At 32.8% G+C, this 114,063-nt stretch overlaps 13 protein-coding genes across 20 annotated transcripts in view; 7 read left to right on the top strand and 6 right to left on the bottom strand.

The window, feature by feature from the left end:
* The first annotated feature begins 7,079 nt into the window (after positions 1-7,079).
* LOC7454915 (uridine nucleosidase 1) lies at positions 7,080-10,017 on the top strand. The gene is made up of 9 exons (XM_002309011.4): positions 7,080-7,543; positions 7,669-7,784; positions 7,905-7,964; positions 8,291-8,473; positions 8,566-8,670; positions 9,026-9,122; positions 9,215-9,322; positions 9,448-9,583; positions 9,661-10,017. Exons 1-9 carry the CDS (start codon positions 7,399-7,401, stop codon positions 9,764-9,766), a joined length of 1,056 nt encoding a protein of 351 aa, XP_002309047.3. The 5' UTR covers positions 7,080-7,398; the 3' UTR covers positions 9,767-10,017.
* A 4,158-nt stretch (positions 10,018-14,175) lies between these two features.
* LOC7487248 (CAAX prenyl protease 2) lies at positions 14,176-21,766 on the top strand. 2 transcript variants are annotated; one of them, XM_002309010.4, is made up of 8 exons: positions 14,183-14,561; positions 14,685-14,744; positions 14,943-15,155; positions 15,859-15,970; positions 16,380-16,451; positions 16,659-16,721; positions 17,713-17,790; positions 21,216-21,766. In XM_002309010.4, the coding sequence occupies exons 1-8, from the start codon at positions 14,355-14,357 to the stop codon at positions 21,356-21,358; spliced, it is 948 nt and encodes a 315-aa protein (XP_002309046.2). In that variant the 5' UTR covers positions 14,183-14,354; the 3' UTR covers positions 21,359-21,766. The 2 variants fall into 2 exon arrangements, with proteins under 2 accessions (XP_052309432.1, XP_002309046.2); XM_052453472.1 differs by lacking the exon at positions 17,713-17,790 and having other exon boundaries at positions 14,176-14,561.
* A 2,792-nt stretch (positions 21,767-24,558) lies between these two features.
* Positions 24,559-26,434, bottom strand: LOC7487247 (uncharacterized). Its single transcript, XM_002308113.4, has 2 exons — positions 26,089-26,434; positions 24,559-25,059 (listed from the first exon to the last, which is right to left on the bottom strand). The coding sequence occupies exons 1-2, from the start codon at positions 26,373-26,375 to the stop codon at positions 24,801-24,803; spliced, it is 546 nt and encodes a 181-aa protein (XP_002308149.2). The 5' UTR covers positions 26,376-26,434; the 3' UTR covers positions 24,559-24,800.
* An 8,545-nt stretch (positions 26,435-34,979) lies between these two features.
* On the bottom strand, positions 34,980-42,741 carry LOC7487246 (cell division protein FtsZ homolog 2-2, chloroplastic). 2 transcript variants are annotated; one of them, XM_024604568.2, is made up of 8 exons: positions 42,578-42,741; positions 41,693-42,391; positions 40,569-40,868; positions 39,257-39,347; positions 37,238-37,362; positions 35,967-36,059; positions 35,446-35,511; positions 34,980-35,342 (listed from the first exon to the last, which is right to left on the bottom strand). In XM_024604568.2, exons 2-8 carry the CDS (start codon positions 42,323-42,325, stop codon positions 35,211-35,213), a joined length of 1,440 nt encoding a protein of 479 aa, XP_024460336.1. In that variant the 5' UTR covers positions 42,326-42,391; positions 42,578-42,741; the 3' UTR covers positions 34,980-35,210. The 2 variants fall into 2 exon arrangements, with proteins under 2 accessions (XP_024460336.1, XP_024460338.1); XM_024604570.2 differs by having other exon boundaries at positions 41,693-42,331; positions 42,578-42,721.
* Positions 42,742-48,882: 6,141 nt separating this feature from the next.
* On the bottom strand, positions 48,883-50,990 carry LOC7454914 (protein ABSCISIC ACID-INSENSITIVE 5). Its single transcript, XM_024602691.1, has 4 exons — positions 49,955-50,990; positions 49,349-49,420; positions 49,231-49,260; positions 48,883-49,076 (listed from the first exon to the last, which is right to left on the bottom strand). The coding sequence occupies exons 1-4, from the start codon at positions 50,939-50,941 to the stop codon at positions 48,981-48,983; spliced, it is 1,185 nt and encodes a 394-aa protein (XP_024458459.1). The 5' UTR covers positions 50,942-50,990; the 3' UTR covers positions 48,883-48,980.
* Positions 50,991-59,328: 8,338 nt separating this feature from the next.
* Positions 59,329-65,874, top strand: LOC7454913 (kinesin-like protein KIN-5B). Its single transcript, XM_002309009.4, has 23 exons — positions 59,329-59,697; positions 59,784-59,913; positions 60,016-60,171; positions 60,256-60,593; positions 60,695-60,833; positions 61,467-61,564; positions 61,645-61,801; positions 61,889-61,958; positions 62,050-62,126; positions 62,334-62,387; positions 62,477-62,557; positions 62,649-62,760; positions 62,837-62,923; positions 63,071-63,246; positions 63,338-63,499; positions 63,588-63,695; positions 63,804-63,962; positions 64,085-64,168; positions 64,241-64,446; positions 64,740-64,841; positions 64,929-65,038; positions 65,129-65,280; positions 65,506-65,874. Exons 1-23 carry the CDS (start codon positions 59,519-59,521, stop codon positions 65,719-65,721), a joined length of 3,153 nt encoding a protein of 1,050 aa, XP_002309045.2. The 5' UTR covers positions 59,329-59,518; the 3' UTR covers positions 65,722-65,874.
* Positions 65,875-67,649: 1,775 nt separating this feature from the next.
* LOC7487245 (uncharacterized) lies at positions 67,650-71,616 on the top strand. 4 transcript variants are annotated; one of them, XM_024604650.2, is made up of 6 exons: positions 67,650-67,834; positions 67,978-68,034; positions 68,495-69,778; positions 69,870-69,935; positions 70,596-70,794; positions 70,943-71,616. In XM_024604650.2, the coding sequence occupies exons 2-6, from the start codon at positions 68,026-68,028 to the stop codon at positions 71,008-71,010; spliced, it is 1,626 nt and encodes a 541-aa protein (XP_024460418.2). In that variant the 5' UTR covers positions 67,650-67,834; positions 67,978-68,025; the 3' UTR covers positions 71,011-71,616. The 4 variants fall into 4 exon arrangements, with proteins under 4 accessions (XP_024460418.2, XP_006381184.3, XP_024460417.2 ...); XM_006381122.3 differs by having other exon boundaries at positions 67,651-67,834; positions 68,581-69,778; positions 69,867-69,935; XM_024604649.2 differs by having other exon boundaries at positions 67,651-67,897; positions 69,867-69,935.
* Positions 71,617-75,470: 3,854 nt separating this feature from the next.
* LOC7454912 (WAT1-related protein At2g37460) lies at positions 75,471-77,919 on the bottom strand. The gene is made up of 7 exons (XM_024603473.2): positions 77,661-77,919; positions 77,511-77,573; positions 77,310-77,426; positions 76,933-77,173; positions 76,684-76,845; positions 76,195-76,346; positions 75,471-76,073 (listed from the first exon to the last, which is right to left on the bottom strand). The coding sequence occupies exons 1-7, from the start codon at positions 77,840-77,842 to the stop codon at positions 75,944-75,946; spliced, it is 1,047 nt and encodes a 348-aa protein (XP_024459241.2). The 5' UTR covers positions 77,843-77,919; the 3' UTR covers positions 75,471-75,943.
* A 12,491-nt stretch (positions 77,920-90,410) lies between these two features.
* LOC127905430 (uncharacterized) lies at positions 90,411-91,115 on the bottom strand. Its single transcript, XM_052453636.1, has 2 exons — positions 90,878-91,115; positions 90,411-90,802 (listed from the first exon to the last, which is right to left on the bottom strand). Exons 1-2 carry the CDS (start codon positions 91,113-91,115, stop codon positions 90,411-90,413), a joined length of 630 nt encoding a protein of 209 aa, XP_052309596.1.
* Positions 91,116-93,053: 1,938 nt separating this feature from the next.
* Positions 93,054-97,282, top strand: LOC7454911 (soluble inorganic pyrophosphatase 4). 2 transcript variants are annotated; one of them, XM_024602585.2, is made up of 9 exons: positions 93,054-93,284; positions 93,925-94,179; positions 94,304-94,332; positions 95,408-95,473; positions 95,550-95,657; positions 95,933-95,998; positions 96,096-96,216; positions 96,387-96,468; positions 96,909-97,282. In XM_024602585.2, exons 2-9 carry the CDS (start codon positions 94,044-94,046, stop codon positions 96,949-96,951), a joined length of 651 nt encoding a protein of 216 aa, XP_024458353.1. In that variant the 5' UTR covers positions 93,054-93,284; positions 93,925-94,043; the 3' UTR covers positions 96,952-97,282. The 2 variants fall into 2 exon arrangements, with proteins under 2 accessions (XP_024458353.1, XP_002309043.1); XM_002309007.4 differs by having other exon boundaries at positions 93,055-93,284; positions 94,035-94,179.
* A 4,187-nt stretch (positions 97,283-101,469) lies between these two features.
* Positions 101,470-104,084, top strand: LOC7487244 (uncharacterized). Its single transcript, XM_002309006.4, has 2 exons — positions 101,470-102,166; positions 103,813-104,084. Exons 1-2 carry the CDS (start codon positions 101,568-101,570, stop codon positions 103,820-103,822), a joined length of 609 nt encoding a protein of 202 aa, XP_002309042.2. The 5' UTR covers positions 101,470-101,567; the 3' UTR covers positions 103,823-104,084.
* Positions 104,085-105,467: 1,383 nt separating this feature from the next.
* LOC18099970 (histone H2A) lies at positions 105,468-106,622 on the bottom strand. Its single transcript, XM_006381120.3, has 2 exons — positions 106,218-106,622; positions 105,468-105,947 (listed from the first exon to the last, which is right to left on the bottom strand). Exons 1-2 carry the CDS (start codon positions 106,425-106,427, stop codon positions 105,708-105,710), a joined length of 450 nt encoding a protein of 149 aa, XP_006381182.1. The 5' UTR covers positions 106,428-106,622; the 3' UTR covers positions 105,468-105,707.
* Positions 106,623-112,960: 6,338 nt separating this feature from the next.
* LOC7487243 (uncharacterized) overlaps positions 112,961-114,063 on the top strand; it is a 2,640-nt gene continuing 1,537 nt past the window's right edge. The window contains exons 1-2 of one of the 2 annotated variants that reach the window (XM_002309005.4): positions 112,961-113,603; positions 113,931-114,063. The exon at positions 113,931-114,063 is cut by the window's right edge and continues 195 nt beyond it. In XM_002309005.4, the coding sequence (XP_002309041.4) occupies positions 113,968-114,063 (96 nt within the window). In that variant the 5' untranslated portion in view covers positions 112,961-113,603; positions 113,931-113,967. Of the gene's footprint in view, positions 113,604-113,908 lie in introns of both variants that reach the window. The other variant, XM_024604174.2, reaches the window with a different exon arrangement.

Below are 114,063 nucleotides of genomic sequence, written 5' to 3'. Positions count from 1 at the left end.
AAGGGTGAATGACACATCATTTATCTTTTCTCTATAAAAACAACATAGATAACATTGATGCTTGTTGTGCAGATTCTGACAATCAAAGAGGTCACTAGTAAATTAAAGTAAGAGTATTTTATTGTCTAATAACCCATTTCAACCTATTTTTACTTGAAAACACCTAAAAACAACTTTAGAACCCCAATAAACCAATCTCATAACCCAAAACACCCTTAAATCAGTCTAGGATTACAAAATAAAATAGATTTTTTTTTCTTTTTCAATCCTAATATGTTTTTTCCAGCAAAATAAAAGGTAAAAAAACTCTTCAATGGAACTCCCATTGTCAAATAGAACTTAGTGATACCAAAAACATGGTTTTCATGGTGTCGGAATTTGGAAAACCAATGACTTTCTCTCTCTTATCCAATTCTCGGCCTCCTCCCGCAAACTAAAGGACTAAAACATCAAAATATTAGTTTTGAACCAAATCGTACAATTATGAAACTAAAAGGGCCAAGTGTTGGGTTAAGAAGGCTTTGTTTTTCACCCACATTCAATTTTAGTCCCCTTGGTTTTGCAAATAATAAAATTGTTTTTTTCTACAAAACCAAGCATTAAACTAATGTTATGTTCTTTTAACACTTCAACAACCTATTAGAAAACAAATCAAAATAAACTATCAATCACAATCTCTAATTAAAGCAACATCGAATAATGGAATCAAAAGAAAAAAATTTAATAACCAAAAAAGATAATAATAATAAAAAAAAGAAACATTGCTGCAATCCATGATGATTAAAAACACAACACATTTCATAGTGTAGGAACAATAATTCCACAACACGCTTTGGTTTTTTGTTGTTGTTGATTTAGCATGGCTCCGCTTAGTTTATGTAAAAGCAACCATGATAGTTTAATTGTATGATGATATTAAAGGTTAAATTAAAGAGAAATTATATTCATTCTTTTCCAAATCCTTCACAAAAAAATCCAATTTTATGAGTGCAAATTAAGGTGCGAGATTACTCCATCCATACCTTTTTACTCTATCTTGGTAAGTTATTATTCTATTATTGTATTCCAAAATTGTTAGGATTGTTAGATCAAAAGTTAAATCTAAAGAGGGATGAACAAACCTTTATGGAACCAAAATAAAACCTTATGGAAAAATGTAAAACTTAAGATAACAAATAATATATAAGCAATATACAAAAATAATGAACTTGTGAGATATAAGTATAACACAATAAAGCAAAGAATGCAAAGATAGATACATCATGTACAATGATATATCCTGATTTGATCATGTCTACATCCAACCTCAAAATATAATTTTGGATTTCTCAATTTGATGCATGTTCATATTTGCACGAACAAAAAAAAACATTTCACAACTTTTTATCTATCTTTGATTCAAGTTTTGATCTGATGTCACTCTTACCTTAATAACATGTATTTTACTAAGAAACAATAAAACCCAAATGATCATTAACCAGAGAGCAAATCAACCAAAGTTAAGCATAATAACACAATATAAAAAATTTCAACTAATCAAGATCTTAAGAAAGATGTAATGTTTATACATGTGTTTCTCTTTTCTTTCTTATGTCTAAAAAGTATAGAAATAAATGGCATTTATAGAGAATTTAATAAACTAGTCATTACTCCATGTATGGAAAGTAATTATTGTATAAAATCTTTACAAAATAAATAAGATTGAGTTAAAACATAACTAGCCTGGATATGAATTCATAAAAAAAAATATGAAATTGATTTAGGCTTTTCGCAATTACATTTTGAGCTGAAGTGTCTAGCTTAAATGTAGACTTTTTATATGGGCTTAGTATTCCCTACAAAACAAGTCCTTTATCAAAATAAGATATCATCTAATGCTTAAGTTTGTAAATTATACAAGGGATATAATGTACAAAAAAGTAAAGAACATATGGTTATTATATGGAGTTATATATTTTATCTTGTGTGTTTACCTAATAAACTAAGGTATTTATACATCTCAGTTATATAAACTCATCTTGTGGAGGATGAAGTAATAATAAATAATAATTTATTTTCCCTTGCAAGTAACCTGAAAAGATGAGTTATTAGTTGTTGTGCTTTATTATATCATTGATGGGAAAAGTTGGTGCTTGAGGATGATTGGTCGAAAGGTTGGTGCCTTCTAAAAAGACAAGTTAATGGGAGATAGCCAGTGAAGAAGTAGGTGCTATTTGAGGAGACAAATTGAGAGAGATAACTATCGACAAGAAATATAGTGTTGTATTAACTATTCATGCATAAACATATGAAAATATAACATCATAATAACTTTGTTGAAGATAGCAGCTTTGTCTTATGATATGTGTCAATCGCTGAATTTCTTGAGAATTTGCATAGGAATATATGTGCTCTTATGGTGGTTAGGATGCGACCTATTATTAAGGGTTTAAAAAGATGGGGTTGAGCAGGCTATCATAAAATAACAACCATTTTGCCATTTAGGTTGTTCCAGATAACAAGAAATCTTGTCACTCTTAAGCTTTTTTATTATTTGGGATAACCTAAATGGTGGGAGAAGTTCTGCCCCAAATGATAGAAGAGCCTTATTGTTTAATTTAAACAACAGGGCTTTCACTTCTTTTTATACTATCATTTAACCTTTAGTCTTATAAACATTCATATTCAAAAGACTAATTAGTAGAAGTAGAAAAGAAAATAAAACATTTATTGTCTTATGTATGTCATATTTCTTGAAGGTTAGCCTATTTGTCTCGCTTATAGCAAAGAACATTTTAAGGTGAAGAATAGAAAATCATTATATGAGGACATGAAGATTTTTTTCAGACATTGAGATTTTATTTGAATATATTAAGATTTTGTTAGAGATATGGAGATTTTTGTAGGAGACATAGAGATTTCATTGGAAATATTATGATAAGAAACATTATGGAAAAAAATGTATGGGGATTACTTAGAGAGGCAATATTGATTTGTTTATGAAAAGTTTAAAAGATTTTATTATGCAAATGAAGATATAATTCCTAAAACCTATATGATCTTAGACAATGCATCATAAAACACGTCAATATATTTCCTTTTTTGTTCGAGTTGCATTTATATCTTTATAAATTGTTGGAGGTAACTCCAAGAAATTAATATTTATATATCTTTTTTTAGGGTATGACAATTCTTGGTACATGTTTGTTGTCATGGTGAAAGAAATAAAATTTATTGGGTTTTTTTTTTATTCACGCCACTCTTCATATGATATGGATATCGCATGAATTCTTTTTCTTGGATGACAACTAATACCTCAATATGTATAGTGGTCAAATGTGTTGTCATAAGCGTAAAAAATATTGGTCGATTATGAATCATCCCTCAGTATTCATTTTAGATGTCTTGGTGTTGTTAGGAGATTAATGACACATGAAAGATTATTGAAAAAAGGGTGTTTTTTTCTTGATTATGCTCATTTATTCTACTCAAATATGATTTTGCATTACCTATTTTTCTTTAATGATAGTTTGGTTAGGGAGAGTATATAATTGTTCCCGTAAATAATAGTTATAAACTCCACTAACTAAGGCTTCATTAATGATGAGTTCGAGTAGGCTTTTCACGTTGAACATTTCCTTGTTAAACCTTGTATGTTTTGGTACTTTTATCTTTTTGTTATGTGATGACAAAGAGATTGATTATACTTTTTTGGGTTAATAATCTTATAATGAAGCAAGAGATGAGTTGGGTATAGAGATCGAGAAAGCAAATGATAGAGTCATGTTTTAGGTTATGGTATCATACCAAAATAAATCCAAAATATTATTATTGAAAGAACTTTACACATAACATCATTGTTTGGGTTACAAGCTCTAGGATGCTTTATACATTTTTTATGTGTTATTTGGGGTTTAAAAGCTCATAATAGCTATTTAAGTCATCTTTAATGGATACATTGTAACACTCGATGACAAAGTGGATGATATCCTATTTTATTAGCGTGAAGTTCATTATTAAAAGCTTGTATAGTTATTGATCATGTCTCGTGTTAGGGTATTTTTATTGAGAAGTATGAGAGTGACATTAGAAGAGAGATCGATAACGATAGCCACTTTTATGGCTAGGACTTGTTGATGATCGATATTCATAATGAAACCATCTCATTTGGATGGTTGTAATATAAGTGCTTTTGTGCCTACTTGCTTACACGTTGTTTTGTCATGTTTTTTTCAAGAAACTTGAGTGGTTTTTATATATTTAGTGGTGCATGCAATAGAGTTAGGTCTCGTGTTTCTTATTGAGGGAATGGAAAAATGTAAAGTTGTTGTTGTATGCTAGAACAATGTTATTTAACACCTCTACTTGGTAGGTAATTTGTTGGTGATTTAGAGGAGCTAGAGTACCTACGATGGAAAGATTGGTTACTTTTATATGACCTAGCATTTCTAAGTCATCATCCTTGTTAAGGAGTGAAATGAGAATGAACTAGCTTTTATTAGTTTTTCATAAAAAGCATTGTTGCTGAAGTTGTAAAAACTTCTTATTGGATTTAGGCTTTCCACGATCATGTTTTGGGTTGAAGTGCATGTGTTTGAATATGGGTTTTATCTATGAGTTTGGTATTCCATGCAAAACAAGTCCTCTATCATAATAGGGGATTCTCTGTTAAGTCGGTAAACTGTGGGATAAAAATAATATGTAGGAAAGTAAAAAATGTATTGTTATTATATGGAGTTATGTTTTGTCTTATGTGTTTATTAGGGGGTCGAATATACTCTTAAGTCACATGAAATTACCTTATTTAAAATGAAGTAATAACATAGAATAATTGTTTTTTCCTTCCAGGCAACCTAAAAAAATAAGTTGGTGGTTGTTATAACTTATTATGCCATTGGTATGAAAGGTTTATGCTCGGGGTGATTGATGTGAAAGGCTGGTACCCTATAAGAAGACAAGTGAGTAGGAGATAACCATCGAAAAAGTAGGTGCCCTTTAAAGAGAAAGGTTAAGGGAGATAATCATTGGCGAGAAAGGTAGTATTACACTAATAATTCATAAGTAAGTATAGAAGAGTATGGGCATCACATTGATTTCTTGAGATAATAACTCTATCTTATGGTGTATACCAATCAATGTATTTTTTAAGAACTTGCATGGGATTAGATCTAATCATAGAGTGGTTGGGACGAGGCCCATTGTTGAAGGTCTAAAATGACAGGATTGGATATGTCGTCTTGAACGAACATCGACCCTATCATCTAGTGTATCCCAAATAGCAAGAAAGTCGTGCCATTTAGGCTGGCTTAAACGACAAGGCTATCACTTGGTTTTGCAATATTAATTGGAATTGGAGCTCAATGGTCGATTCTTTTATTATTCAATTTATTCTTGATTTTTTCTTTCAATCGAAACTTGATTTCTCTCAAAGTTTCCCTACCCAACTAGAGTCTTATAACTCTTATGAATGTGTCCAATATACATGATCCTTGTAATGTCTTTTTTTAATATGAGAATTGAGAGTATCATGATTGTCATTTAATATACCTAGACATTTTTACAGGGTAATGCAAAAATTAAAATAAGAAAGCTTATTGCAAAAATTAAAATAAGAAAGTTTGATCACTTGAAGCTTAAATCTTTGCACTTTAAAAAACATCCCTCCATTATAGTAACGTGTAATAACCATATAATCTCTTTCTATTCTTGTAAAATACTGTTCATTTATACATGAAATGTCCATGATAAGTAAGTATAGTTTAATATTGATTCCTCTTAGCTTAATCACATGTTAATTAGAACTTTAAATACTTTTAAGTATGATAGTTTTAATTAAAATTAGTTTGTTAGTTCACTAAAATTAGTTTTGACAATTCTTAGACCAATAATAATGGCATGTGTAGAAAAAACTTGTTGAAAACAAAAAAGTAAAAAGGAAAGAAAGAAAAAGGATTGTACTAAATTCATGTAATTTTCCTTTTTGATAATAATTAAAAAACAAATTTTCAATTAAAAATATATTTTTGTCAAAACAAAAGGAAAATACATGGACAATAAAAGGAGTTTTCATTAAAAACATGTTTTTCCTCTTTAATTCAAATTATTATAATTTCTACTCATATTTTTAAGTTACCATTGATTCTTATTTTTAAAAGACATGTTATTACCAAAAAATGCATAAATAAAAAAAGATAATTTTGACTTAAAAAATATATACATGTATTTTAAATCTTAATCATTGTTTTTTTATACATAATTATTTATGTTATAATATAATTAAATAAAAATAGCAACTATACAAAAACTCAGAAGCCATTCGTTTGGTATTCAAGAAAAAACTCATTTGTTTTTACATTTCAAAAATATTTTTGAAAAAAAATAAAAGTTAATATTTTTTTATTTCAAATTATTTTTTTTTGTTTTCAAATTGTTTTAATGTGTTAATATTAAAAATATTTTTTAAAAAATAAAAAATACTTTAAAAAATAATTATTATCTTATTCCCAAAACACCCCATGATTCAGTACAATGAAGCTACTAAACTATCATTAGTAGCTTTACGAGTATGTTTGTTTTTTATGTAGCTTTTGTGGTTATGATTTGAAAAAAGTAAGTTTAAAAAAAATGTGGTTGACTGTGGTTAGTTGAATTTAGATACGTGTTTGGTAAAAATTATGGTTGAAGTTTATGTGTAGCAAAAAACATGTATAAAATGTTTGGTAATTGTGTTTGAAAGTGTGGTTGCGGTTGCCTTTCAAATTGCTTTTTACTTGGAAATGCATCAAAATAATATTTTTTTTAAAAAAATTATTTTTGATATCAGCACATCAAAATGATCTAAAAACACCAAAAAATATTAATTTAAAGCAAAGAAAAAATAAAAAAAATTATATGTTTTCAAAAACGTTTTTGAAACACAAAAACAAATAAGTTTTAAATTTTTTTACAAAATTCAATTAAAAAATATATAAAAATTACTGTTCAAAAACTTCATTTCAAATTTAATTTTTTAATGCAATTTCTTTTATTACCAAACATGTTACTGTATTTATTTCATCACTAACTATAAAAACTAGCGGAAACAAACGCAGTCGTATCCAACTATCCAAAAACTTTTCCTTTTTTTCTCCCTGGATGAAGACTTCTCTTCCTTTGTTATATTTACGTTATAGGACGACGAATACCTCATCTGCCACCTACCAAACCCAAAAAGAAGAGTTTCAAATCAATCCAAAATAGCATCATCGACTTTATCATCTTCCGTTTCTTTTATTGCTTATTAAATAAGTACTCCTATTATTCCAGGATATACTCTCCCTCTCCCTCATAAAATAGTTGAGTTTCGGGGTCGGTGTTCTGGGTCTCATCCGGTTTTATTTCTTATTTCATTGCCTGTCTGAGATTCCCAGAGAGAGTGTGATGGACGGCGTTTTGGGTTCGGAGACGGAAAGCCACGTTATTATGGACGGGACGGTGAACATTTTTCACGGAGAAAGGGATGGCGTGTTGGCTGGCTCCACTGCTAAGCCTGAAAAACTAATTATCGATACTGATCCTGGGATCGGTGAGTTTTTTTCCTTTTTCCCCTTCCATTAAATAAATAAATAAAAAGAAGTTGAATCTTTTTTATTTTAAGCTCTCAAACAAAAATCTTTTTATATATATATATGTATATCCGTCAATTAATAGATGATACCATGGCGATCTTGATGGCTTTTCAATCTCCTGAGTTGGAGGTCTTAGGATTGACCACAATATTTGGTAATGTCTCCACAGAAGATGCCACTCGAAATGCTTTACTTTTGGTACGTTAACTAATCAATTAGCAGTTCCACCTTTCATTTTTCTTTCTGTGAATGTATTCATGATCGATTCTCCACCATGTTTTTCTTTTTCCTTTTCTTTTTTAATGTGTAAAAGGATAGTGTGAGATCGCAGGGCGTCCAGATGTTCCTGTCGCTGAGGGCAGTCCAGAGCCTCTCAAGGTGACTTTCTACCTCTCAAGGGCAATTCAATCCTTTCTTCTACTTTTTTTTCCCCTGAAAAACTGTCCTTTACTTGATACACGATCTATTTCCTAATGGATTTCTATTTTCTCTGTTCCCATGTCAAATTGAATTTTTGTTTTTCTTATGTGGGAATCTGAGTTCTTGTGCGAGTACATTTAGAATTATTGGATTATGATTCTTCACTTCTCTGTTTCATTGTTATCTTGCCCAAGGTATTCAGTTTTGAATCTTATAGTTTTGCTTACTCTTTTTTTTTAAAAAAAAACTTAAATTTGTTTTCATTTTTCCTAATGATTCATTAGGGTGGAATCCCAACTGTACCTGACTTTATTCATGGTTCTGATGGATTGGGGAACACATTTCTTTCTCCTCCAAAAGCAAAGAAAATTGGCAAGAGTGCTTCCGAATTTTTATTGGATAAAGTATCTGAGTATCCTGGTGAAGTATCTATACTAGCACTAGGACCACTAACTAACCTAGCTTTGGTGAGCATTCTTTCATCATCCTTTCCACCCCTTCCCTTGCAGATGGTAATTCCCTAGTTTGCAATTTCATAACTATCATATTATGATGTCAGGCGATCAAAAGGGACTCCTCCTTTGCTAGCAAGGTAAAAAGAATTGTTGTACTTGGAGGTGCATTCTTTGCACTGGGAAATGTAAACCCTGCTGCCGAGGCAAATGTAAGTTCTGGTGTTGGATTGTGATCTCTTTGATTTTTGCTTCTGTTTTTTTCCTACTCGTGCCATAATTAGAAACATATTTCCTTGTCTATCTGCCCCTTCAGGCATAATATAACAGTCCAACTTGTTTGCCAGTAAATAGCCTATATGGAATAGCTAGTGTTATTATGTTGATGGAATAGTATTCTCATTGCAGAAGAAAGGAGATTCGAAAGCATTTGAGGTCTTTATTTCACTAAAATATTTTTGCTTTAGCTGCAACTAGCGAGTTGCAGAGCAAGGAAACTAGTTTTCAATTAGTTGAAAAACCCTTTTACCTATTAAATGTCATCCAGGCAAATATTTTGATTTGCAGATCCATGGGGACCCAGAAGCAGCAGACTTGGTGTTTACCTCCGGGGCCAACATCGTTGTGGTTGGAATAAATATTACAACCCAAGTTAAATTCACAGGTGGAATGGACTTACTTCCTAGTCAATCTTTCCCTGTATTTTTCGCGTTGATATGGAACCCTTTTTTCTCTAACAATCGTTTTAAATTGCAGATGGGGACCTTCTTGAATTGAGGCAATCCAAAGGGAAGTATGCTAAAATACTAAGTGACATGTGCAAATTCTATAGAGATTGGCATGTGAAGTCCGATGGTGTCTATGGTGATTTTCCAGTCTATTTGTGATCCTTTTTCTTTTTTGCATCGGTTGTCCTCAGGTTTATTGTCGATTTGGTCGACTGTTGTGCGGTTTGATCAATGTCTTAACCTTGTGATGTCTGTTTCCAGGCATTTTTCTCCACGACCCTGTGAGTTTTGTAGCTCTAGTTCGGCCCGATCTCTTCACATACAAGAACGGTGTCGTGAGGGTTGAGACACAGGGCATCTGTGCTGGGCATACGCTGATGGACCAAGGACTCAAGAGGTATGCTCACACAAGTGTGCTATCATTTTCTTATTGTATTTTGATTCTTCTAATCATGATGGTAAAATTTGTTATAGATGGAACTCGAGCAACCCCTGGTCAGGGTTTTCTCCTGTTGCAGTTGCTTGGACTGTTACTGTGGATGAAGTACTCAATTACGTCAGACAATTGTTGATGAAATAATGATAGATACATGGGACTTGCTCTTTGAAAGATGCCTGAAACTGAAGATGGAGGTCAGATTCCCTTTGCTGACGGTCCCAGCGATCCCGTTCCTTGATCATGAAACTGACACCGCAAGTTTTCTTCGGTAGGGAAGGGTCGGGACGTTATTGTTTTCACATGTGTACTTGTCAAATTCTGTATGGACCGTCCGAAACGTTCTATGTCTCATTCAATGAAAATAATTTTGGGTTTTACCCGCAATTCATTCACGTGCTCTTTGAATTGTCTTGATCCTCTATTCTGTTTTAGTTTTGACTGGTCTCACGTTCTGGTCGTGAGTTGGAATAATATTTTAAAAATGTAAAAGAAATAATAAAATTGTAGATAATTTTTTAATAATATTATTAAACATGATCAGGAGTCGATTAGGATTAATGAATTTAATTCATAATAAAAAATAAATTATAGGATTTAATTTTATATTAATATAATGTTAAAAGATATTATTAGAAAAAACTATTAATTAAAAAAAATTGAATTAATCCAAGTTAACTTGTTAAGTTTATGATTTTGATTTTAAGTTTGGGATAACTTCATAAAAATAAATTAAAAAAAATACCTTGTTTATTTTTTAATAAATTTAATATTGAATAATAAAATTAAAATTAAAAAAAATTAAATGAATAGTGTTATATAAATAACAGGTACAGTAAAACCTCCTCATTCTTTATTTTTTGTTAATTAATAAAATAACTAATTAACTCCTTGTACATTATGCAATGTCTGCAGTGTGGTTCTCCAACCAAGTTGATCGTTGGTCAGTAAAATTAGTCAGATAAATGATTAACATGTGTCCATTTATGATAAAAAAATATATATTTAAAATTAAAGATGTAAAGAAAAAAAAACAAAGCTCCAGTTCTTGTTTTCAAAACAAATTAAATTAAAACAAAAGAAAAATTACGTAGGTCAACAACGGTCAAAAAACTACTTGATGATTTTCAATAGCACAGGGATTAGTTAACTTGTTACAATAAAATACAGGATGAAGGCGTGGAGGGGATGCCTATCACTTTCCAACGTTGCTCCAGAATCTGAATCTGAATCTGGTGGTTAGTCAATGGAGCCGTCCAAAACTTGTAAAGATACCTACCTATTGATATTTGTATTGCTGACATTTCAGTTATTTTTTTAATAATATTTAAATGTATTAAATTATCCTTGGCCCACATGATAATAACAAAAAAAAATTATAATAAAAAAAATATATAGCACCAACAATAAATTTAGGATTTTTTTGCTATCACAAGCAATTTAGTTATTTTATTATTTAAAAAAAATCAAAAGACCAAGCAGCCTGCATGTAAAGCTTTTTTCTTTCTTTTTATTTTTTTAATAATAACTTAATATTTTTATTGTGTAAAAAATAATAATAGATTTAACCTCATCAATTTGATAATTCCAAATGAAATTTGTGAACTTCACTGGCTTGTATTGTAAACACTGTTATTAAATCCGATTTGACCCGACGGATCAATCTGAAACCCGATCAACCCGGTGACTGGGTTTAACTTGTAAATGGTGAAGATATCACTGTACTGCAGCAACACATGACGCAATGAATCTGACACCATACGGAATCTTGATGACTTTTTTTTAATAATAAATAGACAGCGCCGTGTTTTTGGTATAGCCTCGCAAGGGTGAATGTGACTAAAAATTGGAAGTATATGGTGTCCATTGATTTTCAGCCGTGTTTTTTTTCTTACACGGAAACTATAGATTTCTTTTTATTAAATATGAGCTGTAAACTCGTATTGTCCACTTCAAAAGTCACATGCGTGGGGGACAGAGGAAGTTTGCACTGTATCCAGCCCTCTTTGCCTTTCTATGCGGTGGCAGAAGTCAGCGTGTCAAATGTTTTTTTTTAGTAGTTGTTGCATAATGAGCTGTTACAGGCTTACGGCTCGCTCGTTTTATTTGAAGGTAACTGTACTGGCATTCTATTAATTAGTTTCTGTTCTGACTTTTAAAATTGAGACACATGTACAAAGAATAGAAAATAAAATTTATCATCCATGAAAAATAATAAAAATATTATCACTTGTAATTTTTCTTTTATACTTATAACTATTTTTTAAAAAAAAATAGATTTATAGAATAACTAATAAGATATCATAAATTTTTTCAATAAAAACCCTCTCCTTGAATATTTTTTTATTTGTCTGGATTTGTTTTAATTAGAAAGAGTTACTAGTTTCCTAGTATGTGTTATGTTATGGGTTAGATAAGAAAAGAATTGAATCTAAAAAAAAAAAATTAGCTTCCAGAAAATTTTTGACATTGTTATTAAATTTAATTCAACCGGTCAACTTTAAAAATTCTCGACTTGATTCCTTATCTAACCCGGATTTTAAATTAAATTGTGTGAGAGTTATCTCAGCGTGATTTAGTTGACTTGACAAGTTCAAAAATAACATGAACAACCTGTAACAAATGTAATTTGACTTTAAATAAAAATTTAAAATGATATTTATTTTTTTAATATTAAAAAGATAACATATTATATTAATCCAAACGTGATAACTTAACCTATCAACCCTACAATTCAGATCATGAATATCATTGAATTTAACAATTATATTTTTTAGAGATGCAAATTCGCCAAGATATAAAAGAAAGGAATATTTGGATTTCTCAAAAGAATTATCTTATGAGTATAAAATCACTTGTTATAGAAGTAGTGGAAGAAGTTGGTGTGGGCATGCAAAAGATTCACATGAATGACAATCTAGCAGATGTCATGGCAAAGTCGATCAATGTTGAAAAGTTTTATTTGGTATAGATCCTCCTATGGCGCAGCAGCACTATGAGCAACATGAAGTTGGAAGCTGTTTAAATGATAAAATAAAATAAAGAGTGAAAATTGAATTTAAGTGGGAGAAAGTGAGCTATAAATTTATATTTCACACTTGGAAAGTCAATTGCGTGATGAAAAGAAAGTTTGCAATAGCCACCCTTCGCTGCCTTTTTTTTTTCATGGTGGTAGAAGTCGATGTGTTAAAGTTTTTTTTTTTTTTTTTTATAGTCGTTGCATTATGAGATGTTACTGCTAGTTTTCGTTGAAAGATGATGAGCTCCAGTTTTATGGTGGTAGAAGTAGATGTGTTAAATTCTTTTTTCTCTCTTGAAAAATATAGAAAAATATTATTTTACATTAATAAAAAAAAACTAAAAAAGAAAGGGATTTTATTGTGCTTATTTTCATAAAATGCTACTCACTAGAATAATTTTTTTTTTCTTCATTTGATTTTTTTTAAAAAATTTCAATTACATTTTTCAATATTAGATTTATTGGGATTAAGTTTTATAATTTTTTCAATTTATTTTTTGTAAGGCCATCTTAATCTCATGACCTGACCCGAGGGTTTAACGAGTTGACCTAAGTTTTTTTTTATTAATTTTTTTTTCTCGAATTTATTATTCAACATGAAGTTAATTAGGAATTAGGTTTGTTGTTTGTTTCAGTTTGCTTTTTAAGAGGTTATCCTTGTCTCATGAATGAGTCACGAGTTTGATGAGTTAACTTGAGTTGACTCCAATTATTTTTTGTATCCTCTTTTAATCAACTTTCCAATTTTAGTTCTATCTTTTAACATTATATTTATTGGGGGCTGAGTTTCATATTTTTTTGTAACTTATTTTCTATGAAGTTATCTTAGTCTTATTATACAAATCGCGAGTTTAACGAGTTAATTCAGTTGACTCGAGTTTTTTTTACATTTTTTTCTAATTGACTTTGTTTTCCAATTTCATCTTTTAATATTGAGTTGATTGACAATTAAGTTTCGTTGTTTGTTTCGGTTTATTTTTTACGAGGTTATCTCTATTTCATAACTTGAGTCATGAGTTTGGTGAGTCAACCCAGGTTTACTTGAATTGTTTTTATATTATTCTTTCAATTTCATTCTTTGATACTTGGTTGATTAAGAATTGAGTTTCATAATTTATTTCAATTTATTTTTTATTAAGTTATCTTGATCTTATGATCCAAATCATGAATTTGACAAGTTAACTCAAGTAATTTTTTTGTTTTTTTTTAATTGATTTTTTTTCAATTTTATCCATAAACATTGAGTTTATTAAAAAATAAATTTTATAATTTATTTTGATTTATTTTCTATAGGGTTATTATGGTCTCATGACCTGACATGTAAATTGTCAAGTTAACTCGGGTTGATTCAAATTAATCTAATGTTTTTATAAAAAAAATTATTTTAAATTAAATTATATTTTTAACAATTATCAGATTGTTTTTTATCCACCAAATCAACTGTATCATATCAAAATAATCCCCATTTAGTTAGTTTTTGTTTTTTTTGCTTTGAATTTTTTTTCCTCAAAGCGTAGCGGGAACTAAATTTCTAGTTAGGGATTAAGATTTATGGATGGTTTCAACTTCAAGGATTGAAACAGAAAAAACGGCACCGCATTAACTGTTCTAACGAACCCACGTTTAGTAAGCTCAGTTCAATTCCCAATATCTCCCAATACGATCGTCTTCCTGAAGAGAATTTAGGGCACAAATCATCGACTCGATCTTAAAATGGAACAAGAAACGGGTTTGTCGAAACCAGTGGCGGTGATAGCCTGTGCAACCATGGCATTCCTTTATGTTGCCATTCTCTATGCTCCCACTTTGATTCTGCGCCTCCCGGCTCCTTCTTCTCTCAAGGAATTTATGATCCGACGGTTCATATGCGCCACCATTTCTTCATTCATGTCCCTTGTTTTCTGTGCTATCCTCCTCCCTGTAAGTTGTTTCGTTTCCTTGATCATCCACTGACTATGTGTTTCAAAATTCTCCCATACCCGTTATCACATCAATACTGTTACTTACTTATATTGTTGATTTGTTGCTTATAAATGATGCTAGTTGAGGAGAAGGGAGGCAACTTACTTGTTCCGCGTATATGGCATCAGACTGGACCATCTTGTGAGTATCTTGATTATGATATATATATATATTTTTTTTCATTGTCAATGTTGAATAAATGCGTACTGGGAAGGAGGAGCTATCCTTTTTGCACATAGTAATTATCGGGTTATATTCTTGTATGACCTGCAGATGGGAAAAAGGGCTGACTGATTGCTAAAACTTGCATTCTGAAACGCAATTTTATGTATGAAACAGTGGCAAGCTGTGGTCTTTCCTCTTTCGTTGACTTGTTTAATGTACGCTGGATCTTTGGTCTTTAAGTCATTATTGTTGGTGGATTCATGGAAGGAACACATGCATCAGGGTGAAGGAATTTCTTTAAACTGTATCAAAGATATCCTGCAGAACTTTCTTGCCGGGCTGTCTTCAACTGCCTCCAATGTCTTGGCTTGGCGTAATTATGTTGTGGTGAGTTTATTTATTAATCAAAATGAGATCACAAGTTTCAAAGATAATATAGGGCATGAATGTTTGCATACTTTAACTAAATGGCTTTCTATAGCAATTAAGGTTATGGATTTTAATTTTTTGTGGGGTAGTTTGGACCCATACTAGGTAAGAAATTTTGTTTTCCTTCCATATGCTACCTACCAACCATTTCCTTTTACCTCCTATTCTACTATGTGCTATGTGCATGAGTGGCGAGTAAAAAACATGTGCTTTCTTACTCAATTTTTATTTGTGTTCATAAGTAACGCTTTTACTTTCAATGGTTGACAAAGATTCCATGAGTACATTGATATGAGCTATCGTGCACTTAATAAGCATGAAGTTGTCTATGATAGCATGCCAAGCCAACATTCCAACATGCAGAATATGTATTTATTCCTAAAATTGATTTCACTTTATGGCTTGCAGGAAGACTCAACTCAGCGGCATAATTTGGTTTTATTCTTTAATGATGTTTAGTCTATCACATTATGGATACCTATGGGTCCTTTCTTCCCCTTAGTTGATCGTTTGAAAATCTTGAAGGATGAAGTGGATTAGTTATCTTTGCTTCTTTATTTCCTAAAATTAGCTAGCCATGCTCGCATCAGCATTGTAAGTTAGTTAAACGAAAAAATGTTAGCTTGATCATTGCACTGATCTTCAACTCTTTTATACGCAGGCTCCATTAACAGAGGAATTGGTGTTCAGAGCATGTATGATACCTTTACTTCTCTGTGGAGGGTTTGAGATCTATGTTGTCATTTTACTCTGCCCCATTCTCTTTAGCTTGGGTAAGTGAAAGCGCATCGTTGTAAAGATACTTGCTGTTAACTATTATTTAGAAGTCAATACAGCATGTCAACCACTTGTGAGGCAGTAATTGAAGATGATTAAGAATTGGGTAGCATTCAAGAATAAAGTGACCACACATCCGCTTGTTATCATATTATATTGGCTACTTGAATGTTTACTTTTTTCTCTGATACTTTTTGTTCATGTCATAACAGTGCAAAATAACTTGTGCTCATTTGATCAGAAATTATAGATCACTTCCTTAAATGCATTTGCTGTTTTTAGTATCTCTAGTTTAATCTTCTGACACCGGTGTAAAAAAACTGTACTGTTGTTTATATCTTATACCAGAAACTACAGTTACTTTTATGCAATGTGGTCTTACCAAGTGTGATTGTTATTGTTCAGCACATCTAAACCATTGGATGGAGATCTATGGCCGTCAAAACTATAGCTTGCTCAAGGCATTCATGGTTGTAGGTATCCTCTGCTTCTTATTGTTGCTTTTGATTGATGTCTTTTGTACCTTATAGCAATTTTTCTATGACAGAGATTTGTTTTGTTGCCTTAAGTATGATGCATTTGTTTTGAAATTTGTGATGGGTTTGTTTGGGGAACTTGATTAACCGAAGACTTCTTTTAGATCTCAATGTCTCATTGACAAATGGATTTGTATGTATTTCTCAGGTCTTCAGCTAGGTTACACTGTGATCTTCGGTTCATATGCATCTTTTCTTTTCATTCGAACAGGTAAGTCATGTGACTTGATAATTGTTAAGATATCGAAACTTATTTTTGCATTCTACATGATAGCTTAAACTTTTGAATTAAGTATTCTTTCCAAGAAATGTATGTGAGGGTTAGCAATTTAGACCCTTGTTATCCTCATTCATGATCAAATAAATTTTAACATAAGATAGTAGTGGGCTTATTATTGATCCATGCTTGAAGTCGAAGAAGCTTTCTCTCGAGGGAAGACGGAAAAGTCTACCTGTGGTTTTCATCTTATAGGCTAAACACTTCAATTAAAAGGTCATCATAGTAATGAACAATATATAAGTTTATTTCCTCCCATTTAAGTATAATTAAATTAATTTAACTATTCCAAATATGCCTTTCAAGTATAGTCCCCTTGCAAATGAAGTTACTAGCCAACCACAATCATATATATGAAAGTAATTTTTTTTCTTGGTTTACTGGTGTCTTTCTATTAATGTGTCTAGCCACAAAAAAAATAAATTCCGCTTGAATTTGATGATCTTTTTAAAACATTTTTGAAAATTCAGAATAATAGAATCATGAGCAAAAACATTATTTCAATTACTTTCTTTTTTGTATGTTAAAAAAAAATGAAAGAAAGGAGCTGTGAAAAGGAAAACATGTTAAAAAATTACGTCAAAGCAATTCAAGGCCAGGTCTCTAGTTAAATAATTGGAGTGTTAGACACAAACTTTACGAATTGTTTCCTTCTATGTGTGATTTCTGAAAATTAGCTGTGACATGGTCCTCACTCACCTTCAATGATCGTTGTAGAGCTCATTGTTGATTTAGACCAGATACTACTGAATGTTTTAATCTGAAATGATAGTGTAAGAACATATTTGGAGCGCTTATAGGACAACATGTATATGATCTTTTTATCTCTTGTTCATTAAATAGTTAAATTTAATTCTTTGTTGCAGGTTGCTTTTTTTCCGTATCTTGAATCATTTCTGACCATGGATCACATGCATCTTTGTAGGACATCTTGTTGCTCCATTAGTTGCTCATATATTTTGCAATTTTATGGGATTGCCTGTGCTGTTTGTGAGGAGGACAGGTATGTGAGTTGAATTGCAGGAATGCAACTGAAGCAATCAAATTTCATTGTATGACTATATATAGATTCGGTGAATCATTTTGCAGTAGCATATCACACAAGCATGTCCTTATCGCTTTGCAACCTCTTAGTCATTTCTAGTGATTCTAGGCTTCTTGGATGATGTAACCTTGTCTCTTTGCTATCTCTCAGTCATTACTAGTGATTCTAGGCTTCTTGGATGATGTAACCTTGTCTCTTTGCTATCTCTCAGTCATTACTAGTGATTCTAACTTTTCTAAGCTTCTTTTAGGGGCATAAAATCATTGATCACCCCTGTGCTTTTGTAATTTGGTCAAATTGACACCCCTCTACATGAGGGTGGCTCCAATTGATCCTTTTTCTACTAATTTGGGGATTTTTTAAACCCGTCCTCTGCATGTCTTCCATTAAGTTGACCGTGAAAGGTCCATATAGGCACCACTTGTACGGTTCATAATAAAAATGAAATAAAACAGAACTTTTCTGAAAAAAATCAAATTATCTAATAAAAAAGAATTTGAAATTTATAAAATATATTTAAAAGTTATGAAATAATTTTGAAAACCTATGTGAAAAACATATTATATTTAAAATTTATAAGAGAAAAGAAATGAGAGCTCGGAATTAAACAAGACTAAATCATGTGATATTCATTAAAACTACATTTGGGAAAATAAATAATCAAGAAACCACTTTTCCATTCCCAAATCATAACCTGCTTTGTTAATCTGTTTGGATTAACAAAACCATTTTGAAATAAAGATAAAAAACTTAGTTTGGTAATTGACCCAAAAACCGTTTAGTTTAATGATGGAAAACCTTGTGTTACATTCTAAACAAACTTAGAATCCTTAGGTTCTTCTTGGCCTGCTTCACCAAACTAGGAATTTCGAATTTTGCAGCTGATTGTGGGAGATGTTAAGGGCATGTTTTGTTGCAGAAAATAGTTTGTATGTTTCTTTTAAGTTTTGTGAGCTTAGACTTAGTTCAGTGAAAAAGGAAAATTGGTTTGGGCATGGATGACCTTTTTGAGAATTGAGCTGAAACAAATTGAAAAACTTTTTCCAAAGCGCTTCAGATCCTTCTGGATGTTCATTCTCATAAGTAGCATAGGGTAAGAGAAAGAAGTCAAAACTTACATCATTTTCACATGCATTTTCGTATTTTGAATTACCGGGGCATGGAAAAAACTATCAATGCTTTTCACATGCTTTTTTTTTCCCTTGAATTACCAAGGAATGAACAAAAAAAATTGGTACACAAATATGGTGGTCCAAAATCAATATATTGTTAATAACACATATTATTGACTTTCTTCGTGTATTTATTTACTATTAACGAAGTGTGTGTTTCGTAATGTGGTGCAAGGTGCTTTTCAAAAGTGTTTCAATTGAAAATGCATCAAAATGATGTTTTTTTTCAGATTTTTTATTTATTTTTGATATCTGCACATCAAAAGGCATATAAAAAATAGTTTGATGTTTGTAAGCTAAAAAACACTTTAAAAAGTACGTTGGACCACAAAAACAAACACTCTCGAAATCTAGTAGCTTGTATAGCAAAGCTAGAGTTTCAAGCATAGCAAAGCTAGATTATCAAGCGGAGAATATATTGGGATAAGCTAGCTATATATCTAATTAACAAGTTAGCATGTTCATCTCTTAAAAGTTAAAAAGATTGAAAGTGCATAAATTTTAAAGAAAAAAACATATGGGAGAATGTCTGAAACATTTTTCAAACCTAGGTTTAAGTTGGAGACTTGTCCAATTCTCCAAATGGAAAAGCCTTACTTGGACATGATATTCTATTTTCCATTCTCAATGGAGATAATTTTATATAAAAATTGAGAGATCTTCCGGATTTGATTATGTTGTTCAAGGATTAAGGTAACTTAACATCTAAAAGGGAAGTGAATTAGGTGTATCATTAAATTTTACAATTAATACAAATTACTTCAAGTAATTGTGCTAGAATATGAAGGTTTAATAGCACAAATAAGAGTGTGTTCAAGGATTGATGATTTTGTAGTAGTTTTACTTTACAATAGCTTGTATATCATATATGTTCGGATTCTCTTGCTAATTTTGCAATTAGACAATCTATATATATGTTTCTAAGAAAAAAACTAGCCGTTATTGTTTCTCTGACAGCTAAAACGGTTGACCGATTCATATTGGTCAAGTCAATTAGTCGGCTAGTTCTTATAGAATTCTCAGTGTTCATCACTGATGAATAAATGGTGGATCGATTCATTTGGTAACTCCAAACGGTTAATCGGTTTATGCAAATTTCTAGATTTAACAGTTTTACTTAGGTGAATTCTTAGAACTGTCTAACTTATATTTTATTTTATTATTATAAATTATTTAATGCATGCAAAGTGAAGTGTGCAAGCTCATTTTAATTTTGCTATCAAGTAAGATTTAAAGATTTGCATTGAAACACTAAAATGAATATTTATTCTAAGTCTTCGCTTTACTCCCTTCTTGGACTTCAGGATTGAGTTCTTCACGTAATCTGTTGTGCTTGTTGATATGTTCTTCGTATAAAATTGTTTAAAACTTATTCTTAACCAAGCATATTATATTTATTTTTCATTTTATTGTTATTATCAAAATATATAAAAACATGAATGAGTGAATATAAAGGTCAACAAAATATACCCTAGGCATCCAAGTTTCTAAAAGCTACACAATACATAAATTTCCAATCATGGCATTATCTTTTGTGAAAATACTCTTCATTCTTTTTTTGATTTTCTTGTCCAGTTAAAGTCCCATTCATGCAAAGCTCTCTCAGCATCATTGTTGCAACTGAATAAATTGCAAAACCTGTGCGCACCAAGATCAATACAAATCACTACTCCACTGATTCAAAATCTCTTAACCCTCCATTAGCACTATTATTATTTTTGGTTCAAATGCATATCCATACATCACCCACAAATTTGAGTGCACCGAGACCAATCAGCACTCCACCCATTGAAAATCGCAACCAACACCTTGTATATCAAACTCATGCTTCTTGGTCGATTTAACGAAAAAATAGATGGAGGTTTAAGAAAGTAGAAGGATGAACCATGATTTTAAGTGTTCTTAGATTCTACACATCCTTCATTTTTCGACTCCAAAGCATAGGATGATTGTTCCATATTGGACTTTTGAAGAGTTAGGGGAGTGGAATTTACATCCATGCAATACAAACAGTAAAAAAGAATACGAACTAACCTAGCAGTTGTTTTAGGTTTTCCAATCCTTTGTTCGTCAAAACTTTCCAATTTTATTTGGTCACTCTTCCATACTTTTTGGGCAAAATCAATCTCTATGTTGCTAGTTAAGATTTTGGACATTATTAATTATTATTGTTATTGTGACAGGTCTAATTGATCTTATAATTTGTTTCAGGGATGGTGAGCTTAGCATTCATTGCTGGAACTGTAGCCTTCATATGTCTTCTTTGTCCTGTAACACAGCCTCATTTGTACAATGATGGGACAAATGACTGTGAATGCTGGCAAGGATATTGTTCCTCGAACTTAAACTCCTAATGCTGAAAGAAGATGGGACTGACATTCTCTGCTTGTAGATGAGATTAAGTTGGAGGGAGAGTGGAATGCTTCAAAAGTTAGAAGGTGTAAAATCTCTCCTCGTCCCTTTCATGGCAACTCTTTTCATGGGCAGTCTAGATTTTTGCCCTTGATCTCCTGGACTTGTCTATATCTTTTATCCCCATCATTCCGTTTCTCTTATAAACTAAGCTGCTGCAAATTCTCAAAAAAGAGAGGAAAAATAGTTTAAATTCGTAGATATGAAAATCTCCGAATCAATCTGATGAACTCCAAAGATTTGCTTGTTTTATAAACTAGTCTTTGAAAAGTGTGTACCAACTGTGTTGAGAATGGAATTTGCACAAGTGTCCAGTTACATATTTATATATATCTCTGAATTCGTTCAAATCCCCCCCCCCCCCCCTTGAATTGCAGATTTCTTCCCCATTCATCACTCGCCTGCATGCCTGCCAGCAATGGTGAAGCTCCTCAAAATGGTACAGGCTATGCTATTTGTTACAAAAAGAAATGAAAGTTTTATATTTATTTTTAAACGTCAAGTACACTTGTCACCATGTGGTTCGCTAACAAAAGCAAAAACGTAGAATTAACCTTTCATAAACTTACATGGTTTGGTAAATATCTTAGGAAACCTTCCTCTAAATATTGCCTACACCAACACTAGGGACTTTCCAAATCTTTGCTCACGCAAGCAATAAAACTCGGTTGACTCACGCGTTGGTATTTTTTTTTTTTTTATCTTCTAAAACAAATCATAAACATTTGTAGTGTTGATTTTTATTTAGAAATATATTAAAATATTTTTTTATTTTTTAAAATTTATTTTTGATATTAACATATCAAAATTATAATAAAATAAAAAACATGACTGTTGTGCAAAAACTAACGGTGCTGAATCTGCACGAATCACACCACCAATTATCTGTTCTTCCACACAAAGGATCGTAAGAATGTATAGGAATTTTCAACATTGTTGGGGGGTCGAAGAAATTGTTCCAATTTTAGGAAGCCATTGTCTCCCAAACAGGCCCAATATTTCATTTTTAGGCCATAGCTGATGGGGAGAGAAACTCAAGCTTGCTTTGAAATTGAATTGATTTGGAATATTTTTTTAGTTTGGATCCAAGCTCGAAATTGATGATGGGCTTTTATTTTAGGAAGTGAGGTTTTTTTTTTCTTATTCTTTATTTATTGTTTTCTTAGCTTAGTTTTGAAAATCTTGCACATTTAAAATTATATTATTTTTTAACATTGAATATTAACATGATTAAAACAAATTGAGGATGAATGATAAATTGATCCCAAAAAACTAATGAATTATATGTTTTTATGAAACTTAAAACATTAAAAAAATACAAGATTATCTTGTAGTTTTATATAATGAAAAGTTAAAGAGTTATAATTAAATGTAAGCAAAGTAACTTGAGTTTAACTCACATGCACGTGCTTAACTTGGGCTCTAGGTCTTGAGAATTGGGATTGAGCTTTTTTTTTGCTGATCTATATTGGACTTGAATTTGAATTTATTATAAAATAATTTATTAATCCATAAAGAATTTTTTTTTTGGTCAATCCATTTATATATGTTCAGCTAATGAATACAGAGTCAAAACAATCTTTTTCTTCCTAAACACTTCTCCAAATGAAGAACTAATGTTTTTAAGGTAAAAAAACTATAAGGTTTTTATTTTTTTTATGGCATGTAGTTACTATAAAATGATGAGAATTAATTTTGATAAATATTAAAACTAATTTTGTATCAATTTTGGTGTAAAAAAATAATCATAAATAGATATTGAATGAGAAATATTTTGCACACCTAGCACGAGCCATCACATTTTCTATGTTGTTGTTTTTTACTAGTTTTTTGGCCTCTTTCCCCCTTTATTCTATAGCTTAAGATCCAGTCCATTATAGAGAGAGTTTTTGAGTTCGTTGTTCCTTTTTTTTTTTTTTAGACTTTTAAAGGAATTATATCTTTTGAAAGTGCAATTGTTTGAATCGTGAGAAGTTAATTACGTTTATTTTATTTGCTTTGAGAATTGAGAGATGAATAATAAAAAGGATATATAATTATTGTTAGTTTACTGTAACTATATAAGTTTTTACATTAAGTATTATAGTTATACTCTAGTTTTTTTTTTATTAATTATATGATAGCATGTATGATAAGGGTATGTTTGGGAATTGCACCGCGTTTTAAAAAATTTTGAACTTTTTTTAGTTTAAAATAAATTTTTTTATATTTTTAGATCGCTGATATTAAAAATAATTTTTAAAAAATAAAAAAGAAATTATTTTAATATATTTTTAAATAAAAAATATTTTAAACCATCATCATTATTATAATTTTAAAGAGACACAAAATCACTTTTTATTTGAGTAAAATTATAAATTTTGAATTATATTGGATGTTAAGTTTGTTGTTTATATATATATATATATATATATATATATAGATGCTTTGACTTTCGTCTCTGAATCGTTGATGACGTTACCTTTGATTAGATCCTCCACCATACAGAATCTACATGAAAAGCCCCCTCCTAATCTGGTTGCAGCTTCTTAAAAAAAAAAATGTTCTTTCTATTCGTTTCTCGAAGGGAAGAAACCCCACCTGCACTCTCTCATAGCTAATTAACGAAGCCCTCCATTATGTATATACCACAGGAAAAATGAATGTTCCATATAACAACACCATGCGAGCGTCCTCAACTCTTGTTTGGACAAAATGATTGAGTTAATTTCATCAAGAAGATGAAAGATGGAAGACACCGGCACACAAATCTTACACAAGTACCTGCGGTCAAATCATCATATCACAAGGAAAACGTTCCAAGTAATACATTTAGTGATAGTTTGAATTTATTTGGTGCCGCAGAGGAAGAAATATATTTTCCATACCACCAATAAATAATTTATTTGGTGTAGCTTTTTTAGCTGTTCTTATGTGTTGCTGGAGGCCTTGATAAATTCTTATTCATTTGAAGGCTTAATACAAGTGAAATCAGGGTCATAAACCACTAAGATTCCTGGGGCTCGAAACAACTTGGAGTGAAGTCTGGTGGTCCGTCTTCCGAGTCTTTCTGAATCCTGATTTGATGCAAGCAACACATTAATGGCTAATTACAAAATTTGATCATTCAATGTGCAGGGGAGAGGGAGTAACTAAGTTAATCTTAAGTGTAAAACTACAATTATATTATATTCCTTTCTAGCACACTGCATGATACATCCTTAATTCTAGATCAGAAACATATGATAGACAAGGAAGTAGAAATAAAAAAAGTATCCCTGCTATAGAGATATCACTACTGTCCTCTATAACTGAGACACAAACGACTAGTGAAGTTGGGACTACGGTTTTACACAAAAAAGGCAAGCAAGCCTTGGTGGGGTCATGATTATCTATTCTGCTGGATCAGTTAGAGCCGGAATTGGCAGGATCTGGGGCCGAACTGGAGCTAAGGTTGAGGTCAGGTATAGTATCATTGGGAGAATTGCCTTTTGAGTTGGGCTTGGAGAGTTTCTGCTTCAGCTCAGATAACAGTGCTTGGTTCTCCTGGTTGAGAAGCTGTGCTTTCTTCCTCAGCCTCTCATTTTCTTTCATTATGTAGCAGTTCTGCAGGTACAGCTTGGAGTTCAGTCTTTCCATGGTTGTCTTCGAAATATACTGTCCCCTGAAACAAAAACCATATTTTTATATATGTCAAAAAAGAAGATTGTGAGGTAGCGAGGATATTTTTGACTTCAAGTATGCAGAGCTTAAGCTTAGGTGAAGAGAATTAAATGGTAGCCCTACAAAAACAAAATAGACAAGAGGGGAAAGGTAGAAAGAAACATGTGATATTATGAAACACAAAATTGTCATCAATATACCCAAAACACAAACAAATAGAAAGAACAAGCATTAATTACCAAAATATAGATGTATACTAGTACAGGAAGGAAGAGTAGAAATAGCAGGATATCAAGCTTGTCTCGCCACTTCTGTACTATTTACGAGCTACGGTCATGACAAGGAATTAAAAATAAAATAAAAAAGAAGATAGCAGAGCAAACGAGGGACAATCAATTAAAAATGCATGGACCACCTTGAGAAATATGCAGAACAAGTGATGGAGTTGTCAAGAAAATTAATTATATGGCGGAGCTATGGAGATGGAATAAGAGTTGTCCGAAATTGCACTCATTAAACTTGTCTCTTTCGGTTACCCAAACATGAAAGAAAAGCATAAAGGTCTTAAGCAAGACTGCCAACATGAGTTTGAACGTGTTTGTGTCTACATTACAACACCAGCCTATCTTCCACATTTTGTAGCTCTCTATGTGCATGTTAATTAGTGGCATAAAGAATCGATGGAATGTACCGAAAGTTAGATAAAGTTAGCAAAGGTAAAGAAAACCCCAGGAGAATCCAAGGAGAGTATATTTACAAACGACTGGCCCTCCCTAGAGTGAGGTGAAGCAGAACAAAAAAGAGGGGGAGGAAAGATTAAAGAAATAAAGAGATCCCAACATGTTGTTGGTCCCTGTTGTTTGGCAGAGAAGGAAGCACAATCAACCAAAACTCACAAGCAAACTGGTAGTAGTACCCATGTACTTAGCAAGAGAAGGCAACAAGAAACTTAAAGGCGAGAGACAAATGGGAAGGGAGTGAGGGAGGTGGGGGCCTCTCTCCCACTCTTTATCTTATCAAAAAAGATCACCTTTTCAAAGGTTGTTGGTTCCAGAGCTTCGTGCGAGGAGGCAGGCAGCAGCTACTATATGGCTTGTAAGTGGTGGCAGTAGTAACGTAAAAGAAAACAGAAACTAATTGGGTGATGAGAAGGCGAGGGACAAAATGGACGAAGAGACTGTTAATATATAGAGCAAAAGGGTGGACTGGAAGATTTACAGGCGAGAGAGGGAGAGGGAGAGATTGGATATGGGCCGGTTGTTTCCTGTTAGAGGGAGGAGACATGCCTCTCTCTCCTCTGACACAGCAATCATGCATGTGTAAGCACGGAAGGCGGCCGGTTAAGAGCAAAGATTTTGAAAAAAAAAAAAGAGTGTTATGAGTAGGTGTTGAACTGATGATGGCGGAGGATATATGAGGTCATGTGAATGATGATGGTGCCGATTTCGTGACCAAAATCGGCATTATTGGCATGGAAGGGACAATAATGGGATTTCGGCCCTAGGCCTTGTAAAATGATGGAGGCCTGGTGGGCTAGGCCGTCCCGAGATTCGCAATGATGGTTTAGATTGGTTCGGACCATCATCACCTCACCCCCATCATCAATTCTCTTTTGTTTTACTTCTTCTTTTCTGCTCTCTATTTTTAGTCTTCGTTTTTTCCAATTTCTCCAAAAATTATTGCTTCCTTTGACGACTGTTCGTCATAATTGTTTCTTGCCGTAGTTTTGCTCCGCTTGAATGGCGCTATCGATATGGCGGTTTTGTGCATGTTTATATATATAAATATTGTTATTTGGATAAAAACAGTGGCTCTCCTTGATTGATTCTCACATCATTAATCTGCCATTGTTTTCATTATTTATTTTACACAGAAGAGCTTAAATTTGAGACCTTTTTAAAATATATATATATATTTAAATCATTCGAGGTCTAGTTCATGAGCAAACATCTATAGTATTTTTTTTTAAAAAAAAACAGTATCATCTGCCTACCTGTAAGACCAGATCGGAGAAATTAGAAGGGCATTTTAGGAGAATTTGTAGCTGGATGATGATGGGATCGCTGTAACATATCTTACATTGTAATATCAAAGACACTCATCTTATCTCATGCAAGACCCCTGTTTTTATCAAAAATAAAATAAAAAACAAGAATCAAGATTTTGTCGCATTTACCACCCCTAAAAAAAAAGGGTTTAATTATTGGACACCGAATGACTATTCTGCCCAGATAGCTATTGCATTGCCAGCACAGTGGGGGGGTGTTTTTCTTCACCTCCTTGCAGCTATAATAAAATAAGTTAAGCATTTGCGCAGCCATGGATGATGAGTGAGGTTCATATTTGAAATGATGAGAGGAGGGGTTGGTTCGATGATGGTGGTCTGGGCAGCCTCAGCCCTCATGGGTCATGAGTGCCTTGGCGGGAAACATCATGGCTCGCAGGATGGGGTTTCAGAGGGGTGAAATCGTCATCTGGTCTCGAATGATTCCCCTCCTGGAGCTCCTGGATAGGCATTAGGATCTGCTTACATCGATAAATCTCAATAATGGGTTCCTGTTCAAGGTGCTGTTTTTGTCCGAAATGACTGAACTACCCCTAAGTCCCACCTCCTCTTGATTTGCATGTAATTAACAAGTATAGCCGTGCATGGTTTGGTCGTTGAGGATTTTTTTTTTAATTGTTGTCAATTAACTGAATTATTCTCCTCAACTTAAGATAATCTTAACTTCCTTGTTTTAAACCACAAAGATTTCTACGCGTCCGTTTAAAATTAAGGATGAACCTGGTTTTTTTTTTGTCGGAATTTGATTTTTTTTTGTTTTAAACTATTTTATTATTATTATTATTTTGTAAATGAATTTTTTTAAAATAAAAAAAATATATTTTACTATATTTTTAAACACTATTAAAAATTATGTATGATAATTAATTGAGTAGCTTCCTGCTACTCTGTGTAATAAAGAGGATATTAACATGTCTGCAATGAGCGAGACAAGGGAGAGACATGGCTTCTTGGCTTGTCGACGCTGTTGCCTTTTTTGTTTCTTTTAAGCATATAATATAAAAAAACATTTAGAAGTACAGTTAATATTATATTTTTAAAAAATTTATTTATTTTATTTAAAATTTTATTTTTTATTTTTTTATTATTTTAATATGCTAATATTAAAAATAACTTTTTTTAAAAAAATATTATTTTGATGTATTTCGAGTAAAAAATATTTTGAAAAACAACCGTTATCATATTCATAAATACTCTCTCGTGTGTACGTGCTTTTCCATGAGTTTAACTAGCAAAAAAAAAATGTAGACCACTCAAACATTTTTTATAATATTAAAACAATAAATTGCCAATTAAAAATAATACTGCATATATTTAATTCATCTATTTTAATTTATTTTAAATAAAACTGAATACCCTTTAAGCCGGTCATTCCACATATAAATTTAATTAATCTCAAATAAAATTTTAATTTATCTATATTTAAAACAAATGAAAATTAAACAATATTTTTTAAAAAAATTTATATATATTTTTAGTTCATCTAGTTTAATTAATATAAAATAAAATTGAATATCCACAACGATGAGCATCCCACACGTATATCTAATTAATCTACTTTAATTAATTTAAATCAATAGAAAAATAAAAAAATCAGAGTAAAATAAGAATAAGTGTCCGGATCTAGTTGAGCCAGGGTGCCTGACCCATTAGAAACAACAGTCACACACACGTCTTTTCTTTTTATTTATCACTTAATAACACTTCTAAATTTGTCCAATAAAACAAAATCAAAACGAAAAAAACCTCTTTCCACCCGATCATGAGTCAAAACCATCATGTAGAGCCGCAAAAAAAAATGTCGGTTGATGTCATAAAAAATAATGTCATAAAGTTTTATGAAGAAAAAAGATTTGAAAATATTTAATTAAACAAAAAAAAAACAGTGATTGAATAAAAAAAATATGAATGCTAGAAAAAAAGCTCTCGCTAGTATAAAAAAATCTATGATTTCAATAAAATAAAATTGGAATCTCAATGGAATCCAATAAAGAAAAATTTGAAACTAGTTTTTAGTCAATCTACTTGAATAAAAATAAAATACAAGGAAAAAAAAAAGGTTAGGAGTGTGCAAAAGTTACCTAGCCCATGTGAGCCATACTTCTTTATATTTTATATTAAAGGGAGGATGATGCGTTATATGCCTTTTATTATTTAAAAAATTACATACAATACGTCATCTTAGCCTAGTTTTCATTGATTGGAGAGTTGTTGAAAAGTCGAGTCATGTGTTTTTTTTAAAAAATTTATTTTTAACCCAAAACACATAGAAAATACCCTAAAGACCTTGATAAACTTATTTATGCCCTCAAACGACTAAAAATGTATCCAAAAACCCCAAATCAACCTGAATTCAAAACAATTTCCAAGCTTAGATCTACCATTTCAAGAAATGATGAGGGAAAAGAATAGTGCAATGAAACTCCCTTCATTAAATAGAGTTCGTTGACACCATGAGACCGACTATTTCAAGATTAAAATTAGTGTCAATTGAGATCTTTTTCTCTCTATAACCTAATTTAGCAAGTTCTTTTCTCTCATCTCTCAAACCAGGAACTGAAAAAAATAAAATCTTGTACCAGAGTTTAATTTGTGAAAATTAAAGGGATTGAAAAATTATCAATATAAAAGTTTGAGGACCAAATTAGAATTTTTTCTAGAATTTTGAAACCTGCCACTTATTTTCCCAATTTGTTTCATTTTGGTCCTCATCTTTTCAATAGTATTCTTTCTTAACAAATAGGATGTAATTGGGTACCAATTTAGCCTCAAAAAAATCAAATTTAAAAAAAAAGTTTGAGTATTAAAATAAAAATAAAAGAAAAAAATACATCGATCTAGTTTATAGTATTTTGTGAGAGGCTGCATGCCATATTCATGCACAGTAAAAACACGACACCTCTTAATTTTGGTTTTTTTTAATGCATGTCCTAATTTATCAAGAAAAAGTAAAGTGGTTCCTTTTTTTTTTTGATTATCGTGAGGTGTCCGGGCCAGCTTGCGCGCACCATGACTATTCCCCACGGCCCACTGAACATCCCGCAAGCCCAGTGAGCAGGTAAGGCACCGCGGGGGTGACAGGCGTGCACATAGAGGATCGAACTCGGGACGGGGGTGGAACAAGTCACACGATTGACCACTGAGCTAGACCCTCAAGTGCAAAGTGGTTCCTTTCTAGTATACGTGGATGCTTGATATATAGCTCCACACACTCAATATAACTGAATAGTTATGTTTATTACAAAATTTTCTCCTAGACTTTCCTTGGAAAAGCCTCGTTATCCTTAGAAATTGTACCAACTAGGTCTTAAAGGGTGCTTAGAATATTGATAGTTGTAACTTTTTAAAATATTTTTTATTTTTAAATATATTAATTTTTTTTTTAAAAAAATTCATTTATAATATCAGCTCATCAAAATAATAATAAAAAACACACAAAAAAAATAATTTAAAAAATTCAAAATTTCATAATTTCACCGCTAACTCAAGCAAGTTCTTATTTAAAGAAGTTCTTCAAAGATGTGTCCCCTTTAGCCACTTGGTAGCCCACAAAGAAAAGAAGGGGCATCACAAATGATGCGCACAAGCACATATTTATTTATCATATTAGAATTATAAGCTCATTTTTATCCTTGGAGTTTTTATTTTTTAAAACTTTATTTCATTACGTTTTAATCCATGGGTTATTAGATATGTGAGAGAAAGTTGGTGAAAAATAAAAAAAGATATAGAAAGAATTTGTTCGGTCATAGCTCACTTGTAAAAAAAGACTAATTTTGATTTAAATGAATTTATCTTGAAGATGGAGTTGATGGCAGTGGTTTTACCCTTCAACCATATTAAGAAAAATAGAAACAGAATTATAATTTTTTTTTTTAGTTTTGATTTAGTTTTTTTTATGATGATTATAAGATATTTTTTGTGGTTAAAAATGGATAATTTAGGTTTCTATGATATATCGATATGGGATATTGGGGACCTCGATTTTAGAAATACATTTTCTTCTCTATAATTTAATTTAAGCAAATATGAATCCTTATTAACAAAGTCACACAAGCATGAAATCTAGTTTTATTATACAAAAGGACATTTGAAACAATGACTAGTTACATTTTTTAGTTTAGAATAACTTGTTAACGAAAACATTTTCCCCTTATACTATTAAAAAAAGAAGATATTTTTATTTGTCATGAACTTGTTATGATATAAATTATTATAAAGTAAAATTAATAATGATTAATTTTACTCAATTATAGTTTTTATTTTTTTTTAATTTTTGCCATAGCTAGATCATATTGACTATATATAATAATGTGACAAGTACATGTACAAAGAAGAAATTTAGACAAGTTTTGTAATAAAACGAGCATAATTTGTTAATTACTTTATAGGATCAAACTAAAAGTTTGTTAATTAGAGCATTTTACAGGCCATATTTCCTAGGAGAGTCAATCAACCTGCATTAGCCAACATAGGAAACAAGTCCAAAATTAGGCAATGATATTGTTTCAGAGTTTTTTTTTTTTTTTTCTAGTTATTTTTAGGCTCTTTTTTAGATTATATTTTTAAATTTTATTTGGCTTAGGTTTACTAACTAGCTAGGTATACTATTTAAACTGCTTGTATATTATTTTGCAAAAGAGACTATTATTATTATCATTTAAAATTTATTAAATTAGAGTCTTCTTGTTGTTTTACTGTACTAGCGTCAAAATGGCGTCTAAACCACTCTGAAGGCATAGGATCATTATGGCAAGAACGATAATCAACGAGGGCTTTGAGTGCTATATTATTAACAAAGCAATTGCATGCTCTTTTAGGAGAAGATATGTAAGAATCACCAAGTTTGAAAGGGCGTTAATTGCCTCGTTAGTTAATGAGAGCTTGAGCATCTCCTCCAATGAAAATCGACTGTGAACTGCAAAAGCTAGCCATGATAGCGGCTTCCCATAAAGCCAGAGCTTCCATTGTCGACGTAGGATGTGCAGCTTGCTTGAAGAACGAATATATTTCTCTTTTAAAACTGAACCTGATGTATTCCATTCTAGCACACCCATACTACCAATTTGATGGAATAACAGTAAAACAAAATTCATGGTGTATATTACATGGTGTAGAGGTTAGAACCAGCCCAGAGCTTAATTGTGCCCGAGCTTTGTTGCGGGCTGGTTCTAACTTAAACACTATTTGATTTAGATGATAGATCCAACTTTAAAAATTAAATGAAAAAATAAAAATAAATAAATTAAATTTAAAAAGAAAATTAATTAGGAAAACTAGAAGAATTTTTTTTTTAAAAAATAAATAAACAATGCATCTCAATTCATAATATGTTAAGTACAAAAGAATAAAACTTGATATAAAAAGAATATAGAAAGACCGGTTCTAGTAAGCCCAGGTTACTATAATAAACTTGTAATCTAGATAATTACCGTGAAACTAATTCTTGATATTCTACCAAACCAGCAACCCTGATTAAAAAACTAAGAGAATTATAAAGTTTTTGTTTTTTTTTTAAAAAAACCATGTTAACTTGAAAGGATTTTGAAAGATAACTACTAATTTTTTCTTAAGAATTTTTTACCACTAGCTGACTTAATGTAATGAAATATTTAGTATTAAAATCCAAACTAAATATTCGGATAAAAAGTCTGGATGATCTTGCCAAAATGGAAGATCTGAATGGTCTAATTAATTAACTTGAAAGGAGCCAAATCCCAAACCCTATATCATGGTCAAGTTACATATCAAGTCAACAGGGCCGTAGGGGGGCAAAAGCGAAGTGGCAGGGTGAATGGAGCTAGCTAGAGTTAGAACTCTGATCTGAAACAGCTAATGATGACAAACCAGAATAATAATGGTCTCTTCCCCTAGTAATCCTTCAACCACCATTAATGATTGTTGCTTTTTGCAGCAATCTTGAGCCTCCCTTGATGAAAGAAAATAATAGGCTCCACGATTTAAGAGAGGGCTGGGCCTTTTCCTTCTTCTTCGTCTTCTTTTTATTCCCATAAATGTGTATGGCAGTGCTCGAGAGCCCTTGCATGGCCACGCATAACAGGCATTCATGAGTGCCCGCCAGCATCCTCGTCGTCATCATCAGCCACATCCGCCTGTTAATAAAAGTATGTAAACATGACCATTCAGTTTTACCCAAGACTTAAAAAGAGAGAGTGTGTACACGTCGATCGAGAGAGATGATTGTCTGGCCCATGAGGAAGGAGACAAGTTGACCCGTGGAATATGATTGGACAGCATGATGCTACACACGTGAAAGTTTGGAAGATTTCACTCTGCTGTATCGCTTGGCATGGCATGATGGGCGAGAGTTTGTGATTTTAATGGCAGCTCAGACCAGTAATGGCGAGGGCATGACCCACAGGCAAATTACTTGTTGTGTTTGGGTAATAACCAGCCATGGGCATGACCTCATCAAGACTTCAAGCCTTTTCAAGCCCTCTACTTTCTGAGGTCATACCAAACGCCAATCTCCTGCATGTCTAATGATGAGATTTTGCATTGCATTTTTGTAATTAGCAACTTGCCTTGAACCCCTCCACGTGACCTTAGGACTTGATATATATATATATATAAAAGAGTACCCGTATTTCTTCTTCCTATACTCTAGTCCTGGTCTCTTCCTGAAATGTCCCCGTGCTCTAAGATTCCTGTAAAAGATATACTGGCAGGAGCAAGTTTCATTGACCATTATATATTCTCGTAAGAATTTTATTTTATTATTGAGAAAGAATCTGAAATAGCTCCTGATTTCCCTGTTCATCTCCTTGCAAGTTACCACGAGTTCATATAGGAACTTCATTTTTTTCTGGTTTTTTAATTTTTTTCACACTTGATTTTTTTTCAATTTAATCCATAAACAATGTGTTTATTAGAAATTATGTTTTACAATTTATTTATATTTTTTTATAAAATTATCATGAATTTTTAAAAACATCTTGATGTTAAGTTCACGTTATATTATCCAAAAGAAAATATGATTTTATAGTTTAGAAGAATTGAAAATTAGAGAACAAAAATTTAGAAACAATCTAGCTAAATGGCAAGTCAATTTACAAAAAACTTCAAAATGGTCCTCCCCTTTTCCCTGTATTTTGCCTTGGGGATATGGCAGAGTTACTCTTTGGTCCTTTTTATTTTTTTATCAAGCATTTTAATTCAAAACTTTATTTTTTTATTTTCAGTTTTTAAATTAAAAATAATAAATAAAATCACCAAAAGACAACAAGGGGAGGGAGAGTCGTCATGTTTTTTTATTACAATTTTTCAATTTATTTTATTGAATATACAGTTCATAATCAAAATTTAAGTGACGAAGTACGGACAGTTATCTAGTTTATGTTCTATTACAGTTTTCAACCCAACCATCTTGTCTGTGAACACTGAAATTAAAATTGCATTGAATGATTTTTTTTTCTTGTTTTTTTCGTTTTCAAACATCTTTGACCTTACAGAAATGCCCCCATGCAACTCTAAAACCTTCGCAACTTTCCAGCCAACCATCCTTTAAAAACTTAAGAAACATTCATCGCCTCTTGTCTTTTCTCTCTAGTATGTTCGTTTAGCAATTTCAATCCGCAACTGAACTTTATTTGGTCATTGTCTTTTAATGGCTAACAAACTCAGGTCTGAATCATCTTCTTCAGACAAAACCCAAAAATCCTAGGTTGATTATTATCGTGATTTCTAGCTTTTCCTTGCTTTTGTGGATCCTTGATGTAGTTTGGTCAGGGCTACTGTTCGATGATAGTCATTTTATTTCACCCAGTAAATGGATAATTTTAACGAAGGCATCAACTTCAGCTCAGCTACAAGCCCTGCACAAGACAGTCGAGAGCTGTGGCCCGAGAAGAATTCTCGCAACTTATTCAAATATTTGTGAAGGAAGCAGAACAGTATGTTCAGGATAGGAATATACATACAGTGCAAAGAAATCCGGAACATTTAGTTAATATGGATGCTATGCAGTACGCGCACACCGTTGAAGTCACTGAGAGCGCTATGCTAATACCTACTGATGTATATATATTTCAAATCCCAAAACGGCATGCCTTGCGAGAATATATAACTTAAGCTCTGGGATAGCGAGAGCGACCCTTCTTCTTGAGAAACTCAGGAATCTCCACCGAACCACCTTCAGTGAAAGTGGAAGGTCGCCGATTGATTCCAGAGGTGACTTCTCCTGGTGCTAGCTGACTTGCCTGGATTTCGATTGCAACCAACCATATTATTGAAATGCACGGGTACGTGTGTGTGTGTGTGTGTGTGTGTGAGAGAGAGAGAGAGAGAGAGAGAGAGCAGCACCTGGAAAGGCCTGCCTTCATTTTCTTCTTGACGCTTGAATCCAGTTGCAATTAGAGTTATACTTACCTTCAGTAAAACAAATAAAAATTAAGGTCAGGGAGTTCAGATTCATGGAGTTCAGGTCTCTTATATGTCAGCATGTGCAAGACAACTGGGAAAATTTTGATTTTCTCCGTCACAGTTTAGCTAACAACAAAAAGAAGAAAGAAGTGAGCCATTGAGATGTAGACAAAAATTCATAATCTAAGGGGTGGACTTTGCTTGATAGCCAGATGCGAAACCAATGCCTGCCCTTGAGCCAAAAACAGGGGCAGGGCAGAATAATAGCAGTTAGGACAGGCGCGCCCACATGGTTCTCTGAGTGAGAGTGATTAATGGGGGAATCTGAAAAAAAACAAAAAAAAACTGGCCTCCACACCAAGATTTCCTACCTCTAAATGAACCATTTAATTACGAACCCAAATGGCAGCAACAGTAAAGATCTTGACACTAACACCAGTCCTGCTAAAGCTAAGACTTACTTGGCCACTGAGTGATGGATCTATCACTGCTCCAAAAATTAAATTGGCAGTAGGATCTACAAGGTCATAAATAACCTCTGCTGCAGCATTTACCTGCAGTTGTCATATGAAAATCTTTAGGATTATGAAGAGGGAGATGATTATATCAATCACAGTAAAGCACGATCACAACATAAGTTAGGATTCTGCAGTGTAATTATCTACAGTACTACTAACATTATTAATGCAGTTTAGGATTAAAAAAAATCTGGATTCAAATGACAAAAAGAGCCTCACAACTACTGAATTCTCTAATCTCAATTCAAAAAGCACTGTTAAACAAAGGAGAGCAAAAGTTAGAGCAATAGAAAAAAAATCCACAGTTTCAGCCCGAGATGATATAGGAAAAAGGTTTCATTTGAGTAAGGTGGTTGCTGTTTGAGGCTTGAACAATTAAATCAATGGCCAGAGAATGCTCCTTTTACAGCAACCACCGCACACAAGATAAATATGCAGTCCCTGAGAAAAAGGTGGATTAGCTCCTTCTGGCTGCAAAATTTCCTACATGACCTATAGTGACTGGATTTCATACAACTAGCAATTATATGGACTTCGTACAGAAAATGTGCAATTACATGGACTTTGGTCAGAATATGCATACAAGGTTTGAGTCATGAGATAGATATAGACATTGATTGAGTCCACCTGATGATGCGCTTAAGTTATGGTTAAGGAAAGATTTATCTAATATTTGAAAACCAAAAACCAAGTTCTTAATTTAAGGGTTTGAATTTCAGTCTTGGGTTATTTTGTAAGCGGGAGGAGAATTGTAATTTCAGTATGTTCCCGTGAATCAGGGTATTTTATTAATTTTTGCAATTACTTGAAGGTCTAGACTTATTCAGGAAGTTGGTGTTTCAGTCTTTCATAGTTTATTTCCGTTTAGTTCCTTTCCTAGTCTTTTGTGGAGTCCTAATCTCTATAAATAGAGATGCTATGTTTTATTTTCAGCAGGGTAGAAATATGAAACAGAATTGACTTTTAGAGTTATCTTGAAGGTTTGGTGCCTAAAGTTCATCTCCTTTGTCTTGTTCTTCTATTTTCTTTTCTTTCTTGCTTAAAAGTATTGCTGCTACATAACCTAATTACTGTTCACTTATTTCTTCTTAAACAAGCTTCATTCAACCACTGTAAATAATGAACCCTAGCTCACCACATAGGACACAAATCTCAAATCCATCATCCATCACTACTAGTATAATCTGAGAGAGAGGGAGGGGGGAGAAAGTTACCTCAAATAAAGTTAAATCACTTCCACCAGTTATGTTCCACACAATTCCAGTTGCCCTCTCTATGCCAATATCTAATAAAGGTGACTGGATTGCATTTAATGCTGCATCTCTTGCCCTTGTTTTCCCTACAGAGAAACAAGAAATCTGAAAACAATTGGTTTTGCATGAACCATGAATTGAGAATTGACCAGACTCCATCTTTCTGAGCAAGAGTATATTGGTATTGAGGGGGCATCTTCAGCAATCAATTCATCATTAAAAACAGACATTGCTATCTTTAAAAAACATCAACATGAGAAGAGATCGATTCCATCTAATTTCATTTGCTCTCAAATGCATCATCAATTACTGAAGTTTAAAGTAAGAGGAAATGAAAACAATGTTAACTGTGTACAAGCAAATGCATATTATCTCCTTAGAAACTTTTTAATGCACATCTAGAAATTATGTAATTTAAGGGAATCAGGATTTTAACATAAAAGAAGTCGCTCTTTCTTTCTATGTTAAGCATAAAAAAAAAACCAAAACTAAGAAACTATATGAGAATGTCCCCAAATCAGAACCTACAGGGATCAATAGAAAATGCACCAAATCTCAGATGGTTAATGACATAAAACCTCACAGTTGTTTAACCAGTTTCCTAGGTGAACTCGGATTTGAAATTTTAGGAGGGTGAACAGCTAAAAATAAAAGTGTAGGAGGTCAAGTGGCAAAACCTGCAAACCTCAGGGGGGAATTGCAATTGAAACATAATACTATACTAATGGGATGATTTGGAAGATTTGGTTTGGTAGGGGCTCATTACAGACAATCCATCAATCCTTGGCCTTTCTCAGTGGGACTTGAGCTCAATGCTAAATAGACTTGGTATATGAATTCTGAAATTGAAGATTAAGATACCTTCAAAGTTAAAACTGTACCTCCTACAAAGTCTCAAAATTACCATGATACTCTTTTTTTTTGGCTTTAGTATACAGAAATTTGGATTCTGTCCTTGCTAGCAAAATCCACTAAAGCTTAAAACTTTAATCCAAGAAATCTACCGAGGACACACATTCTTGGACAAAAATGACGTTTAGACTAGCGAAAAAACAATCAAAACTGCCTACCCAGAATTCTTGTGAGGATGTCGTAGCTTCTCACACACATTTTACTTAAGAGCAATGCATTCTCTAGCCTATCAGATACATTCCATCCCACTAAGAATGCCCACTCCTCTCAAATTACTAACCAATCTACCCCCTCTCTTGTAAAGGCATTACTGAGGCAAAACATTGCCTGCATACATCAAAGAACCAGCGGGTATTCCTCCATCTACATTAGCCATCTGATTCATGGATGCAAGTTAAAGTTTCATTCTAATTTCTATAAGATGATGCCTTGGATATAACTAACATGGGGAAATTTCTTCAATATTCTTGGCATAATAATGCTTATTGCATTATTTCATTAATGGTTAAGAAGAGTCCAAGACGCAGTTTGGTAAATCAAGCATAACTTTTTAATCCAACGGTTGGATCGAGCTTATATTTGAACAAAAGATTCTGAAGGCTCTGTTTCCTATAGGGTTAAAATTTCATGATGATCGAAGATCAAGAAGGCCTTTAAATAAAGCTCGGGATTGTCTTTATTTACCTTTTATATTTGGATTTTTTTTTTCCTATTTAGACTAGGACTTTTAGTTTAATGAGTATTTTACAAGTTCAGAATCCTAATGCTAGATGGATTCTATTAGTTAAGTAAGTTTTAATTAGAAATCTTTTCTTATAAAGTATTTCTAGAACTAGTATAAATAAGGATGTCTAGTTTGTTTTGATATTAAGATTCGGACTATTCATACTTTTAATAAAATACTAGAGAGTTTTCTCTAAATCTCTCGACAACTTAGGGCTGTAACCTTAGGACTTGAGAATCCTAGCTTTTATTTTGAGTAAGCCTGCTTCTATGCGAGGCCCAATGGTTATTTTCTTTCCAAGGCAAGGCAAGAAATGAAACATTCTGATGTGCAGCTACAATTACCAGTTGCAATCCCTATCCCCATTAGCGAGGAGCCTGCATTTGCCATTATAGCTCGCACATCAGCAAAATCCACATTCACCAATCCAGGAACCTGCAATTCATGAAACCAACACCAGTTGGAGTACAAAGGACATAGTCCCTGAAACCTAAATATGATATTCAGAAGAATAACCATCATATTGATTACCTAACCAATGTACAATGAATTGAACATATCTTTTTTTCCCACAGAATGCTCATACAGTTTTTATGTTCTTGCACCTCAATGGTATCAAGACATGTCCAGAGGTCAATGTATCATGCCAAGGCACCAGTTTTGAATTTTTTTTTTCCAGATAAATAATAGAAAAGAAGATATTTGGAAGAAGTAAATGTGCAATAGTAAATTGGAGAATAATTCATCATCTAAAACAGCAAAACAAAAAAACAAAGCTAGAAGCCAAAAAGGCATTCCAATCCCTTTGAATATCAGCTAAGGAAATGCCCCTAAAAGCCCCGCTGCATGAAACCACTGATAAGTAAGGAAAACAACCTTATTTACAGCAGGGAAATAATATTCAGAAGACATCCATGAAAACAGCCCAGATAATAATCCTCAACCCAATTGATAGTTTTCCCATAAGGCCATAACGATTGGCTCAAACAGTAACCAATCCTAAAAGTACTCACCTTCCTCTCCATTCAAACAGACCTACAGACTGCACCAACAGTAAACTTTCATATAAATTTAGAGTTTTTCTCCCCAATGAAACCCACAAAAGAGACCAATAACAAACAGCCGACCTGCTTGGAATCACCCAAGACACAATCCAACTCCAAACAATCTCTGCCACATATCCATGATACCAGGTAGTTCAAACGAGATGGCTAAGATTCTACATTTTGGTGACACAGAACACAAATATTATGAGGTGCAGTCTTATGAGGCCTTCTAGTCTGTAACAAGTCATTACTGTTAATTTTATTGAGCATCACTATCCAAATGATAATCTTAACTTTATAGGGCAGCTTAGCTTTCCAAAATGAAGACAGCAGATTGTTTCTGCAGAAGATTAGTTAAAAAGCATAATTTTTTTTCTTCATAATAGTGCATTATGAAGTACCCACATAAATTATATTGTTTGACCCTTCCAATAAATCTTAGAAGGAATAAGGTCAATTATTATGACAAGGGCCGCAAAATGACAGACGCAGCAGCAAACCAAGGTTCCAAGACGTGTTTGTGTGTCGACAATAGTAATAATAATAATAATAATAATAGAAAAAAAATCAAACATCATGTTTTCAAAGCAATTGCTGTATGCATTAATACCGTAATGATATCAGAGATACCACGAACACCCTGTCGCAGAATATCATCTGCCAGGTTAAATGCTTCTGTTACTGGGGTAGTTTGGGAAACAGCAGTCAATAATTTGTCATTTGGAATGACAATCAGTGTGTCAACGTTGTCTCTCAAAGCTGCAATTCCTTCCTGGGCCTGAACTGCCCTTCTCCGTCCCTCAAAAGAAAATGGGGTAGTGACAATACCAACAGTCAATATACCCATTGACTTTGCAACACCTGAAATTATAGGAGCCCCGCCAGTACCAGTTCCTCCGCCCATTCCAGCCTTCAAATACAAAGTTCCCAAATTAAAAATTTCAAGCAAGAATGCAAAAGAAAGAGAGTAACAAATATCTATCCAGGTAAGAAAACAAAGCAAAGAAATCAAAGTATATCACAGTATTCCGCTTCTGGCGTGCTTGGTCCTTATCCTAAGCATTTTTATATTTTAGACGAGCCCAATAACACTCTAGAGCAAGAGTATAAGTGCAAAGACAAATCCAGTGGTACATTACCTGCCACACAGCTATGTATTTTATAGCGCACTAATAGCATCAAATAGATTCTAGAGTTTTTAGACAATGCTTGGATTCACGTTAAAAATTAAAGTGACAACAGCATGGAGATATGTGAGCATGTGAGATTAATGGAGAGTGTGCTACAACCTAGAGATTATGATCTGCTAGAATAATATAGGAAAAAAGATGAAGCTACAATAGTGGAAGACTGTTGCAGAGAGAGCAGTTATACAAGATGAGAACAACATTCATTGCATAACAAAAATTCAAACAAAATATGCATTCAAAGATGGGTTGACTTAAACCAGTAGTACGAGCTAGTCATTTACATACCAACTAGTGGACTATTGCAGTTGGTGCTTAAAAGAAACGTTGTTAGAAGACAAACTCAACACTATTCGATGCATGCCATCTCAAAAGTCCCCCACATGGATACACACCAAATGACTAGCAACAATTTAAGTTACAATATTACTTTGAAATGTTGAAGAGAAAAGAAGTAGCAGGGAACGAAATAGGTAATAAGCATCTTTGTCAATAAAAACATAGTTTGCAATTAAACTAAATTGTAGAATACAGAAATTAAACTTACGGTGACAAAGACCATGTCAGCACCATAAACTGCCTCTTCTATTGCTTGTTTGCTTTCTTTAGCAGCGTTCATCCCAATTTCTGGATTACCCCCAGCTCCAAGACCTCTAGTAAGGTCCTGACCAATTTGCAAACGATTTTCGGGGAAGACGGGAGACATGCTCATGGATTGAACATCTGTGTTTACAACCCAAAACTCTACACCTTTCATTGAACTTTCAATCATGCGATTGACTGCGTTGGAGCCTCCACCTCCAACACCAATGACTTTTATGTTGGCTTCATTGTGATTACTTGGACTAGAGCCATTCCTTGCAGGGGCGGTGGTGGTTACTTTGTTGTTCCCCTCCTCACCTCTAACTCTAAGCATTGATACTTCGGGATGAAGATTAAGAAAAGGGTCCTTGCTGCTGCTGTTTTGATATTGTTCGGGGATTTTACTAATACATTGGGGTAAATTATTAGACTTAGACTTAGACTTGGACTTGGACTCGGTCATTTTCAGAGACCCAAATCTCCCCATCCCCAAATGATTTTCCGTTGACACTCTCATTCTCGCTCCAACAACACTTAACATCCCCATCGGCTTTCTACTATCACCAAGTGTACAGTATGGTGAAACACAAGCTGCCATTTTTTTCTATGCCAGAAAAAAAGGAAGTCGATGAGCCAAATTATTCAATGAAAGTAGAATACCTACCTGCTCGCCATAAAACATACAAGACAATCAAAAGACAAATAAAAGCAGACTTGAAAGACAAATTACAAGAGCAAAACCCAGCACTAATTACATAATGCTAAGACAAATAAAAACATGCAAAGCAGCAGCAGCAGAAAATTAAATGAAAACGACCCATATCGGTGGTTAAGCACAGAGAGCAAAAACCTTTGAGATTTCTCTTCAAACATTGTCTGCTTAGATTTAGTTTAGGCCATGAGCCGAAAAAGATCGGGCGGTCAGTTCGTTTTCCTTTTTTTTTTCCTTTTTGATAAAAAAGAATTCCAATCAAGGGTTTTAATTTTCTGGTTCTTACTGTAGCCTGCAGTGCAGGTTAGTAATTAATGTCGGTAGTAACTAGATTATTGATACACTGCTCTAGATCACTTTATTTTTTAATGTAAAAAAATATCCTAGCTAATTTATTTTATAATAAAAAAATTAAATATAAATTTAAGATATATTGTATATTGGATTATATTTTTTTTAATTATAGATAATACTGGATTATATTTGTTTTTAATTATTATATTGGATTGAACTAAATTAATTTATTAAATTTTTTTATCTCGGTTATGAAATTATAATAACTCTACACAAAACAAATAAAAATAAATTATAAATGTTAATTTCTAATCAACTTAATATTGAAAGATAAAATTAAAAATAAAACAACAATAAAAAAAATCTATTCAAGTCAACTCAGGTTAATCTACCAAACTAGTAATCCAGATCATGAGATTGAGATAACCCCATGAAAAGTAAAAAAAAATCATGAAACCTAATTTTTAATTAACTTAATATTAAATGATGAAATAAAAAAACAAAACAAAACAACATGAGTCAACTCAGGCTAACATGTTAAACTTACGACTTGGGTCATGAGATCAGGATGACTTCATAAAAAAATATAAAAAATTACAAAGATTCGTTTCCAACAAATTCAATGTTGAAGGTTGAAATCGAGAAAAAAAAAAAATTTATGAGACCGAGATAACTACATAGAAAAAAATTAAAAACAATTACGAAGGCCAATTCCCAAACCACGTAGTATTAAAGGATGAAATTGAAAGAAAAAAATTAAATAAAAAAAGAATAAGATTGAATTTTTGGAGGGTGAAATTGAAAAAAAAATTCAACTAAAAAAGAAGCCAAAAAATGAATCAAGTCAACCTGATTTAACATATGGAATCAGCGACTTGGATCATGAGATTGAGATAACCTCATAGAAAGCAAATAGAAAAAAATTATGAAGCCCCATTAAAAAAAAATTGAGTCAACTCGGGTCAACTTGTCAAACTCGTGACCCAGGTAATGAGATCAGGATATTCCCATAGAAAGAAAATTAAAAAAGGTTATGAAGTCTAATTTCCAACTAACCTAATATTAAATAAAAAAATAAAAAAATCAATTAGAAAAGCAATAAAAAAAATGACCCGACTCACCCCGGGTTAACATATTAAATCGGTGATCTAGGTCATGAGATCAAAATAAATTAATAAAAAGCAATAAAAAAATACATGAAACCCTGATTCCAGTAGATTTAACAATGAAGATTGAAATCAAGATAAATAAATAAATTTATGAGACCGATATATAACCCACTAAAAAAATATTATGAAGCACAACCCCAAAACATCTTAATATTAAATGAAAGATTGGGTTGATGAAAAGTGAAATTGAAATAAAAACTAAACAAAAAAATAAAGTATGATTCTAATAAATAGTATTTTGTGTGATGTGGCTACAATAATTTATCCATATCATTTACTGTTTTGTTAATAATAATAATTACTAGACTATATCCTTATTAGATGCTTTCATTTTTTATTTTTACTTTTGTATTAATAAGTTTATGGTTTTATTTATGTTGATAATAATAAGTGAAAATTATCATGAGTATTTTATCATTTACTATATTTTACACTTTGCGTTCATTGTTTTGTAAATTATAGAAACCATCATAAACTTTGTATGTTCATAATACTTTAAATGGTAGAAAAAAATCAACAAAAAAACTTTAATTATTTACAAGTTTTTCATTATTTTTCATTTAATTACTAAAAAACCATGGTTTATAAAAATAACAAATCTTCTCATCAAAACACATAAATCTTCTTATCAAACCAGCACCTTAGTGGCAACTTATCACCCAATCGCCATTACATAATAATTATTGATGTCTTTAACAAGTAAGTTATGGAATTTTTCATTATTATAAAACAAATTCCAACATGAAAAAAATTTCATTCCTAAAGGAATAAATGAGAAATATAAGCATATAAATGGTCATATGAAATAACTTATCAACGTTCTAAATCAAACCCAAAAAAGAAATAACAAGAAATTAAAAAGAAAACAATTCTTGATTTGCAACCATTAGAGCAATACAAAACAAAGATCCTAACACATATTCTAGCTAATCAAGATCGTGAAAGGTTCACATCTTCAAAAAAAATTTCTATGTTTTATGGTTTCTATGCATGATAAGCACTATTGCACATTACAATATTAATTTCAGGGGTTAAATTCAAGTGCACAAAGAGAGGAACAAGATTTACTTCCAGGAGAAATATTCATTAGTTTCCATGAATGATTTTTCATAAAAGATTCAATTTCATTATTAATTGTTTTCTTCCAATAAAAAGCTTTCGGACAGGGTATTGCCTCGAAGTAGGTTTAAGGTTCATCTTCAAACAAGCATGTTAAAAATCAGGATCAAATGTTTTGATTTTTTTTTCCTTTTTACTATATTTAAGCTCAACTTTATCATCTTCTGATCGATGATGATTACTTGAGTTAGCATCAATCATTCTCTTAAGTGAATGATTTTCTTGTGCTTCCCTCCATGGAAACACATCTTTAAATAATATAACATTTCTTGATTTCTTAATAGTATTAGGATGAATATCCTTAATAGTTGACTTATATACAAGAAATTGATATGCAGTACTATTATATGCATATCTGATAAATACACAATCCATGGTCTTGGGTCTTATCTTGACCATTTTAGGATCAAATATTGCTACCTTTGCAAGACACCCTCACACTTTGAGGTATTTGTAGGAAGTTATTCTACCTTTTTACAATTCATATGGTATCTTATCTAAATTTTTATATAGTATTTTGTTAAGTATATAATTGGTAGTTAGAATTGCTTCCCCCTACAAGTTCTAAGGTACTCCCAAACTTATCAACATGATATTCATCATTTTTTTTAATGTTTGGTTTACGTTGCGCAGTATCATTTTGTTGTGTTGAATAAGGAGCAACAGTTTGGTGGATAATATCATTTTGAAAACATAATTCACCAAATAATGCTTCATATTCTCATCTCTATAATTTTTTATTATATTTATCTTTTTATTAAGTTGACTTTCAAATATTTTCTTGTAATGTAGCATTTCAAGAGCTTTATCTTTGCTCCTAAGCAAATAGGTATAGCATTACCTTGTGCAATTATCTATAACAGTAATATAATACTTTTGTTCCACCTCTAGTTTGCATAAATATTAAATCACCAATATCTGAGTGAATTAAATTTAGATGTTCACTATTTTTTTTAATTATTTGAAAATAAAGTTTTGTGAATTTTGATTCTACACAAATTTCACACATATACTTGGTAATAATTCATGGTTTATTAACCTTTGCATATAATTATAATTCAGATAACCTAACCTGTCATGTCACACATCATAAGACTAAAACAGATAAGAAGAAGAGACAATCTTATTATTATTCTCATCAATTGTAACAATAGTCATTACATTTATTTTTAAAAAGTCATCATAATGATACCTTTTATCTATAAATATATCACTCTTAGAGAGTATAAACTTATCACTTTCAAACACCATCTTAAAACTATTTTTGCTCAATAATAAACCAAACACTAAATTCTTCCTAATGCTACCAATATGCAGTACATTATTGAGGTGATAAACTTTTCATATGTTGTATTTAGTATGACCTTTTTTAACACCTTACCTTGGAGGTTAATGAGTTCTTCATGTATAGGTTTTCTCCATCCACTTCTTTGTAAGTAGAAAACATCTTCTTCTCGGCATATACATGTCTTGTAACACCAATATTAACACACCACTACTCAGGATTGTATAATTAGGTTGACTTTAAAAACAACAAATATGTTCATTTTTAAAACTTCATTAGCAAGGTAATCAACCTCATTGATATTAGCTTCAACAGTCATTTCTTTTCTTGGGTTGCTTTGCTGAGCCTTATTTTTTTCTTTGTAATTTGTTCAATTATCATCATTTCATTTATAAATTATATCGTATATAAAAATAGTATCATGTGAATAATACTTTCACTAAGTATGTTCTTAGAAAATATTAGAGGGATCACAAGCAGTCTCGATTAAAACTCAATCTCCTTAGACATAACTTACTAGATCGTATTTATTTAATGCACTAACTTTTTATAGATGTAAACAGAAACATGTACGTTAATAATGTTATATACATGAACAAATCTAACCAGATAACTTTGATGTCATTCTTAAATTTAGAAATTTGCTGATTAGGAACTTTTTCATAACGTCAACTTCAATCTTGAGCTTTTTGTTAAAAACTTTTCAAAGTGCCTCTGGATTTTTAATTGAACTATACACATCATATTATGTATTGTTTAATTTATTCAAAATATAATTTTTTTAACGTATAAAATCAGTATGATTCCATATGTCCAAAGCTATTATAATAATGAAATTAAATTCATTATTTGACAACTTTAACATTTTTCTTACAAGAATTTAACCAAATTCGAGGTGAACATATAAATCAACATTTTATGTTGTTACCATTTAAATTTTAATTCATTGAACTTTTTAGATTTTTCGCTACACACCATAAAAGGTAATGGTGGAATTCTCACTACCGAAGTAGTATTTGCTGAAGTAATAGTGGTTGGAAAAACCAATTCTCGAGTTAAAAACATGATTAAATTATATATAAAAAAAATAGTCAATAATACTTATAAATAAATATTTCAGCTCCACAACAAGCAAGTAAAATAATATAAAACTTGAAATAAAACAACTTGATAAACAAAAATATTTAAATTACACAAGATAAAAATAAACACTTTTGGTTATCGTTGTTGAAATTAAACATGTATTATGTCAAAACATTATGTTTAAAAAAGAAATACAAAATACATGATTATCCCAACAAATTTGCAAGTAACATGTATAAAGTAAACAAGGATATAAACATGATTGATAAAAGCCTAGTTCATAAAATATGTATCATGCAACAACTCAAAGAGATTCAAATAAATTGCATGAATTACAATTTTAGAAGATAAATTATAACTTTAAAATAAAGATATATAAGAAACTTTTAAAATTAAATAAAGAAAGAAAAACATAAGCTATAAGCAAACCAAAAGATTATAAATTAAAACATATAGTATTGAAATAAATCTACATGATTAATATTATTTTTTTCCCACGTGATAAACTAAACAAAGTTTAATATATATATATATATATATATATATATATATATATATATATATATATATATAAAGACTTAAGAATTGTAGATCAAAGCTTGTAGATACGTATTTACTATACTAGTAAACAATGATGTTTAGTTTATCATGACAAGGTATGCTAAACATAAGAAAGTTTTTAAGGAACATCTAGAGTTCACACAAGTTTAAATCTATAAATATGTTAAATAATAACTCATGACAAACATGTTTTCAACACAAATATTCAAACTTATAATTGATATTAATTCAAAGTCCTAGCAGCATACTAATAATAAAAATATATATTATTAAATTAAAATAGAAAAGAGTACTTACTTGTTGAAACACTTTAAGTGTTGTCAAGGATGATATTGAATCATTTGTCTTTAACGCTTTATTTCTTCTCACTTGTGCGACTAAGATGTTTGAAATATATCTCTCATGATTTCAACAACATTATCGTGATTTAGATGCACTTCTAAACAAAATCTTTGAACTAAAGATTATATAACTCAAATATATGTCAACAAAATGAGTTTAAACTCTAGATTTGAGAGGAAAATTAAAGCATAAAAAGAAATAAAAACACTAAAAAGAAATGAGAAAGAGTGTTAAAAAAATTAAAAAATACAAGCACTGAACTCTTTGAAAAATTTTAAAAATACAAGTAGTAAACTCTTTCTCCGCTCCCTTTTATAGTTATTTTTATGTACACTAAACTCCTTTTTTTTTTTGTTAATACATATTTGTGTTAACACCGGGACAAAACAACTACAAATACACAAACCAAACGAAATTTAGATCATAGTTTTTTTTTTTTTTTTTTAAAAGGAAATTGTCTTATTTCATGCTAGTAGTACTGAGCTGCTCTCTCCAATGCCACATCCTTTCCTTGAGCTAGTGATCGCCCTCAATGTCTTCACAGCACGATGTTTTGTATCTTGTTACATCCCTCTGATATGAAAACCTGAAAACGACACAGAGAATGAAATTACAAACAAGAAGAAAAGGATCTAAAACAAATAATACTCATGAAAAACCGACTCGCAGATTAAACTTTCACTTGCCATCACAACGGACAGCTCGAGCTCCTTCTCGTCAACCTCAGTTTCTCTTTAGTCTTGTGGGCCTTCGTGCGCGCTTTCATCCTTGATTCCTCAAAATACTGCACTTAAGATTTAAGGGATAAAAATCAAGAACCAACGAACAGTCTCAAGGTTACCGCGTCATGAATCTCGAAAAAGGAAAGGAAAGGGGAGCATTGTTGTTAATCATAACTAGAAATGGAATCGCAAAAATGGCATGCGTAATCATAATACCTGTTGCTTTCTCTTCCTTTCAAGCTCTGCCTGCTCACAGATGAGATCAGTAAGAGAATCATCATTGAGAAATAATCATACAAATTAATACTAAGAGGAGTAATATAGAAATATATACCAGATCATGTTTAAGCTGCTTATTCTCCTCTTTTAATTGATTCAGTTCAGCTTCTAGTTCAACTGTATAGGCCTGTGGGACAGGCAAAATTATTATAAAACGTACAAATATATGTGATGGTGTATATGTTGAAGACTGAAGTGTAAGCATTTAATCAAATCTCTGTGATTAATTACAGGATAATTTAAGTGCTCTTAAGAAATCCATATCATCTCCCTAGATTTCTAGCAGACAGACAGATGCACCTGTCAGGCAACCTACACTTCAGCTATTCCTTAAAATGTAATTGGAAGAACACCAATTTCTTTATTTCTAGCGATCATAAGTATTTGATTTACTGTTCAAAACAATCAACAACAAGGGCGAAGAAAACTTGAGAGATTGATGAGTTAAGAATAATTAACGCATTAACTCAATTCGAAGATACTCGTACATCATTTAAGAAAGAAGCAATTTCAATGGCTAATTTGTTTGTGGGCCTCGTTATGTATGTATATATAAACTGAAGATCAAATATAGATTCACAGATGCGTTAGATTTGGTTCATTTTAAGCGAAATGCATGTTCCATAAAAACATTCGTGAAGAAAATCCAAAATAGTGGTACCTGTTTTCTAGCTCTAGACCTCGCAGCAGACTCTCTATTCTTGATCATCCTCCGTTGCCTCCTCTCCACCACCCTCTCCACCGGCCCATCAATAATCCTCTTCCGTCCCATCCCCCCTATATCCATCCCAAACTGATTTCCTGAATTATCAAAATTAGTAACCATTCCATCTGATGACGCTGGACTCAGTGGTGCAACCATTCCCACTCCATGACCCTGCCCATACCCACCACCATTCCCTGCTCTCCCAGCATAACCACCATTCCTACCAGATGACTCTCCTATGCCTTGATGCATAACACCACCACCACCACCCCCACCCCCCGCAGCCATGCCTAAAATAGGTCTAGCCACGAAACCTGTTGCTGCAGCCCGGTTATTGTTGTTACTCTCGTACAACCCACGTTGTTGTTGCTGAAATGGCGCAGTACATCGTTCCCTCACAATCCCTGCCTTGATCAGAAAATCCTCTAGTGTCATCTCCCCAAAAGTCGGCTGACGAGGGGCAGTCTTGGGATTTTGCACATTGCCACCTCTATTTTCAGCACCACTGATCTGCTCTTTATGAATCTCAGACCAAACTTCCTCCACTGTTTTCCTACACAGAGGTGCTGGCAAAGAGAGTGATTCTTGTCTAGGCAAACTGGGCTGCTGAGATGCGCCTCTATGACCATATGGATCATTCAAAACCTGGCTTGCATTGTTGTCGATGATGATTTGATTGTTACCGCTCATGTTGGCAGAAGTGGCCGTGGCTTGATTTTCCTCGGCAGTCCAGATACTGGCAAGAAACTCGTCCATGTTCATTGAACCGAAGTTCCTGCCACTCTCACAAAGAGTGTGCTGGAACTCGTCTAATGTGAGGGAGTAAATAGAGGATTGTCTGCCAAGAGACGAGAATGCATGGTTCTTGGTTTGTTGTTGGTCCGGTTGTAATGGCGACTCGACCTCACCTTGTGAATTTAACTCAGATTCTGTTACCACCATCGTTTTCTTCTTAAATCTTTGTGTCCTCTCTGAGTGGAAGTTGAAGCGAACTTCTGTATGCATTGAAGATGAACTAGTCAGAAAAGATTGTTAGCGCAGTCTCTTGATTACTGTGAATGCTGAGGTTATTATCCTTTTGGGATTGGGATACTCTGAAGACATGGAGAAGAAAAGGACATGAAAGCAAGCAAGTTGAACTGACAAAAACATGGTGAAGTCACAGATCATTTGAATGAAGCACCACTCTCCTAATCTCCATTCATTCAGAAAATAGAGTCGCGTGTTCCTTACTGGTGGGGTAAGATTTTAACAGATAATTATTGAACAGGGACGAACAAAACAGGACAGGATAATAAAAACAAGTATTATTATTTATCGAATTGAAATTCAATTAATTTTCCTTCTTGGAAGAGGCATACTTCGGATTCCAATATTTCGAAAAAATTGTCCAAATGTGCATGAATTGTACCTTCTAGATCTAAAATAATTCCAAGTCATAATATAAAATGGATTGAGCAATTTCCAATTCCAAAAGTGATGTACATGGATCATAATTTTGAAGATGAATCATCCAACCTAACCAGCGAGTCATCTGCTGTTTTAAGTTACTCTAGAGATCACCCAACCTAATCAACGAGTCAATTTCAGTCATTTCAATAATTTGTTGATTCAGAACTTAGCTTGAATCAGTAAGAGCTGGTTTAAAATTGGATTTGGTTTTAAAAAATAATTTAATTCTTTTTAGTCATTATATAAAATAACACTTTTTTTAGTCATAATATAGAGAATAACAAGATGGATTGAGCAATTTACAATTCTAAGCATAGTATATATACATGAATAGAACACCAAAAGTGACGGACATTGATCATAATTAAGAACATGAGATCACCCAGTCTAACTAACTATTGAGTCATTATTTAATTTGTTGATCTAGATTTTAGCTTACCTTGGATAAAATTTTAAAATAAACTAGTAAGAGTCGACCGAAATTAAAACTTGATTTTTTTATAAAAAAAAATAATTTAAATTTTTTATAAAAATCTTAAAATAACATCATACCGATCAACATATAAATTAACATATAGTAAACCTATTAACTCGAGTCATCTCACGATTCCAGCCTTAGTCAAATGACGTATAATGTTAGCAGTAGCACATTATATATATGGCGATACTGAGTTGATTCCTTAATATAGTTTACGTTTTCTTTTCTTTTCTTAATATAAATTACCCTCCTATCAATGAACTGTTAACGAAAAATAATTAAGAAAAAAAACCCATTAATTAAAAAAGAAAAAAAGTAGGAGAAACTTTTGGGTATTAATTTGTAGTGTATTCTCTGTTGTATGCAAGTGAGTGTGTGTGCGTGTGTGTGTGTGTGTAAAGAGGAAGCGATCCCTGCCTGATTTCAATATTTATTTACTATAATTAATACAAAGATAACTTTAATAACAGTTGTTTTTAATTTAAATTTTTTTTTGTTTATAAATATATTAAAATAATATTTTTTATTTTTTAAAATTATTTTTAATATAGCACTAAAAAAAATTAATTTAAAATAAAGAAATTTAAAACACAAAAATAGTTATGAATATTGAACACGCACGCACGCGTCCTTTTCCAGTATGTATTACCTCCGCCTACGAGGAGGAAGAGTAAAGAAACGTGGAGCCTCTAATTAAATATTAAAGCCTATTTACCCCGGCAAACGAATTGACAATACACTGCAAAGCACTATATATATATATATATAATACAAGAAATGCAAATCAGTTAAACTGAGAATATGTAGTATTGATCTTCACCTTACTGAGAATGGTAGAAGAGTAGAGGATTTCTCTTTCTTAAACACCAGCTGTAGATCTTCACTGTTTTACCGAAGTCAGCATTGAGAAAACTTGCACGGCCACCAGGCTTAATGGAAGGGAAGATAGACTAACGTTGGCGCTAGCCTGCTGGAGGGGGATAGTGGGACCCGAATGTTTCTATGTATCACTACTATGAAAAAAGAAGGGCATATATATGATTTATGAGACCTGGGAGCTAAGCCCGTTCTAGTCCATGTGCTCTTTTGCATACACATTATTCTCTTGACACGTATCTCACACGTGGCTTCTCAGTGCTCGTTACGATTGCTGTCCTTATCGCTGTTTCTACACGTATCTCGCTGTTTAAGTACTTCAATATACATACATGCAAGATTTTGTATTTTTTTTAATTCCCAATGTGACCTGGGCCCACTGGCCAGCACGTAAATAATCTCCGGGGATTCGCCCGAACAGATGGTTGCATGCAGATTACAAGACGGGTTGGTATGGTGATAAATTATGTTTTTTTTTTTTTAATTATATATAGAAAAAATATTGTTATTTAGGATTTTTGTTTTTGTGTTTTAAAAATATTTAAATATATATTTTTATTTATTTATTTATTTAATTTAAATTAATTCTTTTTATGTTTTCATATCATTTTGATGTGCTGATGTCAAAAATAAATTTTTTTAAAAGATTATTTCGATGCATTTCTAGTCAAAAAAATATTTTGAAAAGCAATTACTACTATACTATCATCTTTTTTATTAGGTTTTATATATAATTGTATTTTAAACCTTGAATTTGTAGAACCGAACACATATTTTTTAAAGCATATATTTTTTTAAAAGATCGCAACTAAAAAATATTGTAATACCAATTAACTAAAAAAAAAACCTAAAGAAGTTTAGTGTTTCACCGTGTTTCTACTAATCATTATTTCACATTTCAATATTCATAACACTATTTATTTGGTATCTATTCCTTTCTTGGTCTGTGAAATTTTTAGCTTTTTTCACTTTGTTCAATAAATTTTTTTTCTTTTCAATTTCATCCTCATAAGTTATGTAGTCATATTTTATTTTTTTAGGATTTTTTTTATTTACATGCTTTTGCAAATGTAAGATGTCAAAAAATATTTCAACATAAAATAAATTATTGATTTTAAGAAATAGAATTTAAAATTATTGTTAAAAAAAGTTAAAACGACAATGAAAAAAATAACATAATAAAAAAGCGAAGCTTATTTTAAATTGCACTATTCAAAAGACATAAAAAACTTCACTTTGGTCCCTCAATTGTTTCTGCATATTTTGTTTTAGAGTTTTATATTTTAGTCTTTAGGTGTTAAGATATGAGAGAGAAAATCACTAGAAAAGAGAGGAGAGGGAAAAAAAGTTCAATTGACCAAGGTTGTTAAAATCACGTTCTGACTCGTAAAATCGTACGATTTTACGAGTCAAAACATGCTTTACATGTTGAATCGCTTGAAAAAATAAAAAATAGGAGAAATTGCTAAAATCGGATGAAATCGCGTAAAATCGCGATTTCAGGACCGATTTTGCGATTGTAACAAAATGATGCGCCGAAACAAAATTCCCCCCTGGTCCAGCTGTCAGGCACCTATTGGTTGTGGAAATGCACAGTCACGCGAACAAATCAGGTCACTCCTCAGTCTTCACAACCACAAAAGACTCTTTCTTTTTTCCAACCGAACAAATCCCTAATAGGCTAATCCCTAATCCCCTTCTCTAATTAACCAACCGGGCACCGGCAACCACAAAAGCGGCGACGACGATCTCCACAAAAGCGGTCACGGCCTAGTCTTCACTCCTTCTCTTTCCTCAGTGCTCACGGTCGCGACTTCCTTTTCTGTTTATTGTGATTTTAACAGCGACGACGATCTCCTCAACAGCTCGCGATTTTAACAACAATCGGTTATTTATATTGTCATTTTCATCTATGTTTATATATATTCATATATATATATATATATATATATATAGAGAGAGAGAGAGAGAGAGAGAGAGAGACACTCTTGTCACGGATCAATATTGAGAATATATCCTTATTTATTACCCATTGAGTAAAGTGATTATAAAAAATCTCATCTGATCCGATTAGATCACTTCAGGTTAAATTATCATCCCTACGCTTTACTACAAATAACGAAAGCTTTATTGTGGTTTAGGAGCCATAGTGTCGGGGTTCTTTTATGTCTGCTTTGATCCTTGAGGACTTTGTAACAAAAGAATTAAATGACAGATAGATAGTGATCTTAAGGGCAGTCTAACTACTAAATTCTATTTATTTTAGATTGAATTAAATTAAAAAAAAAAACTAAAAAAATCAGGGATTCACTGCAAACACAGACTCATGTTGCTGTAGATTTTAACAGTGTAATTATTTTCTTACTCTTAATTCTATCATGAGCTTAGTTGTTGTAATATGGTGTTCTGGGTTTTTTCTTTCGTTTCATGCCCTTCCCTTTTTGTCATCAACTTTCTTCATCTCTCTTCATCCAACAACCGCAAAAGCAACAATAAGATGAAACATAATCAGATTCGCATCACAGATTTTTTTCAAGGAATAATCGATGTCGATGACAAATAATTTTGAGGCATTGACTCCACTAGAAGAGGAGGATCCCAACGATGGTGGACTTGGCCCTTGGGGATGCTTCGACTGCTGGTTATGGTGGTCATCGAGGCACTTTGATTTCAGGGAAAGGTCAAAAGATGGCGACACTAGAGGTGGTGGTTGTTGCGTCGATAGCTGAAGAGGTTTCTTTATTTTTTTTAGATTTTAAAATTTTTAACTAAATATTGTATTTTATAAATGTGTGAGGATTCAATTTCCGGTGTTGTTTGGTTAAATTTTGCTGGAAGATGTGCATCTTTTAGTTTTCTGCTAAGCCTTTGCTTTCTCATATATGTATATTTCTATAGGTAGGGTTTCCGTGAATTTTGCAGTGATTTACAACGAGCAACTGGTGTTGACTATTAATTTCTGCCTCTTCTGGGTTTCTCTCCCATCGAGGAACCTCTCTTGCATGCTTTGTATGAAATTATGAATTGAGTTTTGGAATTGTTCATGCTTGTTTTTGTTTTTGCTTTCGCTTGTCAGAATTCTTCAGTTTCTATTTCTGTTAGTTTGGTTTTTATCCTTTCCCTTTTTAGTTATAAAGATTCGAGCCACAATGGAGCTTAAAGCTTCTGTAATTTTATGTTTTAAGGTTGTCTTCGCGGTATAGCTGTATTTAAAAAAAATTATTTTTAAATTATTTTTAAATATTCTAATATTAAAAATAAATTTTAAAAAAATATTATTTTAATTTATTTCTAAATAAAAAAATATTTAAAAAATAACATCTACTGTTAATGTCTAATACAATCTAAATAGCTACAAGTTTTTTTCTTTTTTCACATTTTTCTTTTTATTTCTTTTTCTAGCCATATGTTTATTTAAAATGCAAGTGGTTAAGTATCTTGGAAGTCCATTTTAAAAGTACAAGCTAATCTTTAGAGCTTAGGACTTTCTAATCTTTTATGTATTAATGCAGGTTGATTGCAAAAGTACAAGCCCATAATGCATGTGACGCCTTGTTATCCCTCGATTAAAGGCATACAACTACGCTCGACCTGATGATTTTAAAGAGGATGTTTAAGTGAATGGTTATCATTATATTTTAAAGTAATTTTTATTTGAAAATTAATTAAAATAATATTTATTTTATTTTTTTAAAATTATTTTTTATATTAGTATATCAAAATAATTTTAAAATATCAAAAAAATATTAATTTAAAATAAAAAAAATAAAAAAAAATTTAATTTTTTTCAAAAATATTTTTGAAATGCAATAATAAACAGGTTATAACAACTCCAGAAAAAAATGTACTAAATAAAAAACTAAAAATTAAAAAATATTATTTTTCTCTTAGAAAAATCAAAATCAATAAAGAGAGCCTAACAAAAAAAAATAAATCAATTAAAGATAGTTATATAGAAAAAAAACATCAAACTTATTTAAAAAGAATATTTATTTTTTTATTCTAATATAATTAACTTTTCAAATGAAATTTTTTCCATTAAAAGTATACATAATAAGAAAAACAATATTTATATTATTTAAAATATTATTTTATTAATTTAACTCTTTAAAATATTATTTTCCCTCGGAGATGCTCCAAATATGTTATTGGTTGTACAATTTTCTGGTACAGGGGATGATTTGACTGCCCCGAGTGATTTTGAAACATGTAAAAAACCATGGTAGGGCAGTCACAGCTCGGGAGTTATCCATGCCTTCTATCCAGAACACTCATGATTGGCGAGGGAAAATTTTGGCTGAAATTGTTTTTCTTTTTAATGGCAGATGATGAGTATATGTGTTAGTGATTAAGAGTCTAATTGTTATTTAAAAATATATGAAAATAATATTTTTAAAAAATTATTTTTAATATTAACATATTAAAAAAATAAAAAATAAAAAAAATTCAATAAAAAAACTTAAAAATCATGAAACGTGATTTCTGCGCAAAATCACACAGAAATAAGTCACCAATCCCTCCTAAAAAGACTTTCCATCCAAATCATTTTTTAAATCTTTCCCCCTTTTATACCATAAATTTTATAGAAAAAATTATTTCACAATGTTGCTTTTTAATGCTTTGATTGATTGTTGTGGTGAGCAAGTAAAAGAAGCATTTGATGATGACGATGATTGGCTGCTTCCTCCGTTGAAGGGCTTTAGTGAGTCCTCGAAATAGCTTGGTCAGAACTCAATTATTAAAAAGTTAAGCTACGAGGGTGTTATAGTTCATTTAATGTGTTCAGTTTTGTTGGTAAGTGATTTGATTCAATATTTTTATTCTCTGAAAAAACCCAAACCTATAATAGAGTGATAATCTAATTAAGTTTTGGATTTGTCAAAATTATAGATTTAATATGATTGGGTTTAATAGTAAGTTGAGCTCAAGACACCACAAACTTAGTAAATTTTCAAACCTAATATACTTGGGTTCAACCATAAGCTGAATTCAAGGCCCTGTGAGTTTGGCAAAACAAGTTAAGCCCACAACACTTTGGAGTCTTGCAAATCATCAGACTCAATGTACTTGGGTTCAGCTACGAGCTTAGCTCAAGACATTATAGGTCTGACAAATCGACAAATCCAATATACTTAAGTTCAACTACGAACTGAGCCCAATGAATCGTAAGTTTAATAAATTATCAAACTCAATATATTTGGATTTAGCCATGAGCCGAGCCAAAGACATTGTAGGGTTAGAAAGTTGTTAAACCTGATATACTTAGGTTTAGCCATGAGTTGAGTCTAGTATATCGTAAGTTTGATAAATTACTAGACTTATTTTCTCTAGGTTTAGTTACAAGCTAGACCCAATTAGTTTTAGAGATTCATGTTAGGACCATAAGGTTCTATCTTAAAGTTATTGATATGGCTTATTCATGTCAAGAATAATCATCTCCCTTCACCTGTAGTTGTATAAAAGGTCGTTGTATAAAAGGTTCTAAGGAGCTATCATATTTCTATCTTATTAATGTTTGTTAATGATCTATAAGAGATATTTATCACTTATTAATAAATTATAATGAATATTTGTTTTTTTTTAATAGAATGTAAGGGATTTTTACCCCTTATTAATATCATCAAGCTAAAATTATCTGGTCCTTCTACTCCACTAAAACAACAAGGTTCATAAAATATAAATACTCCTTGAGGCTTAAACCACTCATATAAAAAGTTTATTTTTCATATTCTCCTATCTTATATATCTAAATCATTAGATCATAACCACATAAAACAAGAACAAACATTCTTGTTCTTGAAATTTAAAACATTTATTTATTTATTTATTTATTATCATTTTTATTTAAAGTTAATGACTTTATCATAAAAAAGTCTCTAAATCCCACCGATATGGACTGCTTTGTAGGCACCAAGATATATACTATGGATTTTGTACTTCTTAGACTAAAAAGAAGAAAATATTAACATGAACATTTGATTAACTACTATTCAAATACTAAATAATCTTATTTATGAGAATATTAGTAAAACATCATTATTGGTAAAATTTTATTTGTTAAATATATTTTCTGGCAAATAATAAAATTATTAACAACTTAAATATTCAAAATGAAAATTTGGCCATATTCTAAATTGTTGCGTGAAAACACTTAAATGATAATCAACAATTAACTAACTACTTTTAATAGAATTGTACCAAATGAATAGATATGTTGAAAATGAAAACTAATTTTAATAGAAGCACACGTATGTGATAAAAAAAAAGATTTTTTTTTAACTGGGAAAGTTTCATTCATCCAGATTAAAAAGATCTTGAAGCAAAAAAAAATTAAATAGTAAATTAAAGAAGAAACACTTGATTAGAAAATCTTATGAAGTACACTTGAATAATTGGAGCCTCAAAATCTACCGGACCCGGACAGAAAGCCATCAGCAAAGGGTGAAGCTCCTGATTTGAATTTTTAACAAGGCCCCACCTACTTTTTGAAAAACGCAAACTCGAACGGCTACCTCCTAACTTTCCACACAGCAAAACCAAAAAGTGGACTAGCCGTTTCTCTTTCGAAAACGCAGCTACAAAAACCCTCAAAAAAATCCCCGATTCAATTTTTTTTAAAAAATCCTTGATCCAAAAGAGATCGAAAAGAAATTACAATCATAAAGCTCTTTCCATTCTTTTATTTTGCTTGCAGTTGTAAAGAAAGAAGAGATATGATGTCGCTGACTCCTGATCAATCTAGAAAGGTAGGGTTAGGCATGATGCCATCTCCAATTCCCTTCCTCACGCCGCGGCCGGAGAGGCGCCGCCATGAATCGAAAGGCCATGACTGGAATTCTGCTCGTCAGGACAAAGACAAAGAGGTGAACGTGCAAGTCGTACTAAGATGCAGGTGGGTTTTTGAGAGCAAATTATTAGTTCAATATTTGATCAAAACAATGCAAGAAATCCCATTTGATTGAGAATTCTCTTTTTCAGACCCTTAAGTGATGAAGAGCAAAGAACGAATGTCTCCAAGGTGATAGCATGTAACGAGCATAAAAGAGAAGTCACTGTCTTGCATAGTATAGCTAACAAACAAGTAGATAGAGTTTTCACCTTTGACAAGGTAACAATAATAATCACATGTCACTTTGATCCTCCGTATCCGAAAACTACGATTTTCTTTCGAAACTTTTAGTATTCTATGTTTTAAACGTTGGCCATGCAGGTTTTTGGGCCTAAAGCACAGCAGAGATCGATATATGATCAGGCCATTGCACCGATTGTTGAAGAGGTTCTTGAGGGTTTCAACTGCACAGTATTCGCATATGGGCAGACGGGTACCGGAAAGACGTTTACAATGGAGGGTGGAAAGAGAAATAAGGTAATGGAAGAATCGACCATGCTGTTAATATTTGGTTTCTTTTTATCAAGTATATTTTCATTTTCATTCTAAGTAATTGTGTAGGGTGGGGATTTGCCAGCCGAGGCTGGAGTTATTCCACGAGCAGTTCGCCAAATTTTTGATACACTGGAGGCCCAAAATGCCGACTATAGCATCAAAGTGACATTTTTGGAGCTGTACAATGAAGAAATAACTGATTTACTAGCTCAAGAAGACCCTTCAAGAAATGTAGAAGATAGGCAAAAGAAACCCATTTCTTTGATGGAGGATGGGAAGGGTTGTGTGTTTGTAAGAGGTCTTGAAGAAGAAGCTGTCTATAGTGCCAACGAAATTTACACTCTCTTAGAACGAGGAGCAGCCAAAAGGCGTACAGCAGATACATTGTTAAACAAGCGAAGCAGGTTAATTTTACTTTTCTTGGGTAATTGTTACTGTTTTTGCTAATGTAATTGAATCTAGTTAGAAAAGACACTTTACTAAATTCATTTCGTTACTCTCACAGTCGCTCCCATTCTGTCTTTTCCATCACCATCCATGTTAAAGAAGCAGCTGTTGGAGAGGAGGAACTTATTAAATGTGGCAAACTTAATCTTGTTGATTTGGCAGGATCAGAGAATATTTCTCGTTCAGGTGCAAGAGAGGTATGGAAAGAAATACTAGCTGTTAGTCTCTTGAATCTATTTTGACTGCTGATTCAGTAGCTTGCCCAAATCATGATTTCAATGAACGTTTGGACCTTTAACACATCTTGTTAATAATATAGACACTGTTTGGAATCATTTGCTACCATCAGCTGTGAAAGTTTTGTTTTTGCAATGGTTTTGAGTTTTTCGGAATATAATATGTAAATTATTGAATGTGTTGCGTGCAGTTGGTTCTGATCAGGAATAGTAATAGGAAGGTCTATTTAATTCTTAGCTTTATTCTATGGCCGATTCTGGTCTTTGATCTTTGTCAAGTTGGATTGCCACATGGAGGTTTTTAATTGATATTTTAAAACATTTGTTAGAAGAACAATCGATGACGGAACTAGGTTCTGGCCAATGCCATCTGCTGGATAGCGGACACAGGCTGCAGTTTTGGATGAATTCCAGCCTTTAATATACTTACTATTTCTTTTGTTTTTTAGATTCTTACAATGGCTCCTGAACATTTTAATTTTCACTTTCATTAATAAGCTGCAAGAAGAATGTCAGATCACTAACAGCTTATTAATTGGATCTTAAATTAGTTTTGGAACAGTTTTGAAATTTGATTAGCATTCGAAATTGCAGGGTCGTGCAAGAGAAGCAGGGGAGATTAACAAGAGCTTACTAACCCTGGGTCGTGTTATAAATGCACTTGTGGAACATTCACCCCATATACCTTATAGGTTCATGATTCATCCCAATATCTTATCTCTCTCTGCTATCGTTCACATTTCCTTAATGAGTTTCTGCATTTTGCTTCCAGGGATAGTAAGCTGACGAGGCTATTAAGAGATTCGTTGGGAGGAAGGACAAAAACATGCATTGTTGCTACAATTTCCCCTTCTGCTCATGCTCTGGAAGAAACTCTAAGCACACTAGATTATGCATATCGGGCTAAAAGCATAAAAAACAAACCAGAGGTTTGTCTAGCTATTTCTTTTGCCACTTTGAAATGGTAGTTTGATCTATTACTTTCCCTTTCTGAATCATAAAAGTTTATCTTGCAGGCAAACCAAAGAGTATCCAAGGCTGTATTGCTCAAGGATCTCTACTTAGAAATTGAAAAGCTGAAAGAAGGTCTGATGACACACACTCGTTCTTAGTCCATTTATCATAATAGCAAAACTTGGATTTGAATTCTTATTATGGCATGGCCACGTTAATGCAGACGTTCGCGCAGCAAGGGAAAAAAATGGGGTTTATGTTCCGCATGAGAAATTTGCCCAAGAGGAAGCTGAAAAGAAGGTGGATTTTTAATTGAAACTCATATTTAAGTTCTCTCATGTGAATCACTTTCCTTATTAAATGAAACTCATGACATGGGCAACGAAATCTCTGAATTTGTGTGCATCATCAGTGAGCTTCTGATTCATTTTATGAAACCTGTCATTATTGATTCGTCTCATCTCTGCTTAGCAAATTATGACTGAATCACTTTTCAATACCTTACAGTTGAGGATTGAGAAGATAGAGCAATTGGAGAATGAGCTCAGTCTCAGAGAGAATGTATAACTTGCTGGCTGTCTCTATCTTTTCTCTGTGGTTCTTTTTCCCTCTAATATTTAGGTGACTTCATTTACTTCCCCTTAATGCAGCAAGCTGATAGATATAACGAGCTTTATCTCACTGAGAAGGAAAAGAAAATTGATGTAGAAAGGGAGCTCATGGATTGTAAGGTAATTATGTTCTCCATATGTGTGTGGTTCTTTTCTTCTCTCTGTGTTTCTTCTGGACATCATTCTAATTGCCACCATTTTGTTCCTTTAGATGAAGTTGGAAAAAAGTAACAACGAAAGGTTGGATCTTGAGGAGAACCTTAGGGTAACCATTTCAACTCTAAAGGAAAAGGAGATCATCATCTCGAAGCTACTATCCTCAGGTAAGTAAATTGATTGATCATTTGCAGAAACCAAGCGTTTTTTTTCCATCCATGTATAACATCACTACATAAACAGAACATTCTTTAATTGAGCATGCAAAGGAGCTGTGTGTCGGTTTGCAAACTGCATCAGAGGATATAACTTCACTATTTGGCAGATTAGGTATGAGAACTCTATTTCTTTCTGGTTATCCCCTGAAGTCTCTTTTACATTGTGTGCTCTTTCGACTTTAGTCTTTTGTTTGTGGACTGCTTGGACAAGCTTTTGTGTCTATTTCGCAGCGAGTAAAAGTGTTCTTACTTTCCACAGATCAGAAAGACATGATGGAAGTAGAAAATAGAAACATGGTTCTGACATTTGGTTCACATCTAGACCAGAGTTTAATTGACCTGCATAAGACAATCCTGGGGTCAGTTTCTGAACAACGGCAACATCTAAGATGTATGGAAGAACATGTTGAATCATTCCTTGCGAGTAAAACCGATGTGAGCAAGAGCATTGTTCTCAGTTTATATTATATTCTCCACTTAACTGGTCTTATCTCGTTGATAATTTTACATTCATCATGAATACCAGGCAACAGAAGTCTTGGAAACTAGGATAAAGAAAATGTCAGAGACACATGCTTCAGGAGTAGTAGCCTTGAACGAACTTGCCAATACAATGCAAAATAAAGCTTCCTCTGACTTACAACAGATAAATACTATAATCTCGTCTCAAATGAGAACCGTTGAGCAAGTATGCAGTCATAGTAAAAGAATTCTTTTCTAAGATTTGTTATGGTAGTCTTGGATTCAAAATGACCATATCCTAACTACCCTTACAGTTTCTTGCCACCATGTTGTACGAGGCCAAGGAGGTTATTGAGGAGATCCATAGTTCTCTTGATGACCAAACACAGCTACTGGCTCTCTCCACTCAACAACAAGAGAAGGTAATGCATAATTGTTCGTTTTCTGATGCCCTTCATTGTCTACTTTCCGCTATTGATGTTATTCCTTGCATATGTATCAAAATTTCCTGAACCTGTGTAAAATTACAGGGATTACAGCGTAGTTTTGCTTCTGCTCAAGCAGTTTCAAAGGCGACAGTGGACTTCTACAATGATCTCCATCTTCGGGCTTCTGAGATCATGGCATTTCTTGAAGAAAGCCAAATCAAACAATCAGACCAACTATCTAATTTTGAGACGATATTTAAAGTAAGTTATACTAGATTACAGTGCACGTTACTTTTTCTCAAGAAGAAAAAAAGAGTAAAACATTAGTTTCGATGGTATGAAGAGACATTACAAGATGATGAATTTCCACATCTTCTGAACAGGAGAAGGCTGCTAGAGAAGAAAAGGAAGCTTTGGAAAATATAGCAGTAATATTAGCATCATTGACTTCTAAGAAAACAGCTATGGTGAGTTATTCAATCCTTAACTTCAAACCATTTGGTGGAAGCATGCTTGATGTTTTATAATTCTGTGTGTAGGTGTCAGAGGTATCAAGCGACATCTATGACACAAGGGTACGAGAAAATAAGATATTGCAGCGGGAATTATCCAACATGCAGAAGGCTTCATCTAATGCTAAGGAGGGGTTGAGTAAATATGTAGAAAAATTGGAAAGACATTTTATGGAAGACACATTCTCGGTAGCTGAATCAAAGGCTGTCATGGAAAATCTCCTCCAAGAATGGTATGCTTTAGTTTTTTTTATTCCAATCCTATCTGCCTGCAAAAGAAAGTTCTGTGAGTACACACGTTCAACAAATTGAAGAGTGGTTTTCTATTGGAACAACATTAGGGGGGAGGAAGGGAATAAATTATGGGTCACATTAGCGTATATCAGAAAAGGTGTTTTGATCATAGCAATTATCACAAAATGTCCAACCCTGGCATTGAAGGAGATGTAATGAAAATAATACATAATTAAAAAAAAATCCTTGAATAATTTTCTCAAATAACATTGGATATTTTCATGTAATGCAGTTCAGAAAAGGCAAACGATTCTAAGAAACAATGGGAAAATGCTCATTCATACTTGAACAATTCCAAAGAGAGAACTGTTCTAGAGATAGAATCTGCTGTGAGGTAAGTTGTTCCCTGATCTTTTGTATTCATTCCTTCTTTTTTCCAACTTTAGGAATTTTAACCACAACTGAAAATTTACTACTGCAGGGATAGAGTAAATAAAAATCATGTTGCACATCAAGAATTTTTATCTGAATCCTCTGCTATGAAAGCAGATTTTGATGCCAGAATTGGTGATGTAATGGCTGCAGTTGATGGTAATTTTATACTCTATGCATTATTATCCAGTCACTTCTTCTAAACGATATTTGCACTTGGTGTCTCAATCGTTCATTTTTACTTCACAGATTCCATGATGCGGGATCAAGAAACTAAGAAGGAAATAGACTCCATTACTTCCTTGTGCCTGGGTCAGCTCAAGTCAACACAAGAAAACCATGGTGATCGGATATCAAACATTAGAAGCAAGGCCGAGAAGTGTCTCACGAAAGATTATCTGGTATGCTTTCTTTGTTGTTGAGTGCTAATTAATTTTTTTTTCAAATCATACCTAACCTTTTCCTTAAAAAAAAATGAATCTCTCTGAGTTTAGTTATGTATTGCTAGAGTTTTGTCAGGCCACTTTTTTATTCTTCTGTTTAGCAGAATTTAAATTTACTAGTAGACATTGTTGGAGAACTTGAACTTGTAAACGGAGAACTGGGTCTTGTTGTGAACAACGCAGGTTGATCAGAATTCCGGGACAACACCTAAAAGACGAGTTATAGCAGCAATACCTAGCTTGGAATCCATTGAGGAAAGGAGAACAGTAGTGGCCTCGGAAAGTCCGAAGGAGCACGGGAATTTAGAGAAGAGAGCAAAGTGGAGCCCTGCGGAGAGCAAGATCCCAAGACATCATGCGGCGTCATTTAATAGAGCTCCTTTCACTGATGTCAACTGAAAGTCAAGAATTAGGATAGGATGTTAGAAGGCACGCAAGATGCTATGGCCATTGCTTGTATCTCACGGAAACGCTCATCAACTGATGAGCGCGTGAGTAAACGCACTTTGCTAAATGTTTTTCTTGTCAACAATTCCATTTTCTTTCTTGCTTGCTTCGCTCTCTTATGATGATTTAATAAATAAATAAATAAATTTGAGACAGTATGGCTCCATATAGATGTTGCCAATGCTGTAATTAATATTTAGCATTTAACTTATGAAAAAATAATAACATTGGTAACTAATAATTCAACACAAACAATTCATAAAAAAAAATTGAAGGTAAAAAATATTTTTTTACCTTGAACGGGATTCAGGTTTCCATCCATCTGTTGCCTACCTTATATTATTCAATTTGTCTTTAAAGACATTTTAGGACAAGACAATTTGGAAAAGCAACTTTTCTACTGAAGATCAAGCCAAGGAATCCACGGTGGAGGAAGAGCAGCCGTATGTGCGGTAACAACAAAAATAGGAGAAATCTCGGTGCCCAAGGGAGCTTCAAGAGAGTATTTTTATTCAATCTTTTTTTTAGAAACATTTTAGGACAAGACAATTTGGAAAAGCAACTTTCCTACTGAAGAAGCCAGGGAACCCACGGTGGAGGAAGAGCAGCTGGGTGTGCGGTAACAACAAAAAAATGGGGGAAATCTCGGTGCCCAAAGGAGCTTCAAGAGAGTATTTTTATTCAATTTGTCTTCAAAGACATTTTAGGACAAGACAATTTAGAAAAGCAACTTTCCTACTGAAGAAGTCAGGGAACCCAACCCATGGTGGAGGAAGAGCAGCCGGGTGTGCGGTAACAACAAAAAATAGAGGAAATCCCGGTGCCCAAGGAAGCTTCAAGAGAGTATTTTGTAGTAGCAGCTTGTTCCACTGTCCTTTTGCCTTTTCAGTTCAACTTAGCATCAGGCTTTGCCAAGATAGGAAATTTTGATGAATTCAAAGCAGCAAAACAATGGAAAATGTCAGAATGAATGATTGCCCCTAATGTGGAGGAGAAGAAGCACTCCGATTAGTATTATGTTTATTCAGATAAGATCACCATACAATATATTTTTACGGAAAATGATTTCTTATTTATAAGAAACAAAATTATCAAAATAGAACCATCTTAGAGATTGCCCTATGCTAAATCATATAAATGAAAGAAGGCTAGGGCCTAGGATGTTCAAGAAAATACATACAAAAATATGGGTGCAATGACTTTTAACTTCAATTAAAGGAAAAATCGGTTATGAAATTCACAATAGACTCAAGGTATCTTTCGTGCAATGGGTTTTTTAAAATAATTTTTTATTTTAAAGTAATTTAATTTTGATTTTTTTTATATTAATACGCTAAAATCTTTCAAAAACACGAAAAAAACATCAATTTAATTTCTTTTCAAATTAAAAACATCTAAAAATAAAAGCTGAAACTTTGTTAAACATTTCTATATAATTAAAAAATACATTATCATAGTAGATGAAAGTAGACCATCCTTTTAAAATATCGGATCTCCAACTCATTAAGGCACCGTTTGTTTTTGTGGTGTAAAAGTATTTTAAAAAAAATAATTTTTTTTGCTTTAATTTTTTTAAGGATTTTTAGATCATTTTAATATGTTGATGTTAAAAAATAATTTTTTAAAAATAAAAAATATATATTTTAAAAAATAATTACTACCACAATACTAAAAAAAAATCTAAATAATATGTCATAAATAAATATTTTTGGTATATATTTTTTAAATTATGAAAACAACAACCTAAAACTTACTCTCTTTTTTTTTTTTTTTGTAGAAAAAGAAAACCAACACAAACAATTACATCACTATTGTTTTTTTTTTTTTAAAATACAAACCCTTAATCCTGTCCACGTGTACAGTGTAGATGGGCTTCACGACTTTGCGATCGTGCAGGGCACCATCTTATAATGCCCCCTCTCAAAAACACCCAAAAGCTTCTCCTTTTGCTCTGTAATTGTGATGCTGATAGATAGATCCCGCCACCCATCCCTCCCCGTAAGATTCCGGACGTGTTTTCCGTTGAATCTTCGCCGGTGATATTCTACTCCTCCAATCACACTTCGTATGTTTCTCTCAAAACTCCAAGATTTCATTTATTTTCTTTGCTTTTGAATCACCTGAAAAGGTGAGTTATTGTTGCGTGCGTTTCTTCCTCTCCTACCGCTAACAATATAACGGTGATTATTATCACATGTATTTCTGCAGATCAACTTTTGAAGTGGGCAAGTTCGATAGTGACAGAAACAGTTATCGATGCAAATGGTATGCTTTTTTCTTGCCTAATAATGTATGTGACTTTAGCGGCTGGCTGATTTCTTTTGATTTGTTAAATCATGCAATAAGATAATGCTTGAATTGTTTTCTGCTGAAGTTTGAACTTCTTAAACATAGAGTGAATCATGTTTGTTACTTTTCTAAAATGGTTCTTGTGGTTTGAGTGCTTGGACTGGAAAAGAGTATTATAAGACTAAAGACATTGAAAAGAGAGTGTAGTAAGTAAATTACAATGTGCTTGCTCTCCGTTTCTTCCATGCACGCGAAGGATATGCTTTTATGAATTGATACTTACAGCGAAAACAATTTTACTATTAGGTTATAGGGAGAGAGATTCTATTAGTTTTATTGCATAATTTGGTACCCACCTGGCAAGGAGATCTTTTAATTATTCTATCTTAGGTTACTGACATGGTAGGGACTCATTTCTTAGTGATTTATGTGACAGTCTTTCCAGAATCAAGGTCTTTGGATGGTTAAAGGTGCTGAGTGTATAAATGATGGTGAAATTAATTACGATAATTCTTCTTCTAGAATTGAGTCAAAGCGTTCTCACCAGTGGTTGATGGATGGAGAGGCAGAACTATTTCCCAATAAGAAACAGGCAATCGGAGTTCCAACAAACAATTTATTTACAGGAATGCTAAGCACAAATGCTACCCCGTGGGGCAGTGCTTCTAGTTTTCAGTCAGTCTCTGGTCATTTCACCGAACGGTTTTTAGATTCTGAGACAAACAGGGCCGTTGATTTCGATGACAGAAGCATTGCATCAGTTAGCTCAGGAAAAATTAACAGCATAGGCAGGAAGTTAGACGAGCATCTATTTGGTAATGATTCCCCTTTTGGCTTATCTATGCCTCATATGTTGGAAGATCCAAGATCAGGTTTAAACTATGGCGGGATTAGAAAAGTGAAAGTTAGCCAGGTCAAGGAATCCGAGAATGCCATGCTTGCATCATTGGAACATGCCTTTAGTAGGGTGGATCGTAATACCATGTCAGTTGCTCAATCTTATGACAAAGATGAAAGTATCATATCGATGGGTCTTGCTTATAACAAGCAGGATGAGAATGGCATGTCAACGGGTACTTATGACAGGGAGAATAACATTTTTATTTCAATGCGAAAACCCTGTAACAAGGGTGATGAACACATATCAATGAGTCAAACATACAAAGAAAATGGCAATGCCATACCAATGGGTCACACATTTAGCAATGGTGAGAACAATACCATATCTATGGGTCAAACCTACAGCAAGGTAGATGAAAATATCATCTCAATGGGGCACATGGGGCACATCTACAATAAAGGGAATAGTGGTATGGTATCGGTGGATCAAACCTATGACAAAGATGGTAACAACAGTCTATCAATTGGCCAGTCACGTAATAAGGGAGAGAGTACTATAATATCCTTTGGGGGCTATGATGATGACGACACAAATTGCTCAGGGAAGCTTACATCTAGCTATGAACTGTTGATGGCTCAGCCTTCTTTTCAAAGATCAGAAGTAAGAAATGATAATGAAGTGGTTAAATCAAATGTGGACACACGTGTATCTGCTCTACATGTAGCTACCTCAAGGACTGATAATGTTTCTAAGAAAAAAGATGACATAAAAACAGCTAAGAAGCTTCCCTCAAACAACTTCCCTTCAAATGTTAGAAGTTTGCTGTCCACTGGCATGCTAGATGGAGTACCTGTAAAATATGTGGCATGGTCACAGGAGGTATAACTTAATTCTATGTATTCATCTTTCAGTTTGCTTTATCCTTTGATGAGAAATTGACATTTTTGGCCCTTCATATCTATGTTAGAAGGAGCTCCGTGGTGTTATAAAAGGTTCTGGATACTTATGTGGCTGTCAGACATGCAATTTCTCTAAGGTGATCAGTATGATCTTTTTATCAAGGGAAAGTTATTTTTCTATTTTTTTGGAGCAAATCAAGGGAAAGTTTTGAGTGTGCGTGTGCGTGTGCGTGTGTTTTATTCATATATCATATTCTAGTGAAGAAATTTTGTGTGGAGTATGCTGAGTGTGTGATGCAGAACAGCTCTGGGGATTGCTCTGGATCCAACTTTTTGGGGATGTTTAAAGATTGTGTCACACAATCAAAAGTAAAGTTACTGGAATTTTATTCACAAACTGATTCTCTCTGTATTGAAGATCACTTAACCTTTATTTATATAGAGTTCGTGCGTTAAATATAACTATAGTTTAGCAAAACAAATCAATTAGTCCTCATGGTTTCAGAAATTATATATTTAATCTCGCTATTCATAAATCCATTTATATCTTAATTCTCTTTGTCTATTTCACGTTTTTTTCCCTTTTTTTTTGAGAAATAGAAAAAGGAAAAAAAGATTTGTTTTAAAATAGGAAAAACATAATAAAACTGATACTAAATAGAAAATAAAACCTAGACATGGACAATTTTTAAGATTTTCTCGTAAACCTGGAAATACCCGTGTAAAAGACATTAATTTTGCATCTTTTGTCATCTCCATAAGTTTGTACCTGAAAAGGTTAATTACTGTTTTTGTAGGTAGTTAATGCTTATGAATTTGAGCGGCATGCTAATTGCAAAACTAAACATCCAAATAATCACATATATTTTGAGAACGGGAAGACAATCTATGGCATTGTTCAAGAGCTAAGGAGTACACCTCAAAATATGTTGTTTGAAGTTATTCAGACGATAACCGGTTCACCTATCAACCAGAAGTCTTTTCGTCTTTGGAAAGGTGATGGAAACTATCTACTTTAATTTTTATTGTTGTAGCTATTTTATTGATAATTATTTTTTTCCCCGAAAAGCAAACTTGTGTTATAATTCTTTTGTGCTAATGTATTTTTTTCTTTCTCACATACTCGCTTCTTCCTCTTTTTCAGAATCCTTTCTAGCTGCAACTCGTGAACTTCAACGAATATATGGAAAGGATGAAGGGAAGCCATCATAATTTGTTATTAGACGGTGTCGTTTCTAGATCACCGAGAACTTAACAAATCTTAAATTTTAAGTACCTCAATTACGTTTGTGAAATGCAATGCATGCAGGGTACTCAGGACTAGCGTATTACATTCAAGGCATAGCGATGAAAGATCGAGGATTTGTTTTTGTAACAGCTTGCGAAGGTATTTCTGTAAACACAGTGCTCAATCTTACTAGCATATAAGCACACACGAAATTGCATATGTTGAAGATCCAAATATGCATTTCAGCATATGCGAGTTTGTGTGTTCAGTATGCTTACATGCTAGTAGTAAGATCAAGCACATGTCTAGAGAGATACCTTTCCAAGTACATTTGCTGAGCCAAAATGATGGAGCTCATGACAGCAACAATAACCATGCACAAGGGACTGAAAGCTGTTATGAAAACGGGCCCTTGAATGTAATAGGCTAGTCCTGAGCAGAAAATACACAACATGCTTCGCATTCACAAAAGGAAGGTGCTCTGTTTCTTTGTTATGTTTCTTTTGTTAGCAGTGATATATCATTTAGAACAGAGGTAAGCTGTAGTATATATTTTTTTATTATCTAATGAGTAATGATTGTTTTCTTTCTCTCTCCCTTTTTTTTTTTTCTCAATTAAGAAGGTATAGTCTAATTCAACCACTATAATGGTTTGTGACAAAATTTATCTAAGAGAAGTTGCAACTACCTAACCAGTAATTTTTGCCCCATCTAAAATAAGTTTCAGCTTGCAAGACATGCTATTTATTATTAGGATACTATTTATTACTAGGAGGTGGTTTTGAAAAAATTACTCAGTAGCTCATCATACTATTCATTGTTCTTAGACAAAAAATAATTAAACTAGGATTTGGAGGCAAAAAATTTTCATATTGTTTTGGGTAGATAAGTCTTTTTGATTTTTTTGGAACAATTAAATTATTTAACTCACTCAAGAATAAAAAGATGCCTTTGGGGTTTTTATGTTTTTTAATTTTTCTTTTATTAAAGTTAGATAACTTATGTTTTTTCATTTATTTATTTTTATTAAAGTTAGATAACTCTGGGGTCATTTTTTTTTATTAATTTTCTTCATTGGTTTTATCTTTCAAGATTGAGGTTTTTCATATTACACTTTGTGATTTATTTTTATTTATTTAGTGTTGTCCCATTGTTTAGACTGCGAATTAAGCTGGTTGGCTTGATTTTTTTAGGGTCATTATTAAAAAAAAAAATTGTATTTTATATTTTAATATTATGTTTTTTTGGAATTGAGCATTGTGATATTTCCTACTTTGTGTTCTATTTGATTTTCTCATTCACATGATCCATATGGTAGTGTTTGATTTGTTTACTTGGTTTGTTATGTGGTTTTTTTGTTTTTTTTTAATTAACACTCTTTTCAATTTTATTTTTCGACATTCAATTTGTTTGGAATTTGACTTTGATTTTTTTTATTTGTTTTCTATTGTTTTATTCTGATTTCATGACCTGATTTGTATATTTAGCATTCTTGGTTAGGTTGGTCCAATTTGTTTTTTTCCTTTTTTTTTTATTTTTTTTCTTCCATATTTGATTGGCTGTAATTTTAGCTTCTTTGATTTTTTTATCTTTTTAACCTTTTTTTTAAGGTTCCTACTATTTTTTTTTAAATTGATCCATATATCAATATTTTTTTCTTGATCAAGTACATATTTTTTTTAAAATACGCTTGCATTGCTTAAATATAATCTGGCTTATAATGTAAAGCGTTCCCACAAAACTCAGTATTACCTAAAAAGACACTGAGCCAGCTGGCAAGGATATCCCATATTTTAGACGTGTAGATGGTCTCATTTACGCGATTTGTGTCCAATGGCAGTTCCTGTAAAAAAAACCCATCACTCAAGGGCTTGGCTGTGTTAGGGTCGCCAACACAATTATTCATAATTGGATGGTTGAAATGTCTATAGTGATAGAAGGGATTTGGTAACCTTATTGGACATGCATTTTTACTTTTTTTTTTTTTATAACACGAGTATCCGGTTTAATTTACATGAAATCTCACGAATCTTGAAGTTAATAATGTAAATCTTCAGTGATTCTAAAAAACTTAAATTTATAATCAATAAAAAACAAACCTAAAATCTAATTAGTTTAGCTTCATTTCAAATTTCATACATTTTCACTCTGATTGAATATAGGCTGACCGGTAATTTTTACTCATGCAGGAGAAATCAAAATTTATCTAGAAAAAGTTGCAACTTGCATGCTATAAAGAAACAATAAAGGCGCATCATGTTTATTATTAGGAGGTGGTTTTGAAAAACAAAAATGCTAAGAGGATATGAAAAAATTATTAAGAGGGGATCTCTGTGTGTGTCTATATATATATATATATATATATATATATATATATATATATATATAGTCTAATACATTACTCTTTACTAGTAAAAGAGTTGGGAAAATCAACGGTGCTTTGTTGGTGCTTAATTGTTCATCGTCCACCTCCTAGTGCTTCTCCTAATTTAAAAGGATTGAAAAAGAGAAATCATTATTAGTACATGGAAATTCCACTGCATAAACCAGAATTCATGTTAATACAATTCTGACTACACTTTGCATTTGCATTATTATCTTTAAAATACTTAAATTCCATGATTGTTCCTTAATTGTTTAACCCACACTTTTTCATTCCATATTTTGTAACCATATCAAATTTCCAAGATTTTCATACTAACAACGCATCATTGAATTTTCAATTAAATTAATTTCTTAAAAATTTAAATGTTTTCTATAATCTCATTGATTAATAATTTGGATATTTGAATTAATTTAACTATACAATCCATATATCTTTTCCAGATCATGATTTAACCGGATCACCCGATCAACTCAAGTTTTTTTATTCTTTTATTTTTTATAAATCTAGCCGATTTCATCTTTGAATTAACCGGTTTCTTTCAACAAAACGGGATTATGATGCTTGCAGGCTTGTGTCAAGCCTTGTCAAGTGGAGGACATGTCATGTCTTGGGTTGTCCTCAACTCGAAAAGTTAGCTGGATTCCCTCTCTCCGGTGAACAAACATATGTTTTCTCAACTTTTTATTTTTCTCCATTATAAACCTCAAAGCTAACATCTAAAACCCAATTTCACCATCAAAAACCATTTCAATCAAAGATTAAACACAAAATCAAACTTTATATTTTGAAAACTCTTTTTTAAGGTTTGATGTACTTTGAGAAATTATATGCATGTTAACACTTAATATTCTTTTGAAAAAATCAATAAAAAAATATATAATTATTTATATATTTGTCATTATATTTATTTTAATGACTAAAAAGCACCATAAACCTCAAAATAATAAAATTATCATTTACAATTGCATGAACACAAACCAATTTCAAGCATTTTATCAAATAATTTGTGGGCATCGTTGGTGTTTTTTTTTTTATTATTATTACTACTTTATTTGAGAAGTAGATCCTTCATATTCTTGCATTTGCCCAATTCCAGTGGAATTCTCGCTTCCAAGCCATGATACCATGCTATTAGCTGCTCTAGATTCTCGAGGTTTCCAAGCTCAGACGGATGGATCCATTAAGGAAGTTAATGCTGAAATCAAACGTCTTCAGCTTGGAACATTTGGATAGTTGTGCTGGGACTTCTCCCTCAACTTGTATCTAAAATATAAGGCAATTTTCTTTAGAGTACAAGAAAGAAAAATGGGGAAAGGAAAGAAATGCAGATTTGGGTAAATAATTTCATTACTAAACATGGTATACATGAACTTGCCTCTTTTAATTGGCAGATTGAGGTCGTCAGACCAATAAATTGGAGTATCGGACAACTTGTTCTGCAATTAACAAAAGGGGGCCGACCAGCCTTTATCCTCGACAATGGCCCATATGAGATAGTTTCTTACAACAGTTGATCACTGACACCCAAATAGGCAGAGCATGTAATAGATCAATGCATCGTTTCCTTGGTATTGGGTGGTGCTTGACTAATCGAAAAACTGTAACAATTGTACTTGCCAAGAACAAGCAGAACCACATCCCTAGCTGCCTTTGCTAGTGCAGTTTGACCCATGAACTTAAGTTTGGAAAATTATGTCATGGTGATTGGTCCTGCAGAAGATGGACACCATGGAAGTGTTTTCCTTATTCAACGCCTTTTGTTGCATCCTGAGCTGTCCAATCAGAGATCTTCCTGTATTTTCAAACGAAACTCGTGTCGTTATGGCTCCATCAAGAGTCGTCTTCTTTTTTCTTTCTCTTTTTTAACTGCGATGCAAACCCGTGAATACCTCTCCAACCTGGATGATCCATATCAGATTCAGTTTTTTTTTTTGCTAAAATGTTTTTAACATATACCAGCCCAAATTAAGATCTGTACAATTTAAACCCAAATTTGATTTTTATTAGTTATAGAACTCTAATTGAGAAGGAAATGGAAAGAAAGAAAGAAAGGGAAGATATCGGAAAAGAAAATTAACATATACTTAAATATGTAGTTTAACACAATTTATTTATTTTGTAATATATAGATGTTGATTATATAATCTCCAACCTTGTCTTAGGAACATAATGGGTGTAATAGATTACAGCTGTGGCAATTTTTCATTTTACAATTTGGGAGCAATTAATTATTTGAAGAAGTGATACGGTTCCACATATTTGGTAGTGGATAATTCACCGAACTCGAAAGCATGATGAGTTCTTCCTTGTTAAAAACAAAACTAAAGCTGTTTTGACGATGTTGTGGAGATGCATACGGAAACTGGAGATGTTTGATACTGCTTCTCTCTTATAAATTATAATTATCTTTGCTTGGTGGATGGATCGTCGACTCCTTTGGATGTTGAAATCTTAATCTTAGTTCGTTTGCCATTTTTCACGAGATGATTCATTTCTGTATCCTCGTGAACCCAATCGTCATTTCCTTTGCTTCACGCAACTGTTGTTTGCTTTACTGGTATTGTCTGCTCGTCAGCCGGTGGGGATGAAGTCTTGTAGTCCTTGCTTTTACCCCATACTACAAGATATAGGCCTGCAACTATGATAATGGCACCGAGTATCCTGTAAAATTTAAGATTTGTTAGGTTCTTGGTGATCTGTATAGATACAAGCATCACGCACGAAACTGCGCATGCTGGTATGCATAGTGATCGAGCACCATGTCTATACTCTATAGAGATACCTTCCCAGGTACATTTGCTCAGCCCAAATGATGCAGCTCATGACAGCAACAATAACCATGCACAAGGGACTGAAAGCTGTTACGAAAACGGGCCCTCGATCTTTCATTACTATTCCTTGAATGTAATAAGCTAGCCCTGAGCAGAAAATACCCTGCATGCATTGCATTTCACAGAAGTAACTAAGGTGCTCTGTTTCTTTGTTATGTATCATTTGTTAGCAGTGATATATCATTTACAACAGAGTTAAGTAGTTTTTTTTTTTAAAAAAAAAAAAACAGATTAGTAATGATTGTTTTCTTTCTTTTTTTCAATCAAGAAGGTATAGTCTAATTCAACCACTACAATGGTTCTAGAAATAATTGCTTGAGTGTTCATTTCAGAGTATACTCTGATGAGAGCAATTTCTTTAATTAGGGTCGATCAAGATGTACGTGGGCTTTATTATTAATTTAGTTTTCCCCCCTTAATAGCTGGTTTGATTTTCTTACACTGTAGACGGCTGCAAGTAATTTCATATCCCAGTTTATAGCCCAGACAGAAGGTTTTCCGTTTTCTGCTACCAGTGCCACCACGGCGCCCTCAATTGTGCCAAGCAGGCAAATCCAAGCCGTTAGAGAGAGTTCTGCAGGATAGGATTTCAGTGTGATGGCCTAGAGAAATGAATCAGAGGTTAAAATTGTCGAGGAGATCTATCAACAGATTAATTGTGTTCTATGCAAGGCATGTTGGCAACTTACTTGCAGAATCATGAAACAGGCCCAGCTGAAGCACCCCACGGTGATCATTAGTGCACCCTTGATTGAGCTATGGAGATCAATTCCACCAGTCCCGTTTTCATGATAAGCATTTCCTTTTATCCGAAAGAACTCGATCAATGGGCCTTTCATTAGTGTCATCAACATTGCTCCAGCAACTGTTGCTATGGTCCCAGCCAGCTTAGCTTGGCTGTGGAGAGATCCGATTTTCACTTTCTCAAGCCTAGGCAGGAAGAAGCAGTATTTAGATGCAACAAGAACATCGACAGTGTTTTTAAGTAATACTAGTAGGTGCTTTACAGTTTATCTATATCCTTTGCAATGCAGCTAAATTGCACATGATATTATCTCACAGTTACCTAACGATCCAAGCGATTATAAAGGTGATTGCAGGAAGAACATTGACAATAGCAGCGGCAAATGTTGCTGTTGTGTACTTCATCCCTAGAAAATACAAGTTTTGGTCGATAACAGGCCTGCCCAGGTAGAGATTTTTATATGGTTAAGGGTTATCAAAGGAATAGAAAGAAGGAAAGTTGGATTTGTTATTAGAAAATTACTCCAGTAAGCTGAGCGCTACTAGCTTGATGAAGATTGAGAGAGTCATCTTCGGCCTGAGTTTCCTGTTTAAAAAAGGAAGAGAAATTAAGGCAAGACATTATTGTTTGTTCAGTTTTAGTTGTGTGTGTGTGAGAGAGAGAGAGAGAGACTTGTCTAGAATTGCTGCGAAGGGGGCAATGACAACAGTGGCAACGGCATGGCGATACACCACAAGCACATAATTGCTCATCCCTTGATTCAGCGCAGCCTTGGACAGAATATCCATCCCTGCAAACCCAACTTGCAAGAATATTACAGCAACGAAGGGCTTTGCTCTATCAAAGCTATTCATATCAACCACGCAGCTTAGACTCAAAGACCTGATAGGAAAAAACTTATTTAGGCAGAGAGTTTTATGAGACTATGATGGCAGCGCTACGGTTCCTTTTATACAGGTTTTAATTTCCTGATGATACGTGTAAATAATATGTACGCAGATTCCAGATTCCACTAACGCCAAAAGGACCCACGACACGAGCAGACCCACAGACCAAATGCGTTTGGTTCATCAGAATTCCATTACTACTTAGCCATTTGTGCACCATGTCAGTGCTTCCATTTAACGTTTTCATACCTTTGCATGGTCGTCCTTCCCTGTTCTTAGTGGAGTTGCTTTCTACATAATATTTGTTCCCTGATTGGTCTGTACTTTGTAATATGCAAGGAAAAAACACCCAAAAGCCCTTGTAAGTTATTAGAGTTTCTTTCCCCTGTCAAAATTTATTCGCACTTTTTCTTTCTCTACGTTATAAAACAGTTTGATCATAAAGTGCGAGCGAGCAAAACCCCTAGGAGCACTGACCTTTGTAGAGCAAAAACGAGGGGCTAACCTAATATAATAATAATTTTTTTTATAAATTAGTCTGCCAACTCTCGTAGAATGCATAATGACCTCACTGTGTACATTAGTTTAGTGGTGATAAAAATATTTTTTATTTAGAAATATATTAAAATATTTTTTTATTTTTAATATCAACTATTATAAAACACTAAAAAGAATAAATTTAATTATTAAAAAAAATAAATCCAAACACGGCTAGAAATTCACTCCTGAATAGGCACAGATTAACGTAGGATGACCCCAAGTTATCACTGATTAAAAGAGGAAGAAAGCTCTACTCCTGCTTCGTTTACCTATTAATCATTTTGGTATTGCTTTTCACATTTTATCGTAAAGAAATACAATGAAGTGACAAAACTCTAGAGAAAAACCCTAGGAAGAAACGCAGAATCTGGCAGTGCTAGTATTTTAAGAAGAAGCTGTTAACTTGAATCTTGGAAAGTATGATCTATATATATATTATTTATGCGGAACGAATATTAAACCCAATAATTGATCGAGTTAAAAAATAAAAAAAAATGAAACAAAAAGAACTGTGAGAATATTCGGGCTAGATGTTGGTGTGAGCCTTCTGGATGGCTTGCCCTCGCAATTAGGGCAAATGGGGTCGATTAGGGATAAGATGCACAAGAAATTCCACACACAATTGTTGACTAGATTCATTTAAATTAAGCCACAACTGCTGAGTAGAACTCCATTCAAAGCCAGATTTGATGACCGACTTTGTCTTGGGTCGCGCTGCAGGAACCATGATCTCCCTCGCCAGCCATTCTTGGGGGCAAAAAGACGATCGATCTTCTACTGAATGCGTGTTAATGGTGTGTGACTCACATCCCTTCCATAATTGAATCATTCAGAGAATCTACCTTGTTTTTACCTGTTCCTCGCTCGATCTCTCTTTAGTGATCTTATCCTATATCAGGGCTGGGTCTTTTGCTGGTGCGACAGAGCTGAATCATTTAGCTGCATTGCTTTGGCCTTCACGTCCATCATTGAATCAATCGGTGTGTAGTAATCCAGCTAGGAAACCAACGCGTGCAGGGGCTACCGTGATATTTTTTAAAGTGTTTTTTTATTGTAAATGTATGAAATTTTTTTTTAATTTTTAAATTTTTTTTTAATATCAAAAAATTAAAATAATCTAATAACATAAAAATATAATTTAAAATAAAATAAAAATCAAGATTTTATATAACTTTGGTTGTCGGCACGAAAAAACATGTCACCCTTAAAATGTGTTTGTTTTAAAAGTTGATGTTGAGTTTGATATATGAAATCCACCAAAAAAATAGAAAAAACAAGAAAAATTAACTTTTATAATTAATTTTTATACATAATTAAATTATACCCAACTTCAACCACAACCACAGAAATTAAAATAAACCCACAATTAATGGAGGATCACGTAAGAAAGACATGCCTGAGAGAGACCAAGCAACAACAAAAGAAGAAGTGTACATAAAAGGAAAGTAGAATAATAGACGCACCTGGAAAGCTTGGAATATTATTATTTTATATATAAGAAGAAGGTGATTGATTTGATCGTTGGAAGAGCACATCGGAAATCAACTTTCGATTGGCGTTTTGGTTGCAGGGCTCGATCCTGAACGGCCACACTCAAGCCGCCGGCATAAACAGACGTAAAAAAAAAATATTTATTATTAGGAGGTGGTTTAATTAAAAAAAGAAATATCATTTTCGAAGAAAGAAATAATAAAACATTATCTAAAAAAAGAAATATTTTCATGCTATATTAGTTAAAAGTCAAGTACTCAATACTCATCTTTCTTCTTCCTTTTTCTTTTTAAACTGAACATTTACCTCTTTGTTTATTTTTTTATCATAATAAGTTTTTTGTATCCAAAAGTTATTTATTTAATCTTCATTAAATCATCAATGTTATTATTTGTTCCCTTGGAGTGACATGGATATTCAGAAACTATTTGATGTTTGTATTTTTATCATTTAATAACTTGATTGCAGATTACATTTGTATTTTAGTATATATGAAGAATGTACTAATTATTAAATTAATACTTTTAAATTCAGGTTGAAATCATGTCCAAGACGAGGAGAATTGATTTTTGAGTTGTCTTTCACAACACAAAATTGAAGTAAAAATAATTATTAATGTATACTAAAAGGCTCTGGTATTTTCCTTAGCAATGAAAATGAAATGCCTCGGCAAATTCATTTTGGTCTCGAGATTTTTTTGTTTTTAATTTTAATTTTTTTATTAATTTTATCATTTAATATTAGTTTTACTCAATATTGAACTTCATAATTTATATCAATTTGTTTTATATGAAGTTACCTCGGTCTCTTGATCTAGATCGTAAGTTTTGCGAGTTAGTCGTGTTGACTCCGATTAGTTTTTTGTTATTTTTAATTATGTATTTTTTAATTTTATTCTTCAACATTGAATTGATTGAGAGTTGGGCTCCATGATTTATTTATTTGATTTCTATGGGGTTATTACAGTCTCATGACCTAGGTTGCGAGTTTTGCGGGTTAGTCAAGTTGATTTGAATTTGTTTTGTTCATGTTTTAATTTAAAAAAAAAATTTCAATTCCATCATTTATAATAGGTTGATTGAAAATTGAAATTTTCTATTTTTTTTTTTAGAGTTATCACAATTTCCAGACCTGGGTTTGATAAGTTAATCCAGGTTGATCAAAGTATTTTTTTTCTTTATTTCTTTATTTTTTTTCCAATATAATCCTTCAACAATGGGTTGATTAAGGATTATGATTCATATTTTTTTTTAATTTTCTTTCAACCAACTCCATGATTCATGTCACAAGTTACGCCGGTTGACTTGGGTTTTTTCTCTTTTTTTTAGTTGATTTTTTTACTTTATCATTCAATATTTGATTGATTGAGAATTAAGCTTCATAATTTATTTTGGGTTGTGTTTTATGAGTTTATCTTGGTTTTATAACCGGGGTCATGGGTTAGTCAGTTGACTCGGGTGGTTTTTTGTGCCCTTTTTATAATTGATTTTTTTTAATTTTATAATTCAACATTATATTAATTAAGAATGGAGTTTTATAGTTTATTTCGATTTGCTTTCTATATAATTATCTTGGTTTCATGACCCATGTTTGACAAATTAACTTGGTTGACTCGACTTATTCTTTTAGTTGATTTTTTTTTCAATTTCACTCTTTAATATTGGATTGATTGAGAATTGAGTTTATATATATATATATATATATATATATATATATATATAGGGTTATCAGGTTTCATGACTTGTGTATAGAGTTTTAAAACCCGGACCGGCCCGGCGGGTCGACCCGGGCCTGGGACCGGTCCGGGTGGAGGCAAAAACCCGCTTGAAAATTGGCCCGGCGAAACCCGGTCGACCCGGGACCCGGTCCACCCTGTCAAACCCGGGTGAGACCCGGCTGATTTATATATCATCGTTCCTTCAGCTCTTTCTTTCGTCAATTCTTCAAGATCTCTTGCTATCCTTGATCTTTCATTCAACCATCTTTCTTCATCAATAGTCCCCTGGTTGTCCAACTCCAGTGATATCCTTGTTGATCTTGACCTATCTGCCAACCAGTTACAAGGTTCTATTCCAGATTCTTTCGGGAAAATGACTTCTCTCATGAATCTTCATCTTGCCGATAATCAACTTGAAGGTGGAATTCCAAGATCCTTTAGAGGAATGTGTAGCTTACGTGAGCTAGATATGTCCTCCAACAACCTTAGTGGACCCCTTCCATTAGGGTTGCTGCTTTGAGATGACATAATAGCTGTGGTTGTGAAGGGAGGCATTGCTCTTGTATTTTGTAATCTCTTATACGCCTTTGAGAAGGAACTTTGAATCCTAAAATTGAGGAGGTGATGGTGGGCTTGTGGTGGCTGTGGAGGTAGTTTGTAAAAAGCGAGATAGGGATTTGTGTGTACTGTGTTGTGAAGGTAATTGTGCTAATTTTATAAGGACAAGCAATGTTTGGTTTTAGATTTGTCAAAACATGAGTGGCAAGCAAGGTTGTTCTCTGTAAACTTTTCTTTCTTTCAACGACGCTTATTATTATTATTAGTCCAAGGGCAAGGGCAAGCAAGAAATTCTTTTTTTTTTGGTTGAAGAAATTTTTTTTTTTTGGGTTGACCCGGGTTAACCCGGGTCAACTCATCTGACCCGTAACCCGATCATTATACCGGGTCGACCACCGGGTTGGGTTTAAAAACTATGCTTGTGTAGTGAATTTGATAAGTTAACTCGAGTTAATCTAATATGTTATCGTTTCAATATTTTTTTTAAAAAAATATTATCTTAATCTTTTTAATCAAACTATATTTCTATTAGCCATTTAGTTTAACTTTGATTTTGCGAAGTCAATTAGATAATATCAGATTAATTCCAATAAAGTTTAATTTTTTTGTGCACATGGAATATTTTTCTTACACCTAAAAAAATTAAATACAACCGATGCTATAGCGTGGACAATAATATGATTTTATGTGCAAAAAAACACACTCGGTAATTTTTTAAAAAAATCTTCAATTTGTCATTTTAGGTTTGGCCCTTGTAAGCAATTATCCCGACTCCATCCCTACCAGCAATATATCTCTCTGCTGAACAATTATTTTCATTCCACTCAAGGCCAGTCCGTGGTCAAGGATTCGGAGGGCACCAAAATCTTATCACTGACACTTTAAAACTTTCATCATTTGTTCTATTATGCCTTTACAAGGGACAAGGACATATATATTCATCAGAGTGAATGTTTCGTATTTGGTATCTTGAAATTTAATAAAATTTAATAAAATAAAATAAAATAGGGTTTAAAAAATTATTTTTAGTTATGTTAAAATACATGTTTGATTATAAAAAACAGTTAAAATTATTATTAAATGAAAAATAATTAAAAGATATCTGGTTAAAATTATTTTTGAAAGTGTTGTTAATAATAAAACAATTAAAAAAAACATATAATAATTTTATAGTTTTGCATTACATTACATTATTGTGCCCTGGATTATTAATATATCATAAATACAACAGTGTGATATTAAAACTCTATTTTTATTGTTTATTAAACCAGTTATAATCTCGAATGCTTTATTCATTCTGGCATGCTTTCGTAGCTATATTTCTTACTACTTCCTTTCTAGCATCCATCAATATCTCTTTAATTACCCTTTTTGTTAAAGTTTTTGCTAGAATCTAGTTTAATATTTTATTAAAAGCCCGTCCAGGTATGTATATCGTCGATTGTTCTCTCTCTTTTTTTGTCAACAAAGACAAATGGAAAGAAAGGAAAAGAGAAAGGTAGAGGTTAAGGCTATCTTGGAAGCACTGTATTTTCAACGGTTTTTCGGGCCGGCCGGGGTAGTTGTGGTTGTTTTTTAAAGTATTTTTACTCAAAAAAATATGTCAATAATATTTTTTTATTTTTTAAAAATTATTTTTGAGATCAGCACATTAAAATAATTTGAAAACATAAAAAACATATTAATTTAAACCAAAAAATAATTTTAAATTTTTTCAAAAATATTTTTCAAACGCATTGTCAAACTCCCAATAAGCTTCAAAAGATACACTACGAAACAACATAGAACTCAGTAAAAACAAGTTAAAATGATTATTTAAGAGTGAAATAGTAATTTACTATTTAAAAATATATTAAAATAATTTTTTTATTTTTTAAGAATGCATTAAAATGATGTGAAAATATTAAAAAAATATTAATTAAAAAAAAAACAATTTAAATTTTTTCAAAACTATTTTTATAAGGCACAAAACAAATAGTTACTTCACAATAAATAAGATCGGACCTCAATTATTGATGAAGCTACTATTTAAACCACAACTTCTTATAAATCAATCACTATGTTTCTGTGGTTGTGAGAAAAAGCAAACGCAAACGCAAACCTACACTAGTTGCCTCGACGTGGAAAACATTGTCCTCCGTAATGGTTATGGTGTGGATGCCATGCCACCCAGCCCCATCGTACCAGACTGCTACTAGTTGTCATATCTTTTTGGATATATGTATTGTTGAAGCTATCAAATATATATATATATATATATATATATATATATATATATATATATATATATATATATATATATATATATATATATATAAAAGTATCCTAAACAGAGGTTATAGATATTGGGGTTATTTATGTCCAAAAAAAATAATGTCACCCTCACCGTATTTTTTTAACAAAATATTACCTTAAAATTTAGAATAAGATTTGTTTTTTTTATTGCCATTGGTTATCAATATTTTTTCATTTTATTTTTTTCCTTTTTTTATAAAATAAATATAATTTTAATGTCGGTCCAAAAATAGCTGATTTTAAAATTTAGAATCAATCCTAAAAATAAATAAATAAATACATGAATTAATGTAATAATTAGTCTAAACCCACACCAATTTAATTGGAAACAAATCAAACACATTGGCCCATACATGTCCACACAAAGCATTTTATGATATCCCACAATGAGCACGCAGACCGAAATAAAACTAGTGGACCAAACCAAAAAAAGAATGTCGGCCCATCTACACCAAGAGGCCCAAAATCAGAGTTAAAAAAGGGAAAAAAGGGGCTCTATAAAGCCCAACCTGATTTCCTTTAAAACTTGATAGCCCAGCCCAATGAACAATACATTACCCCTGTTATTGTTTTGAAGATCCAAGCTAATCAACCTTTAGACCTGCTCAGCCTCTCTTTCGTTTTTTTTTTTTTTTTTTTTTATCACGTAGGCATGCAATTATTCCAGGGAAAAACTTGTTGAAACATAGTTAATGGCTCTACAGAAACGAAAAAAAAGGGGAAAAAAAAGGGGACTAAGGCCCTTCTACTGTCCAAATTGCAGATTTGATACACATGCACATTCATACCTTAAAAACTAAAGGAAATCTGCAGATTCGAGCAAGCTTTATATCATGTATTACAAGAGAAAAAAAAGAGCATACAAAGGTGCTTGGACCTGATCTTGCAAAGCTAATTCTCTTTGAATGAACAGGAATTGTAAAGAAAAAATTATGTAATTGCCTTTGCCTGTCAAGGTCACTCTGCCACTCTGCTCCCTGTCTCTCTCATTTTTTCTCCTGTTCTTGTCCGGTGTTCTCCTTTCAGTTCCTATTGATGCTCCTTTTATAGGCAAGAAATACCCCTCTTCAGGAAACAAATCACAGACTTTACGAGGGTTGATTCTTAGAAATCAACTTAATTGCTGACCACCAATGCCGCTTGGTTTGTGGAGAGCGAATCCTGCACCAGAATGAAACGGTCTGGCTAGCTGACTGAGGAGGCATGTTTGAATGGTTTTGAGAATCAAACCCTGATCTTTTGTGCCAAAAACTATAAGTGACTTATAATAGGATCTTTAATGGAAAATGCTATATTAAAAAGCTAAGTTGATAAAATAATTTTTTAAATAGTATAAATATAATTTTTATTTATTTATATGCATTTCAATAGTAAAAAACTATTTAGAAGAGCAAATTATATTTTAATATATTTTATATTAGATTAATTTTGATATAATTATACAACGTTGGTCAACGGATATAAAACAAATAAAAAAACATTAGCCACCAAAAAAATATTTACTTTCATTTACTTTTGTCTTTTCTATTTAGAAATGACACTTTCTATTTTGAATAGTCATTTTAGCTATTCATTTCACTAATCAATTAAAATATTTAAAATCAAATATAAAAGCTAAAAGTACAATTTTATCATGAAAAGTTGTAGTTTTTTCCCTTTTCTTTTTTTCATAAATCTGCGACGAATAAGAATGAAACGGCGTCATTTCCTTTTGATCTTCATCAGCATGTTCTTTTCTTTTCGAGTAAAACGCACCGTTTCATTCATCACAATGAAATAAAAATGCCCAAACCATCCAGGGATTTGGGTCTGCAAATTATGTCTCGATTAACCAGGAGTGTCTTTTCTTCATCACCGTAGGAACCCAAATAAAACATAGTACATTGTTTGTCAATCTCTTCACATGCAGAGGTTGTTGACTTTGTTGCAAGTAGGAATAACTAAGATTACTGTAACACCATCAACCAGTGCGATCTCAAAATAAAAATAAAAATAAATCATAAAATAACAAACAGAGCAATCCTTTCAAATTCATTTTGTAACCAAATAAAAAGAATTGTTGTTATTTAAAGCTAATTTTATTTATTAAATACAATATTATTTTGGAGAGAATATATAAAAAGCCTCAGAGTTGATCAAAGTTAATTGCTAAATCATCATAAATTGAAAATTTTTCAAATTTTTTATAGAAGTAATAGGTTGGTACAATCGAAGCAATCCTGCACCCCGAAAGAAATAAAAAATTAAATTAAATTAAATTAAATTGTGCGTTTATTTTATCGAGATTAAAAAAAAATTAAAATATTTTTATTTGGAGATACATCAAAATAATATTATTTTTAACAAAACTGATAAATATTAGGAAATATAAGAAAGAAAAGATTGAATTGTATTATTGATCTTCGAATGACTTTGGCTATTTAAATAGTCTTACATAACAAACTGAACAAGAAATATGCAACCCACGTTTAACAACCCCTAGAAACATGGTAAGACTAAATCAATTAAATAACAACACCCTTAACAATAGGGATTTATTAGACTAAGCAGGAACAAACCAAATCAACATTGTCTCCTTTAAACTGAATGCCATAAGCATCAGTTTATATCATTTTGAGAATAAACGCCTAATGATGCTCGCAGCTTCAAGAAAGCATCTAGCTTGAGTGGATTTGTCATTATATCAGCTAATTAATCTTGTGTGTTGCAGTAAACTAATTCCACAGTACCAGCCTTAGTAAGCTCTCGAAGAAAATGAAAACGCACGTCGATATGCTTACTACGACCATGCATTACTGGATTTTTTGAAAGATTGATTGCGGAACTACTATCACAATGAATAATAGTTGTTTTGTCTTGATTCAGTCCCAGCTTTTCCAGTACCCTTTTCAACCATACTGTTTGGCAAGCACACAAGGCTGCATCAATAAATTCAGCCTCAGTGGTAGATAGACTTACTACTAGTTGTTTATTTGATAGCCAAGATATTGTTCCTGAACTCAATAAAAATACATAGCCTGAAGTGCTTTTCCTATCTCCCAAATCTCCAGCATAATCACTATCTGTGAAGGCAACAAGTTCATTGTTTCCTCCCTTCTTATAAAAAATTCCAAAATCAAGTGTTCCTTTCAAATATCTCAGCACCCGTTTTGCCATCTGCAAATGAAACTCAGTTGGATTCTCCATATATCTACTTATAAGACTGACTACGAACATCATGTCTGAACGTGTAGCAGTGAGATATATAAGACTACCCACCATTTGTTTAAAGTGAGTCTTGTCTACTTTAACTCCACCTTCATCCTTCACTAGCTTACAACCTGGAACAATAGGATTATGAACTGAATTGCTTCTATCCATTTCAAATCGTTGCAACACTTCTGACGCATACTTCTTCTGATTAATAAACACACCAGTGGATTTCTGCAATACTTCAAGACCCAGAGAATACCTTATTTTGCCAAGATCAGTCATGTCAAACTCATGCTTCATGGAATCTTTAAATTTAGAGACCATTAATTCATCATTGCCAGTATAAATCAGATCATCAACATACAAACTGATAATCAAAACGTTACCTTCTTTTCCTGTCTTGATGAACAAAGTACGCTCATAGTCACATTTTTCAAAACCTTCTTTCATGAAATAAGCTTTTATCCGACTGTACCAAGCACGTGGTAGCTTGCTTAAGCCCATAAAGTGTCATTTTTAATTTATAAACCTTGTGTTCATGTCCTTTTTGCACATAACCACAAGGTTGTTTCACAAAAACTTCTTCATTTAACTCACCGTAGAGAAACGCAGACTTTACATCCAGCTGATAGATAACCCATCCTCTTTGAGCGGCAAGAGCCACCACCAACCGAATGGTTTATGTACGTGCTACAAGTGCAAATAATTCTGTATAATCGACCCCATACTGCTGAGAATATCCCTTCATTACAAGCCTCGCTTTGTACTTGTCTACTGCTCCATGTTTATTAAATTTGGTTTTATTAACCCACTTCACGCCAACTTTCTTTCCCCCTACAGGTAACTCCATTAATTCCCACGTACCATTTTGTTTTATGGCTTCCATTTCCACATCCATAGCTGTCCTCCATTTCTCATTTTGTACAGTATCTTTAAAACGAATTGGATCAGCTGCTGCAAACATTGCTAGTTGAGTTTCAGTGTCATCTTCAGAGAGTCCTTCTCCTGTTTCATAGTCACGCATCTAAACTGATGGTCTTCTATTCCTCCATTCATGCAAGCTAGGCAAACCTGCAGCCAAAAATTCAGAAGAAAGATTTGCTTCTGCTTCTGCTGTATTTACATCATGATCAGATTCATGGCTTTCGTTCGTTTCTGCTTCTTCTACAACTTCTGCTATAGTTGCATCATGATCAGAGCCACTATGGTCGTCATTGTCTGCTTTAACAACTGCATGCTCCTCTTCACCCTATTCCAAATTGCACCTGATTGTTTCATTATACTGCTTGTCCCAATCCCAACCCTTGTCTTCTTCAAACACAACATCCCTACTGACTATGATCTTTTGTGATGCAGAATCATAAAGTCGGTAAGCTTTTGACTCCTCACTTACACCTAGTAAAACACAAGCCATGCTTTTATCATCTAGTTTTGTTCTTTTACTGCCAGGCACATGAACATGAGAGATACAGCCGAAAACTTTGAAATACACAACAGAAGGTTTGATGCCACTCCAAGCTTCTTCTGGAGTCTGATTTCTGACGGCCAATGTTGGACTTCGATTGAGGACATGCACTGTCCAATTAACTACTTCAGGCCATAAAGTTTTCAGAATTTTCTTTTCAGAAAGCATACTATGTACCATATTCATTATGGTTCTGTTCTTGCTTTCGGCGACTCTGTTTTGTTGAGGCGTGTAGGCAGTTGTCAACTGGCGTTGTATACCATTTACATCACAAAAGGTATTGAATTCTTGTGATGTAAACTCTCATCCTCTATCAGTACGTAGGCCTCTAATGAATGTGTTTGTCTCTTTTTCAACATGAACTTTGAATCTCTTAAAAGCATTAAAGGTTTCTGATTTTTCTACCAAAAAGAAAACCCATGTTTTTCTACCAAAGTCATCTGTAAAGGTGAGCAAATACCATTTCTGGCTATTGGAGATTGGCTTGATCGGTCCACAAATATCAGCATGTATGAGCTGAAGAATTTGGGAAGCTCTCCAGGTGCTCTTCTTTGGAAATGAATCTCTTTGTTGCTTTCCTACTAGACAGTCCTTGCATAGCCTGGAAGGAGACGTGAATGAAGGTAAACCATTCACCATTTGCTTCTGTTGAAGAGTTTTCAAACCTGTAAAACCCAAGTGTCCATATCTGCAATGCCAAAGTTGCACCATATCTTCAGTGATGGTGTTGAAACAAACGATTTTTAAAGGATAAGATGCAGCATGCAGTACAAACATCCGATTTGCTGACATCTTTGTATCCATGATCAAACCTTTTTCATGATGAAACACCTTACACTTCCATGTTGAAATAGAATATCAAGCCTCTTTTCTTGTAATTGCCCAATGCTCAGCAAATTGTTCTTCAGTTCTGGTACAAAAAATACACTTGTGAAAATCTGTGTTATGCCATTAACCTGCAGCCTGACATTACCCTTTCCCATTACAGTCATGCTTGCATTGTTGTCTAGTTTCACTGAATCTCTGAATTTTTCATTCAAGTCTGAAAAATATTCTTTCTTTCCACACATATGATTGCTGCATCCGGAGTCAAGGAACCACAAATCCTCGATGCTGACATTGTTCATTTCCACATATGCCATTAACAACATTTCTTCTTGAGTTTCTGCATAATTGGCCTCCTTTTCCTTGCTTGGACATTCCCATTGAAAATGTCCAAGTTTGTGACAATGGTAGCATTCCACTATATTTTTGCTGAAGTGTTGTCTGCTTCTTCTCTATCCCCTGCCTCTAGAACTGCCACGACCACGACCTCTTCCTCCGGATTGATCGCCGTGAGTGATCTGCAAGGCATGTTCTTCTTCAACATGGGTACTCATACGCTGTTCATGGACAAACAGGCTGCTTTGTAACTCATCAATGGTTAAGGTGTCTATATCCCTTGACTTCTCAATGGAACATACAACATAATCAAATTTATGAGTCAGAGATCGCAAAATCTTTTCAACAACAACAATATCTCCTTTGTTTTCACCGTTGGCCTTCATTTTATTTGCAATGGTAAGCGTCCTAGCAAAGTACTCATTCACCGATTCTCCTGCCTTCATGTGGAGAATTTCAAATTCCTTCCGAAGTGCTTGTAACAGTGCAAGCTTGACTCTGGTCGTTCCTTGAAATTTTTGTTTCATGGAATCTTATATGTTCTTTGTTGTATCCTTGTTAAGAATCATTTCCAGGATTGAACGATCTAATGCTTGAAATAGATAGTTCTTGGCCTTCAAGTCTTTTAGCGTCTGATCTTCAATGTGCTTTCTCTGAGCATCTGTGAGAATAACACCTTCTGTTGCTGCAGGAATTCCATTTTCTATTAAACCCCAATATTCCTTTGAACGCAAGAAGTTTTCAATGAGCATTGCCCAATGATCATAATGTCCATCAAAACGTGGAACTGCTGGTTGCACAAATGAACTTTCTGTCGTCATACTTGAAGACTGCTGCTTCACACTTTAATCAGGCCCCGTTAAGGTGCTCTAATACCAAATGATAAATACTAGGAAATATTAGAAAGAGAAGACTGAATTGTATTATTGATCTTCGAATGACTTTGGCTATTTAAATAGCCTTATATAACAAACTGAACAAGAAATATACAACCCACGTTTAACAACCCCTAGAAACATGGTAAGACTAAATCAATTAAATAACAACACACTTTACAGTAGGGATTTATTAGACTAAGCAGTATCAAACCAAATCAACAAAAATATCTAAAAGAAATTAATTTAAAATATAAAAATAAACGAGTTGGACGGATATCTTCACAAGTGGAAACATCACCTAAATTAGAAAGGAAAGGCTCAATGAGACAAAAGTGCCCTTCCAACAGCACATGACAAGAGGAGGATGTGACCGTGTCAATTGACATCGGAATTTAAGAATTGAACAAATCAGAGGAGGCGGCGGCTGGCCTTGAACAATCCTCCTTGATTTCTAGAACTGAATGGTCAGCTCTTGTCTTGGTCAAAAGCAAACTAATCAAATCCCAAATCGTATCAATTAGTAAAGAAGAACTTAGATTCTCCCTGCAACACTCCAACTATTCTTTCCCCTCGCTCCCTGCCTAGCAGTTCGAGCAAGTATTCAGAAGGTGAAGCTGTTGCTGCTCTTGCCGTATAAAAACCATAAAAAAAATTAGCAAAAAAAGCATGAGATTTGCAGGCCAACCAGCCTTGGAGTAATGGATACGCCTTCCCGCGGCGATCCCGGGCAGCGTGATAGGAACTGTAGGGTAGAATAACTGGTACGCTGTCTGTCACTGGTTTCTACTCTTGCTTCCACGCAACTCCCTCACCTTTCCTTCCCCTGTTAAATGATTTTCATGCTATGAGAAGGAAGGAACCTTCTACTCGAAACTCTTCGATCCATAATTCCGAAATGCGTAACAAAAATAAAAAGAAACAAGAAAAAAAATAATACGATACAAAATTATAAAAATAATAATTAAAAAATCAAAAAAATCAAAAACTTTTTTTTTTTACCACGAAAACAAATAAACTCGTGGAATGGAATACCATGGTGGTGGTATGAGATCTGGTTTCTGTTAGGACAAGTAAGAATTACAAACGACACCCTGCACGATATTCTCATGCCATGTCTAACAATTTCTGATTAAGATTTCTCAACACGTGTACGGTGTACCTGTGTTAAATTAATAATACAAACGACCGAGCGAGGACACCTTAACGTCCAGTTGAATGTTGAACAAACAGCACCGCAGGACCGTTAGGAACTCCGTCAACGTCTTTCGTCGGTCCCCAAAAAAAAAAACCAGATGCCCAATAACTACTCAACACGTAATAAACCGGCACAGCTGGCGACCATCCGATATGAGATATTCGAATATACGTGGATTCCATGAGCTGAAACGAACTGTAACTACAGGTAAGTCCCTGTTTTTAGTGATAATTTTATTTAAGTCCCCATGCAACAAGATTAAGACACTTTCCGTTAAATCCATCATATTTTAATCAATCGTATCCCCGTGAACATCAATTAGTGACAGGATTCTATTTTCATTGTTCTTCCTTCTTGCACAATCCATCCCTAAGCACTCCTTGCCAGCAAAGAACTGAATGTTATTTCTTGTGCAGTGATATTTTCTTAAAATTAATTGAATACATGCCATGTCCATTAGAATTTAGTTTTAATAGCAGAGAATAATATTGATATATTATTTTAGTTAATTTTTTTCTAAACAGCTTGTGTATTTGATGGGCAGTGATTGAGGGAAGCGTGTGACAATAGTAGGATGGTATTGCTTAATTCTGAAGTTTATAGACTCAATGGAAAGTATCATTATACTTGGAGGACTTGCGTTTCCTTTAATTAGTTGATTCTGCTTTTAGGGCCTTTAAAATAGGGAAAAAGGAAAGAGAGCGGGAAGAGAACGCGTATTAACATTCATTTGTCTACCCGAGCGCTTTCTATAATAAGCAGAGAATTTATTGCCTTTATTGTTACTCATCTCATCTCCTCTCCTCTCCAAATATTCTTTCTTTCTTCTGAGAGCAGATAGATCTGCGCGTTGTTCGTTTCTGAGAAGAGCTTATTATAACCATACCGCCACTCGGACTCCCTGGCTAGTATTCCAGGTATGAATCCAGTTCGGATTTAAGTGATTTATCTTTTCTGCTAATGGATCTGATTGTTGTAGAGTATTATCTTGGGTGGAGAAAAATATCTTCGTTTTTATAGCCAGCTATGTAGATCATTCGATTTTATGCTTGTTGATTCTATGCTGTTTTTATGTTTTCATTTGATTTTCGAATCTTGATGTTTTCCTCAAAATATTCGAGTCTCAAAGCATTTTTAGCCTGACCATGCATACAATCTTCCCGTGCCTTTTGTTTTTCTTTTTCGAAAACGTTAAAAAACCGACAAAATGCTGTTAAGACTTTTGAAAACCAAAACAAGGCTGTTTTGTGATGGTCGTTGTCGGTTGGAAAATGATACCAGGCGGTTGATGTTTGTCCGGTGTGTTAGTTCAGTTTCGAAAGTTAAATGAGTTTCTGTTTGCATTTAAAAGGTTTAATAATGTCATTTATGAAGACTTCAGTTACCAAGTTGTTCGAAACTTTGCTAGCTTTATTTTATTTAAGCATCATATCGTATAAGGAAACTTATGGGAGATTGGAAAATCAGGTGATTACTGCTAATATGTTATCTGTTTGTCCTGGTCCATGTTCAATGCTGTTATTTTAGATGCACTCTTAATTTGAGAATCTACAACAGATTATCGATGCCCTGCAAAATGAGCGGTTAAGTAGATTGTAGATCGCATCTGCATTCTGAGTGTACACCGAATGCAGCAGTGTCTAAACTATTGATGTCTGTGTTCCCAGATTATAGACATGGCTCCTCCTATTGAGACTCCCAGTAAACTTCCTATCTCTCGCCATTCCTCACACCCACCTCTTAATGAAAGGATACTTTCATCAATGAATAGGAGATCTGTTGCTGCACATCCTTGGCATGATCTGGAGATTGGTATGCAATGTCAATATAAGTGATGCAGAATTAATTAATACTTGATTAACGATTATTCCTGCTGTTGTTGGTAGAATAACATGCTATATTTTTGTGTGTTTTTTTTTGGGACAAATCAATTCAGGACCTGAAGCTCCAAAGATATTCAACTGTGTAAGGATATTGAACCTCTCTACCACCATTTTATTTCGTAGTGTTTCTCGGATACTTGTGTGAAGAGAGCATGCTGTCATGGATTAATATCATAAAATACCAACAAATACGTCAATCTTATTACTTTGTATTGACAAGAGTCGTAAAGAGTAGGAATACTCGTGCTGCTATATTAGGCACTGATGTACCAGAAATCTTTTCTTCCATTAATCTTTTTCTAAGTTGTTTGGAGTAGATGCAATTGAATTATAGTGGCAGGATTCAGTTGAATTTAAACACGCTGCCCTTAACTGAAAAAGAGATGAGATCTCTATATATTTAAGTCAGAGTAGTGTTATCCTTGAAAACTTTTCTTCCCTGTTTAACCAAACACCCCATCATTGCCTTCCCCTTTATTCCCTGATGGGATCCACGTGACTTTCCTCTTCCAAAAATGGACACCGTAGCCAACAACCTCTAGAGTTGCTCATCATCGTAAAGATAAAACCTACTGTAGCGAGCATACTCAGAGTTAACCATGAATCCTTCAAAACCGATTCAAATAAACTACGAAAAAATGAAGAAAAAAAACCACCAAAATACATCTCCTCTGTTATCTCTAAAATCACCATTTTTTGCCCTTACATACACCCCCGTCTTTTTACAGTTCAAAGAACCTTTGCATTGTTAGTCGCATCACATCAGTCTGTTGGTAACCAAAAAAATGATGTAACCACAGAATCAAAATAGATAATTGAGAAGTACAGGAACCCAACTGTCCTATCTATTTAGTCTTTCTAAAAAAAGGAGTCGAATTCAAGTCAATGAAATTTTATACTTTCTTGGCTTTCCAATAGCCTGCATATTCATGAGATCCAACTAAGCAACTTGGTAGTTTATATACCATAAAATTACTTGTTTTCCTATTTGGTATCTGCTTTGAGAGTTTAACTTGAATATATGGTTTCTGTATCGACACCAAATATATAAGTGAGAAGACATGAGAACTTTGACTGACTGGTGGTAAACAAGCTGCAGTCCTTTAGACGTTCTTGCTTTGAGCAAGGTCCGCTGATGACATGGAGAATTTGTGCAGGTGGTTGAAATAGGGAAAGGGGGCAAGGTGAAATATGAACTTGACAAAAAAACTGGACTGATCAAGGTAATAACATGTTGTAATCTCCCTAATTGTGCCCTTCGTTAATATACACCAGGTTGCTAAATGGTTGTATTTGCAGGTTGACCGTGTGCTTTACTCTTCAGTTGTATATCCCCACAACTATGGTTTCATCCCCCGCACTCTTTGTGAGGACAATGATCCCATGGATGTCTTGATTATCATGCAGGCATGTTGTTTGATGCAACCTTTTCTTGCAAATATCCCTCATTTCTTTTGTGATTGTCTTGCATGTGTCTGCTTGTTTGCATGATTGCCTAGAATCTGATTGGTTCCATCTCATGGGCTTCTTTCTTTGAAGTTTTGAGGTTTGCCACAATTTAAAACCTCAAAAAGAGTTATTAATTTTTTTTATGCACACCATGACTTCAGCATGTGAGCATAGATACAGGACAACTTTTGAAATATTTTATCATCTGATAATAAATAAATTTATATATGCAGGAACCAGTTCTTTCAGGATGCTTTCTTCGCGCTAAAGCTATAGGACTGATGCCAATGATTGATCAGGTACATATCCCCAGTTGGAAAAATGTATTTTCTTTTTCCTTTTTACTGGACAAAAAGCTTTTTATTTAGTTATATTTGTTGACATTGACAAACTTAGGGTGAGAAAGATGACAAGATAATTGCGGTTTGTGCTGATGATCCTGAATACCGCCACTACAATGATATCAAGGAATTACCACCACATCGTTTAGCTGAGATCCGTCGCTTCTTTGAAGATTGTATCCTTTCAAGTATTTCTTAATTCTTTGCAACTCCCCATAGAAAAGATAAATCTTAGCAGGCGGAACAATGTGCAGCATCTCTAGAAGCATAGGTTCTAAGCTTACACTGATCCTTATTTTGAAGTAGTTGGAATAGATTGTTTTCTCTTCCTTAATGGCACTTTCAGACAAGAAAAATGAGAACAAGGAGGTTGCTGTTAATGACTTTCTGCCGGCCTCTGATGCCTATGAGGCAATCCAGCATTCAATGTAAGTGACAAGTCTCTTCGAGACTCTAATCCAAACTCACGCACCCTGATGAGAGAAGCAGCTGCCTTTGCCTTATTTTCTTTTGTTGATAAAGCTGCTTAGTCTATATCTAATCACTATGATGAAAATGTATGTTGATCCCAGAAGCAAGCATAAGACGTTAAAGTTCTTGTTGCTCATAGAGTTTTTGTATTGATGGATTGAAATCACTAAAGAACTAGCCTTTGAACATTTAACTTGTTGCCAAAACTAAGAACTTGGTTTAGTAACCGATAATTTCAGGATTAGGGTGTCTTAGAATAAGACACTTTGTTTAGCAGATTTAATTATTTCTCATCTCCTTTTGCATTTTTTCATTTCCTTGCATTCTTCATCTTGTCATTTGATTTTTTTTTGTGGATTGTGGTTTTATTCTCATGCTATTTTTCTGCTATGTGAAGGAATCTTTATGCGGACTACATAGTGGAGAGCCTCAGGCGATAGATGTTCCAGCACACAAAAATGACAGGCCGATGCTTGAAGATGTATACGATGACGACGATTATGTTAGGGTTGCATGCTTCACAGTTGTAATAAACAGCGAAGAAACAAGGAAAAGAAATTCTGGCGTTGGCTTGACTTCATAATGGTGCCTTATTTTTTTGCTGTTTTTTCTTTTTCTTTTTCTTTTTTCGTTTGCCATCATTTGTTAATTTGTATGTATTGATTTCACTTACTTTGAATTTATGATACTTTTTGTACGTGAGAAACGATAGTAATTATTTTTTCATATGATGAAAAAAATATAATACTATAAGCAATTACTTGGTGTTTATTAGCTATGTGGCACCCAATTTGTAATAGGCTGGATAAATTTTATTTTCAAACGCAAAACGTGCAAGTGTTTACAAAAAAAAAAAAAAAAAAGACATGGAAAATATTATAATCACAAGTTGGAAACTGGGTTTTGTTTATCAATGATTGACTTGACTTGTATATAAAAAAATTATTTGAGAATCATATATGATAATAAATGTAAAAAAAAATATCATTGACAATGACTAAGAATTAAATTAAAAAAATAAGAAATAGATTATTCACGCAACACCAATATTTCAGATTATTGTTAACTAGCTAACCTAAAGGTCGTGGGAAAAGTCGTGGAGCATATTATGCATTGGAACATGCACGGATGATTTTGTATTTCTCAAAAAATCTCATTCGCTTTAGTTTTTAGGGTAGTATAGTTTTTTTATATAATTCATTGGTAATTAAATTTATTGCGGAAAATTCAGCCTATAATACTCAATTTCTATTTGAAGTGATAAAACAAAAAAAACTTGTGTCTATAAGCTTTTTTATATTTTCATACTTTTAAATCACACTAAAATACCTCAAAAACCCTTCAAATAAAAAATAAATAAAACTAGTGTTATGAGGTTTTTTTGCATTTTTCATGCTATTTTCTTTATTATAAAGTTGGTTTAGGGGTAATTTCATAATTGATTAAATATAAAATATAATTTAAAAAGTGATTCGCGCGAGTGCAACACGTCTGTCAGCATGAGTAAAGTGTTCACGTCCTTTGAGAGAAGTGTATGATGCCTCCCAAAACCCAGAAACTCTCTATTGTCTTGTCGTTAAGAGCATCACATCATCCTCTTTCTATTAGGATAGGGAGTGGTGGTGTTAGAGTGGCAGTTTAATACCGATAATGTTTTTTTACTTTCTTCCTCTTTTCTCTCTCCTCTCGTCGCTTTGTTCTGCAATTTAGCCTTCAATTTCAATTTGTTTTATGTTATTTGTTTCAATTTGGTTCTCGTCCATTTGATTTTTTTATCATTTTGTTAAATTGATTTTTCTTTTCAATTTCACCATTCAATCAAAAAATTACAATTTTTCTCTAATTTATTTTTTATTTCAATTTTTATTCTCGTTATTCTTTTGTTAAATTGATTTTTATTTTTAATTTCACCCTTCAATAAAAAAAATCAGGTGTCCTCTAATTTATTTTTTATTTCCATGTTGATCTTTATTTTTTAAAATTTCAATTTTATCCTTCAACATTTGATTGGTTCAATTTCACTTTTCAATCAAGAAAATTTAGTTTTTCTCTAATTTGTTTTTTCAATGTTGATCCTCATTTTTTTAATTGTTGTTTTTTGTTTTGGATTCTTTTGTATAGTTTTTTTTATTTTATTCTTCAACATTTGATTGGTTCGGGTTTGAGATTCATGACTTTTCTAGGTGGGGTGCTTTTGGTCCAATGACTCGGGTTACAGGTTTAAGAAGTTAACATGGGTTGACATTATTTTTTTTGTTTTTATACTTATTTTCTTTTCCGATTTTATCATTCAGCATTGGTTTTTTTATATAAAAAATGGGTTTTGTATCTTCTTTGTTTTGTTTTATGGCTTATCTGGATCTCATGACCTGAATCGTTGATTTGATGGGTTAATTCAGGTTGGCTCAACTCTTTTTATGGGATTACATTTTTTAAATGAGTTTTAATCTTTTTTTAATATTATTTTTTATGAAAAAAACAACAGTCCCACCCCACGATGTAGACTTCTAGTATATCATACTACAAACTAAGAAACTTGGAGGCATACATAGTGAAGCATGTTTTTGTTTTTTTTCATTTCCTTTTTTTCTCAATTTCTTTCTCCTAATTTTTATACCAGTCATTTGGGTTGTTTTTAGATTGGTCAGTGACTAGATCATGTCGATACAAATTTCACATGTTTAATTTTAAATCCGAGTTAGGAAATGAGTCAAATCGAGAGTTTTTTTCCCTTTCAATTTTGTCTTCTTTATCCTTTGACCTTTTTTCACTGTTCATCTAAATTGCCTTTAGACAGGCTAAGTTAACTGGTCATATGAAAGTAAATCAAATATTTTTAATTTTAAACCTAAGTCTGGTATAAAATTGGGTCGGGAGGTTATTCTTTCAATTTCATCTTTTTTAAAAAATTTCTTCCTCAAACTTTTTAACAATCATCTAGATTATCTTTGGACCAGCCAAGTTTAGTGGGTTATGTCGGGCTAACTTCCATACATTTCAACTTTAAACCTATGTTAGGTAAGAAGTAGGATCGAGAGGTTTTAAGGTTGATCGGCTGGGTTAGGTTTGTTAACAATGTCAAATAGTTATCCACAACCTTAACTTTTTTTTATTATTTAAAAAAATTGATCTGACATGTAATGCAGCACGAGCCTATAAACTAGTCTTCTAAACTAAAAGAACTAGGGTAAAACCTGAGCTTTTTAATTGTTCATATGAATATTGAAAGTGTTGTCCCTCTTTTTTTCTTTTTTTAATTCTATCTTTCAATTTTATTTTTTTTTATTGGATCTTATTTGGTTTTTTTTTTTTCAATTTCAACCTTTCAATATTTCATTGAATTTGAATTGGTCTTGATAATTTGTTTTGCATTGATTTTTATAAGGTAATAGTAGTTTCAAACAAACGTCCTAATATTTGGTTGATACTTAATTTTATGAGTTTTTATTTTTGTTAGCATATCATCAAGTAAAAAATATTAAAAAAAAATTGTTAAATCCAGTGGAGTTTATGATCCGAATCACGAGTCTGGTGGCTTAAGTCGTAAAGCTTAGGTCGATCCAATGTATCTCTACCTCAATTTTTTTTAATATAAAAAAGATGTCATCTTTATTTTGTTTTTAAATCAAACCACACTTTTTACTAGTCTTATGGGTTATATTTGAACCCACCAAGTCGACTGGGTCACTTTGAAACAATTCTCACGTGAGTTAATTTTAAATTCATATTGGATAAAGAGTCAGGTTAAGATGATTCAAAGATGACCCATTAAGGTAGGGGGCCTTTTTTTACCGTTTTCATTTTTTAAATCCCATCTTCCATCATTTCTTTTTTTTTATTGAATCTTTTTAGTTTTTTTTTTTTCATCCTTCAACATTTGGTTAATCTTGAATTGGTCTTAATCATTTGTTTCAGTTTGTTTTCTATAAAATTATCACTGTCTTAAAAAAATGTCATAGTATTTGATCGGAGCTCAATTTTATAAATGTTTATTTTTGTTATAATATCATTAAGTAAAAAATAGTTTTTCAAAAAAATTTTGTTAAACTCAGTGGAGTCTATGATCTGGGTCGTAAATTAGGCAGGTTAAGCCCTGAAACTCAGGTCGATTCAATATATGGTTATCTCAATATTAAAAAAAACATCATATTGATTTTTTTAAAAGCAAACTATACTTTTTACTGATTATTCAAGTTGCTTTTGTACCTAGTATGTTAAATGGTAATGTCAAGACAACTTTCAACCTGTTAATTTTAAATTCGAGATAGATAATAAATCAGGTTGAAAGACTTTAAAATTAACCTGTTGAGTTTAATAATAATATCATATATTTCATTATAACATAAACATTTTAATGAGTTTAAAAAACAATTAGTTCAAGCTACAACATCCTGCAAGCTAGTAAACTAGCTATCCCCGATCCATACCCCTTTTCTCTCTTTTTTTTCATGAAAAAAACAACCATTTTTATCTATTTGGTCCTAAACCTCTTTACTTTTTAACTAATTATTAAGTCCTCAATGTATCTTATTTTTAATAATCAGTCCCTAATGTATTGGGTCCCCTACTAACACGGCTAGGAAATAAATGATAAGTTAAAATCTCAAATATCAAATACATAATGAGAAAACATCCAAAATATTTATTTTTTATTTATTCAAATCTCATATTGCAACCATTTATATAAAATGAATTAGAATTTTTTTAAATATTGAATAGAAATAAAATAAAAAATAAAATAAAATTCCTAAAAAGTTAAAAAAAATATTTATTTATTTTATCTCCTGCATCACCTATAAGATGGTAGACATGTTTGTTATGAGAAGGGGGGCTCTTGGATGTAAGGGAACTCAATAGATAAAAATTTAGTTTGGGAACCAAAATGAAAACAAAAACAAATATTGGGGACTAATTTTGAGATTATCAAAAAAGGAAAATTATAACGAAGCCCCTCCAAAATGAAACCCTCACTCTCTCCTTTCCTTCAACCCCAAAAACTAAAACCCTTCTATTATCTGATCTGTTTGATTTCAAAAAAAGCCAAAACACAAACACCATGAGCTCATTCACTAACTTCGACAATCTTTTACTCCAAACCCTAATGGGTCGCCTCCAAATCCATCCTCCTCCTCCTCCTCAATACCCTTTCCTTTCCCAATCCCTCGAAGACCTCCTTTTCAACGTTGATGACTCCTCAGATGAAGATGACGATGACACCAACAAAACCCAGCTCTCAAAAGAAGAGTCCAAGCTCGAGAAGGAAATCATTCGAGTCATCCTTTCAGGCAAGATCGATTCATTGAAACCCAACTCCGGTCAGGCAGTTACAATCGGCGAACACCACATCTGTGTTGGGTTTCACGAGGAACAAGGATCGGATTATCGGGTATGGGAGTGGCACGGACATATCATGCTTTTTGATGAAGAGGATGGGTATACCCCTGAGTACATATATGGGAATTACTTCGAGAGGCTTCTTGGTAAGACTGCCGCCTCCACCACCGCCACGCCCAAGCAGGAGCAGGAAGAGAACGAAGACGAGGAGGAGGGGGAGGAGGAGAAAATAGGGAATTTGGGGTTGAGAGAATTGATTGATGGTGGGGATTCTGGTGCTGCTAGGATTCTTCACAGGATCATCAGCGCGGGTTCTCCTAGGTTAGTGTATACATACCACTTCCTTAACTCATTTGTGTGTGTTTATCATTTGTGTCTCTGTAGTTTTCTAGTATTAGTTTCATCTCACTATAGAGATTTATAATGATGTGCATTTTTTTTCCTAGTCTGCTTTGATGTGGTTATTATTGTGCAGATTTACTATGCTGCATATCCTTCCAAAAAAAATGAGAATCACAATCATTTTTATTTTTTTGGCTAATCTGAATAAATCATTGGCACCATGCCACGCGTGTAGGAAAGTTTACCTTATTCCTCATGGAAGTACGAAGCATTTTGATTTTTGATAAAAAGTTATTGCAAGGATCGTATTTAGTCCTATAATAATGCAGACTAAGAAAGCATAATGTGCCAGAAAATGGGTGTAGGGATAAAAACAGCAGGTATGGTAGCTAGAAATGGTTGCCATGAAGAAATACAGGTTGGAATTGAAAGTGGTCTTCAGCTTGCCTCTCATAGAATGGTAATTCTGGAAATGATTTTTATGACTTGTGATCAAGTCATTGTGGAATCAAACCTAGAGCAGTTGTGGAAGGTTGGAGACATATCAGAAGGGAACCATGTGGTTGCTGCAGTGATGGTAGTGAAATTTTTATTATTCTTATCAGCAACAATAGTGTGTCTTTGGTAACTATTGGATGTCTAGTTACCATTTTTTTCTGCATTAGTGCTGGGAGGGAGTACCATATCCCTCAGCTTTTGGTTATTGTCAAGGTAAACACTTTCACAGAAGTACTTTTTGAATACGACCCTCCTGAAAGTTCTTTTATTGTTATTAGACCAAAGTTGTCCCTTTTTTTGGGTTCAATAAGTGAGAATCACTTGCGATTTGGGTTAGTTTAATATACCTGGTTAATGTATATTCATGATATGTGGACTATCCATTGAGGAGATCTATGATATGCACTGTCTCAAAGAATCTAGTGGTCAATAGAAATCAAATTGACCATTGGCAACATCTTTCAGTGATAGAGTGTCCAAGTGATAAGCTGAGCATAATTCAGGTAATTTTTCATTTTTATGTAGTTAGAGAGTCCTAGAAGTGATGGGCATAATTTAGATGATTTCTCTTTTTTATGTAGCTAGAGTTTTTGATCATGTAACTTTAAAGTTAAAGTGCCAAGATGTTTGCTCTCGTAGAGCTGGACTGTTTATCAGACGCCATAAACTTAATCAAAGTTTCAGCTTGACAAATATACTGATCTTGACGGAAGGGTATGTGTGCATCTGATTGATACATCACATGGTAAGTATACATCATTATTAGTCTTGACCAAGCATGTCCATAGGAAAGGCATTGAGGAAGTCTAGATAACTATCATTTCTGCCTCGCAACTGCCTGCCCCCTGAACCTTTGACACTGGTGCTTTTGTTCAGCAACTTGCCCTAGTTCAAATCTTGAACATGGTGAATGCAGAGGAACTTGCATAAAGATTCTTGAACAGTGCTGTTTTTTTTTTCCTGTAGTGTTTTTGTTATACGTGTTATATGTTGCTTTACTTCACATCTAGTGGGAATCTGATGAACCTTAGTTGCGTGCTGTTATACTATGTTTATTTAATGTCCACTAATCAATTTGCACTAATTTGTGGGTTTCTTTTTTGTTCTTTCCCTCCTGAAACTGACAGGTTCAATTGACTTCACGCTTTTGAAGTGCTTTCGGGTATTCAAGTGGAGGCTGCACCCAGTATTTCATTCTCATTGCTGCATGGAGATTTGAGCTTTGGCTGTCATTTTGCAGTCTGCTAATGGTGCAGTTCCAGAGATTCATCTTGTATCTGCCCTGGAATATATTTGAACTTCAAATATACTTTTGAGTTATATAGAAGAAGGCTTCATGTCGTATGACTTCATTTTGTTTGACTGGTTTTTTATTCAAGATGAGCTTAAATAGCTTAAATGTGGGCGTTTTTCTGTTCACTTAATATATAAATCTCTCTCACACACGCGCACAATTTGTGAAATCCATGTGGAGGTATCCATTATATAAATGCTTGGGTGGTTTTTGCCTGATTGAAACCGTCGTGTATTTGCCATGGTTAATTGTGCATAGGCCAGGAAAAAATTGAATGGTTTCGATTGGAGCGTTTCACCTCTCAATTGGTGGCTGTATGCCCATCATTAATCTACTGATCTTTTATTTTGACATGGTTGCCAGATTATGAGAAAGCAGATGATTATTAGTATAGTTGTAAATGCTACATTACGAATTATGGCTAAGATCCTCTCTATTTAGTATTTTCTACGAGAGGTCCCACAGAAATGAGATCGTAAGGCATTCCCCATCTCCCCCCTCGATTGGGATTAAGGGGGGTCTATGGCGTTCTGCTTAGCCCTCGAGTCTACATGAGCGTTTGGATTAATTAAATTTTTTTATTATTAAAAATTAATTTATTATATATATATATTTTGGATTTTTTTGATATTTTAAAAATGATTTTTAAAAAATAAAAAAATATTATTTTAATATATTTCAACATGAAAAATACTTGAAAAATAATTATAACAAGACTCTGAACAGGCCAAAAAAAAAAAAACATTGAGGATTTATTTTGGACTCTGTTTCTTTCAGTGGCATGGCTGATAGTAGAGGTCCCTGACTCTCTGGAATCAGTGGATTTGATGGTAGGAGGTAGATTGACTTGTTCGGCCGTTGTACCTCCTCTCCTCTATTTAGCCAACAAATCCAGATCATGTTTTATGGAGTTGGTGCTCCCCTCCCTTCATGTTGATATTTGAGTGCCCAGGTTATTACAGCTCCCTTCCCCTCCCCTCATGTTTTATAGAGTGTGTTTGCGGTCAAACATTATTTTTTTTTATATCGCATAATCAACCGCTAGAGGGAGCAGCACAGGAAAGACTAAAGAGATATTTAAACATCAAAACTCATCGAGCATCAATGTAAACAACAAAACCCTCTGGTTCTCCCACTTTGAAGATGTAAAACTCTTTCAAACGAAATTTGGGTGGCAATGACAGTTTAAAGTATTTGAAATTATACTAATGATGACAGTGTAAAATGTTTTTCAATTAAAAATATATTAAAATAAAACAAAAATTTCAAAATTTTTAAAAACAAGATTTGCATTTCCAAACACACCCGCCCTTGCCAATTTCCTTTGTGTGAGACATCCCCCCTTCTTACAAGTTCCCAACAAGCATTTAGTTTTCTTCCTTGTAATCTCGTAGCCAAAGCCCATTTTTAGCTTTAGCTGATGCGCACCTCCTCAGAACATGGCTGTGCAAACAAACAGCTGATTTGAACATGGGCAGATCTTAAACATTTAGAACACAACAATTGATTTCATTCATTCGAGGATGTTGTTGTACATGGCGGAGTAGAGGTAAAGAGCCAACTCCATGGATCTAAATAAATCCTAGAAAAGAAAAACACAAAGTAAAAGATTTACCTACAAGCAGGGCAAGCACATCAAAAGCAAATTACAGACATAGACGAGGAAGCAGATGTCGAAAGAAGGACTGCTAAAACTAAATACTCTATCACTAGTGGTGGGTAGAGTGGCTAAGCCTTCTTCGGGGACTTGGTGGCCTTGGAAGGTGACTTGGGTTCTTTGGCTGCCTTTTCGGTTTTCTTAGGCAAAAGAACAGGATTGATGTTAGGCAACACCCCGCCATGAGCTATGGTCACACCTGCAAGTAGCTTTCCAAGTTCTTCATCATTCCTCACAGCCAACAACACATGCCTTGGTATTATCCTGTTCTTCTTGTTATCCCTTGCTGCATTTCCAGCTAGCTCTAAAACCTAATTAATCCAAACACAAAGACGATCATGAAACCCAACCAAATCATCCACAAAACTTATAATAGTACTAATAATAACAACAAGAAACCAAAAGTAGGCACACAAAACAAATAAGCAATGTTAATTACACAAATTCCTTCTTTTTCTTCAACGACCCAAACCCAAATGTTCAATATCATCCCACCTCTTCTGGTTCCCAATTAACAGTTACTCCAGGCCTAGATACATATCTCTACTAATTTTAAGAAAATAAAAATAAAATTTTTATACCTCAGCAGCAAGATACTCAAGCACAGCGGCAAGGTAGACGGGAGCTCCGGATCCAACACGTTGAGAGTAACGGCCTTTCTTCAAGTATCGACCGATCCGACCAACAGGGAACTGAAGACCGGCTTTGGCGGAGCGGGACACCGGTTTCTTCTTTGGACCGCCTCCTTTCCTCCCTGCTGCTCCTTTCTTCACCTTTCCACCAGTCTCCATCACTACTACAACGACTACTTGCTAGAAGTCTCTCTCTCACAGGCACAGTAAACACAGACAATTAGAAACCTAGATTTGTGCGAGAGACATAGATGGGGTTGGGGGCAGATAAATACGGGGCCTGCCTGGTGAGAGAAAAATGGAGAGAACCTTTTGGTTTTCTGGATGGACGATTTCTTACTGTTGGATTGTTTTCCATCGACGGTTCATGAGTGAGTGCTACCGATCCGCGTATGTTGAAATGAACCAATTGGGTGAGGAGAGAGGTATGGATTTCAAAATGCTGAACGCCAAGAGAAGGGAGAAGTAATCCTTACTACTTGAAAATAATACATTATTACCACACAAATTATTCTAATTAAACCATCTTTCAATTACAATTTACATTAACAATTTAAACGAAAGCTAAAAGAATTCAGCTTTTCATCGTACACATACTCCAATTTTACTTTGAATTCATATTCTAAAATTATCATTTTATTCATGTGGCAATAGATTTTTTAAATAAGAATTGAGCCATTTATTGTTACCAAATTAAAAGAATATAACTGGATCTTTTTAATTTTCTTACACTGTGAAATTATTAAATTACCTTTAAAAATAAAAAATATTTACCATGGGTCACAAGACCTTTTTACTTTTCAACTTTTTTTTACAATAAAATAACTTAAATATCTTTCAAATTAAACTTTCTTGACTTTGCATTTAAAGGCATTCCCATCATTTTATTTTGGCTTTTTTATAATTTTCATATTGTTTTAAGGATAATTATGTTTTTTAAGAAATATAAAATATAATTTTAAAAAAATAGTTAGCTAGCGAGTGGGTAGCATATGCAATGTCGTCCAGTCTTCATAAGTTGTCTTTAAGGATGATGTTGGAACTTGGAAGTGTCTCGCCACCCCCTTTACGGTGATGCGGCACGTGCCGTCATCGAAGCAGCGATTAGGCTCCAATGGGGCATTTTCTTCTCTCCTTTTTTCTCTCTCCTCTTTTCAAAAAAACATGTTGGAATTTAAAAGAAGAAGAAGGAAGTATGCTCATTTATTGATTGAATCAAATTTAGTCCTTATTGTTTTGAATGCAATATATTTGGTTTTGGATCTTTCATTGAATTTCTTTTTTAATTTCATCATACATAAATTGATTTTTATATCAAGTTTGGTCATCATTCTTTTATTGTTGTTTGTTATTTTTTTATCATTTTCTTGATTGAAATTATTTTTCAATTCACCCCCCGCCATTTGATTTCATTTTATTTTTCTGTCAAATTTGGTCTTCGTTCTTTTCAATTCTATTTTATTGGTTTTGGATCCTTTTTTAGTTGAATTTATTTTGTCAATTTCATCCCTTATTATTTTCAATTTATTTTTACTTTTCAACTTTTTTTTACAGTAAAATAACTTAAATATCTTTCAAATTAAACTTTCTTGACTTTGCATTTAAAGGCATTCCCATCATTTTATTTTGGCTTTTTTATAATTCTCATATTGTTTTAAGGATAATTATGTTTTTTAAGAAATATAAAATATAATTTTAAAAAAATAGTTAGCTAGCGAGTGGGTAGCATATGCAATGTCGTCCAGTCTTCATAAGTTGTCTTTAAGGATGATGTTGGAACTTGGAAGTGTCTCGCCACCCCCTTTACGGTGATGCGGCACGTGTCGTCATCGAAGCAGCGATTAGGCTCCAATGGGGCATTTTCTTCTCCTCTTTTTTCTCTCTCCTCTCTTCAAAAAAACATGTTGGAATTTAAAAGAAGAAGAAGGAAGTATGCTCATTTATTGATTGAATCAAATTTAGTCCTTATTGTTTTGAATGCAATATATTTGGTTTTGGATCTTTCATTGAATTTTTTTTTTAATTTCTTCCTACATAAATTGATTTTTATATCAAGTTTGGTCATCATTCTTTTATTGTTGTTTGTTATTTTTTTATCATTTTCTTGATTGAAATTATTTTTCAATTCACCCCCCGCCATTTGATTTCATTTTATTTTTCTGTCAAATTTGGTCTTCGTTCTTTTCAATTCTATTTTATTGGTTTTGGATCCTTTTTTAGTTGAATTTATTTTTTCAATTTCATCCCTTATTATTTGATTGGTTTAGAAATCGACTTTGTTATTTTTTCGGGTTTGCTTTTTATAGTGTAATTTGGTCTCATGACACGTGTCACGTGTTTGAGATATTAGATTGGGTTGACTTCAATTTTTTTAGGTTATCTTTAAAATTATTTTTTTATTTCATCTTCAGTGTTAGGTTGGTTGGAGATTGACATTTGATGTTTTTTAAACTTTTTTTTCTACGGGTTTACCGAGGTTAACTCGGGTCCTTTTTTTCATTGCTTGTTGTAAAAAAAAAAACAAAGAATTCAATTTTGCACTTCAATATTAGGTTGATTTGATAATTGAACTTCATAATTTGTTTTAATTTGTTTTTCATAGGTTTATCCTAGTACTATAATTAGTTATGAATTTGGCATGTTAACTCAAATAGATTGCGGTTGTTTTTTTTCTCAATTTTTCCTTTGACATTTTATTTGTTGAGAATGGAGATTCAGATTTTTTTTTTCTCATCTTGCTTTCTATGATATTATTTCATTCTCATTTAATTTTTGTTTTGTTAATAAATTGGACCATGGAGACCTTTTAAGAATATTGTAAATATATATTTATATAATATCGGCCAACATTCAATTTCTGCTTGAATTATTATTGATTTTTTTTGCTTTATTTGTTATCGATGTCTCTTTTTGTAATCATATTATTAAATTTCTTCATCCTCTTCCTAATGTTCGAAAAAGGTGTTTACTTGCATCAAGTGATTGTATCATAAGCGTACTAAAATGAAGAACATTGTCCATATAAAAATTCTTCAAAACCTTTTCTGTATACATTAATTGATGGATAAATTTTTCATTTGAAAGATGTTTAATCTATAAACCAAGACAAAATTTTATCTTTTCAAAATTTTTCATCTCAAATTCATTTTTCAAGTAGGTTGCAGTTTTTATGAGCTTTTCAGTAATATCAACAAGATTTAAATTATCAACATATACTGCAACAATAGCAAATCCGAATGTGGTTTTCTTAATAAAAATACATAGGCAAATCTCATTATTCTTAAACCCTTTTTCTAGGAGGTATTCATTAAGATGATTATATCACATTTGACCAAATTGCTTCATTCCGTGTAAAAAAATTTATAGTTTAATAAAATAAACACTTTTGGGTTTATCATAAAAGGCTTTAAGCATTTTGAATCATTCAGGGATTTTCACATGGATATCTTTGTATAATGATCTATGTAGATATGTTGTAACTACATCCATTAAATGTATATCTAGAGTTTCCGAAATTACTAAACCAATCAACAATCTGAAAGTGATTGCATCCATAACTAAAAAATAAGTTTCCTCATAATCAATAATAGGTCTTTGTGAGAAACCTCGTGCAACAAGGTGTTCTTTGTATCGAACAATTCCATTGTTCTCATTTTGTTTTCTAACAAAAACCCATCTATATCCAAGAAGCATAACACCTTTAGGTGCATGAACTACAAGTTCAAATACTTCATGTTTTGCAAATGAGTTTAACTCTGTTTGGATTGTTTCTTTTCATATTAGCCAATCATTTTTATGTCAACATTCTTCGACAGTTTGTGGATCAATTTCATCATTATTTTTAGTGATGTCAAAAGCAACCTTAAATGCAAATACGTCATTTATAACAATTTTATTTTGATCTAAAATCTCTCTTGTATGAATATAGTTTATGAAGATCTTATTATTTCCATATGTCTTTATCTCTTTAAGAGATGCCTCTTTAGGAGGTTCTTCTTCAATAGGATCAATATTAGGAGATGATTTTAACATAACATGTATTGTCTGTTTTATGGATGATGAATCTTCAGGAGTATCATTATTCATTTGTTGTAATTTGTGTTTTCTGGAATTTTTGTTCTTAGAACCGACGGGTCTTCCACTTTTTAAGCATGATATAGATTCATTTGCTACCGCGTTGTCTTTTTTCCCCTTAAAGGATTTCAATTCTAGATGGAGCATTTGCAGCTAAAATATGAAATTTAACCACCTTTTCACTATTGGTAAAAACATCCGGTAATTGATTTGCAATATTTTGTAAATGAATTATCTTTTAAACTTTAAATTCACATTGATTTGTCTTTGGATCAAAATGAGATAACTTTGGGTTATTCCAAATAATTTTGTATCGTGTTTCAAGCACTAACTTTTCTTGCCCTAATGATGAGAAAATATTCTCATCGAAATAGCAGTCTTCAAAACATACCTTAAAAATATCATTAGTTAAATGTTAAAGGAATCTAATAATAGGTTGAGAATCAAAACCAACATAAAATTCTTATTCTACACTGTGAAACCATTTTAGTCCCTTGTAGGGGTGCAATAGGCACATATACCGCACAACCAAGAGTCCGTAGATGAAATATATTTGGTGGTATACCAAGAACAAACTGTAAAGAAAAATATTTATGGAAAGCACCTGGTCTAATTCTAACTAATGATGTAACATGTAATATAACATGTCTCTAAACAAATATAGGCAATTTTGATTTCATAAATAATAATTTAACAATTAATTAAAGGCGGTTTATAAATGATTCTGCTAAACCATTTTGAGTATGCACATGAGCAATAGGATGTTCAACATCAATTCCAATAGAAGTGTAAAAGGTATCAAATGCTTGAGAAGTAAACTCACCAACATTGTTCAATTGAATTTTCTTGATTGGATAATTAAAAAATTACGATTGTAATTTGATAATCTATATTATTGATTTAGCAAATACAATATTTGACTAAAAAGTAAACAAATACGTGACATATATCTAAAAAGGTTCGCATGATGGATGAATAGGTCCACATATATCTCTTTGAATTCTTTCAATGAAAAATAGTGATTCTATAAGAACCTTTAATAGAGATAGTTTGGTAATTAATTTACTTTGAGAACATGCAAGACATGGATTTTCACTTGGTAAAGGAATCTTCAGATTCTTTAAAGGATGCCCATATAAATTTTTTATAATTCATCGCATAATTATTGATCCCGAATGTCCAAGTCAATCATGTCAAAGCATAAATAGTTTTGGGTCGGAACACTTCTGGTGCACCACAACATTTGTTTCAATAGATTTCATGATCGTGTAATAAATTCCAGAGGAGAAAGCAAGTAATTTTTCAAGTACATATTTTTGGCCTCAAATACGTGAAATAATATAAAGATATTCTCTCTTTTTTCATCTATTATTTAGTTGTGATAACAATTAGTACACATATCTTTAAAACTGAGTAATTTTTTTATGGACTTAGATGAATATAATGCATCTTTGATGCCCGGTTTTTTGTTATTTGGTAACAAAATATTAGCTCTTATAAAGCCTTTAATTATGTTTGCTGGACCTGATATTATAGTGCTTTTAACTTTGGTTAATGTCAAATATTTAAAGTATTTCTTTTCATTGAGAATTGTGTGCGTTGTTGCACTGTCTGCCAGACATAAATCTTCATCATGAAAAGCCATGCCTATTTTCATTGAGAATTGTATGATAAACTTTTGGTGGTTATAGCTTTCCTTTAGATTTTACCACATAATAAGATGATCTTTTATTGTGAGATATTAAACTTTTAATCCTTCAAGGAGATGGTGGCAAATGAAAATCATTGCTTTTACGCGATCTTTCAAGAATGCATTATTTTTTTATTTGAAGGTTTCTATAAGATTCATAGCTTTCAGATGACTCTTAGTGTCAAGGATCTACAACAAAAAAGTTATTCACAAGCATATGAAGAGCAGTAAATTCAAGTTTCGTCAGATTCGACATTAAATAAAATCATGAATATAAAAGAAAAATAATCAATCTTTTAAGATTGCTATTTAGTTCTTTAGAAATACTAGTTCTTCAAGAATTGTATTTAATTTATTTAGTTCTTCAGAAACTTATAATACTAGTTCTTCGTGAACTTTAAATCTTGATGAATAAAAATGAAAGAAAATTTGTCAAAATAAGTTACAGAGCCAAATATATTTCATAAAGTATAAACAATAATGAAAAGGAAATAAAATATTGAAACGTAGAAGTCATGATTTCAATATAAATTAAATAGAATGATCGTACTGATAACATATTAAAAAAATAAAAAACAATTAAGAATATACACATTCAAAATAAAACTTAAAAGAGAAGTTTATATAGTTTTTTTTATATTTCGAATACAAAACAAATAATCTATTTATAATAAAAAAATAATAATATTAAAAAACACTAAAAAGAAATTTAAGTGTCTCGGAAAACCAAAAAAATTAAACACAAGAATCACGAAATTTAAAAATTTCTAACATGCATTCAATATATATACTTATAAATTTTATAACAATAAATTATTAATAAAATGCAAAACAATTATTAAATTATTTCTCGTACTAAATAATTGATTCATTTCAATAAATTAAGGAGAACGTGCACGTCCATGATTCGGTATAAGAAAGAGAGCCCAAATGTCTCGCCCGTGGATTCGTTGACCGGACGATTTGCTTCCCCTATTTATACAATAAAAACAATACAAAACCCTATAACAGAGTGAGTCAGTCTGAATCTGATCCAAAAGGAAAATATCTTATCTCCACCGATCTCTTATTATTTATTTCTCCAAAAATTAGGTTGGGGTTTTTTTACTTCTCGTCGACGAACAATTAAATCGCTACGAGCTCCTTGTGACAATCTTTTTTTTAATTGAATTATAGATTTTTTTTTTGACAAAAAAAATTGAATTAGGGTTTTGAGAGTGAACGTTTACAGATCAGAGAGGGAAGGGGGTGGCGTGGTGGCGGTGGTGTGTTAAGGGGGCATAGTAAATAAATATGCGTAGGGAAACCGCCATAGAAAAATTTGTTTTGGTCCCTTATTATTATTATCTGACGCTGTTTTGTGGTGGATTGTGCTCCCATCGTTTGAAACGTTGGCGCGCTAGTCATCTGTTCAGTTAACATTAGGTTTTATTTGCTCACTTTCCTTTTTTTGTGCCTTTTTTTGCTCTCTCTCTCTCTCTCTTAGGGTTTTTGTTTCCTGCTCTCTTCTAAGTGGAATTTGTCGAGAAGTCAGAAACAGAGATCGTGTTTCGAGGATTTTATTAGACTTGGTAAGATTCTTTAACGTGTTCGTTTTTCTTTGATCATGGCATCTGCTGATGAGATTATTATTTTTGTGTGATCTGTCAATTTTGAGTTTTGTATATTCCATTTGTTTGCTGATTTTAATTTAAAGAATTACTGAATGGTCAATGGATGATTGATATGAAACTGAAGGATTGTGCTTTGTGATATTGCAATTTTCAGATATGAGAGTATCAAAACTCTTGGATTGGATATAGGAGTCTATATGTTAAACATGGAAGGATTTTTGAGGAGAGAAACATTCTTTTTTCTTAATTTGTTGATTTTGCAGTTCCTGTTTATTGATTTTGCAGTTCAGTTCCTGTTTATTGATTTGGTGTTATAATCAACATGAGCTCTCGTAGTCATGCTGTTGGTGATGTACTCGTGGATGAACTCGAAAGCAATCTTAGCAGGTTTGCAAGTTTAAAAGATGTTGAAGAAGAA

Source organism: Populus trichocarpa, chromosome 6 (assembly GCF_000002775.5).
Source record: "Populus trichocarpa isolate Nisqually-1 chromosome 6, P.trichocarpa_v4.1, whole genome shotgun sequence".
Classification (NCBI taxonomy): domain Eukaryota; kingdom Viridiplantae; phylum Streptophyta; class Magnoliopsida; order Malpighiales; family Salicaceae; genus Populus; species Populus trichocarpa.
The sequence above is the reverse complement of the archived record's forward strand: the minus strand, read 5'-3'. Positions and strand labels throughout refer to the sequence as shown.

Excerpts from the sequence above, each read along its gene's own strand:
- LOC127905430 (XM_052453636.1), bottom strand. The coding sequence starts at position 91,115 with ATGACGACAGAAAGTTCATTTGTGCAACCAGCAGTTCCACGTTTTGAT. Across the intron at positions 90,803-90,877 it reads TCTATTTCAAGCATTAGATC|GAACGACCAGAGTCAAGCTT; the intron begins GTTCAATCCTGG and ends AAAAATTTCAAG.
- LOC7487246 (XM_024604568.2), bottom strand. The coding sequence starts at position 42,325 with ATGGCAGCTTGTGTTTCACCATACTGTACACTTGGTGATAGTAGAAAG. Across the intron at positions 40,869-41,692 it reads CTGACATGGTCTTTGTCACC|GCTGGAATGGGCGGAGGAAC; the intron begins GTAAGTTTAATT and ends TTGTATTTGAAG. Across the intron at positions 37,363-39,256 it reads GGGGATAGGGATTGCAACTG|GGAAAACAAGGGCAAGAGAT; the intron begins GTAATTGTAGCT and ends GTTTCTCTGTAG.
- LOC7454911 (XM_024602585.2), top strand. The coding sequence starts at position 94,044 with ATGGCTCCTCCTATTGAGACTCCCAGTAAACTTCCTATCTCTCGCCAT. Across the intron at positions 95,658-95,932 it reads ATGTCTTGATTATCATGCAG|GAACCAGTTCTTTCAGGATG; the intron begins GCATGTTGTTTG and ends TTATATATGCAG. Across the intron at positions 95,999-96,095 it reads TGATGCCAATGATTGATCAG|GGTGAGAAAGATGACAAGAT; the intron begins GTACATATCCCC and ends TGACAAACTTAG.
- LOC7487245 (XM_024604649.2), top strand. Across the intron at positions 69,936-70,595 it reads AGACATGCAATTTCTCTAAG|GTAGTTAATGCTTATGAATT; the intron begins GTGATCAGTATG and ends CTGTTTTTGTAG. Across the intron at positions 70,795-70,942 it reads GTCTTTTCGTCTTTGGAAAG|AATCCTTTCTAGCTGCAACT; the intron begins GTGATGGAAACT and ends CCTCTTTTTCAG.
- LOC7454912 (XM_024603473.2), bottom strand. The coding sequence starts at position 77,842 with ATGAATAGCTTTGATAGAGCAAAGCCCTTCGTTGCTGTAATATTCTTG. Across the intron at positions 77,174-77,309 it reads ATAATCGCTTGGATCGTTAG|GCTTGAGAAAGTGAAAATCG; the intron begins GTAACTGTGAGA and ends CTTCCTGCCTAG. Across the intron at positions 76,074-76,194 it reads GAGCAAATGTACCTGGGAAG|GATACTCGGTGCCATTATCA; the intron begins GTATCTCTATAG and ends TAAATTTTACAG.
- LOC7487244 (XM_002309006.4), top strand. The coding sequence starts at position 101,568 with ATGAGCTCATTCACTAACTTCGACAATCTTTTACTCCAAACCCTAATG.
- LOC7454914 (XM_024602691.1), bottom strand. The coding sequence starts at position 50,941 with ATGGTGGTAACAGAATCTGAGTTAAATTCACAAGGTGAGGTCGAGTCG. Across the intron at positions 49,261-49,348 it reads AGCAGCTTAAACATGATCTG|GCAGAGCTTGAAAGGAAGAG; the intron begins GTATATATTTCT and ends ATCTGTGAGCAG. Across the intron at positions 49,077-49,230 it reads AAAGGAAGAGAAAGCAACAG|TATTTTGAGGAATCAAGGAT; the intron begins GTATTATGATTA and ends TCTTAAGTGCAG.
- LOC7454915 (XM_002309011.4), top strand. The coding sequence starts at position 7,399 with ATGGACGGCGTTTTGGGTTCGGAGACGGAAAGCCACGTTATTATGGAC. Across the intron at positions 7,785-7,904 it reads CTCGAAATGCTTTACTTTTG|TGTGAGATCGCAGGGCGTCC; the intron begins GTACGTTAACTA and ends GTAAAAGGATAG. Across the intron at positions 8,474-8,565 it reads CACTAACTAACCTAGCTTTG|GCGATCAAAAGGGACTCCTC; the intron begins GTGAGCATTCTT and ends TTATGATGTCAG.
- LOC18099970 (XM_006381120.3), bottom strand. The coding sequence starts at position 106,427 with ATGGAGACTGGTGGAAAGGTGAAGAAAGGAGCAGCAGGGAGGAAAGGA. Across the intron at positions 105,948-106,217 it reads TTGAGTATCTTGCTGCTGAG|GTTTTAGAGCTAGCTGGAAA; the intron begins GTATAAAAATTT and ends TGGATTAATTAG.
- LOC7454913 (XM_002309009.4), top strand. The coding sequence starts at position 59,519 with ATGATGTCGCTGACTCCTGATCAATCTAGAAAGGTAGGGTTAGGCATG. Across the intron at positions 59,914-60,015 it reads GAGTTTTCACCTTTGACAAG|GTTTTTGGGCCTAAAGCACA; the intron begins GTAACAATAATA and ends TTGGCCATGCAG. Across the intron at positions 65,039-65,128 it reads TGTAATGGCTGCAGTTGATG|ATTCCATGATGCGGGATCAA; the intron begins GTAATTTTATAC and ends TTTACTTCACAG.
- LOC7487247 (XM_002308113.4), bottom strand. The coding sequence starts at position 26,375 with ATGCATGATTGCTGTGTCAGAGGAGAGAGAGGCATGTCTCCTCCCTCT. Across the intron at positions 25,060-26,088 it reads AACCAACAACCTTTGAAAAG|GGGACAGTATATTTCGAAGA; the intron begins GTGATCTTTTTT and ends TTTTTGTTTCAG.
- LOC7487248 (XM_002309010.4), top strand. The coding sequence starts at position 14,355 with ATGGAACAAGAAACGGGTTTGTCGAAACCAGTGGCGGTGATAGCCTGT. Across the intron at positions 14,562-14,684 it reads TCTGTGCTATCCTCCTCCCT|TTGAGGAGAAGGGAGGCAAC; the intron begins GTAAGTTGTTTC and ends AAATGATGCTAG. Across the intron at positions 17,791-21,215 it reads GCTGTTTGTGAGGAGGACAG|GGATGGTGAGCTTAGCATTC; the intron begins GTATGTGAGTTG and ends AATTTGTTTCAG.